The sequence below is a fragment of the Ranitomeya variabilis genome, chromosome 1, assembly GCF_051348905.1.
Source record: "Ranitomeya variabilis isolate aRanVar5 chromosome 1, aRanVar5.hap1, whole genome shotgun sequence".
In the NCBI taxonomy this organism is placed as follows: Eukaryota; Metazoa; Chordata; class Amphibia; order Anura; family Dendrobatidae; genus Ranitomeya; species Ranitomeya variabilis.
The window spans coordinates 389,263,871-389,408,049 of record NC_135232.1 but is presented as its reverse complement, the minus strand read 5'-3'; the positions used below and the strand labels follow the sequence as shown (position 1 = coordinate 389,408,049).

At 45.9% G+C, this 144,179-nt stretch overlaps 1 protein-coding gene across 1 annotated transcript; it reads right to left on the bottom strand.

Moving 5' to 3' along the window:
* Nucleotides 1-47,210: 47,210 nt before the first annotated feature.
* Nucleotides 47,211-117,259, bottom strand: PTAR1 (protein prenyltransferase alpha subunit repeat containing 1). Its single transcript, XM_077249068.1, has 7 exons — nucleotides 116,952-117,259; nucleotides 96,045-96,214; nucleotides 79,963-80,029; nucleotides 77,831-77,935; nucleotides 73,642-73,855; nucleotides 55,015-55,277; nucleotides 47,211-48,005 (listed from the first exon to the last, which is right to left on the bottom strand). Exons 1-7 carry the CDS (start codon nucleotides 117,176-117,178, stop codon nucleotides 47,648-47,650), a joined length of 1,404 nt encoding a protein of 467 aa, XP_077105183.1. The 5' UTR covers nucleotides 117,179-117,259; the 3' UTR covers nucleotides 47,211-47,647.
* Between the last annotated feature and the right edge of the window lie 26,920 nt (nucleotides 117,260-144,179).

The window sequence follows — 144,179 nt, the reverse complement described above, 5'->3', positions numbered from 1 at the left end:
CTCTTCCCTGAACTTCTGTACTAACACATCATCTGGTCCCGTGATCTCCATTCCTGCAGTTTTCTGGATTGCCGGTTTAATTGCTCCCCGATGCTCCCTGTCCACTTTCCCCTTCCTTTGGCGGAATTACAGGATTATGCTTCTAATCCTTGTGGGATCGTAGGTCCCAGATGTCACGGGAGTTCTCAAAGGCGTAACTGCTGACCACTCCAACTGCCCAGATCACACCAGTCACAAAGACAGACGTGTCCCACTTCTAATCTTCCAGCTGCCTTGCCCCACAGCTTCTCTGTTCACTTTCTTGTTTTAGAACAATTCTCCTCACAGACTTGTTCCTCTCACAACCTGACAGCTCTACTCAACTCTACTAACTGACTGATTGCCTCAGGGAGACACTCTTCCCGCCACCACACTGGCCCCGCCCTCTTTTCCAACTGTCACAACTCCAGCTGAAACCAGTTCTTATCTCAATCTAATATCTAACTCTATAGTGCCCTCCAGTATGTCTAACCTACAACTACAGTGCCATAACCCTTACCAATGCTGACCTACCACTGCCACTGACTGTCCCTATTTTTGTCCCTAACACAGAAACATCAGAACAGTGTCAGCCATTATTATATTATACAGTGTCAGCTACTATTTATTACACAGGGCACACAGTAAACCCAAAACATACCCGGTTTCATTAGGCAGGTACAAAGGCGTTATTTGAAGAGCCATGTTTGAATGCTGCCGCAGTGCGCATGATCGACCTCTTGTTTAGAGCACCGATTCTCAGGAACATGGGGTCCCAGCGGTCAGACCCCAGTGACTACATAAGTCTCGGGATAGAGGTTTACTTGGCATAATCCATTTAAATGGGTTTTCCAATATATACACTGTATTTTTCGGACTATAAGACGCACCTAGGTTTTAGAGGCGGAAATTTCAGATAAAAAAACTGAAGCCAAAAATTTGGTCAATTCTGTACTTAATATCCCCTATCCTGGTAAATATGGTCCCCTCATCCCCATTCTGATACACATGGCCCCTCATCCCTATCCTGGTATGCATGGCCTCCTCATCCCTATCCTGGCAGGAATGATCACAATCATCCCTATACTGCTATGCAGGGTCCCCATCTCATCCTAGTATGCATGGCCCCATACCTATCCTGGTATGCAGGGCCTCATCTGGTCCTAGTATGCATGGCTCCTCATCCCTATCCTGGTATGCAGGGCTCCATCCTTTGCCTGTTATGATTGGCCCTCATCCTCATCCAGCAGCTGCTTTTCGGCTTGAAAGCAGCGCATGACATCCCTGCCATGCGCTGCTTACAAGCATTAAGCAGCTGCTGGCAATGGAGCAGGAAGCTGTGAAGGAGTGCCAGGAAGGTAAGTGTAATGGGTTTTTTTTGTAATCTTTTCTGATTGTGCCATGCATACCAGGATAAGGAAAAGATGGGACCAATCATATCAGGATAAGGATGGGGCTATACATACCAGGATGGGGGTAGGGGCCAATCATACCAGAATAAGGATGGGACCAATCATACCAGGATCGGGATGGGGCCAATCATACCAGGATGCTAAAAAGAAATTAATATTCATTGCCCTCCATGCCCATGGGGGTGGAATGCAGTGAAATTTCATTTCTTTTTAGCAGCGGGCACAGGAGTTAGCCGCAGCCACCGGTTCCTGCCTCTGTGACCCACTGCTCCGCCGATGCCGCTCCCCCACCTCCCCACCACAGCCAGAGCCGGTACATCCGGACTATAAGACGCACCCCCCAATTTCCTCCACATTTTGGGAGGAAAAAAGTGTGTCCGAAAAATGCGGTATTTTTTATTTTCCCATAGTATTCCTGAAAATAATTAACCGATATTACCCTCCCAAAGACCAATGTCACCTCTCCAACAACAGGACAGGGGTGGTACTGTGCAGTGTTTATATATAGGACAGGAAAAGTGGTACTGAGCAGTGTATATACCCAGGACAGGAGAAGTGGTACTGTGCAGTGTATATACTATATGTTGAATCATGTGGTGCAACACTGAACCCTGACATGTCTGTCATGTGGTACTTTTGGCGCCCAGATTAAAAAATCTTACATATATAAAAGTGCTTCTCACAAATTTAGAATATCATCAAAATGTTAATTTATTTCAGTTCGTCAATACAAAAAGTGAAACTCATATATTATATAGAATCATTAGAAACAGAGTGAGGTATTTCAGCTATTTATTTCTGTTAATGTTGATGATTATGGCTTACAGCCAATGAAAAACCAAAAGTCACTATCTCAGTAAATCAGAATAATTAACAAAACCACCTGCATAGGCTTCCTAAGTGCTTAAAAAGGTCCCTTAGTCTGTTTCAGTAGGCTCCACAATCATGGAGAAGACTGCTGACTTGACAGATGTCCAGAAGGCAGTCAATGGCACACTCCACAAGGAGAGTAAGCCACAAAAGGACATTGCTAAAAAAACTGGCTGTTCACAGAGTGCTGTATCCAAGCATAATAATGGAAAGTTGATTGGAAGGAAAAAGTGTGGTGTACACAAGCAATCAGGATAACCACAGCCTTGAAAAGATTGTTAAGAAAAGGCCATTCAAAAATTTGGTATGAGATTCACAAGGAGTGGACTGCTGCTGGAGTCATTGCTTCAAGAGCCACCACACACAGACGTATCCAGGACATGGGCTGCAAGTGTCACATTCCTTGGGTCAAGCCACTCATGACCAATGGACAATGCCAGAAGTGTCTTACCTGGGCCAAGGAGAAAAAGAACTGTTGCTCAGTGGTACAAGATGTTGTTTTAGATGAAAGTAAATTTTGCATTTCATTTGGAAATCAAGGTCCCAGAGTCTAAATGAAGAGTGGAGAGGCACACTATCCAAGCTGCTTGAGGTCTAGTGTGAAGTTTCTACAATCAGTGATAGTTTGGGGAGCTATGTCATCTGTTGGTGTAGGTCCACTGTATTTCATGAAGACCAAAGTCAGAGCAGCCGTCCACCAGGAAACTTTAGAGCACTTTTATGCTTCCCTCTGCCGACAAGCTTTTTGGAGATGGAAATTTCACTCTAAAGCAGGACTTGGCACCTGTCCACACTGCCAAACGTACCAATACCTAATTTAAAATCAACATTATCACTGTTCTTGATTGGCCAGCAAACTCACCTGACCTTAACCCCATAGAGAATCTATGGGGTATTGCCAAGAGGAAGATGAGAAACACCAGACCCAACAATGCAGAAGACCTGAAGGCTGCTATCAAAGCAACCTGGGCTTCCATAACACCTAAGCAATGCCACAGGCTGATCGCCTCCATGTCATGCTGCATTGATGTAGTAATTGATGCCATAGGACCCTCGACCAAGCATTGAGTACATTTACCATACATACATTTCAGTAGTCCAACATTTAGAATTTTAAAATCATTTTTCAAGCCGGTATTATGAAGTATTCTGTTATGATCCGGTGACCCTGGAGCCACATGAGACTATCTCTGGAGTAGGTGGTACCTGTACTGACTGCAATCCTAATACTGACACCGCAACTAGAAGTAGCCGTGGGATGTACCTAACCAGGCCTAGACACCTCGACACAGCCGGAGGACTAAATACCCCTAAAGATGGAAATGGGAAATCCTATCTTGCCTCAGAGCAGAGCCCCAAAGGATAGGCAGCCCCCCACAAATATTGACTGTGAGTTTAAGAGGAAATATGTACACAGGCAGAAAAAACAGAGTTTAGCAAAAGAGGCCCTTCTTGCTTGATAGAAAGGATAGGACAGAGTTCTAAGCGGTCAGTATTAAAACACTAGAAAATTCCACAGCAGAAAATACTATATACTACATCTAACTAAAGACATAGGATGTATATCTGCATCTCCAGAGAAACCAGCATGACAGAAAAATCCAAACAAGTCAAGCTGGACAAAAACACAATAGATTGCATTGCACATAAAAGCACACTGCATGCGTGCTACAGAGAACCAAAACAAGGCACTTATCTTAGCTGAAAGGACAGCAGGGCAGTGGAGCCAGACAGAGATGCAAGCCCTCCAAGATACAATGGACAACTGGCAGGGATTGATGGACCAGGCCTAGACACCTCGACACAGCCGGAGGACTAAATACCCCTAAAGATGGAAATGGGAAATCCTATCTTGCCACAGAGCAGAGCCCCAAAGGATAGGCAGCCCCCCACAAATATTGACTGTGAGTTTAAGAGGAAATACGTGCACAGGCAGAAAAAACAGAGTTTAGCAAAAGAGGCCCTTCTAGCTAGATAGAAAGGATAGGACAGAGTTCTAAGCGGTCAGTATTAAAACACTAGAAAATTCCACAGCAGAAAATACTATATACTACATCTAACTAAAGACATAGGATGTATATCTGCATCTCCAGAGAAACCAGCATGACAGAAAAATCCAAACAAGTCAAGCTGGACAAAAACACAATAGATTGCTTTGCACATAAAAGCACACTGCATGCGTGCTACAGAGAACCAAAACAAGGCACTTATCTTAGCTGAAAGGACAGCGGGCAGTGGAGCCAGACAGAGATGCAATCCCTCCAAGATACAATGGACAACTGGCAGGGATTGATGGTCCTACAAACCTAAATACCTAATAGAGCTGCAATCAGCAGAAACACCTGCCCTGGCCTATAATCCAGAGACCACTGCACTACCACTAACAACCACCGGAGGGAGCCCAAGAGCAGAATTCACAACAGTACCCCCCCCTTGAAGAGGGGTTACCGAACCCTCACCAGAGCCCCCAGGCCGATCAGGACGAGCCAGATGAAAGGCCCGAACCAAATCAGCAGCATGGACATCAGAGGCAAAAACCCAAGAATTATCCTCCTGGCCGTAACCTTTCCATTTGACAAGGTACTGAAGCTTCCGTCTCGAAAATCGAGAATCTAAAATCTTCTCAACCACATACTCCAACTCCCCATCAACCAACACAGGAGCCGGAGGATCAACAGAGGGAAGAACGGGCACCACATATTTCCACAATAAAGATTTATGGAAAACATTATGGATAGCAAAAGATGCCGGAAGGGCCAAACAAAAAGACACCGGATTGATAATCTCAGAAATCCTATAAGGACCAATAAACCGAGGCTTAAACTTAGGGGAAGAAACCTTCATAGGAACATGACGGGAAGACAACCAGACCAAATCCCCAACCCGAAGCCGGGAACCAACACACCGACGACGATTAGCAAAACGTTGCGCCTCCTCCTGAGACAACACCAAATTGTCCACCACATGAGCCCAAATTTGCTGCAACCTGTCCACCACAGAATCCACACCAGGACAATCAGAAGGCTCAACCTGCCCTGAAGAAAAATGAGGATGAAAAACAAAATTACAAAAAAAAGGCGAAACTAAGGTAGCCGAACTAGCCCGATTATTAAGGGCAAACTCGGCCAATGGCAAGAAAGCCACCCAATCATCCTGATCAGCAGACACGAAGCATCTCAAATAAGTTTCCAAAGTCTGGTTGGTTCGCTTGGTTTGGCCATTTGTCTGAGGATGAAATGCGGAAGAAAAAGACAAATCAATGCCCAGCCTAGCACAAAAGGCTCGCCAAAACCTAGAAACAAACTGGGAACCTCTGTCGGACACAATATTCTCCGGAATACTATGCAAACGAACCACATGCTGAAAAAACAATGGAACCAAATCAGAAGAGGAAGGCAACTTAGGCAAAGGCACCAAATGAACCATCTTAGAAAACCGGTCACAAACCACCCAGATAACTGACATCCTCTGGGAAACCGGAAGGTCTGAAATAAAATCCATAGAAATATGCGTCCAAGGCCTCTCAGGGACCGGCAAAGGCAAAAGCAACCCACTAGCACGGGAACAACAAGGCTTAGCCCGCGCACAAGTCCCACAGGACTGCACAAAAGAACGCACATCCCGTGACAAAGAAGGCCACCAAAAAGACCTACCAACCAAATCTCTGGTACCAAAAATACCAGGATGACCAGCCAACACAGAACAATGAACCTCCGAAATCACCCTACTAGTCCATTTATAAGGAACGAACAGTTTCCCCACTGGACAGCGGTCACGTTTGTCAGCCTGAAATTCCTGAAGGACCCGTCGTAGATCAGGGGAGATGGCAGAAAGAACCACCCCTTCCTTTAGAATGCCGACCGGTTCAAGGACCTCCGGAGAATCAGGCAAAAAACTCCTAGAGAGGGCATCAGCTTTAATATTCTTAGAACCCGGAAGATACAAGATCACAAAATCAAAACGGGAGAAAAACAAAGACCATCGAGCCTGTCTAGGATTCAGCCGCTTGGCAGACTCGAGGTAAATCAGATTTTTATGATCGGTCAAAACCACAATGCGATGCTTGGCTCCCTCAAGCCAATGTCGCCATTCCTCGAACGCCCACTTCATAGCCAACAATTCCCGATTGCCAACATCATAATTACGTTCAGCAGGCGAAAACTTTCAGGAAAAGAAGGCACATGGTTTCATCAATGAACCATCAGAATTCCTCTGAGACAAAACGGCCCCTGCCCCAATCTCAGAAGCGTCAACCTCAACCTGAAATGGAAGAGAAACATCTAGCTGACGCAACACCGGAGCAGAAGTAAATCGGTGTTTAAGCTCCTGAAAGGCAGAGACAGCCGCAGAGGACCAATTCGTCACATCAGCACCCTTTTCGTCAAATCGGTCAGGGGTTTAACCACACTGGAGAAGTTAGCAATGAAACGGCGATAAAAATTAGCAAAGCCCAAAAATTTCTGAAGACTCTTCATGGACGTGGGCTGAATCCAATCATGAATGGCCTGAACCTTAACCGGATCCATCTCTATAGATGAGGGAGAAAAAATAAAGCCCAAAAAAGAAACCTTCTGCACTCCAAAAAGACACTTAGACCCCTTCACAAACAAAGCATTGTCACGAAGGATCTGAAAAACCATCCTGACCTGTTTCACATGAGACTCCCAATCATTGGAAAAAATCAAAATGTCATCCAAATATACAATCATGAATTTATCAAGATAATTCCGGAAGATATCATGCATGAAGGACTGAAAAACAGATGGAGCATTAGAGAGCCCGAAGGGCATCACAAGGTATTCAAAATGGCCCTCGGGCGTATTAAACGCAGTTTTCCATTCGTCACCCTGCTTAATACGAATAAGATTATATGCCCCTCGAAGGTCAATCTTAGTAAACCAACTAGCCCCCTTAATCCTAGCAAACAAATCAGAAAGCAAAGGCAAAGGGTATTGAAATTTGACCGTGATCTTATTCAAGAGGCTATAATCAATACAAGGTCTCAAGGAGCCATCCTTCTTGGCAACAAAAAAAAATCCCGCTCCCAATGGTGAAGAAGATGGCCGAATATGCCCTTTCTCCAAAGACTCCTTAATATAACTCCGCATAGCGGTATGTTCAGGCACCGACAGGTTGAAAAGGAAACTTACAACCTGGAATCAAGTCAATAGCACAATCACAGTCCCTATGCGGTGGAAGGGAACTGGACTTGGGCTCATTGAACACATCCTGAAAATCAGACAAGAACTCTGGAATTTCAGAAGGGGGGGAAGAGGAGATTGACATCAAAGGAACGTCACCATGAACTCCCTGACAACCCCAACTAGTCACAGACATAGATTTCCAATCCAACACCGGATTATGTACCTGCAACCATGGAAAACCCAGCACAATAGCATCATGCAAATTATGCAACACCAAAAAGCGACAATCCTCCCGATGGGCTGGCGCCATGCACATGGTCACCTGTGTCCAAAACTGGGGTTTATTTTTAGCCAAAGGTGTAGCATCAATGCCCCTTAAAGGAAAATAGGGTTCTCCAAAGACTGCAAGGGGAAACCACAACGTCTAGCGAATTCAAAGTCCATTAAATTCAAAGCGGCGCCAGAATCTACAAACGCCATGACAGAAAATGACGACAATGAGCAGATCAATGTCACAGATAACAGAAATTTAGGTTGTATGGTACCAATGGTAACTGAACTAGCGATTCTCTTAATACGCTTAGGGCAGACCGAAATGACATGAGAAGCATCGCCACAGTAAAAACACAACCCATTCTGACGTCTGAATCCCCGTCGTTCAGCTCCAGACAGAATCCTATCGCACTGCATAGGCTCAGGTATCTGCTCTGAAGACAAGCCACAGCGCGCACAACTCTGCGCTCACGCAGGTGCCGATCAATCTGAATGGCCAGAGACATAGAACTGCTCAGACCAATAGGCGTGGGAAACCCCACCATAACATCTTTAACAGATTCAGAAAGACCCTTTCTGAAAATTGCTGCCAAAGCATCCTCATTCCATTTAGTCAGCACAGACCATTTTCTAAATTTCTGACAATACAATTCTGCCACTTCTTGACCCTGAAACAGGGTCAACAAGGTCTTCTCAGCATGATCCACAGAATTTGGTTCATCATATAATAACCCTAGAGCCTGAAAGAAGGCTTCTACATTAAGCAAGGCAGGATTCCCAGATTCCAGGGAAAATGCCCAATCCTGAGGATCGCCACGCAGCAGGGAGATGACTATTTTAACCTGCTGAATGGAATCACCAGAAGAACGAGGTTTCAGAGGAAAAAACAGTTTACAGTTATTTTTAAAACTCAAAAATTTAGACCTGTCCCCAAAAAATAACTCAGGAGTAGGAATCTTAGGCTCTAAAACCGGAGTCTGAAAAATATAATCGGAAATACCCTGTACCCTAGCAGCTAGTTGGTCTACACGAGAAGCTAATCCCTGAACATCCATGCTAGCACACAGCTCCTCAGTCACCCAGAGGAAAAGAGGGAAGGAAAGACAAAACAGACTGCAGAAAAAAAATGGCTCAGGACTTTTCTTCCCTTCTTCTGAGATGCATTTAACTCATTGTTGGCCAGTTGTACTGTTATGATCCGGTGACCTTGGAGCCGCATGAGACTATCTCTGGAGTAGGTGGTACCTGTACTGACCGCAATCCTAATACTGACACCGCAACTAGAAGTAGCCGTGGGATGTACCTAACACGTCCTAGACACCTCGACACAGCCGGAGGACTAAATACCCCTAAAGATGGAAATGGGAAATCCTATCTTGCCTCAGAGCAGAGCCCCAAAGGATAGGCAGCCCCCCACAAATATTGACTGTGAGTTTAAGAGGAAATACGTGCACAGGCAGAAAAAACAGAGTTTAGCAAAAGAGGCCCTTCTAGCTAGATAGAAAGGATAGGACAGAGTTCTAAGCGGTCAGTATTAAAACACTAGAAAATTCCACAGCAGAAAATACTATATACTACATGTAACTAAAGGCATAGGATGTATATCTGCATCTCCAGAGAAACCAGCATGACAGAAAAATCCAAACAAGTCAAGCTGGACAAAAACACAATAGATTGCACTGCACATAAAAGCACACTGCATGCGTGCTACAGAGAACCAAAACAAGGCACTTATCTTAGCTGAAATGACAGCAGGGCAGTGGAGCCAGACAGAGATGCAATCCCTCCAAGATACAATGGACAACTGGCAGGGATTGATGGATCCTACAAACCTAAATACCTAATAGAGCTGCAATAAGCAGAAACACCTGCCCTGGCCTATAATCCAGAGACCACTGCACTACCACTAACAACCACCGGAGGGAGCCCAAGAGCAAAAATTCACAACAGTATTCTAATTTACTGAGATAATAACTCTTGGGTTTTCATTGGCTGTCAGCCATAATCATCAACATTAACAGAAATAAACACTTCAAATAGATCACTCTGTTTGTAATGACTCTATATAGTATATGACATTCACTTTTTGTTTTGAAGAACTGAACTAAATTAACTTTTTGATGATATTCTAATTTAGTGAGAGGCACTTGTAAGTACCATCCCATTATCTTGTAGATTGTGAGCCCTCGCGGGCAGGATCCTCTCTCTTCTTGAACCAGTCGTGACTTGTATTGTTTATGATTACTTTACTCGTTTTATGTATACCTCTTTTCACATGTAAAGCGCCATGGAATAAATGGCGCTATAGTAATAATAATAATAATAATCTGGTGTGTACAAGTGGTTGCTTCCTGAAGAATTATAACTTTGAAACGTGTACAATAAAAAACAAATTTCTTTCATCTACCCATGTCTGGATTGATGTCTTCATACTTTCAGCAGCGCGGAAATATATCCACAGGAATCCTTTTTGCTAGAAATCACATATTGCTCATAGACTGCATAAATGTTTCTGATTAGCTGAATTCAAGCAGTGTTTGTTACCTTCTCATACCCCAACAAAGGCTGCCAGTTCATGGAATTAATCTGTTGCAATCTATACTAACAGATGTATTTGAGCCGTGTTACGGCTTCTGCAGATACTTACCTTGCTTCCCGGGTCCCTCGCCGCCTCTCACCTGCTCTTCCGGGTCATCAGCCACGCTGGGGATCCCGTTCCCCGCACATGCACGCTAGGCCACTTAGGTCGCAGTTGTTCACACTCCCGGCTTCTTTATGATGTGGGTTTGTACTGACCCGGAAGCGCTGTCCTACCTGGGCAGCAGCCTCCGGGTATATCAGTTCACTTCCTGCTAGAGGAAGCGCCTGATTGTTATTGTACCTCCTCCAGGTCCTCTTAGGTTTCCGTACTTCAGGTCTCCGTACCTCTCTGGGTATTGTTCCCCCCAGTACCTTCACCGCTCTGTCCCAGTACGCTTCCAGTGTGTGTGTGCTCTGCTCAGCCCCAGTACGCTTCCCGTGTGTGCGTGTTCTGCTCAGCCCCTATATGCTTCCAGTATGTGCGTGCTCTGCTCAGTCCCTTTACTCCTCCAGTGTGTGCTCTGCTCCATGCTGGATCCAGTACCCTCTGTGGGAACCCTGCCATGTCTTGAGTCCCACGTCTCTCTGTGGCTGCTGTCCGTCTGGTCCTCGGTGAGTACCGATTCTTGACGTTGTCCTCAAGCCGCCCCTCTCTCACAAGCTATCACGGTGTATCTCCCTCCTAGGCCTGTCCCTAACGAACCCTGTATAGGGGTCGGTTCCTTGCTGCATTGGTCCCTTTGAGATCCTGGCTTGAGTCAATGATGTAGCCACAAGTTGAGGTTGCCTGCCTTGCTCCGTATCCCCAACTCCTTCCACATGTCTCTCCTTAAACCTGTGGTTCTTAACCGCCATCATTCTTCTGTTGGTTCTTCTCTGCCACCTGTTAGCACTGATAATGTTTTTGGAGTAAGAGATATACTAGCCAGGAGAAAGGTTAGAGGGAGAACCTTCTTCTTGATTGGAAGGGGTATGGGCCTGAGGAGAGGTCATGGGAACCACGGGAGTACATCAATGCTAGTGTTGAGCGATACCTTCCGATATCGGAAAGTATCGGTATCGGAAAGTATCGGCCGATACCGGCAAAATATCGGATCTCGCCGATACCGATACCCGATACCAATGCAAGTCAATGGGACGAAAATATCGGAATTAAAATAAACCCTTTCTTTCCTTGTAGGTTCATTCTACATGAAGGAAAACAACTAAGAATAATGTAGGATGTATTGGGGGAGGTGGCGGAGACATTAAAGGCATAGAGGTTTAGCCCAATCAAATAGAATAGCAGGAATTTTAATTTTTTTTTTAAGACATTCGGAGTTACAAAGATATTGACTATGTTAAGATTTTTTTTATTTTGTCAGATATTGATGTTTCACTACTTCCACGCCCTTCACCCTCTTTTTTACTTCTCCCACACTTTCTTCTTCATCATCATCATCTTTGACATCAAGTTCTTCTTCACCTTATTCATCTTCTTCTTCATCTTCTACCTATAATTTTTTTTTGTTACATTGTTCATATTCTTTTTATTTAACTATTATTCTTCTTCATATTCAACTTCTTCATCATATTCTTATTTGTGACAGGCATTCCCGTAGTTGTTATCTATAAAAGTTTGAAGATTACACCTTCCGTTCTGCCTGTCACAAAAGAGTTAGATTTGTCCGCGTTCAGTTTGGCCTGCAGCATCAGGCTTTATCCAGGGGCACCACGAGGAGGAACGGACTCACATCCATACACTGCTTAGTCTTCTTCTGCTTATAATTTAGATATCTTTTGCTCTGATATTTAGTGTTATGCTTAATGTTCTTCTGCTCTTTGTTCTGCAGCCTCTTGTTCTTCTGCTTCTCGGTCTCCCATGTCGTCGTCGTCTCCAGAGTCATCGTCATCTCAGTGGTTGTCGTCTCTGGTGTCGTCGTCATCTTAGGGGTGGTCTTCCGGGTCATCGTCTTTAGGGTCTTGAACTTGGAAATGTAGCAGAAGGTACAAGAAGGCTGAGAAAATGCCGAGAACCAGCTGATGGAACTGGAACTCGGATGGCTACCCGAAGGTCCAAGAGCCAATGGAACTACCGAGGACCAGCTGATGTTACTGGAACCCGGTTACTAAGCAGGAGGTACCCGTGCCTGAAAGCACTACCAAGGACCACCTGACATTGGTGGAACTCGGATACACAGAGGGAGGCACCTAAGCCAAAGGCTCTGCCCGGAACCAGCTGACGGTACTGGAACCAGGATGGGAAGCAGAAGGTACAAGAGCAAAAGATACTGCCGAGAACCAGCTGACGGTACTGGAACCCGGATGGGTAGCCGAAGGTCCAAGAGCCAATGGAACTACCGAGGACCAGCTGATGTTACTGGAACCTGGTTACTAAGCAGGAGGTACCCGTGCCTGAAAGCACTACCAATGACCACCTGACGTTGGTGGAACTCGGATACCCAGAGGGAGGCACCTAAGCCAAAGGCTCTGCCCGGAACCAGCTGACGGTACTGGAACCAGGATGGGGACCTATTCAAGCTTGTCTTCTTAGAGCCCCAACTAGTGGGGTTGGAGCAAAGGGTCAGCAGGGGGAGCAGAGTGTAGGCCGAAGCCTGCACTGGAGGCATTTGGAAGTCTGTTGTGTCTGCGTGGCATTTGCAGGACACGATGCCAGCTACACAGCAGGGGAACAGCTGGCGTTGCTGAACCCCACTGACACATTGGCTGGTGTTTTTCTCTGTGCAGCTAGCACTTCCGGGCGCCAACTGGCGGTGTTAGAGCCCAGGGTCAGCAGGAGGAGAGGGAGCAGAGTGTAGGCCGAAGCCTGCACTGGCGGCAGCTTTGTGTCTGCGTGGCGTTTGCAGGACACGTTGCCGGCTACACAGCAGGGGAACAGCTGGCGTTACTGAACCCCACTGACACATTGGCTGGTGTTTTTCTCTGTGCAGCTAGCACTTCCGGGCACCATCTGGCGGTGTTAGAGCCCAGGGTCAGCAGGAAGAGAGGGAGCAGTAATGCTGCCCAAGTCAAAGGTTGCTCTTGTAATTTTATTCCTTGCACACGCTGAATGAAACACGTACATTTAGGCCGTTATACAGTCAAACTGTCTTGGAGGCGGGAATTCCCTTCTTAATGAGACGCAGCACAGCTGGTAAAAATACCACCTTGGTGCTTGGCGCAGCCTCCTGAGCATCGCATTTTGCTGTACAGGAGTCTGCGCTGTTGCGTTATCCCTTGGCCATGCGCTGTCCGTCTTCTGACATCATTTGATGTCGGCTGGTGCGGTTCGCGATGCCCATGAATCCCAGCCCCGCAGTGTTGTGATCCTAATGGCAGAGGATCTCAGGGTCTACAGCAAAGTCTGCAAACATAAAAACTAGCTCTTAGGGAGGTGGTAACTGAGCTGACCACATACCTGATCCTAGCCCACAACTAATAGCAGCCGGGGAACGTACCTACGTTGGTTCTAGATGTCTCGCGCCAGCCGGAGATCTAACTAACCCTTTCAGAGAAAATACAGACCTCACTTGCCTCCAGAGAAAGGTACCCCAAAGTAGATACAGGCCCCCAACAAATAATAACGGTGAGATAAGAGGAAAAGACAAACGTAAGTATGAACTAGATTCAGCAAAGAGAGGCCCACTAAATAATAGCAGAAATATAGAAAGCGCACTTATGTGGTCAGCGAAAAACCCTACAAAAATATCCACGCTGAATATCCAAGAACCCCCGTACCGACTAACGGTATGGGGGGAGAATATCAGCCCCCTTAGAGCTTCCAGCAAAATCAGGAATCACATTATGAACAAGCTGGACAAAAAACAGAATAATACAAATAACAAAAAACAAGAAAGCAGGACTTAGCTTATGTTGCAAAAATCAGGACCAGTAGACAAGAGCAACCAGACAAGGACTGATTACATGGATGCCAGGCAATGGACTAAGACTCCAGGAAGTTTAAATAGAAACACCCAGAGTGTTAACGAACCAGGTGACTACCAACCTGGGGAAAGAGTATACAAGAGCCATACCGCGAGTGACCACAAGAGGGAGCCCAAAAGTATAGTTCATAACAGTACCCCCCCTTTAAGGAGGGGTCACCGAACCCTCACTACAACCACCAGGGCGATCAGGATGGGCAGCGTGAAAGGCACGAACCAAATCGGCCGCATGAACATCAGAGGCGACCACCCAGGAATTATCCTCCTGACCATAGCCCTTCCATTTGACCAGATACTGAAGCCTCCGTCTAGAGAGACGAGAATCTAAGATCTTCTCCACCACATACTCCAACTTGCCCTCAACCAAGACCGGAGCAGGAGGGTCAACAGCAGGAACCACAGGCACAATGTACCGCCGCAACAAAGACCTATGGAACACATTGTGAATGGCAAACGACACAGGAAGATCCAAACGAAAAGACACCGGATTAAGGACCTCCAAAATTCTATAAGGACCAATAAAGCGAGGCTTAAACTTAGGAGAGGAAACCTTCAGAGGGACAAACCGAGAAGACAACCAAACCAAATCCCCAACACGAAGTCGGGGACCCACACCGCGGCGGCAGTTGGCAAAACGCTGAGCCTTCTCCTGTGACAACTTCAAGTTGTCCACCACATGATTCCAAGTCCGCTGCAACCTATCAACCACGGAATCCACCCCAGGACAGTCAGAAGGCTCAACATGACCCGAGGAGAAACGAGGATGAAAACCAGAGTTGCAGAAAAATGGCGAAACCAAAGTAGCGGAACTAGCCCGATTATTGAGGGCAAACTCAGCCAATGGCAAGAAGGTCACCCAATCATCCTGATCCGCAGAAACAAAACATCTCAAATAAGCCTCCAGCGTCTGATTAGTTCGCTCCATTTGGCCATTAGTCTGAGGATGAAAGGCAGACGAGAATGACAGATCAATGCCCATCTTAGCACAAAAAGATCGCCAGAATCTGGACACAAACTGGGATCCTCTGTCAGACACGATATTCTCAGGAATGCCGTGTAAACGAACCACATTCTGAAAAAACAAAGGAACCAGATCGGAAGAGGAAGGCAACTTAGGCAAGGGCACCAAATGGACCATCTTGGAAAAACGATCACACACCACCCAGATGACAGACATTCCCTGAGACACCGGAAGATCTGAAATGAAATCCATGGAAATGTGTGTCCAAGGCCTCTTCGGGACGGGCAAGGGCAAAAGCAACCCGCTGGCACGAGAACAGCAAGGCTTAGCCCGAGCACAAGTCCCACAGGAGTGCACAAAAGAACGCACATCCCGTGACAAGGAAGGCCACCAAAAGGACCTAGCCACCAAATCTCTGGTACCAAAAATCCCAGGATGCCCTGCCAACACCGAGGAATGAACCTCGGAAATAACTCTGCTGGTCCATTTATCAGGAACAAACAGTCTATCAGGTGGACAAGAGTCAGGTCTACCAGCCTGAAATCTCTGCAACACACGTCGCAAATCAGGAGAAATGGCCGACAAAATCACTCCTTCTTTAAGAATACCAGCCGGCTCTGAGACTCCAGGAGAGTCAGGCACAAAGCTCCTAGAGAGAGCATCAGCCTTCACATTTTTCGAACCAGGCAGGTATGAGACCACAAAGTCAAAACGGGAGAAAAACAATGACCAACGAGCCTGTCTAGGATTCAGGCGTTTAGCAGACTCGAGATACATCAGATTTTTGTGATCAGTCAAGACCACCACACGATGCTTAGCTCCCTCGAGCCAATGACGCCACTCCTCAAATGCCCACTTCATGGCCAACAACTCCCGATTACCAACATCATAGTTCCGCTCAGCCGGCGAAAACCTCCTGGAAAAGAAAGCACATGGTTTCATCACAGAGCAACCAGAGCCTCTCTGCGACAAAACAGCTCCTGCACCGATCTCAGAAGCATCCACTTCAACCTGAAAGGGAAGTGAGACATCAGGCTGGCACAAAACAGGCGCCGAAGTAAACCGGTGCTTCAGCTCCCGGAAGGCCTCAATGGCCGCAGGAGCCCAATTAGCGACATCAGAACCTTTCTTGGTCATATCCGTCAGAGGTTTAACAACGCTAGAAAAGTTAGCAATAAAACGACGGTAGAAATTAGCAAAACCCAAAAACTTCTGAAGACTCTTAACAGACGTGGGTTGAGTCCAATCATGAATAGCTCGGACCTTGACTGGGTCCATCTCCACAGCAGAAGGGGAAAAAATAAAACCCAAAAAGGAAACCTTCTGCACTCCAAAGAGACACTTTGAGCCCTTCACAAACAAAGCATTATCACGCAAAACCTGAAACACCATCCTGACCTGCTTTACATGAGAATCCCAATCATCAGAAAAAACTAAAATGTCATCCATATAAACAATCACAAATTTATCTAGATACTTCCGGAAGATGTCATGCATAAAGGATTGAAACACTGAAGGAGCATTAGAGAGCCCAAAAGGCATCACCAAGTACTCAAAATGACCTTCGGGCGTATTAAATGCAGTTTTCCATTCATCTCCCTGCCTAATGCGCACAAGGTTGTACGCACCACGAAGATCTATCTTGGTGAACCAACAGGCACCCTTAATCCGAGCAAACAAGTCCGACAATAGTGGCAGAGGGTATTGGAATTTAACCGTGATTTTATTCAGAAGCCGATAGTCTATACAAGGTCTCAAAGATCCGTCTTTCTTGGCCACAAAAAAGAATCCCGCACCAAGAGGGGAAGAGGATGGACGAATATGTCCTTTCTCCAAAGACTCCTTTATATAAGAACGCATCGCGGCATGCTCAGGTACCGACAGATTAAATAATCGTCCCTTAGGAAACTTACTACCAGGAATCAAATCTATAGCGCAGTCACAGTCCCTATGAGGAGGAAGAGCACTGGACCTGGACTCACTGAACACATCCTGATAGTCAAGCAAATACTCAGGAACTTCTGAAGGAGTGGAGGAAGCAATAGACACTGACGGGGAATCGCAATGAATTCCCTGACAACCCCAACTTGACACAGACATAGCCCTCCAATCCAGAACAGGATTATGAGCCTGTAACCATGGCAGACCCAAATCGACCAAATCATGCATCTTATGCAGAACAAGAAAACGAATCACCTCCCGATGTTCAGGAGTCATGCACATGGTCACTTGTGTCCAATACTGCGGTTTATTCTCCGCCAATGGCGTAGCATCAATTCCTCTAAGAGGAATAGGATTTTCTAAAGGCTCCAGGACAAAACCACAGCGCCTGGCAAACGACAAATCCATAAGACTCAGGGCAGCGCCTGAGTCCACAAACGCCATAACAGGGTAGGAAGACAATGAGCAAATTAAAGTCACAGACAAAATAAATTTAGGCTGCAAGTTACCAACGGCGACAGGACTAACAAACTTTGTTAGGCGTTTAGAGCATGCTGATATAACATGTGTAGAATCACCACAGTAAAAACACAACCCATTCTGACGTCTATGATTTTGCCGTTCAGTTCTAGTCTGAATTCTATCACATTGCATTAAATCAGGCGTCTGTTCAGACAACACCGCCAAAGGATTAGCGGATTTGCGCTCCCGCAAACGCCGATCAATCTGAATGGCCAGCGTCATAGAATCATTCAGACTTGTAGGAATGGGAAAGCCCACCATCACATTCTTAATGGCTTCAGAAAGGCCATTTCTGAAATTTGCGGCCAGAGCACACTCATTCCACTGAGTAAGCATGGACCATTTCCGAAATTTTTGGCAATACACTTCGGCTTCATCCTGGCCCTGAGAAATAGCCAGCAAAGCCTTCTCTGCCTGAATTTCAAGATTGGGCTCCTCATAAAGCAATCCGAGCACCAGAAAAAACGCATCAATATTCGCCAATGCCGGATCTCCTGGCACCAATGAGAAAGCCCAATCCTGAGGGTCGCCCCGCAAGAAGGAGATAACAATTTTAACTTGCTGAGCTGAGTCTCCAGACGAACGAGATCTCAAAGATAGAAACAATTTACAATTATTCCTAAAATTCCTAAATTTAAATTTATCGATCTCCAGAGAACAGCTCAGGAATAGGAATCTTAGGTTCTGACATAGGACTGCTAGTAATAAAATCCTGAATGCCCTGCACACGAGCAGCAAGCTGATCCACACTAGTAATCAGAGTTTGCACATTCATGTCTGCAGCAGAGTTTCAAGCCATTCAGAGATAAAGGGGAAGGAAGAAAAAAAAAAAAACTCAGACTTCTTTTCTTTTAATCCCACTTCTGCAATGCATTAACTATTCACTGGCCTGGCATACTGTTGTGATCCTAATGGCAGAGGATCTCAGGGTCTACAGCAAAGTCTGCAAACATAAAAACTAGCTCTTAGGGAGGTGGTAACTGAGCTGACCACATACCTGATCCTAGCCCACAACTAATAGCAGCCGGGGAACGTACCTACGTTGGTTCTAGACGTCTCACGCCAGCCGGAGATCTAACTAACCCTTTCAGAGAAAATACAGACCTCACTTGCCTCCAGAGAAAGGTACCCCAAAGTAGTTACAGGCCCCCAACAAATAATAACGGTGAGGTAAGAGGAAAAGACAAACGTAAGTATGAACTAGATTCAGCAAAGAGAGGCCCACTAAATAATAGCAGAAATATAGAAAGCGCACTTATGTGGTCAGCGAAAAACCCTACAAAAATATCCACGCTGAATATCCAAGAACCCCCGTACCGACTAACGGTATGGGGGAGAATATCAGCCCCCTTAGAGCTTCCAGCAAAATCAGGAATCACATTATGAACAAGCTGGACAAAAAACAGAATAATACAAATAACAAAAAACAAGAAAGCAGGACTTAGCTTATGTTGCAAAAATCAGGACCAGTAGACAAGAGCAACCAGACAAGGACTGATTACATGGATGCCAGGCAATGGACTAAGACTCCAGGAAGTTTAAATAGAAACACCCTGAGTGTTAACGAACCAGGTGACTACCAACCTGGGGAAAGAGTATACAAGAGCCATACCGCGAGTGACCACAAGAGGGAGCCCAAAAGTATAGTTCATAACACCGCAGTGTCTTTACATTGTTTCACACTGTGGGGCTGGGATTCATGGCCTTGCGCAGTACATATGTTCGCCTCTCACTCGGGTCCTTACACCTGCTTCAGACTGTGCGGCGCCAGCTGATCCCTTATGGCATGCCACGGCCATGAGGCCGCACAGTGTGAAGAAGGCGGAAGGAGATAAGTGCCAGGCGAAGATAGGCACTGCTCATGCCTATCAATCACACCCTCACAGTCTAAAGAAATTAGACACCGAGGGGCGTTGTGTCGGGCAGGGCTGCCGCAGAGGCGCAGCCAGCCAAACAATAATGTCAGAAGAAGGGCTGCGCTACCAAGGGGGTCGCTGTGTGTCAATACAAAGGAAAGTCACACCTCAGGGACGGTTTAATGGTCTCAGGGGACACATTTTAGACGTGTTGCGTTCGGCGTGTGCAAGGAGAGTAACTTAATGAGCAACCTTGTACAAATGCAGCATTACTGTTGTACAAGGTGGCTGTTATACATACAAACACCTGGGGGGGGGACAGGTTCCCTTCGATTTCAGTTCTTGTGTCTGCGTGGCGTTTGAAGGACACAATGCCGGCTACACAGCAGGGGAACAGCTGGCGTTACTGAACCCCACTGACACATTGGCTGGTGTTTTTCTCTGTGCAGCTAGCACTTCCGGGCGCCAACTAGCGGTGTTAGAGCCCAGGGTCAGCAGGAGGAGCAGATAGGAGGTATTGCAGCACACACAGCAGGGGAGCAGCTGATGTTACTGAACCCCAATAACACGGCAGCAAGTGTTAACTGTGCATCCAGCACTTCCAGGCACCAACTGGCGGTGTTAGAGCCCAGGGACAGCAGGAGGAGAGGGAGCAGGGTGTAGGCCAAAGCCTGCACTGGAGGCAGTTTTAGGCCTGTTGTGTCTGTGTGGCGTTTACAGGACACGATGCCGGCTACACAGCAGGGGAACAGCTGGCGTTGCTGAACCCCACTGACACATTGGCGGGTGTTTTTGTCTGTGCAGCTAGCACTTCCGGGCGCCAACTGGTGGTGTTAGAGCCTGGGGTCAGCAGGAGGAGCAGAGTGTAGGCCGAAGCCTGCACTGGAGCAAGTTGAAAGGGAATCTTTAACCCCCACCCCAGGCGTTTGTTGCTGAAAGAGCCATCTTGTACAGCACTAATGATGCAAAAGGAAAAGGTGGCTCTTTTAATTATGCTCCTTTCAAAGGCTGAACTAGACACTTATGAAATGTATCCCCTCACACCGTTAAACCATCCCGGAGGTGGGACTTTCCTTTGTAATGTGACGCAGCCCAGCCGTCATTCCTACCCCCTTGGCGCCGTGCGCCGCCTCCTCAGCGTTGTTTGATTCTGTCCCGGAGCCTGTGTTGTTATGTTATCCCTTGGCCAGGCACACTTAGCGCTGCCCATCTTCTGACATCATTTGGAGTCAGGCTGTCTGCGCCTGTGCGGCCGCGCTGGCCGAGATCCCGCCTCGCAGTGTCGTCTAATGTAATCCCACCGCGGGCCTTGGATCCGTGGCCATGCACAGTGCATATCCTCGCCTCTCACTCCCCTCCCTCCGGCTTCTTCAGACTGTGCGGTGTCACGGCTGTGGCATGCTATTAGGGATCAGCTGACGGCGCACAGTCTGAAGAAGGTGGAGGGAGATGAGTGAGAGGCGGAGGTGAAGATATGCACTGCGCATGCCCATGGATCCCAGGCCCGCAGTGTGATTAAATCAGAATACACTGCGAGGCGGGATCTCGTCCAGCGCGGCTGCACAGGTGCAGCCAGCCTGACACCAAATGATGTCAGAAGACGGGCAGCGCTAAGTGTGCCTGGCCAAGGGATAACATAACAGCGCAGGCTCCGGGACAGAATCAAACAACGCTGAGGAGGCGGTGCACGGCGCCAAGGGGGTAGGAATGACGGCTGGGCTGCGTCACATTACAAAGGAAAGTCCCACCTCCGGGATGGTTAAACCGTGTGAGGAGACACATTTCATAAGTGTGTAGTTCAGCCTTTGAAAGGAGCATAATTAAAAGAGCCACCTTTTCCTTCTGCAGCATTACTGCTGCACAAGGTGGCTCTTTCAGTAACAAATGCCTGGGGGGGTGGGGGTGGGCAGGTTCCCTTAAATTTGAGTTGTGCCAGCGTGGCGGTCGCATGACATGTTGCCGGCTACACAGCAGGGGAGCAGCTGACATTACTGAACCCCACTAACACATTGGCGAGGTGTTTGGCTCTGTGCAAACAGCACTTCCGGGCAGCAACCAGCAGTGTTGGAGCCCAGGGACAGCAGGAGGAGGAGATAGGAGTTATTGCAGCACACACAGCAGGGGAGCAGCTGACATTACTGAACCCCAAAAACAGAGGAGCGACTGTTGACTGTGCGGACAGCACTTCCAGGCACCAACTAGCGGTGTTAGAGCCCAGGGACAGCAGGAGGAGCAGATAGGTGGTATTGCAGCACACACAGCAGGGGAGCAGCTGATGTTACTGAACCCCAATAACAGAGGAGCGGCTGTTGACTGTGCGGACAGCACTTCCAGGCACCAACTAGCGGTGTTAGAGCCCAGGGACAGCAGGAGGAGCAAATAGGTGGTATTGCAGCACACACAGCAGGGGAGCAGCTGACGTTACTGAACCCCAATAACAGAGGAGCGACTGTTGACTGTGCGGACACCACTTCCAGGCACCAACTAGCGGTGTTAGAGCCCAGGGACAGCAGGAGGAGCAGATAGGAGGTATTGCAGCACACACAGTAGGGGAGCAGCTGACGTTACTGAACCCCAATAACAGAGGAGCGACTGTTGACTGTGCGGACAGCACTTCCAGGCACCAACTAGCGGTGTTGGAGCCCAGGGACAGCAGGCGGAGCAGATAGGAGGTATTGCAGCACACACAGCAGGGGAGCAGCTGACGTTACTGAACCCCAATAACAGAGGAGCGACTGTTGACTGTGCGGACAGCACTTCCAGGCACCAACTAGCGGTGTTGGAGCCCAGGGACAGCAGGCGGAGCAGATAGGAGGTATTGCAGCACACACAGCAGGGGAGCAGCTGACGTTACTGAACCCCAATAACACGGCAGCAAGTGTTAACTGTGCATCCAGCACTTCCAGGCACCAACTGGTGGTGTTAGAGCCCAGGGACAGCAGGAGGAGAGGGAGCAGGGTGTAGGCCGAAGCCTGCACTGGAGGCAGTTTTAGGCCTGTTGTGTCTGCGTGGCGTTTGCAGGACACGATGCCGGCTACACAGCAGGGGAACAGCTGGCGTTGCTGAACCCCACTGACAAATTGGCGGGTGTTTTTCTCTGTGCAGCTTGCACTTCCGGGCGCCAACTGGTGGTGTTAGAGCCCGGGGTCAGCAGGAGGAGCAGAGTCTAGGCCGAAGCCTGCACTGGAGCAAGTTGAAAGGGAATCTTTAACCCCCACCCCAGGCGTTTGTTGCTGAAAGAGCCATCTTGTACAGCACTAATGATGCAAAAGGAAAAGGTGGCTCTTTTAATTATGCTCCTTTCAAAGGCTGAACTAGACACTTATGAAATGTATCCCCTCACACCGTTAAACCGTCCCGGAGGTGGGACTTTCCTTTGTAATGTGACGCAGCCCAGCCGTCATTCCCACCCCCTTGGCGCCGTGCGCCGCCTCCTCAGCGTTGTTTGATTCTGTCCCGGAGCCTGTGCTGTTATGTTATCCCTTGGCCAGGCACACTTAGCGCTGCCCATCTTCTGACATCATTTGGAGTCAGGCTGTCTGCGCCTGTGCGGCCGCGCTGGCCGAGATCCTGCCTCGCAGTGTCGTCTAATGTAATCCCACCGCGGGCCTTGGATCCGTGGCCATGCACAGTGCATATCCTCGCCTCTCACTCCCCTCCCTCCGGCTTCTTCAGACCGTGCGGTGTCACGGCCGTGGCATGCTATTAGGGATCAGCTGACGGCGCACAGTCTGAAGAAGGTGGAGGGAGATGAGTGAGAGGCGGAGGTGAAGATATGCACTGCGCATGCCCATGGATCCCAGGCCCGCAGTGTGATTAAATCAGAAGACACTGCGAGGCGGGATCTCGTCCAGCGCGGCTGCACAGGCGCAGCCAGCCTGACACCAAATGATGTCAGAAGACGGGCAGCGCTAAGTGTGCCTGGCCAAGGGATAACATAACAGCGCAGGCTCCGGGACAGAATCAAACAACGCTGAGGAGGCGGCGCACGGCGCCAAGGGGGTAGGAATGACGGCTGGGCTGCGTCACATTACAAAGGAAAGTCCCACCTCCGGGATGGTTAAACCATGTGAGGAGACACATTTCATAAGTGTGTAGTTCAGCCTTTGAAAGGAGCATAATTAAAAGAGCCACCTTTTCCTTCTGCAGCATTACTGCTGCACAAGGTGGCTCTTTCAGTAACAAACGCCTGGGGGGGTGGGGGTGGGCAGGTTCCCTTAAATTTGAGTTGTGCCAGCGTGGCGGTCGCATGACACGTTGCCGGATACACAGCAGGGGAGCAGCTGACGTTACTGAACCCCACTAACACATTGGCGAGGTGTTTGGCTCTGTGCAAACAGCACTTCCGGGCAGCAACCAGCAGTGTTGGAGCCCAGGGACAGCAGGAGGAGGAGATAGGAGTTATTGCAGCACACACAGCAGGGGAGCAGCTGACATTACTGAACCCCAAAAACAGAGGAGCGACTGTTGACTGTGCGGACAGCACTTCCAGGCACCAACTAGCGGTGTTAGAGCCCAGGGACAGCAGGAGGAGCAGATAGGTGGTATTGCAGCACACACAGCAGGGGAGCAACTGATGTTACTGAACCCCAATAACAGAGGAGCGACTGTTGACTGTGCAGACAGCACTTCCAGGCACCAACTAGCGGTGCTAGAGCCCAGGGACAGCAGGAGGAGCAGATAGGTGGTATTGCAGCACACACAGCAGGGGAGCAGCTGACGTTACTGAACCCAAATAACAGAGGAGCGACTGTTGACTGTGCGGACAGCACTTCCTGGCACCAACTAGCGGTGTTAGAGCCTAGGGACAGCAGGAGGAGCAGATAGGAGGTATTGCAGCACACACAGTAGGGGAGCAGCTGACGTTACTGAACCCCAATAACAGAGGAGCGACTGTTGACTGTGCGGACAGCACTTCCAGGCACCAACTAGCGGTGTTGGAGCCCAGGGACAGCAGGCGGAGCAGATAGGAGGTATTGCAGCACACACAGCAGGGGAGCAGCTGACGTTACTGAACCCCAATAACAGAGGAGTGACTGTTGACTGTGCGGACAGCACTTCCAGGCACCAACTAGCGGTGTTGGAGCCCAGGGACAGCAGGCGGAGCAGATAGGAGGTATTGCAGCACACACAGCAGGGGAGCAGCTGACGTTACTGAACCCCAATAACACAGCAGCAAGTGTTAACTGTGCATCCAGCACTTCCAGGCACCAACTGGTGGTGTTAGAGCCCAGGGACAGCAGGAGGAGAGGGAGCAGGGTGTAGGCCAAAGCCTGCACTGGAGGCAGTTTTAGGCCTGTTGTGTCTGCGTGGCGTTTGCAGGACACGATGCCGGCTACACAGCAGGGGAACAGCTGGCGTTGCTGAACCCCACTGACAAATTGGCGGGTGTTTTTCTCTGTGCAGCTAGCACTTCCGGGCGCCAACTGGTGGTGTTAGAGCCTGGGGTCAGCAGGAGGAGCAGAGTGTAGGCCGAAGCCTGCACTGGAGCAAGTTGAAAGGGAATCTTTAACCCCCACCCCAGGCGTTTGTTGCTGAAAGAGCCATCTTGTACAGCACTAATGATGCAAAAGGAAAAGGTGGCTCTTTTAATTATGCTCCTTTCAAAGGCTGAACTAGACACTTATGAAATGTATCCCCTCACACCGTTAAACCGTCCCGGAGGTGGGACTTTCCTTTGTAATGTGACGCAGCCCAGCCGTCATTCCTACCCCCTTGGCGCCGTGCGCCGCCTCCTCAGCGTTGTTTGATTCTGTCCCGGAGCCTGTGCTGTTATGTTATCCCTTGGCCAGGCGCACTTTGCGGTGCCCGTCTTCTGACATCATTTGGTGTCAGGCTGGCTGCGCCTGTGCGGCCGCGCTGGCCGAGATCCCGCCTTGCAGTGTCGTCTAATGTAATCCCACCGCGGGCCTTGGATCCGTGGCCATGCACAGTGCATATCCTCGCCTCTCACTCCCCTCCCTCCGGCTTCTTCAGACTGTGCGGTGTCACGGCTGTGGCATGCTATTAGGGATCAGCTGACGGCGCACAGTCTGAAGAAGGTGGAGGGAGATGAGTGAGAGGCGGAGGTGAAGATATGCACTGCGCATGCCCATGGATCCCAGGCCCACAGTGTGATTAAATCAGAAGACACTGCGAGGCGGGATGTCGTCCAGCGCGGCTGCACAGGCGCAGCCAGCCTGACACCAAATGATGTCAGAAGACGGGCACTGCAAAGTGTGCCTGGCCAAGGGATAACATAACAGCGCTGGCTCCGGGACAGAATTAACGCGGCGGAGGCGGCGCACGTCGCCAAGGGGGTAGCAATGACGGGTGTGCTGCGTCACATTACAAAGGAAAGTCCCACCTCTGGGATGGTTTTACGGTATCAGTGGACACACTTTAAAAGTGTTAAGTTCTGCTTGTGCAAGGAGCTAAACAAAAAGAGTTACCTTTTCCATGTGCAGCATAACTGCTGCACAAGGTGGCTATTTCAGTAACAAACCCCTGGGGGGGGGACAGGTTCCCTTACATTTCAGTTGTTGTGTCAGCGTGGCGGTCGCAGGACACATTGCCGGCTACACAGCTGGGGATCAGCTGACGTTACTGACACCCAATAACACTGGGTCGTATGTTTTGACTGTGCAGACGGCACTTCTGAGCCTCAACTGGCGGTGTTGGAGCCCAGAAATTACAGTTCAGGTGGTAGAAAGATGAACACAACAGGAGACCTGCATACTGTAGACAGTCACCCAATTATTTAATCAGGAAGAGGAGTGGCAAATTCCTGCGAGATCCAGGCCTGGTTCATTTTCAGGAAAGTAAGCCGATCAACGTTATCGGAGGATAGTCGCATGCGACGGTCAGTTAGTACACCACCTGCAGCACTAAAGACACGTTCCGATAATACACTAGCTGCAGGGCAAGCCAGCACCTCCAATGCATACTGGCTTAGCTCTGGCCATGTATCCAGCTTAGAGACCCAAAACTTGAAAGGGGAAGAGCCGTCTGGGAGTACAACAAGAGGGCAAGACATGTAGTCTGTCTCCATCTGACGGAACCGTTGCCTCCTGCTGACTGGAGCCGTCTGTGATGGTGTAGACATTTGTGGCGGGCACACAAAACTGTGCCACAGTTGGGCCATACTGGTCTTGCCTTGGGCAGAGGCACTGCTTCTGCTCCCTCTTTGTGCAGAGCCTCCTCCACTGCCTGGACGCACTGAGCTGCTTTGTAAAGCACTAGCAGCACTTCTCTCAGTTGGACTGGAGAAGATGATGGAATTCACCAGTGTGTCTTGGTACTCCCGCATTTTACGCTCCCGGTTCAACGGTGTGATGAGGCTTTGTACATTGTCCCGGTAGCGAGGATCGAGGAAGGTGAACACCCAATAATCAGACATGTTGAGAATGTGGGCGATGCGGCGGTCGTTTCTCAGGCACTGCAGCATGTAATCAACCATGTGCTGCAGACTGCCAACTGGCCAAGAAACGCTGTCCCCTGCTTGAGGCGTGATCTCTGCCCGCTCGTCATCACCCCACCCTCGCTGTACACACTGACTACTGGATAATTGTGTAACTCCCTCCTCTGGACGGATGTCTTCCTCCTCCATTGACTCCTCCTCATCCTCCTCACAAAGTGTCCCCTGCCCACGCGTTTGTGAGGAACCACGTGGCGCTGACTGTCCAGAAGATGATGGAAATGGTGAATTCTCATCCTCCACCTCTACCACAACATCATCCCTTAGCGCTTGCAGTGATTTTTCAAGCAGGCAGATAAGGGGGACAGTCATGCTGACTAATGCATCATCTGCACTCGCCATCTGTGTGGAATAATCGAAGGGACGCAAAACCTGGCAGACGTCCTTCATAGTGGCCCACTCTGTGGTTGTGAAGTCTGATCGGCGCGGAGTGCGACTTCTTTGCGCCTGATGCAGCTGGTACTCCATTACTGCTTGCTGCTGCTCACACAACCGCTCCAACATATGTAACGTGGAATTCCACCTGGTAGGTAGGTCACATATGATGCGATGTTCCGGAAGGCGGAATCGGCGCTGCAGAGCCGCAATGCGCGATTTTGCCGTGCTGGAACGCCGCAAGTGAGCACACTCTAGGCGGACCTTGTGCAGCAGTGCATCAAGATCCGGATAGTCCCTCAAAAAACTCTGCACGACCAAGTTGAGCACATGTGCCAGACATGGGATGTGAGTGAGGTTGCCGAGGCCCAGAGCTGCCACCAGATTTCGGCCATTATCACACACTACCATGCCTGGCTGGAGATTCGCTGCCACAAACCACACATCGCTCTCCTGCTTGATGGCATTCCAGAGCTCCTGCGCTGTGTGGCTTCAATTCCCCAAAGAAATTAATTTCAAGACGGCCTGTTGACGTTTGGCCACGGCTGTGCTCATGTCGGTCGTAACAGGTAAATGTGGAGGTGGACAGTGACGGCTCCTGCAGCGATGATTCTGAGGAACTTGTGTAAGAGGAGGAGTCAATGCATACAGACTGGACTCCTGCAATCCTTGGAGTGGGCAGGACACGTCCTGCGCCACTCGCACGATCTGTACCCGGCTCAACAACACTAACCCAATGGGCAGTGAGGGAAAGGTATCGCCCCTGTCCATGTTGACTGGTCCACGCATCGGTGGTGAGGTGGACCTTGCTACTGACGGCGTTCAGTAGAGCGTGTTTTATGTGTCCCTCCACATGCTTGTGCAGGGCAGGGACGGCTTGCCTGCTGAAATAAAAGCGGCTGGGCACATTGTACTGTGGGACTGCCAATGACATCAAGTCACTGAAGCTGTCAGTCTCCACCAGCCTGAATGACAGCATTTCCAGTGACAGAAGTTTGGCAATGCCTGCAGTCAGAGCCTGTGCTCGTGGGTGGTTTGCCGAGAAAGGCCGCCTTTTCTCCCATGCCTGTACTACCGATGGCTGTAGACTGGGCTGGGAGTGTGAGGATGACTGGGAACGTGGTGCTGCGGGTGGAATTACAGTGGGTCTCTGGACAACAGTGCCAGAGGTTCTTCCATGGCGATCCTGGGAGGAAGCCGAACCAGCTGTTTGTGAGCTGGAGGAAGAGGCAACACGAGCTGAAGAGGTTGTAGCTGCTGCTGTTGGTTGGCCTAGCTCTTCAGTGTGTTTTTGTAACTCCGCCGCGTGCCTGGTCCGCACATGTTTCCACATGTTGGAGGTATTGAGGTTGCTGACATTTCTCCCTCTTTTGACTTTGTGATGACACACCTTGCATTTGACATAGCAAATGTCATCTGCAACTGTGTCAAAAAAGGACCAGGCACTGCAAGTCTTGGGAGCGCCCTTTTTGGCTTTTGGAAGAGACATGCTCCTAATGGGTGCCAAAGTGGAGGCTACAGGATCCGCAGTCTTCCCCCTCCCTCTCCCTCTTTGGCCCATTCGGGGAATCTCTTCCTCAGAGCTGCTCCCACCACCTTCCTGTCCCTCACGCCACAATGGGTCAAGGACCTCATCATCTACACTACCCTCTGCCACCAACTGCTCCTCCTGGGTAGTCTCAGCAGCAGAGCACGCACCAGAAAGTGGCACCTGAGTGTCATCAGCGGATGCGTTCTGCGGTGTGGTGACCGGAGGCACTGGCCCACCCGCCTCTTCAGACTCAGAGAGAAAAAGCTGTTGGGCATCACTGCACACTGCCTCTTCTTCCATTTCTCCAATGCTGCTTGGCTGGCCCCCTGTTTCCAAGCCAAGAGATTCAGAGAACAGAAGTAGAGACGGCTCCTGTCCTGGGCTCTCTGTCTGCCTAGGCAATTTGGCAGGTGGTGAAGAGACAGATGGGTGCTCTCCAGTGCTCTGTGTCTGAGAGGATGTGGCACTAATTGAAGTCAATGCGTTAGCTGCCATCCATCCGACAACGGCTTCAATTTGGTCTTCACGCAGCAGTGGTGTACGGCGCTCTCCGACAAAGCTGCGCATGAAGGACTGTTCCCTGCTGAAACTGGGTGATGATGAGTCACCGGTGCCCACAGCAGGCACAGAATCCCCACGTCCTCTCCCTGCTCCACGCCCCCTGCCTTCTTCATCTTGGTTGACTGATAAAGATAAGCAGAAAAGTACTAACGGCTTAGTGTGCTTATTCATGAACAGCTCCTAACAGGTATAAGAAACACTAATTTTCTAAAGTGTGGACTAGACTTTAATATGAGAAAATCCCCAAGAAAAATGAAAAAATATCTTTAAAATTATTCTTTATTATTATTTGTTAAAACCATAGTGTGCACCCACCAACACCATCACCAATAGATGCAAGCGTACTATAGGAGAGGCCGGGTTAGTGCCAAACCCTACGCTTTCTCAGTGCTCCCTACCTGCCTGCGGAGGTTGGCACCCTATTTTTTCTGCGCCGTGGCGCCCCCGCTCCTCGTCGGCTGGCCCTGCTATCCCTATAGTGCCCTCATGGGATCAAGGGAGAAATCTCATATATACAATCAATTAAATATGGATAGCTTGAGAGGATATGAATATGTCAGTCAAATATCTAACTAAATCTAAGGGTCTCAACTGACTTGGTAGTCTGTGTCCCTTATTTCTCAAAATTCTTTATATTTTTATTAGGCCAAACAATGTAACAACAGGTAGAGATGCTACCAAGAGAATGAAAATGCGTATATGATCTTGGTCTAGCTATACATAGCAGGCGCTACTAAGATGAGGGGACCGGCCCGGTGGTGCAGCTGTCTACCATGCTGATATGCTGATATCATATGCAAGCTAAGTAACCCTTTGTTATCTGGATACACTCCTGATGAACCTCTTTTCATTAGAAGGGGAGAAACGCGTTGAGTAGTAAAGTGATGTATATATACATTTATTTAATTAATTATTTCTGTATAAGATAGGAAGTATTTTAGTGATCTGGTCAGCACGGGGGTTGAAACAAACAAATATGTGGGGATGATATATGGTAATTTTATGTCTATTGTTCAAATTTGGGCTGTAGCCTGATTTCTGTAGGGCTGTATGGGTTATGTTTGACACTACAGCAAATACATTCTCCCTATTGTCACAACAGTACCTGGTGACCGTAATACATGTATAGCTAGACCAAGATCATATACGCATTTTCATTCTCTTGGTAGCATCTCTACCTGTTGTTACATTGTTTGGCCTAATAAAAATATAAAGAATTTTGAGAAATAAGGGACACAGACTACCAAGTCAGTTGAGACCCTTAGATTTAGTTAGATATTTGACTGACATATTCATATCCTCTCAAGCTATCCATATTTAATTGATTGTATATATGAGATTTCTCCCTTGATCCCATGAGGGCACTATAGGGATAGCAGGGCCAGCCGACGAGGAGCGGGGGCGCCACGGCGCAGAAAAAATAGGGTGCCAACCTCCGCAGGCAGGTAGGGAGCACTGAGAAAGCGTAGGGTTTGGCACTAACCCGGCCTCTCCTATAGTACGCTTGCATCTATTGGTGATGGTGTTGGTGGGTGCACACTATGGTTTTAACAAATAATAATAAAGAATAATTTTAAAGATATTTTTTCATTTTTCTTGGGGATTTTCTCTGTGAGTCTAGTTCAATTTACCCCAAGTCTATTTTTTGACTGTGAGACTTTAATATGAGCTAATGTGGCCTACACAACTGTAAAGTGGTGTTTGGTGAACTTTATTATTTATTTATTTTTTGGGGTCTGAACTGACAACAGGGTGAGCTGCACTCACACGGAGACCGTGCAGACAGCCGTAAACGGCGCTGCAAGGCCACAAAAACCTCCTCTACGTTATCCTATGTAGTGTTTTTCCACAATTTAGCTGGATACGGGTGGAAAGCCCTAATAGGAATTATTTGAAAAAATGTGCAGCGGGCTGCACTATTTGCAAAAAAGGACAATGGAATGGATAGAACTGTATGAGTCAGTGAACCACCCTGAGCTGTATACAACCGGCTGTGGCTGCACACAGACTACAGGGCGAGCTGCACTCACACGGAGACCGTGCAGACAGCCGTAAACGGCGCTGCAAGGCCCCAAAAACCTCCTCTACGTTATCCTATGTAGTGTTTTTCCACAATTTAGCTGGATACGGGTGGAAAGCCACTAATAGGAATTATTTGAAAAAATGTGCAGCGGCCTGCACTATTTGCAAAAAAGGACAATGGAATGGATAGAACTGTATGAGTCAGTGAACCACCCTGAGCTGGATACAACCGGCTGTGGCTGCACACAGACTACAGGGCGAGCTGCACTCACACAGAGACCGTGCAGACAGCCGTAAACGGCGCTGCAAGGCCCCAAAAACCTCCTCTACGTTATCCTATGTAGTGTTTTTCCACAATTTAGCTGGATACGGGTGGAAAGCCACTAATAGGAATTATTTGAAAAAATGTGCAGCAGCCTGCACTATTTGCAAAAATGGCCAATGGAATGGATAGAACTGTATGAGTCAGTGAACCACCCTGAGCTGGATACAACCGGCTGTGGCTGCACACAGACTACAGGGCGAGCTGCACTCACACAGAGACCGTCCAGACAGCCGTAAACGGCGCTGCAGGGCCCCAAAAACCTCCTCTTCGTTATCCTATGTAGTGTTTTTCCACAATTTAGCTGGATACGGGTGGAAAGCCACTAATAGGAATTATTTGAAAAAATGTGCAGCAGCCTGCACTATTTGCAAAAAAGGACAATGGAATGGATAGAACTGTATGAGTCAGTGAACCACCCTGAGCTGGATACAACCAGCTATGGCTGCACACAGACTACAGAGTGGGCTGCACTCACACACACACACACACACAGAGACCTTGCAGATCGCTGTGAAAACAGCGCTGCAAGGCAAAAGCAAGGTGAACACACAGCAGTTGCTAAATTAGCCTGGGAAAAGCACAAAGAAGCAAATCGCTATCTCAACTGGCCCTTAGTCAGAACACAGCGTCCTATGCCTAACTGAATTCACAGCAGAGTGAGCCCAAAATGGTGCCAGCGACTTTTAAACTGCAGCATGACATCATTTCAGCAGCCAATCACAGCCTTGCCAGTAGTTTCATGCCCACTATGCTGAACAGGATGTGCCCACACTTGTAATCAGTCCTCATTGGCTGAATTCGTGCTGTTTGAATTGAGAACTTCCGATTCCGGTATCCGATATGCGGCAAGTATCGGATCTCGGTATCGGAATTCCGATACCGCAAATATCGGCCGATACCCGATACATGCGGTATCGGAATGCTCAACACTAATCAATGCACCTCGTATCCTGAGATTTCTTTCCAGTCTTAAGAAGAGGTATGTAAGGGAGAGGGTACTGTTACGGCTTCTGCAGATACTTAACTTGCTTCCCGGGGCTCTCGCCTGCTCTTCCCGGTCCTCCATTCGCACTGGGGATCCTGTCCCCGCAAGTGCGTGCTAGGCTGCTTAGGTCGTGGTCGCACGCACTCCCAGCTTCTTTATGATGCCGGGTTGTACTGACCCGGAAGCGCTGTCCTACCTGGGCAGCAGCCTCCGGGTATATCAGGTCGCTTCCTGCTAGGGGAAGCGCCTGATTGTTATTGTGCCTATCCGTGCCTCCTCCAGGTCCTCTTAGGTTTCCGTACTTCAGGTCTTCGTACCTCTCTGGGTACTGTTCCCTCCAGTACCTTCACCGCTCTGTCCCAGTACGCTTCCAGTGTGTGCGTGCTCTGCTCAGTCCCTGTACGCTTCCAGTGCATGCTCTGCTCTGTCCCTGTACGCTTCCAGTGTATGCGTGCTCTGCTCAGCCGATATGCTTCCCGTGTGTGCGTGTTTTGCTCAGCCCCTGTACGCTTCCAGTGCGTGAGTGTTCTGCTCAGTACCTGTACTCCTCCTGTGCGTGCTCTGCTCCGTCCAGGATCCAGTACCCTCTGTATGAACCCTGCCGTGTCCTGAGTCCCGGGTCTCTCTGTGGCTGCTGTCCGTCTGGTCCTCGGTGAGTACCCTGATTCTTCTTGTCCTCGAGCCGCCCCTCTGGCACAAGCTATCGCGGTGGATCTCCCTCCTAGGCCTGTCCCTAACGATCCCTGTATAAGGGTCAGTTCCACCTGGCCAGCTCGTCTGGGATCGGTCGTCACCGCGACCCAGTGGGTCCACTCCAGGAATCATAACAAGCCGTACAAGTTTTAGCTACTTTGTAATAGCTATGTAAGTGAATAATTATTCTAATGTCTAATCAAAGGATTATATTAGCTTTATTTCAGTCTTCCTAACAATGTCACATCAAAAGTGTTGTCCATTGATTTTTTTTTTTTTTTTTTAGAAAGGGCCAGTCTCTAATCTGAAGACTTAATGCACTAAGGACATTGTGTATTAGAACACAAGACTATTAATCAAATTGGAGCAGTTTATAATGGAAAAATGCATTATAAAATATGTAGCAAGAACACCTAATGGAACCTTTTGAATTAATAACAAAAAATTGCATCCGGATCTGCAAAAATAAGTACCGCTACTTTTTCTCTCAAATGTTATAGAATCTGCAACACCGACTCCTGAAGGAGCCTTTAACTCAGATTTAAGTAATATTCTGACATGTGCTAGCTTGGATGAACACCAGATCAGCAGGTATTGTGTCCCTGCTAAGTTCCCTAATAATTCCATGGTTCTTCATCAAGACAAACACAATAAAAATTGCTTTTCCTGTTTATCTTAATTGTTTTTTTTTTATCTTAATTTATAACAACACCATCTTACTTTAATTGTTTTCTGTCATTTGGATTCATTATCCTTCTCCCAGTAGGGGTGTCCTTTGACCCATGTTTGATCTCCAGTGATTCCGAACCTTCTGTGGGGTTTTCTTTAGGCTACTTTCACACATCTGTGTTTTGCCGTCAGGCAGGATCTGGCGAATTTTGGAAAAAACGGATCCATTGCAAATTGTGAAAAACTGATGCGACGGATCTGTTTTTTTTTGCTGGATCCGTTTTTTTTTTTTAAACCCGGGGATAGAGTTTGAACTTCCTGTTCGAGGGAGAGCGAGAGACCCCAGAATGGAAAAATACCATTTCTGGGCATGTGCAGTTGAGAAAAACGGAATCCATCCGTCATTGACGGAGTCCGGCGCCATAGGCTTCCACTATAGGAAAAGCTGGACAGCGCCGGATCAGGCGCAGTCCGGTTTTTCACCGGACACAAAAAACGTTCATTAGTCCGTTTTGTCCAGCCGCCGGATCCACAATTTTTGCGCTAATGCAAGTCTATGGGGAAAAAACGGATCCGGCATTTGCCGGATCCGTTTTTTTGAAAATTTGCCGGATTGTGCCTGATGGCAAAAAACGAATGAATGAAAGTAGCCTTACTTCACCCTCTTGTTCTCATGCCGCATCACTGTTTCAAGGTGTTCTTTGCCTGATGTCCTCCCACTCCTTCTTCCCTTTGATGTGTAGGTATGTCAGCATTGCACAATGCAGTCCTCTCTACGGTAGCAATCCTTGGGACCCCTTTGGCATTCTACTGATTAAATCCACACTTATCTCCTTTATCACATGTAGCCAACACTTAGGGTACTGTCACACTCTGCAACTTTCCAACGATCACGACCAGCGATACGACCTGGCCGTGATCATTGGAAAGTCGTTGTGTGGTCGCTGGGGAGCTGTCACACAGACCGCTCTCCAGCGACCAACGATGCCGAGGTCCCGGGTAACCAGGGTAAACATCGGGTTACTAAGCGCAGGGCCGCGCTTAGTAACCCGATGTTTACCCTGGTTACCAGCGTAAAAGTAAAAAAAAAAAAACCGTACATACTCACATTCCGGTGTCCTTCAGGTCCCTTGCAGTCTGCTTCCCGCTCTGACTGAGTGCCGCCGTAAAGTGAAAGCAGATCACAGCGGTGACGTCACCGCTATGCTCTGCTCCGGCCTGCAGTCAGTCAGTGTGGGAAGCAGACGGCAAGGGACCTGAAGGACACCGGAATGTGAGTATGTACGGTTTGTTTTTTTTTACGTTTACGCTGGTAACCACGGTAAACATCGGGTTACTAAGCGTGGCCCTGCGCTTAGTAACCCGATGTTTACCCTGGTTACAAGCGAACGCATCGCTGGATCGCTGTCACACACAACGATCCAGCGATGACAGCGGGAGATCCAGCGACGAAAGAAAGTTCCAAACGATCTGCTACGACGTGCGATTCTCAGCAGGGTCCCTGATCGTTGCTACGTGTCAGACACAGCGATATCGTATGGATATCGCTGGAACGTCACGGATCGTACCGTCGTAGCGATCAAAGTGCCACTGTGTGACAGTACCCTCATGGTCAAGCTCTGTGTATTAGCAGACCATAATACCATTATTCTCCTAGCTTGTCTTGCCTAAATTGCAAAGCTTCACTAGTTCGCGTCCATTCTTTCATTCTTTTTCAGACATATTCTTTCAGTAAGACTATTCCGATTTTTGTTATAAATAAATATATATATATAGTTTTTATACATTTATTTGCATACTCACAATATTTGAGCAATTTTTCGACATCTTGTTATGAATGCAATATAAATAGTAACTTTATTCAGACTGTTTCAGTCTACCATTTTATACACTATGCCCGCATTAGTTCATAATAATATTCCAGTTTTTATAACCCATTTTTACAATGTTCAAATATTATTCCTTTTTCTATGATTCTCAGAATATTAAATTAATAATCCTTTCACTTATTTTTTATATAATCGATTTGTTTATATTGTATTCTTATAGAATTAAGTTTTATAAGGCACTGTTTTTATAGTTGAAAAGTGCTAAACTGGATCCACAAATACTTCACTCACTCACTGGTTTTGATATGCTGCAGTGGCACACAGCATTAATCCTTGAGGTGTCAGTCACTGCAATGCATAGCTCATTCATCACTTCGAATTTTATATACCGTATTATTCGGACTATAAGACACACCTGATCATACGATGCACCCCAAATTTTCAGAAGGAAAATGAGCAAAAAAAATTAATGTGACAAATGAGGATACATCTTACAGTCCGAATTCAGCTTACCAGGGGGGAGATCGGCAGCGCTGGTGGAGCGTGGTCACAGGGGGTGTTCGGTCGTCCGGCGATATGACTCCCATCTCAGGCTGGTGCGGCAGGTGCAGTGGCCTCTGGGAAATCCCATACCAGGCTGGTGCAGCGGTGATGCTCTGTGGTGCATTGGTGATGCTCTGTGGTGCATACGGCTCTGCCGGCATTTTGTGAAAGTCAGGAGGCCCCAGCACATCCATTGCTGCGATGCGGTGGCCTCCGGGAATATGGCCGCCGGGGGCGGCCATTTTCTCGGAGGCCACCGCATCGCGGCAGATTGAGATATTGGCAGCGAGATCTCGCCCAGAGATTTTGGAAGACGAGATCTCGTTGCCGAGATCTAAATCTGAGCATGTGCCGCCCTCAGCAGCCATCGCATTGCAGCAATGGATATGCGGGTGCCTCTGGGTTTTCACAAAATGCTGGCGGAGCCCCCCGCCCCACAGGGCATCACCACCGAACCTGCTGTACCAGCCTGGGAAGGGAATGTGTTCATCGCCCTGCAGCGTCGGACCGGGTCCACCACAGAATCACCCGACTCCTACTGTCGCCACAGTATTTGTAAGTATATTCCGACTATAAGACGCACCCCGCTTTTCCCCCAAATTTTTTGGGGAAAAAAAAGTGCATCTTAGTCCGAAAAATACGGTACGTTTTTTATTTGATCGATGATTTTCTATTTATTATTTATAATGCATATTTATTTTTTCTATTTATTTATAATGCATATTTATCTCATTATTCTTCCCTTGGATTCTGTAAGTATAATTGAAGTGTATATTAGTATTCTGGTGTCAATTTAATTTTGCTTTTCAAACTGGAAAATTGACTAGCATCCACGCTCATCCTTGTGACACATTTGAACTTTGCATGCCATGTGCCCGGTTTGACTTTTTTTCAAGAAACACAGCAGAAAAGACAGCTGTAACATACAATTTAACCAGGTTTGTCCTTATGAAGAGGTCCTGTGTGACCTCAAAACGCGTTGACTTTTAAACCTGTTTAAATTTCACCGAATATTCAATTTCAGCAGTGCATTAGTGATACCTCCCTTATTTTCCTCAATATATTTTCGTAATATAGGGCAGATACACAATCACTGGGGATTATGTGCGTGTCCTTGGAGGTATATGTAGGTGTGACATCATTACACTATGTTCCAAATTATTATGCAAATTACATTTTTCTCTGTTTTTCCTAAATGGTTGGTGCAAATGACAGTCAGTCTAATAAAAGTAATCACCCGTTAGAGTATACATCGAATTTTATTGAGTAAACCTCCCAATGATAACAGTATAATCTCCAAAATGAACAAAAACTCAAAAAATGCACTGTTCCAAATTATTAGGCACAGTAGAATTTCTAAACATTTGATGTTTTAAAGAACTGAAAATGCTCATTTGTTGAATTTGCAGCATAAGAGGTCACATTCACTGAACAAAAAGCTATTTAACTCCAAAACATCCTAACAGGCCAAGTTACATGTTACCATAGGAACCCTTCTTTGATATCACCTTCACAATTCCTGCATCCATTGAGTTTCTGCTTGTATTTCTTTGCATGAAGTCAGAATAGCCTCCCAGAGATGCTTTTTTGATGTGAACTGCCTCCCACCCTCATAGATCTTTTGCTTGATGATACTCCAAAGGTTCTCTATAGGGTTGAGGTCAGGGGAAGATGGTGGCCACACCATGAATTTATCTCCTTTTATGCCCATAGCAGCCAATGACTCAGAGGTTTTCTTTGCAGCATGAGATGGTGCTTTGTCATGCATGAAGATGATTTTGCTCCTGAAGGCACATTTCTGCTTTTTATACCATGGAGGAAAGTTGTCAGTCAGAAACTCTATATACTTTGCAGAGGTCATTTTCACACCTTCAGGAACCTTAAAGAGCCCTACCAGCTATTTCTCCATGACTCCTCCACCTCCTTGCAGCCTTGTTGGGACATGGTGGCCATACACCAACCATCCACTACTCCATCCATTTGGACCATCCAGGGTTGCTCAACACTTATCAGTAAACAAGAATGTTTGGAAATTAGTCTTCATGTATGTGTGGGCCCAATGCAACCATTTCTGCTTGTGAACACTGTTTAAGGGTGGCCGAATAGTAGGTTTATGCACCACAGCAAGCCTTTGAAGTAGCCTACACCTTGAGGTTCGAGGGATTCCAGAGGCCCCAGCAGCTTCAAATATCTGTTTGCTGCTTTGTAGTGGTATTTTGGCAGCTGCTCTCTTAATCCAATGAACTTGCCTGGCAGAAATCTTCCTCATTATGCCTTTATCAGCACAAACACATCTGTGCTCAGATACAGCCACAAATCTCTTAACAGTACGATGATCACGCTTAAGTTTTCGGGAAATTTCTAATGTTTTCATCCCTTCACCAAGGCATTGCACTATTTGATGCTTTTCAGCAGCAGAGAGATCCTTTTTCCTTCCCATGTTACTTGAAAACTGTGACCTGCTTAATAATGTGGAACATCATTTTTAAGTAGTTTTCCTTTAATTAGAATCACCTGGAAAACTAATTATCTCATGTGTTTAAGATTGATTTCAGTGATCCATTGAGCCCTGAGACACAATACCATCCACGAGTTTATTTGAAAAACAAAACAATTAAATCTTTATCACACTTAAATACAATTTGCATAATAATTTGGAACACAGTGTATACATATTGTCACGAGTGGGTCAAGTCCTCCTGGGAGATCTGGGGTTAGAAAATCAATACGTATTGTGAATCGCAGATCTTCCATTTAGCCTGTGTGTTTGTGTTTCACATTAAATGGATTTAGTTTCCTTTGGTGCTGAAGAGATAAAGACCCTTTCTATGCTGGTTAGAAACTTGCAGCTCCATCTCACCGCTGTTCCTCACCTGATCATTTCCTTAATAAAATCTGGCCAGACCTTCTCTTCCTCGTCACTGGGAGAGGAGATCTGGAACGTTCGGCAGCATCCATGGATCGGACACAGACATGGTCCTGAGACATGAGAACCATGCCCTCCTGGGCCAAAAGGGGGCGATCACTATTACTCTAGCTTTGGCCTTCCTGATTTGCTTCATCACTAGAGGTAACAGAGATAAGGGGGAAAGGCATAAGCCAGACTGAAGTCCAACTTTGTCAGGAAGGCATCTACTGCCAGCAGGCCTTCTCTGGGGTCCCGAGAACAGAATTGTCTAACTCTCCTGTTTTTCCTGGTAGCGAAGAGGTTTACATCCGGCCGACCCCACCTCTGCACAATCTGGTTGAAGATGGTATTCTTTAGTGACCATTCCCCCTGCCTTAGCAGGTTGCGGCTTAAAAAGTCAGCTCTGGCATGGTCTTTTCCTGTTATATGTAGTGTTGTCATAGATAGAAAATGCTATTCTGCTAACTGGAACAGACGCTCTGATGCTTCCATTAGAAGTCTGGAATGAGTCCCGCTTTGGTGGTTTATATAGGCCACTGCCACCTGATTCTCGGAAAGGACTCGCACGCTATCTTCTTTCATACTAGAGGACCCCTCTATCTAATGGTGCTCCCATTGACCCTGGACCATGATTTCACCCATATGAGCCCCCCGAGCAGAAGGGCTTGCGTCCGTGGTGACTACACAGGTTATGTTATTCTCCTAAGGAGCCCCCTTGGACAGGTTACTCCGGTCTAGCCACCATTTAAGGGATTTTATAGAAGCCCGGGATAAAGTCAGTTGCCCCTGCAAAAAATCCCCAAGGCTTCTGTCATTCAATAAGACATCTCTTTGTAGAGTCCTTGTATGAAACCGTGCCAACTGGACCTCAGGGATGCAAGATGATAGGGAACCCAACAGGGACATAACCCTACCATGTCCCTCAGAAAGGTTATTAGAAGCCTTCAGAACTAGTGATGAGCGAGTGTACTCGTTGTTTGGGTGACCTCCGAGTATTTATGACTGCTTGGAGATTTCATTTTCATCCTGGCAGATGAAAACCCGAGCAACGAGTACACTCGCTCATCACTATTCAGAACCTGTTGACAAAGACGACACTCCTGTCTTTCTGAGTCCAAAATAAGGCCCCAAAAATGCTGCACTCTCAGGGGCTGCAACAGCGATTTCTCAATATTCAGTAGCCCCCCCAAGCATTCAAGAATGGACATTGCCTTCTCTAACTGAACTAGACAATGGTTCGATGATCTACCTATAAGGAAGTCGTCTAGGTAGGGAATGAGGAGGATGTCGGATTCACATAGGTGGGCCATAACTTTAGCTATAACTTTAGTAAACGCACGAGGAGAAACTGCAATGCCAAAGGGAAGGGCCCTAAACTGGAAGTGATGGACTGAACTGCCCCATGGAAACTGCCACTCTAAGAAAACGCTGATGAGCTACATGAATGGGTACATTGATAGTAAGCATCCACTAGATCTAATACTACCATAAAAGTTTTCAAACATCAATTTTATTGCTGAACCAATTGATTCCATCTTAAAGGGACATATTAGAAAATTGATGGCTTTAAGATTAATTATTATTATACATTTTTATAGCGTCATTTATTCCATGGCACTTTACTTGTGAAAAAGGGGGCAAATATAGACAAAATACATTAAACATGAGCAAAAAACAAGGTACATAGGTACATAAGGAGGGAGGACCCTGCCTGCAAGGGCTCGCAGTCTGCAGGGGATGGGTGAGGATACACTAGGAGAGGGTAGAGCTGGTTGTGTGGCGGTACAGTAGGTTGAGGATCACTGCAGGCTGTAGGTTTGTCAGAAGAGGTGAGTCTTCAGGTTCTTTTTGAAGGTTTCTCCAGTGAAGGGCTTTGCATAGGGGAGAGGCTGGGGAATAGCGGTGAGACAGATTAATGATGGTTCTGAAGGAACGGTCTGGCTTCCGAACCAAAAATAAGGGGGGGGAATTAGAATCCCCCACATTTCTCTGCCTCCGGAACCTCCATCAGGACCTCTTTACGACATAGCTCACGGACCTCCGACTCCAGGGCAATCTGCTCTGAGGAAGAAGACCAGAAGGGAATAATTCTGAATTTATCCCATGGGATACAAGAAAATTCTAACTGGAGTCCCCCTGATATCACACTCAGAATCCAATTACTGTTAGAGATTTGTGACCAGGATTGGTTAAAGGATGCCTACCTACTCCCCACAGGCACCACTAGTCATTGGGATTGCCTCTTTTGCTCCCGTGAAGAGCCTCCAAACATAAACCCCATACCTTTTCTCTTCCTTTCATCCCACTTAACTTGTTCCCTGGAAGGTCTCCTACAACTGAACCTTCTTCTACTGAAAGGACGTCGGTAGGAAGGGGTCAGTGGGCTTGGGAACTTCTTATCCCCTGCTTTCTCTAAAAGCTCGTCTAGGACTGGACCAAAAAGTTACTCTCCCTCACATGGGATAGAGCAGAGTCTGGACCTGGCCTGGATAGCCCCCGGCCAGCATTTTAACCACAATGCCCTCCGAGTCACGTTGGACAGTCCTGCTGCCCTAGCCGCCATCCTTACAGAGTCTGCTGAAGCGTTGGCTAGGAAAGCAGCAGCCTTCTGAATTATTGGTAAGACTCCAGTTGATCCAGCTAGACCATCATGGACCTGGCTGTACAAATGGATGCCACCGCCGGGAGCCAGCTGACATTTCCCAAGCCCCTTTTAAGGAAAGTGTCCATTTTTTTTTGTCTAGAGGGTCCTTCAAGGAACCCAGGTCCTCAAAAGGTAGGGAAGATTTTTTTGAAGCCTTAGCCACTGCCGCATTGAGGCCTTATCCCATCCATTCACCATGCGATCCTCAAAGGGATACCTTCGTTTAAATGCAAGAGGCAAGGAGCTCCTTTTTCCGGCCATTCTCGATTGACCAGGCTCTGAATTTCACTTAGTGGAAGGACCTGCGCTTCCTTGGATCCAATCCACCAAACATTAAGTCCTGCACAGAATGCTCCAGCCTGGAATCTGCCACCCCCATAGTAGACCTGACCGCTTTTATCAGTTTGTCAATGTGGTTTAAGGGAAAGCAGAAATGGTCAGAGTCCTCCTCTGAAGAAGAAGGCCCTGAGGAATCTTCATCCCTTCTAAGGCCAGCAGAGGAATCTGAATCAGTAAAACTTGCTCTACTTCCACTCCCCTTCCTCTTGAAACTCTCTCCCTGAGATAGGGACTTTAACCCCTTTACCAAGGGTGGTTTGCATGTTAAAGGTACACTGTCAACCCCTCCAGCCGTTATAAACTAAAAGAGCCAACTTGTGCAGCAGTAATGCTGCAGTCAAACAAGGTTACTCTTTTAGTTTTTGTTGCTGATATTCCCACAATAAAGGTATTTATAATTTTGCTCAAATACCTATCTTTGTACCTGGAGGCAGGTCTGAAGCCTCCTCTTTGAAGCGCCCAACTGCCGTCAGTCATCTCTTCTGGGGCGATTGTCACCGCCCGAAATCTGGCGCCTGCGCTCTGCTCTTCTGCCTGGAGCAGGCGCATAGAGCATTGGCCGTCCTAGCTCTGATGCCGGGTTTCGGTCAGCGCCTCTGCGGGTAGTGCGGCCACCCTATTACTGAATCCCCGCCCCGCACTGTGTTATGCATTACGCACAGTGAGGACTATAACTTATTTTTTCGCTGATGACGCTGTATAGTGGCTCGTTTTTTGCGGCACAAGATGACGTTTTCAGCGGTACCATGGTTATATATCCGTCTTTTTTATCGCGTGTTATTCCACTTTTTGTTTGGCGGTATGATAATAAAGCGTCGTTTTTTGCCTCTTTTTTTACGGTGTTCACTGAAGGAGTTAACTAGTGGGACAGTTTTATAGGTCGGGTCGTTACGGACACGGCGATACTAAATATGTGTACTTGTATTGGTTATTTTTTTTATTTATATAAAGAAATGTATTTATTGGAACAATTTTTTTTTCTTTATTTAGGAATATATATATATTTTTTTAATACATGTAAACATTTTTTTTACTTTTTTACATTGCCCCAGGGAGGGACATCACAGTATAGTGACAGATCGCTGATCTGACACTTTGCAATGCAGTGTGTCAGATCAGCGATCTGAAAGGCACTGCAGGGAGGCTTGCCGGCGCCTGCTCTGAGCAGGCGCTTGCAAGCCACCTCCATGCAGGACCCGGAAGGCCCCCGCGGCCATTTTGGATCTGGGGCCTGCAGGGAGGAGGAGGTAGGAGACCCTCGGAGCAACGTGATCACATCGCGTTGCTCCGAGGGTCTCAGGGAAGCACGCAGGGAGCCCCCTCCCTGCGCGATGCTTCCCTATGCTGCCGGAACACTGTGATCATGTTTGATCGCAGTGTTCCGGGGGTTAATGTGCCAGGAGCGGTCCGTGACCGCTCCTGGCACATAGTGCCGGATGTAAGCTTTTTTTGTAAGGTTTTTTTTTTTACACATGTAAATATTTTTGTTTTTTACTTTGTCCCAGGGTGGGACATCATGTTACAATGTCAGATCGCTGATCTGACACTTTGCAATGCACCTTGTCAGATCAGCGATCTGACAGGCACTGCAGGAGGCTTGCTGGCGCCTGCTCTGAGCAGACGCTTGCAAGCCACTGCAGGACCCAGAAGGAGCTCCGTAGCCATTTTGGATCCGGGGCCTGCAGGGAGGACGGAGGAGACCCTCGGAGCAACGCAATCACATCGCGTTACTCTGAGGGTCTCAGGGAAGCATGCAGGGAGCCCCTTCCCTGCTCGATGCTTCCCTATGCTGCCGGAACGCTGCTATCATGTTTCATCGCAGTGTTCTGGGGGTTAATGTGCCAGATGTAAGGTGCGATAGTCAGCTGACACCCGGCCGCGCTCCCCCCGTGAGCGTGGCTGATCCCATTAGACGTACTATCCCGTCGGTGGTCATACGGGCCCATACCACCTCAACGGGATAGTACGTCTAATGTCAGAAAGGGGTTAAGGAATCCTTCACCTCCATCCTAATAATCTCCCTCACGCTTGTGGTGAAGTCAGGGGTTTCTTTCCTACCTGTAGGAGGTGGAAATATGAGGCACTGCAATCTAATCTAGAGGCCAACTGCCCCCCTTAAAACCCTCACTGTCTGCTGTACACAAGGCTGACAATCTTTTTGGATAAGAGTCTGGTGGGGGGACAGAAAATAAGGGAAGACTGCATCACCGCGTGTACAGTCACGAAGATCTCTTACCCGTGTTGCAGATAGTAGGTACCGGATCACAAGGGGGACATCTCTCAGCCGATGCTGCTGATTCCTCCATCATGGAGGAGCTCCTGCGGCTGGACTGACCACTTGCCCGGCTATTACCTGCTTCCCAGGTCTTTTGTCGGACCGTACGGGGCCTCTCCATAGTCTACCGCCGCTGCTGATCCACCTGCTGATGAAAAGGGGCTTCCTTCACATCCATTATGATAATGGCTCAGAAGCCCAGAAGCAGGTGTCCAGGACCTTTTTAAAGGTGTCCCCCCAGGATATCTGGGAAAGCAGGTTTCTGGCCAGGGGCGTTTCCTCCCCTTTGACCTGACCCCCCCCAGCACTACGCCCCCCCCGGCCATCATCCTGGGAGCCACCACGCGCATGTGACGGCAGCGTTATCCCAGAGCAAAAAGCTGTCCGGCACCAGGCTTCCGGGACGGCCCCCTAGGACCAGACACGGCACCACCGCGACCCCCAATGAGGCTGCAGCACCGTGTCAGAGGACCACCCAGGGACGTCATCAGCCAAGCCTCTGAACCGACCCCGCCACACCGCGTTGCTTCACCCACCACGCTCCCAAACCCAGAAGATGCCGTAGCGCGCAGGCCAGGAGCCGTCAGGACCCAGTCGGTAATCCCCCGGACACCGCTCCACCTGCCAGCTCACTGCTGTGGAATCCTCCCCGGATTCACCGTGGCGCTTCCAAAGACCCCGCCGAGGCAGGGGATCCCCAGTAACTAAATCGACCGGCCAGGCCTGGGATCCTGATTAATCCTCTCTCCAGGTATCTGTAGAAACACTGTCCTCTACAGAAAACCAACTGATGCGTGGGAGAGGTGCCGCACTTTTGTATCTGTAGGTTTCCTGTTCCTAAAGGGCGGATCCCCTCATTGGAGCTGTCAAGGGCGACCGAATAAACAGTTGATACCTTCTGCTCAGGCAATGTTCCCTCAACTCTAAGAACTGATTTTTCCAGCAGGTCAATGCGCCATGCCACACAGCTAGGTCAATCAAGATGTGGATGAAGGACCACCACAACAAATCCCTGTCATGGCCAGCCCAATCTCCAGACCTGAACCCCAATGAAAACCTCTGGAATGTAATCAAGAGGAAGATGGATTGTCAAAAGCCATCAAAGAAGAACTGCTTACATTTTTGCACCAGGAGTGGCATAAGGTCACCCGAAAGCAGTTTGAAACACTGGTGAAAAGCAAGCCAAAACACATGAAAGCTGTGATTAAAACCATGGTTATTCCAAAAAATATTGATTTATGAAGTCTTCTTGAGTGAAAACATTAGTATTGTTGTTTCTAAATGATTACGAACTTGTTTTGTTTTTTGCATTATTTTAGGTCTGGAAGCAATGAATTTTTTTGTTATTTTGACCATTTCTCATTTTCAGAAAATACAAAATGTATTGCTTGGAACTTCGGAGACATGTTGTCAGTACTTTATAGAATAAAATAATAATTTACATTTTAATCAAAAATATACGTATAAAGAGAAAAATCAGACAAACTGAAAATTTTGCAGCGGTCTCTTAATTTTTGCCAGAGCTGTATACCAGAGGGGAGTGGCCAACACAGAAAAGCTGTGGCAACTCAGGATTGAGACCTCCAGATCGAATGAACTGATTAACCATTGCAATGACAGAACAAGGAAAAAACCTGCACTGCTTAATAGGAGGGTGAAGCAATTCTAGTAAGTGAAGGGTTTTGTGTGACTGGATGCTGCGATCTTCTGGCCCCTCTCTGTCACAGTATTCCAGTGACAAATATTACTAATATACAGCCATAGTTTCTTGTACGGCATGGCTATAATTCTGAGGGAACAAGGCAGTATTTATTAAAGGTCATGAATGAAGACTCATACTTGCAGGTCATTCATGTAAAGATCTATAGACTTAATATATCAAGAAACTCAGTTTTATTATTCAGCGCACAGATACAGGAGAGCCTCTTAAGTAACAGATACAACCTGGAAATGATCCACACCAATCCCTGTTCAATATTTAAATGTGTACTAACATTTCAGTATATTACTGGCTTTTAATGCTTCTGAGCAGTGAGACACTGACACCCTATGGATTTCCAGCTGTTGGAATACTGAAGCTCTCAAAATGGCTTGCACACCATGATGGGAGCTGCATTTTCATGACAGCTGGAAAGCTACATGTTGTCTGTCTACCATTATTATCTAAATGTAAATGTACATAATAATCCTAGGACAACATCTGCTAAGGTTGTATGTTGGTATTTGTGGGACATGTCTGGGTCTTAGAAGAGTTCAATTAACTCAGTATACGAGTGTTAGCAGTGATGGGAGGGCACAAAAAAGTCTTGAAAAGCCACAAGACTCCCCAGATTTTTAACTACTCCGATCCTGTAGGATGAATGTAGTGATCAATCTTTCAGAAATACATTGCTAGAAGGAAATCACAACATGCACTGTTCCATTCACACAATTCATGTCCAGAAGTTCAGCTTCCCATGATAGCCTTGCCACTTTATGCAGGCTGACATTTTAGGTGGTGTACTGAAGACCCTGCAATACAAATATTCATCTCCAGAAAATTTTTGTTTGAAATGCCTTGTTCATCCATGGTCTTTATTTTAGCAAAATAAAGGCTTATAACACAGTGAAGTAAACGAGGACTGAATGTCTCATCCAAACCTCCATTGTTTAACAGACCAATTGGAAAAGTAACATTTTCCTGAAATCTTCAAGTAACCATTTCCCTATTCCTAACCTCCACAGTGGGGGCTTGACTTCATACACTAAAAGAAGATATTAACTTGTAACAGGTTGAAATGACTTTGTCACAAAGTGTTTAAAAAGAAATCTCATCTTCCCATCATCGTGAGTTAAATAAAAAACAGGAAAAAAAATCCTAGCAGATGTAATCGGGAAAAATAAATAAAAATCAATCTTGTCGTAGTCTTATTAAGTCAGAGGAGCATAGCTCACAGACCGCTAAAGAAAATATTGCACCGTAAGTAATCCATACATAATGCAGAGAGCACAGTTAGTGGCCTAGCAATGACAGCAGCCATTTTCTATATGAAGCAGCAAACCTGGACTGCTCAGCATTTCGGCAGCTGGATAAAACACAACCAATGAAGCCGAGCTCGGATTCGTATATAAGAGAGTCTTGCACAGGAGCACGTTTTAGACGTTTAGTTTCCTGGGTGTAGCTCTGCTTGTTTGCGTCACATACTCCATCGACATCCATAGTGTTTGAGTGATATCCCAGAAAATCAGTGCAGAGATCCCGGGATTCGGTTCCTGTGCTTACAGCAGCTGTGTCCACACTTGTGACTTGTGGAGGTTCCACATGAGATTGTTCATTGTGCAGCTGGTGAATCAAGCAGAGTACATGTCGCCTACAAAACAATACATGTACATTTTATTATTTTATTTAAAATACAGTAGGTCCAAAATATTGTGTAGTCAGTAATGTTCCAGGAGGTATATAATGTATTCTCATGTAACCAGCACCATCCCCTCAGGCCAAAAATACTAGTTGAGAATATTACTATTCTTCTCTGCGGAGCTGTGACCAGCTTCTGTGGCTTCTTCTCACCCTCCCTGGCCAACATCATTAGGTGATCACTAGTTGATTAGACTATTCCTCGCTGTGGTGCTGTGTCTTGCTTCTGTGTGTTCTGCTCACTCTCCCTGTACACAACACATCTACTCTGGCCAAAATCACTAGCTGCGAATATTACTACTCTACTCTGTGGAGCTATGTCCTACTTCTTCTCGAGCTCCCCGTACACACATCACATGCCCTCTGGCCAAAATCACTAGATGCAAATATTACTACTACTCTTCTCTGTAGAGTCATGTTCAGCTTCTTCTCACCCTCCCTGTTCACATCACATCCCCTCTGGCCAAAATCACTAGCTGCGATTATAACTATTCTTCTCTGTGGGGTTGTGTCCTGCTTCAGCTCTCCCTCCCTTAAACCTTGACGACCATGCCCCATATGATATGACCACTAAGGCCGGAGTCACAATACCGTACAATACGGCGGAGTACTATGCAAGAAAACATTGCATAGCACTTGGCCCAGTGCTAATCTATGGGGCAGCTCACATCAGCATTTATTTTCTCAGTCGTATTCGGCGTGCGTGTAAAATTGCAGCATGCGGAGATTGTCACAGAGACTCGGCTGAGACTTGACAATGCAAGCCTATGGGTGCAAGAAGACAATCCGCACAGCACTCGCACCATGCGAGTGCTGTCCGATTTTTACCCACAGGTGTCCTTTGAGAAGCTGGCAATTCATCTGCTGCATACAGTAAAATCAGAGTGATGGGTTAGGATAGAATATCCATTTCTGGCACTTAGTCTCGTTCTGCAACGGTGACAAGTGCCAGAATTGGCACATCTTATGGATGCGTCTTTTCTGGGGCAGCTGAGAGCAAATGTTTTTAGCCTGGGGGCAGTATCCATGGCCCTTTGCTAGGCTATTAATATTAGGCCGCAGCTCTCTGCATAGCCTTTGCTGGTTATTAATTATAGGGGACCCTACGTCATTCTTTTAGGGTCCCCCATTTTAATAGCCAGTAAAGGCTAAGTATACAGTTGTGAGCTGATAATAATAGCCTGGGAAGCTCCATGGGTATTACCCCCTTCTCAGGCTATAAACATCTGCCCCCAGCTGTCGGCTTTCCCTCTGCTGGGTAAGAAAATTACGTGGGAGTCCACACCATTTTTTCATAAAAATAATCTATTATTAATACATGTACAGTAAGCTGCACGTACTAATTCTATATGTAACCGACATCTGTATATTTACCTATTCTATGTGTATTTACTGTATGTAATCCATCTACTCTATGCAGTCGGCTCCTGTTGTGATCTTACACTACACGGCTGCTGAATTGCCGGCTTATAGTCACAAGCCAAGCCAAAGCCATATTTCACAAAATATTGATTTCTGAACTCTTCCTGAGTTAAAACATTAGTATTGTGGTTTCTAAATGAATATGAACTTGTTTTCTTTGCATTATTTGAGGTCTGAAAACACTGGGTATTTTCTTTTTAAGTTTTGACTTTCTTCGTCAGAAAAAAATAAAAAATGTATTGCTTGGAAATTCGGAGACATGTTGTCAGACGTTTATAGACTAAAAGAACATTTTACATTTTACTCCAAAATATACCTATAAAGAGAAAAATCAGACAAACTGAACATTTTGCAGTGGTCTCTTAATTTTTTCCAGAGCTGTATATATAAAAATGTGTCACTGACATCTATATATCTACCTATCCTATGTGTCTATATCTATTTTAACCTGTCACTCTAATTTTACTATACGTGGCTCATGAATTGCATATCTATCTATATAATCGGCTAAGGGGTACTTCCGTCTGTTTGTCTGTCATGGAAATCCTGTGTCGCTGATTGGTCGCGGCTGGCAACGGGCACAGTCTGGCCGTGAATTCGCCCTTCCTTACTCCCCTCCAGTCAGTGCCCCCTCCCTACTCCCCTCCAGTCACAGTCAGTGCCCCCATAGCGTTTTAGCAGTCCATTAAACGGACTGCGTTACACCGCAGCAAAACGCGGTGTAACGCAGTCCGTTAACGCTGCTATTAACCCTGTGTGACCAACTTTTTACTATTGATGCTGCCTATGCAGCATCAATAGTAAAAAGATCTAATGTTAAAAATAATAAAAAAAATAAAAAAATCATTACATTCTCACCTTCCGGCGCCTTTCCTGCTCCTCGCGACGCTCCGGTCCCAAGAATGCATAGCGGCAACGACCCGCGGTCTCGCGTGACCGCTACATCATCACGTGTTATTGCCACAATGCATTCTTGGGACCGGAGCATCGCGAGGAGCATGGCTAAACGCCTGGGCTGGATCCGGGGGCCGACGGAAGGTGAGTATATAACTATTTTTTATTTTAATTCTTTTTTTTAACAGGGATATGGTGCCCACATTGCTATATACTACGTGGGCTGTGTTAGATACTACGTGGGCTGTGTTATATACTGCATGGGCTGTGCTATATACTACGTCTCTGTGCTATATACTACGTGGCTGTGCAATATACTACGTAGCTGTGCAATATACTACGTGGGCTGTGTTATATACTACGTGGACTGTGCTATATACTACGTGGCTGGGCAATATACTATGTGGCCTGTGTTATATACTGCGTGGGCTGTGTTATATACTATACATATTCTAGAATACCCGATACGTTAGAATCGGGCCACCATCTAATATACACACAGCGTATTTTTCGAATTATAAGATGCTCCTGACTAAGACGCACCCCAAATTTTGAGGAGAAAAAAAACCCCTTTTTTTAATAAAATGGTGGTGCTTCTTATAATCCATGCATCTTATTGCTTACTGGGGATGGTGGCTGCGGTGAAACGGGGTCCCAGGGTCGCTGCTGGAGGAGGCAAGAGTGGAGCGTTGCTGCAGGCCACAGCCTGGGATGAGGGGGTGCTCGGCTGACACCTTGTGAAAGGCCAGGGCCCCCGCAGTGACATGGTTTCCTATGTGGTGGACTGGACTCCAGGAAAATGGCTGCCGGCCTGGGGCAGCGCATGCGCAGATGGAGATCTTGGCACCAAGATCTCCGGAGACTCATCTCCTGAGATCTTGGTGCCGAGGTCTCCATCTGTGCATGCCCTGCCCCCAGCTGGCAGCCATTTTCCCGGAGTCCAGTCCACCGCATAGGAAACCAGGTCACTGAGGGAGGCCCTGGCCTTTCACAAGGTGTCAGCAGAGCCCCCGCAGCACCACTGGACACCCCCCTCATCCCAGCCTTCGGCTGGTAAGGTATATCCGCATTATAAGACGCACCCCCACTTTCTCCTCAAATTTGGGGGAAAAGGTGCGTCTTATAATCCAAAAAATACAGTATATATTGAAGAATATTTCATTTGAAAACGATGTGTAAATAGCTTATTTGCTATATGTAAAAGCTTGTGTTGAAATCACATTGCAATCGGATAGCAATTGCACTGCATTCGGATGTAAACCGGATGCTAGGTGTGAAAAATCGGATTGTACTCGCATGACACTTGCATTATACTTGTGTGACTCTCGGCAGGGAGACTTGGACCGATTTTTCATACGTTTAGTGTGACTCCAGCCTAACAGTTGGTGACTGAGCCTTGCCTCCTGCATTCAGAGTTGTGTTAGACTGACTGGTAACATTCCCTTCCAAAGCTTAGCCAGGAAATCTCTGCACGCTATGCTTTCAATGGACTGCAGCAGAAAGCAAGAAGCTGGACGTCTCTTGACCACATGTGACAACTCAAGATCAGAGCAGAATTTCAACAGCAAATAAATTATGAAGTTGTCATTTCTCATACAATGTTTTAATAATCATCTGTCTACCCCCCCAAAAAAACTCTTTAACATCTGCTCTACATGCAATTACTATACAATATTTCCATGAGAATTGCTTGTAAACACTTCGTTTTCACCACCCTGATGGAAAATGCAGTATAGCTGCCCTATGTAAGAATGTCCTTTTTTTTTTAAATATTTTAACATATACAATAAAACTTCATCTGGGCATAGCCAAAACCAGTTTCCCTTCTTCTTCTTAGTGCTTCTTCAAATCCAATCCCCAATAAAGTTAGAAGATGTTTAAAAAAAAAGGTTTGAGGAATAATAAAATAGGTTTGTCCTGTGTCTACTAAAACCATGACCTTAAATCAGCGCCTGTGCTGCAGTCCATCAATTGCTATTTAACCCCCCTGTACACCCCCAAAAAAGATGAAGTTCTTCAGCGTTGTATGTTATCCCTGTTGGTCCGGTCTGATGGGCTTTGGTTTCAGTGGTTTCCATCCCTCTTCCCGGCTGCTGATAGCCGTCCTCCTGCTGTAATTGACGCCTTCTGCGTCATCTACAGAGCAGGATGAAATCTCGCGCCTGTGCTGAGATAACGAAGTCTCACACCTGCGCACACCCTATTGTGGGCAGAGCCAAAAACGTAAGTGCGCATACATGCTGAGAGAAATTCAAAAGGCTTTTTGGGGGGTGTACAGGGGGAGTCAGGGGTTTTTATAACCATTGATGGACTGCAGCACATGCGCTGATTAAGGCCGTAGTTTTAGTTGGCACAGGACAAATCTGGTGCCAGGTTCCATTAAAAAAAAAACAAACAAACAAAAAAAACACTCCAAATGGAATAATACCGCTTATAAAAAAAAATAAATTAATAATTCTATTTAAAAGTATTTAATTTTGGAGTGCCTCTGGCGTATGTGCCATTAATGGAGACCAGAATACTTTTCTATAGATGGAAATAAAAATAAATACAGTACACAAGAGAATACATCTTATACTTGGAGCCATGTTGTTTTTACATGCGGCTCATAAGCCAGAGGCCTCTTCCAGGAACGAACGTCCACTGTTCTGTTCTAGCGGAAACAACGGCTTGTGCTGGTCGCATTGTCAGAGCAGCGAGCTGCTGGGGAGCCATCTGCTTACACAGATAACGAGAACTTTTCTATGTTAATGCCAGCCTAACACTGAGGACATTGGCAGGACAATAAATTGCAAGGTTAGAAACGCTTTCATTCCTGGAGTACACAGTACAGTTTCCTGGGAGAAACAAAGATTTACAGGTTGGTTTGTTGAAAAGGCAGACATGACGCAGCACACATGTGAGTTTCCATTCTCAGCACAACACGGTTTTGGATATGTAGTTACACAAGCATTTATAAGGAGGTACAGATCAGCGAGAACTTGTTGTCCAGTCCTGAATCTGACGAAAAGACGCTAAACTACTGTAGATTTCACATATGAAGCTTCCCATTGTATTTCTTAATTAAAAAGCATCTACATAGGATGGACTATGCCTTCGTGGTGGCTCATGTGGCTAACTGGCACCCAGAAAAGAATGGCTTGCCACAGATGTTGCATGGCTTGTCACTTTGTTGTTGCAAGACTCTGCAGGATCTATAGGGCTTTCCTGTGAATGGGCCCAGCAGCCAAAACTTTAATCTAAAAGTTACTTTTGTTTCTTCGTACAGCAATGATTGGTTTTAGGCTCAGTTCATACTTGCCACCCAATTCTGTTGATCCTTGGCTGGAATAGTGGAAAACAAATCATCATCTATCCACAGGATGGGTGATAATTTATTGCATCTACTGGCAGAACGGGGAAATTTTATCCCCATAAGAATGGAACGGCAATGCGCAAGCTCAACCACTGCTCTATTAATTTCCTATTGAGCTGCCAAAAGCAGAGCTTAGCTTTTTCCGGCAGCCCCAGAGAATGAATTAAATGGTGGTGGGTATCCAAACAGCCATTCCGTTTTGCAACAGGAATCCAAATTTCCCATTCTACTGATCAGTAAGGTGTCACTTATCCATTGAATAAGTGATAAAAAGAGTTTTGTGGTGAATTAAAGTATATTAGAAAACACTGTATGCATATATTGAATACTTGCGCAAAAAAAAATTAGAATATTAACATAATTCACAAAAGGTTAAATAAAGCAGTTGTCCACTACTAGGACAACCCTTTCTTGATCAAAATGTTTGGCCCCGTAAAATAAAACCTATACTCACCTTCCGTGCCGACGCCGTTTCTGCGGTGTCAGCAGCCGCTCTTGGCTCTCGTGCGGTTTTGTGACACGTCATGCTGGCGCCCAATCAGTCCTGGGGTAATTGTGCCCACCTTCGGACAAATTGAACATGAAGAGGAAGTCCGGGCTGCAGCTGATCGCGGACTTCCTCTTCCTGTTCAGTTCAACAGGAGACTGGGACAGTGACGCCAGTGCTGTTTAGGCGTTGGCTTTAAGTGTCATAACAGCAGGATGGGAGGTACAGGACCTCGAGTGCTGTCGCGGCGGGAACAGCGCCAGCACAGGAGGGGAGTAGAACCTTTATTACTTTATGGGGCCAAGCGAGGGGCATGAGAAGAAGTTGTCCAAGTAGTGGACAACATCTTTAAAAGGGGTTGTCTCAGCTTTTTTTTTTTCTTAAAGAATGCACCATTCACTAGTTCCCAGCTTTCTGTTTCGCAGAGGGCGATGTGATCCTGAAAATTGCCAGTTTGGACCAATGGCATTTTTCGGTCACTGGCCCAAACTGTAGCAGTAGTTTTGCCTCTGCAGCGTTGGAGAAGGTGGTGGAATGAAGCTGGAAGGATCCAGCAAATTGGCCAGCTCCAGCACAGAGCCTGTGGCACTCTCCTCCCCTAGGTAATTGGCCACTTCCACATCTGCAGGTGGCCAATAACCTAGGCAATGAGCTGCACACAAGAAAAATACAATTTTTTTTCATTAGAAAATTGAAAGACAAGCAACTTAAGAACTTGAAACAACTCTTAACCTACTCCTCATTACTCTAAGTTTTCCATCAACGTAATTAAATGAAACCCCTCAAAGTCAGGACCTAACCCACCTGTGACACCACAGAGCTTCATGTCCTGGATAAGACTCTATAAGATCTCTACTAAGTTCCAGTTCTTCTTCTATCCAAAGGGGAAGATCCGTCCGTGGAGCCTCCTCTTCTCTGGGAAGACTTACACTGCTTAGGTTTTCGCAGTCCATTTGTGCTCTGAAGAGTAAAGACTTCAGCAAAAACTGCCGATAATGGAAACCACTGTGGTCTGATACGTGCGTGGAGACCCAGTGTTTTGTGGAAGACAACTCATCTACGAGAAGCTGAAAACAAGAAGAGAAATTAAATTATTGTTTATTTCCCGCAGACCCTTAATTGTGACAGTTAAATAGAGGATTCCATAGCTTAATGGGAATGAAAATAGTTGCCTAAATCAGGCGCACGCTGAGAACAATTAGAAAGCTGAAATCACACACAATGACATCTAGTTTATCTTCAAATTGCCAACAAAGGATTACAATGGTACCAAACCACAGATACAAAAGGACCCTCAATTAGGGCAGGTCTCATTACTAATTACAAAATTGCATATTTTACGCTTCCATCATATTGTTTCAAGGCGGTTTCATTTATCACCACTGATAAACACAGGAAAATTGAAAACTAGGGTGCACCTATGATGTAAAAATGCTGAGAGGGAGGGGACAAGGAAATGTCAGGGTGCTACACCTTGTATGGAAAACAAAGTACATGTAGAAGGGACAAAAAGACCAATACAAAAAATGATGTGGATGGGACTGAGAGTTAGGCTATGTGCACACGCTGCAGATTTTGCTGCGGATCCGCAGCGTTTCGGCAGCTGCGGATCCACAGCAGTTTCCCATGAGTTTACAGTACAATGTAAACCTATGGGAAACAAAATCCGCAGTGCACATGCTGCAGAAAAAACCACGCGGAAACGCAGCGGTTTATTTTCCGCAGCATGTCAATTCTTTCTGCGGAATCCGCTGTGGGTTTACCCCTGGTCCAATAGGAATCTGCAGGTGAAAACCTGCAGAGGAAACCGCAGAAGAAACCGCGATAAATCCGCAGTAAAAACCGCAGAGGTATCAAATCCGCTGCGGAAAATTCCGCATTGGAATCCGCAGCGTGTGCACATGGCCTAAAGTGTCAGTCTTTGCTGATGACACCAAACTATGTAGGATATTAAAATCTGACCTTGATATTACAATATTGCAAAACGATTTGAATAAGATGACCAAATGGGCAAACATTTGACAAATTAGATTTAATGTAGATAAATGTAGAGTAATGCACCTAGGACGGAGTAATCCTATTGCTTCATATACATTAAATGGTAATATACTCGGGTCTACAGAACAGGAGAAAGACTTGGGTATTCTGGTTACAAGTAAGCTGAGTAGCAGTACTCAATGTCAAGCAGCAGCCGCAAAAGCAAACAAGATTTTAGGATGTATAAAAACAGAGATAAAATCCCACGATCCCAATGTATTATATTACCCCTTTATAAATCACTGGTGAGGCCAAATTTAGAATATAGGTTCTAGTTTTGGGCTCCACATTTTAAAAAGGATATTCAGAAGTTAGAATCAGTTCAACGACGGGCAACTAGATTACAAGGGATGGAAGGCCTCTCACATTAGGAGAGGTTGGAAAAGTGGGCTTGTTAAGCTTAGAAAAGAGACACCTCATAGGGGATCTCATTTTCATGCATAAATATATGTGTGGCCAGTACAAAACACTGGCACAAGACTTATTCCATTTAAAATATACAAAAAAAGGTTGCACGCTATCGCACTAAAGCATGTCAATGTGAAATGTATGAAATATGAATGGCAATATGGCTTCTGAATACTAGTAAAAAAAATGAGACGCTTTGCACAAAATTTTGGCCAAATCATATCCGTCCATCAACCAAGGTCAAGATGGTCTCAAAAAAAAAAAAAAAAAAAAAAGGGTGGTGATTTTAATTATAGCAGGTTCCTACCTACCCATAATTGCAGGCGTTACTGAGAGAGGTGACCACATTCACCCAGGAATTCAGACAACAGCCTAGAAAAAGGTATTCATACACGTAGGGGACCCATCAGTTTTTTTTAAACCACCTTCACATTGGTTGATGGGCAGACATGATTTGGCCAAATTTTGTGCAAAGCGTCTAATTTTTTCCTAGTATTCGGAAGCCATATTGCTATTCATATTTCATATATTTCACATGCTTTAGCACGATAGAGTGCAACTTTTTTTGTATATTGTATATGAAGGTAGCTCCTCTTGGTATGCACCTTTTCACACTATCTTGATGTGCCAGTCATTTGTTATCATTATTCCATTCAAAGACCTATCTGAGGACTAGGGGGCACTCATTACAGGTGGAAGAAAGACGATTCCGGCAGCTAAACAGGAAAGGAATCTGTAGTTAGAGCAGTCAGACTGTGGAATGCTCTACCACAAGAGTCAGTAATGGCAGACACTATAACAGCTTTTAAAAAAGGGCTGGACGATTTCCTTGATACACAGAACATTGCGGGTTATAGTTAAATTAGTGGCAAATTGTACATTTGGTGGAGAAATGCACACAATAATCGATAAGCATGTATTATAAGTGGCCGAGAGCATATTCAGAAATCAGATATTGCTCTCCCAATATCAAAACAAATCTATAGGAGCATCACTCCCGATAGGACATATCAAATACTAGCGAAAAAAGGGAGCATAGACACTAAATCAAAATCTAGAGATTTTATTAATGAAATACAGAAAAAACCATACAAAAAAATTATAATAAATACATGACAGAATACATAACAATTTCCAACATGTAAACGAGAGGAAAACCAACCAGTACACTAAGGGATAGGACACACATCTAACATGTGACCTGGTAAGTATTAGCAGTCCAGAGTGGTAACCCGTACTCCTATCATGGGAAAAAAATCTATACAGGACCGACGCCTTATGTCACATAGTACATCATTATGTCCCAGCATGTATACACCGCCGAGGCGATAGGGACTTACCCATAGTAGATCAGGATACGTGTGTGGCCTACCCGCTGCCCCTGACACGCGTTTCGCTCGATCGCTTCTTCAAAGGGGAAGAAAGGTTGAACTTGATGGACCTAGGTCTTTTTTCAACCTACATAACTATGTACAGTGGTGTTCAAAAGTCCTGCATAGGATAAATTGATTTTTCAAGTTTTAAATGTTTTCTGTCGAATATCTTTGATGCTAATATGACATATTATATATGGTTTTGTTCGGAATACAATTTTGCATTCTCTCGCTGTAATATTTTTAGCTTTTGAAGCAGTTTTGCCTGAAATTATTGCAACAATATGGGAATTGAAAGCACAACTAAATATTGTACAGCTTCAAATCCAAAATTAGCCAATCACAGATGAGGTTCTTGTGACCAATCATAACCTGGATATGGCAGCCAATCACATTGCATTACATCTGCTGCTTTGTTTGTTTGTTTTATCTGTTGGTCTATCTAGTGAATCACACTGTAGAGTTTTATGATGGGAGCCTTCAGATTTTTGTGAGCGGAGGATCGTGTGTGGTGCTACATGAAGAGGGTTATACTGGCCCCCAGATCGCAAGGAAGGTCGGCTGTAATCAGAGTACAGTCGTAAGAATTTAGCAGAAACATAAGCAGCTTGGAATTACCCAGGACAGGCCCAGATCTGGTCGGCCCAGAAAGTCAACTAAAAGGGAAGATAGAGTACTGATAAGAACATCCCTTGCCAATCGAAAGCTCACCTCTCCTCAGCTTCTGCGAGAATGGCAAGAAAAGTGCAATATTGAGGTAGCAACATCAACTGTTAGGAAAAGATGTTTCGAAGCAGGATTGAGAGGGTGCAAGGCCCGAAAGAAGCCATTGATGACAGCCATACAAAGACAAAGGTGAAAACTGTGGGCATTGAAATATTTAAAATGGAGGAAGGAGGAGTGGGAAAAAGTGTTGTTTAGTGATGAAAGCACTTTTTGCATTTTAGGAAATGATGGCAAGTCTTATGTGAGAAGGTTCCCACATGAAGAGTACAAGCCAGAGTGTTTGAGCTTCTCTGTGAAACATCCGATGAAAGTAACGGTCTGGGGCTGTATGGTAGCCAATGGTGTTGGAAGAACAAGGTGGCTACTATTGACTGGTCAGCTCAGTCCCCGGACCTCAATCCAATTGAAAATTTGTGGCACAAGGTATCATTAGAGATATCTAGAAAACAGCCAAGGACCAAGAGTGAGTTGATTGAGGCTCTGATACAGGCCTGGAACCACATCATCACTCGTGAACATCTGCAGAAGCTTGTTCACTCAATGCCACAGAGATGCAAGCTGGTGCTAAAGAGCAAAGGCTGGCCAATAAAGTATTAGAAGCTAAAGATGCACTCAAAAGGCCCTTTTCAGGACTCTGAATTAAATAAAAAATAATAAATCTTAAAAAGTAAAGTTTAAGTCTGTGTGAACTTGCATTGGAAGTTAATGAACTTAGAAACCTGTTCACCATTCTACACACTGTACTGGTGTAGGTATGGTTATGCTGTAAAACAAATTATCAAAAATGCGCATACCATAACAATTTATACACTTGGGACATTCAAAAATGAGTATGGCATACAATGAGGAATTACAAAAACATATATGTTCCACCAGTTTCACTGTAGAGATGCAGAAGTATGAAACATAGTTTTCTTCACGCCTATGCAGGACTTTGTAACTATGACATTTTTGTATTTAGGTTTCACTATAGGACTTGAGAAATGTCAGAAACACACTTTTAAACTGACAATAAGAATGCAGCCAAAAACACACTTCGGGTGCTTTTGATGCAGTTAAGGTTTTCTTTTTTTACTCAGTGTCTTACAATACTCAGTCTAGAGTAGGCAACTGTCCTGCAGCAATCACATGCCTGCTGTAGTCAATCACTGGTTTCAGCTTAACATTTGCAAGAACAGCATGTGAGTGCTGTAGAGACATGGGGGTTGGGGGGGGGGGGGGGTCGGAGGGCGCACAGGTCCGCTAGCCAAAACCGCATGGACCAAGGATCGTCCTGCCGAACGCCCGCTCTCCCTTTAAAGTGGGCATAACGCTACTCAGACAACACAGGGTGAGGGTAAAACAGTGTGTTAATGCTTTATTGAACCACAAAACAGGCAAATAACACATCGAACAGTCCCAGCAAAATACCACAAGATGGTGCACATTAAAGAGTCTCACCATTCCGCTGACTCGCCAGGATAATGGGAGCTGTTACTTCACAGCTCCCAGGGTCGGCTACCCCACCTGTGGCACGCACAGAGAGATAAGGTAATGACAAGCATAGGGAGATGACCGTCCATTCAGGAACAAGGCCAGTTGACATGAGGGTCACAACCTGGCTTCTCTGAACATCTCCATGGAGCCAGGTGACCGGCGGATCCCAATCCTGGCTTTCTCCAAACATATCCAGGGTTCAGCGATTGTCAATGAAGCAGATCTGTATTCTTCTGGGGCTGAGAACTCCTAGGCTGTTTCCTATAGAATGATAGATCCGCGTCCCTTGTGATGGAACCATGATGTATTGGTTGCTGTCCTGTCTCTGGTCCTTTTGATGTATGGCTGTCTTGGCAGAATCTCTGGCTGTCTCTGAGTCTCTGCCAGTCAAAGAGGCATATCACCTCTTTTTATATTTAACAAGTGTCCATCAATCCAGCATCACAGATAAGGGGAAGAAAGGTGACAACCAAGTCGCATTGTTCGATTATATAATCTATTTGCATAGATTTTCCTCCTCTGTTTTAAAAATCAACAAACTACCAGGCCTCGAGAATGATTAACTAGCATATCAGTAAACATGACTAGTCATCAAGGAAAAGCGCACAATACAAGTCATTATTACAGGCTTACACAAACCAAAGTTTGTTTTCTTGATCAGCAAGAAAGAAATGCTTAAATTCAAAAGCCAACAAACAGATAACAGCCTAGTCTTTTTGGTTTGCTCAAAATATACGTCTGGTTAATTAAGCTACAATGCTGTGTCTCCACATCTGCCAAGAGCAGCGATTGGTGCATGTGAACAATGAAAATGGTGGAGGCGGGGAATGAAACATCTATATAATTGTTATTTCTTTAGTTTATAATAATCTGTAATCTTTGGCCAAGTGTTGTAAAATTCTAGAAATCACTTTAACTATTTTATTTTGTTATGTTGGGATCCAGAGTGCATCTTTGTATTTTCTTAGAATTATGTTAGCTGGCACCTATTCACACTAGTAGGGATGTGCTGGTCAGTTTTTCTGTTTGCATCATTGAAATAAAATTTGTGGCATCTCTTAATGAAGCAGGCGTGTCTCAATCCAACAAGCCAATAACGCCAGTCTGGATGACTCGGGGCCATTATCTCTGAAATGCTGGACCATTCCTGTCTGCAATCATGTAGCCAGGCTGCCCTTCATGCATCATTTGATGGGTTCTTTAACAGCTTTTTTTGTACAGCACTGTAAATAGTACAACATTTAAAAGCAGGGTCAGAATTACAGTTTTGTTTATACTCCTTCCCATAAAGAGTTCATAAAATTTCTTATTAAATTATATATGTACACTCAAATGATTCCACTAGCAAAAACAACTCATCCCAAAAAAGGAAAAAACATATCTGATGTGAGTACAGTAGGTCACTGAAGAAAAAAAAAAAAGTTATGGCTAAAGTCCTTAAGATAAAAAAGGACTGCCGACTGGCGGTCATTTAACAACCGCGATAAACCCAGCATTAGGAAATCACATACTGACAAGGTTTGACTGGGTTGAAAAACCCCATATAGTGACAGTAAAGTGAGCAGATCTGGATCAGTGTTCTTTACAAAGTTGTTATTTTGTAATCTTTCTAATTGTACGTAATAAGTTATTTACTGGAACAAAGACAATCCCTTTAATCATTACAGAAGATAAATGGCTCCATGTTATTTTGCGGCAAATATGAAATATTGATTTGACAAGAAAAATGCGAAGGCAAGAAAGCAGACAGACAACTTTGTAGCCATCCCTCACACTGTGCAATGGGGATTTGATAGCGGAGAAAACATACAATGCTTTGAATTCTAGAAATCTTTTCCCAGAGGAGGAAACTAAAACCGCTTCCATTACTTTCATCTTTAAGTGTCAAACTTTTTCTCTCTTTCAATAAAATATTGGTAATCTTAAGAATTACTTTATAGCAAACCTTTTGGAGGTCTCGAGAGACTTTGCAACGCCCATAAAAAGACGTTTTTATAACAAAAGAATACCCTTACGGTAAAATAAAAAGTAACCTTTCTATAAAACTATATAGACTTGGGAGAAGAGCGGAGGAAAAAAAAAAAGATATTGAAACAGTGAAGCGCATACAATGTGAGAATTCAATTTACACCTTTGCCACTAATCCCAGGGCATAAAAAGTAGCCTCTGTTTGTCTTAATAGCAAAGAGAAAAACGTTTGGATTACGATGGATGAACATGACCATTTATGACATTTTAGGACTCCTACTGGTAAAAAAGGGGGAACATGCTTCTTCCCGATTATATTTTACCTGCTGAGAAGAAATGCAAAGGATAAAATTAACAGTTCTAAAACTAGGTATTCCACCATATTCACGTTTAATAAGTGTTTTAATATATTTTCCATGTTACGGCAATATATTTTCTCCAGATGACCATAGATGAAATGAGAAAATTAATTTAAGTTGCCAATAATAAATAAAAAAGCCACCGTTACTGAAAAACAACACAGCCTTATGCATAATTCCAGATTTGTATGATTTTTCCTCTTCCCGATCAGCACAGCAAAAAAGGAAGTAGGGTAGAAAAGTAGGGCAGCCAACCCATAGCCAGTAAGTCATCTGCTACTTTACCCAGCACCAAGGGAATGAGCCAACAAAAGCCAGCTCAAAGGAGCTCCCTGGCGTGGGACTTCTTTACCCAATGTGTAGTGAACACAAGCGGCAGGTCGTCTGCACACTATGCCATCAGAGCCTCAAGCAAAGGCGTAAATATTCTAAACCTGGGCACCACCTGCATGATCAGGCATCTCAAATCCAAGCACAAGGCGTACACATCTTAAAAAGCATGACAAATCTGAGCTTCCTCTTGCTCCCTCTTTTGCTACGCTCTTGGCCTCTTCCTCTGTCACATTTAACAGGGCCATATAACTGCCCGCAAAGAGAGGAAGTGACAGCCACCACCAGGGTCACTGACCATGCTTACACCATTCCATGGAAGTTTACAACTTTCCATCCCCCAAACCCACCCTAGAGAAAAAGAGGGAATTCCACCTTAAACATCCACGAGTCATGTGCCCTCATGAAAATGCTGCCATTCCAGCTGGTGGAGACCGCCAGTTTAAAAAAAAAAATGATGTCGGTGGCTGTCCCGCAGTACGTTGTTCCCAGCTGCCACTACTTTGCAAGGCGGGCCATCCCTGCCCTGCATACATACATTTCTGACCAGATAAGATGCACACTGTGCAACGCCATTACTGGCAAGGTCCATGTTACAATAGATATGTGGACCAGTAAGCACATGCAGAGGGGTCATTCCATATCAAGTGAACCAATGATTTTTACCACTATATTTTTAATTCTTTTGAGATTTTGTTATTTGGTAATAGTGTGCCAGAGAATGCAAAATGTGAAGAAAAAAAATTTCTAGATTTTTTTTTATTTTTTATTGATTTTCAAAGTTCGGAAAAAGTGCAAATTTCGGTGTTGCCTGCCTTTACATTTCTCCCCATAACTCAGGCTAGAAAAGAGATAGGGAAACAAAATAAACACCACTCTACTCTAAACTGTACAGGCTTTCACCAGATATGTCACAAGAGTATCTTTAATAACGCAAGCGCAAAACTTTAAAACGCATTTCCAAAAAAAACGTTTAAATTAAAAATTTCAAAAACTGCACATGTGCCGGTTATGCACCTAGCCACTTCTGCACCAAAATACAAGCTGGGATCGTGATGGGATCATATTTTAAAAAATAAAACTATTACAGTGTCAGTTCAAAAATCTTGATTTCAGGTCTGTTCAGCCTGTGGTGTAAAAGTGTGGGGTCTAGATTTACGAAATAATCCATGATTTTTAGATATTCCTGTATTATTTTATTATGTTACAGCTTAGAAGCAGGAGAGGATGACAGGCCGGCAGCTCGAGCCTCCAGAGGCCATATTCATACCAAATCTGAACACCCAGGCAACTCCTCAAATGGAGGGAGAAAAATATTCTTAACATCCAGTCCATGTATTGTACAAACCAGGACTACGGGGAGGAGAGTTTGTTATATCGGTTACAGGAAGCAGAACCCATCACAGGGACTCAGCAATACCGGACTGTCATCCCATCTAGTGGAAATAAAGACAGTGACGTCCATGAGGTGGTAGAAGGCGGCACAAGATCGGCAATGGATGACACAACTGGTTACGTGACCTGTGAATATGATTAGCGCTGGCGGCTACTGGACTCTCCAAAGATTTCTGCACCTTCTGGTCCAGTGCCGTCCTTTGTGTATCCAAGAAAATCAGACATTGTAAAAGTGAACAAAAAACAGATATTAACTCAGGTGGAGCAGAGCACCATGACAGCCGCACATACTCTGCCACAAAAGGAGACGGCCATTGCTAGCGAGCGCTTATGGACCAGATGACATTTCATCCTCTAGAAGGGACACATTGATGATAACAGGCCAGTGTAAAAACCTACTATTAATTGTTTGATTAGTTCATATTTTATAGTACGAGGATTTAGCTACCGTACTATTCTTAAACACTTCAGAAATGACATGTTTAGTGATATAGTAGAAAAAAAATTGTTCCATGTATAAATAGGTGGTAACAATATTGGTTCTTTTAATCTTGTTTTTAACATATAATTAGGATCAGACTGAATTTAGAAAATCACACTTGAGGATATGATCACCTTTTTTCTTTTGGCTTGTTCAATGAATTCAGGTTGAAAATGCTGAGCAAGTTGTGTTAGGATGATTAAGATGTATTTATTCCTGCACTTTCGTATTGGTTTTTGCGTTTCTTTATTGTTACATATAAATGTTGAATGCAATAAGTTGTAACTTGAAAAGAAAAAGGGAAGAAACTCACACAAACATAAAATCAGATGATTCAAGGCTTAAAAAAAAAATACAAATTTGATAGGTCCCAAGTTGAATCCCTGTACAAATATAAACAAGAACACAAGTAACACACATGCATGTTTTCACAATTTTAAAACATTTTTTTCAGAATTGCGCATCAAAATGTTTAACTTGATTTCACCAAAACAAAATATAAAGAAACATAGTCTTGTGACACATCAAATGAAAGCCGGTACCGTTCTGAGAAAAATGATGCCTCTCCCACCTCTATATCTTAATTCTAGCCCGAGATATGATAAAAAATGTAAAGCCATACCAGACCAAAATCTGTAAAAAATTAACTGATGAAGAAAAAAATTCTAAACTTTTAATTTGTAATTACCGTAACTAAAGTTGTACTTCATAAAAACAAAAAATTAAAAAAATCTAAAGACGTCAGGTAAAAAAAATATTCATATTTGGATCACTTGATATGGAATGACCCAGAGACATTATATCTCCCTAACTGCCCACTAGGTCAATGTAGTGGCGGCTGGGACAGAGACGGAAGGAATTCCAACAAATGTCCTACCACCACCAAGGATTGCTGGACGCTTCTCAGTACATGTTGCCTCCTCCTTCTACTCCGCTTACTTCACCACCTCATCATCCGGTCATAGTGAACCCTGCACCATCAATTTCAGCACAGCCAAGAAGAAATGCCAACAGGCTGTTGTGCAAGTCAAATCATTTGTTTGGGGGACAGATTCCACACTGCGAAGAAACAGTGGATGGGTATCAAACAGCCGACAGATGAGTGATTGGTACCTTTGAACCTCAAGCCAGGCCTGGTGGTTTCTATAACAGGCGAATTCTTATAGCAGCTCTGGGCCTAGCCGGTTTGACTCACATCCCTTGCCTGGCGCATGTGCTGTACTTGGTGGTGCAGAGCTTCCCGAAGAACTACTCAAATATGTCTAATTTGCTGCTGAAAGTACGTGTGCGCTTTCGGTGTTCTCCTGCTGCTGCTGCTCGCCTGTCTGCGCTGCAGCGTCACTTTTTCCTTCCAGCTCACCGCCTCATATAACACATAGCAACAAGGTGGATCTCCAACTTTCATGTGCTGGAGAGTCTGTGCGAGCAGCAGAAGGCAATAGTGGAGCTTCAGTCGTAGCACGCACGTACGAGTCGCTCAGCGAAACACCACTTCACCATAAATGAGTACCTCCATGCGGAACGTGTATGCTGTGTTGGACTGCTTAAATATTGCACCCACATGGCCAGCGCTGATGGCGCCATCATCAGTGTTAGGGCTGCTTCTCACTTGCGAGAAATACGTCCGAGTCTCGCAGGTTAAAACCCTGCTCTGGTGCCGGCACTCCAGAACGGAGCGTGCAGCTCCATGTATTGTGCGGCTGTATGTCTGCTTGAAAAAAAACACTTCAGGCGATTATGAATGAGGTGGAAGTACAGGAGGAAGAGAAGCAGGAGGAACAGGCAACATTCACACTTTTATCAGGCCTGATCTCGGCCTCCTGGTTCTAGATAATACTTTGGTTTTTGGGTTTAATTTGTTATTTTCATTAGTTCCCCTTAAAAATTAAAAAAAATAAATAAATAAAAAAAGCCTGTGTTGGCTACCTCCTACTTCAAATCTTACACATCCATCACCACGTCCATCCCTCACTTGGACCTCTGCCTCCTGGTTCAAAATTATTATTTTTTTTTATTATTTTAAGTCAGTGCCCTACCTCCATTTGTAGGGGGATGCAAGAACCTTTGTCTACCCCCTCACAACAGAACCCCTTTAAGCACGGCTATAGAGTCTGAGTAATGTAGTCGGTGCCGGAGTCTGTGTCCATTTTGATGGAGTCAGTATAAAATGGACTGACAGACTCCTAAAATATATAATAAATTGGGTACAGTAGTTCAGTGCAGGATGTGCTGTAAATGTTTTCATAATAATTTGGGAAAGTTATGAAATGTCCTATAAATGTCTGTTCTGTTCCTGATGTAAAGACTTAGGGTTTTAGTTGAGATAAATCCGTGCTGCACTTTATGTACATGCTCAGTAGCGAGGCAGAGCTGTGGAGCTGGAGTCAGAAGTCAGGGAAATTGAAGAGTCGGACATTTGGCTTACTGACTCCACAGACCTATCTTTAACCCCTTTACCCCCAAGGGTGGTTTGCATGTTAATGACCAGGCCAATTTTTACAATTCTGACCACTGTCCCTGTATGAGGTTATAACTCTGGAACGCTTCAACGGATCACGGTAATTCTGACATTGTTTTCTCGTGACATATTGTACTTCATGATAGTGGTAAAATTTATTTGATATTACCTGCGTTTATTTGTAAAAAAAACAAAAAAAAAACGGAAATTTGGCAAAAATTTTGAAAATTTTGCAATTTTCCAAATTTTAATTTTTGTGCCCTTAAATCACAGAGATATATAACACAAAATACTTAATAAGTAACATTTTGGAGCCAAACATTTTTTTTTGTTAGGGAGTTATAAGGGTTAAAAGTTGACCAGCAATTTCTCATTTTTACAATACCATTTTTTTTTTGTTTTTTAGGCACCACATCAGATTTGAAGTCATTTTGAGGGGTCTATATGATAGAAAATAAACAAGTGTGAAACCATTCTAAAAACTGCACTCCTCACGGTGCTCAAAACCACATTCAAGAAGTTTATTAACCCTTCAGGTGTTTAACAGGAATTTTTGGAATGCTTAAAACAAAAATTAACATTTAACTTTTTTTCACAAAAAATTTACTTCAGCTCCAATTTGTTTTATTTTACCAAGGGAGGGTAACAGGAAAAATTGGACCCCAAAAGTTGTTGTACAATTTGTCCTGAGTACACCGATACCCCATATGTGGGGGTAAACCACTGTTTGGCCGCATGGCAGGGCTCGGAAGGGAAGGAGCGCCATTTGACTTTTTCAATGCAAAATTGACTGGAATTGAGATGGGACGCCATGTTGCGTTTGGAAAGCCCCTGATGAGCCTAAACATTGAAACCTCCCACAAGGGACACCATTTTGGAAACTAGACCCCATAAGGAACTTATCTAGATGTGTGGTGAGCACTTTGACCCACCAAGTGCTTCACAGAAGTTTATAATACAGAGCCGTAAAAATAAAAAATAATATTTTTTCACAAAAATGATTTTTCGCCCCCAATTTTTATTTTCCCAAGGGTAAAAGAAGAAATTGGACCCCAAAAGTTGTTCTGCAATTTGTCCTGAGTACGCTGATACCACATATGTGGGGGTAATCCACTGTTTGGGCGCATGGCAGAGCTCGGAAGGGAAGGAGCGCCGTTTGACTTTTCAATGCAAAATTGACTGGAATTGAGATGGGACACCATGTTGCGTTTGGAGATGTGCCTAAACAGTGGAAACCCCCAATTCTAACTGAAACCCTAACCCAAAAACACCCCTAACCCTAATCCCAAACACACCCCTAACCCCAATCCCAACTACACCCCTAACCCCAACTACACCCCTAACCCCAACACACCCCTAACCCTAATCCCAACCCTAACCACACCCCTAGCCCTAATCCCAACCATAACCCTAACCACACCCCTAACCCTGACACACCCCTAACCTTAATCCCAACCGTAAATGTAATCCAAACCCTAACCCCAACCATAACACTAGCCCTAACTGTAGCCCCAACCCTATTGGGAAAGCATTAAGCTACTCACCGGTAGTAGTTTTTTTCGGAGGCCCATGACGGCACCACGAGAGAGGGGATCCGCCCATTAGGAACAGGAACCCTACAGATACAAAAGGGCGGCACCTCTCCCACGTATCAGTTGTTTTACAGAGCCTGAGAGGACTACCGCGGTTAGTGACAAGCATAATATACAATATGACATTTTAAATAAATTATTAATCCAGATATCTCCCGGTGTAAAAGAAAACTCTTTAAAGGACGTGCAACCCCCCACGTGCAAAGGGAGGGAACTAAGGGTGCCGTCATGGGCCTCCGAAAAAAACTGCTACCGGTGAGTAGCTTAATGCTTTATTCGGACTCCCATGACGGCACCACGAGAGATTTTACAGTGACGTAAACCATCTTAGGGAGGGACTACAGCCTGAAGTACCCTTAGCCCGAAGGTGAGATCAGAAGAGAACCCCAAGTCCAACCGATAATGTTTAAAAAAGGTGGAAGGGGATGACCATGTGGCCGCCTTACATATCTGATCTAGTGACGCTCCAGACGACGCCATGGCCCCTTGAGGGTGAGCGGCGTTTTATTCTCCGGTGGGTGCCGCCATCTTGGAGTTACTGCGCATGCGCAGAACCCCTGTCCGGAAGTAACCGCCGGCTGCGCCTCCTGATGTCACCCCGTCCCGCAGCACTTCCCTGTCAGCACTGCGAGCAACGTGGGACGCCGACGGAGCCAGCTACACCCCCGGGTGGCGCCACCATAATACCACCGCCCCAACAGAGCCCCGTACGGCATCGCATGAGAGAGGGGAATCAGAATACTTACCTCGTGCTGGCCCTGGAGACAGGACACCCCCTGGTGACCGCTCCCTGCTGGATGTGCCACCGCCGTGCAGCCCTTCCAGGACCACCGTGAGCACTTCAGGAACTCCGCACCGGCCGAGGTAGGAGACTCCCCCGCTACCTGAACCGGCTGGCCTGGGATTCCTAAGGTCTTCCTGTAGGATCCAGTCCCTGTAAGAACAGGAAACCAACTGATACGTGGGAGAGGTTCCGCCCTTTTGTATCTGTAGGTTTCCTGTTCCTAATGGGCGGATCCCCTCTCTCGTGGTGCCGTCATAGGAGTCCGAATAAAATGGAAATAAATACTTTTTTTAATTTTTCCCTAACTAAGGGGGTGATGACAGGGGGTTTAATTTACTATTTATAGTGGGTTTTCTAGTGGATTTTTATGATTGGCAGCCGTCAAACACTAAAAGACACTTTTTATTGCAAAAAATATTTTTAGCGTTACCACATTTTGGTCCACAGAGTCATGTGAGGTCTTGTTTTTTACGGGAAGAGAGAACGTTTTTATTGGTAACATTTTCGGGCACGTGACATTTTTTGATCGCTTTTGATTCAGATTTTTGTGAGGCAGAATGATCAAAAACTAGCTATTCACGAATTTCTTTTGGGGGGGGGGGGGGGGCGTTTATACCATTCCGCGTTTGGTAAAATGGATAAAGCAGTTTTATTCTTCGGGTCAGTACGATTACAGCGATACCTCATTTATATCATTTATTTATGTTTTGCGCTTTTATACGATAAAAACTATTTTATAGAGAAAATAATTATTTTTGCATCGCTTTATTCTGAGGACTATAACTTTTATTTTTTTCTCTGATGATGCTGTATGGCGGCTCGTTTTTTGCGGGACAAGATGACGTTTTCAGTGGTACCATGGTTATTTATATCCGTCTTATAATCGCGTGTTATTCCACATTTTGTTCGGCGGTATGATAATAAAGCGTTGTTTTTTGCCTCTTTTTTTACGGTGTTCACTGAAGGGGTTAACTAGTGGGACAGTTTTATAGGTCGGGTAGTCACGGACGCGACGATACTAAATATGTGTACTTTTGTTTTTTGTTTTTATTTAGATAAAGTAATGTATTTATTTATGGGAACAATAAATTTTTCCTTTTAGGAATTTTTATTTTATTTATTTTTTACACATCTGAATATTTTTTTTTTTACACTATAACATTGCCCCGGGGGGGGGGGGCATCATGCTATAGTGTAAGATCGCTGATCTGACACTTTGCTGTGCACTGTGCCAGATCAGCGATCTGACGTGCACTCCTGGAGGCTTCCCGGCGCTTGCTCTGAGCAGGCGTTGGTAAGACACCTCCCTGCAGGACCCGGATGCAGCCCCGTGGCCATTTTGGATCCGAGGCCTGCAGGGAGATACAAATGTATGGAGCGAGGCTGTGCCCACTGGCCGGGGGTATGCATAACGTATAGATGCCCTTCAGTCCCAGCTCAGAAACTGGTGCATCCCCGCAGCACACACAGAGTGCGATGGGGGACTTCATAAGTCTGCAGTACGCAGAGTGATTGCAGACTTATCGGTTTTGACCAGACAACCCCTTTACGCCTTCAATCTGGAGGACAAAAAATATAAACATGTCATAGTAAAAGTCATTATGAATGTGATATATTTTTTGTTTATTTGTTCCCTGTCTTTTAATTTCTTTAATTTGTGGTACAGTTTCTGAAAGAAAGAAAACTTTTTTCGACTCCCAACACCCAACCCTTTTAAAAAGATAATTTTAACTTTTCGCTAGAAAATATTGCACCCTGTATGAACCATTTGTTCCCATTAATCTGTAAACTGCTTGGACTTTGGGGGGAGGTAATGAAATAGAGACCAGGAATCATCTTTATTGCAGGTCATGCAAGTAAGAAGCCACATTCTTCACAAAAAAATAAACAATTATGGTATATTTAAATCGCTATTGCTACTACCAAACAATACATTATAAAATTAACACATTAATCAACAAATGATTTAAAAAAAATTTTTGTTGTTGTGCAAAGGTAGTAAAACACAAAATATATAAATCTGGAATTTAATCTACTATATACGGTAATTGTCTAAGGGTCACTTCCGCCTTTCTATCTTTCTGTCACGGAAATCCCAAGTCGCTGCTTGGTCGCGGCAAAACAGCCACGACCAATCAGCGACGGGCACAGTCCGGCGGCAAAATGGCCGCTCCTTCCTCCCCGCAGTCAGTGCCCGCTCCATAATCCCCTCCAGTCAGCGCTCACACAGGGTTAATGGCAGCGTTATCGGACAGCGTCATGCCGCGGTGTATCGCATTCCGTTAACGCTGCTATTAACCCTGTGTGACCAACTTTTTACTATTGATGCTGCCTATGCAGCATCAATAGTAAAAAGATCTAATGTTAAAAATAATTAAAAAAATAGTTATATACTCACCCTCCGTCGGCCCCAGAACAGGCCTTTCCCGCTCCTCGCGACGCCCCGATGACCGCTCTATGCATTGCGGTCTCGCGAGATGATGACGTAGTGGTCTCGCAAAACCGCTACGTCATCATCTCGTGAGACCGCACTGCAATCTTGGGACCGGAGTGCGCGAGGAGCATTGGTAAACGCCGCGGCTGGATCCGGGGGCCAACGGAAGGAGAGTATATTACTATTTTTTATTTTAATTCTTTTTTTTAACAGGGATATGATGCCCACATTGCTATACACTACGTGGGCTGCGCTATACACTACGTGGGCTGCGCTATACACTACGTGGGCTGCGCTATACACTACGTGGGCTGGGAAGATGGATGGAGCCAAATACAGGACCATTCTTGAAGAAAACCTGTTGGAGTCTGCAAAAGACCCGAGACTGGGACAGAGATTTGTATTCCAACAAGACAATGATCCCAAACATAAAGCTAAATCTACAATGGAATGGTTCACAAATAAACGTATCCATGTGTTAGAATGGCCAAGTCAAAGTCCAGACCTCAATGCAATCGAGTGGAGTGATTTGAAGGTTTTATTTGTTTTGTTTTTTTTACGTGTGCCGAACTAAGTTTTCCTATTTGCATTATTTTAGGGTACATCTGACATTTTAATTGCATTTTTTTTTTTAAGAAAGGCACGATGACCAAAAATTGGCAATAAGAGCCTTCAGTTGGCAACTCAAAAGTACTCAAGGGTGGCACATCTTAAAGGCCACTAACAAAAATTGACAACAACATTTCGGTGGTTAGAGGTAAATGAGCAGGGATACGTTTTCCATTGGGACAGTCCTATTTATTATAAATAAAAATTGGGAGTACTCAGTGGTAAAAGGGAACCGGAGAGAAAAACGCTATTAACTTGCAGACATGGGGTTTTTTTGCAGGTTAAAAAGCGTTATAAACCTGCATGGCGCCACACTTAGCCAAACGCTGCAGGGAAAAAATGAATGGTGACGGCGCTAGTTTGCCAGCTGTAGCCGCACCCCCGGCCCTGACTGACACTGGCACTGCATTGGCTGTCAGTCAATGTCGGGAAGGGAGGGGGGTGTGTGTGATTACAAGTGCTATAAAACTCAGTGACTAAACCAGCACCAGTGCCGCCCCAGCGACTGAAGAATAAGGGAAGAATAAAGTTAATTTTCTTCCTGCTTCCGGCTAAGTGCTGGCATTAAACCCATATCTGCAGGCTAATAGCGTTTTTTTTCTGGCGACAAGTTCCCTTTAGTAGCCATTAAAATGTATCGACAACTGAAGACTACATTTTTATTCATATTTTTTTCCCCCCCATCTACAATCTGGGACCCTACAAAGACATTTATTCTTACAAGTGCATGCAGTGATCATTGATGATAGAGCAGGTAACAGATCTAAATGGCTGAAATGGTATCGGCTGCTTCCAGAGACATCTATGATTGATGCATAAAACCAGAAGAAGTCTTTGGGAGAAGGTGAGAGTTTAGAGCTATAAAAACTTGCCATTTCTTACAGATTTCACCAGTGCAAACATCTTGATTTTTCTTTTTTAATGAATATTGAAAAAAATATACAATGACTAACGAATTTACTAAGTATGTTCAAAACTTTTACTTGTCCAGTTCCAAATACCTTGGCATTTAGTTTCCCCAGGTGCTGTAGAACCCAAATGCGATGGGACCAGGAATTGTAGTTGCTTGGGTACCTTCCTGCGGCTTCACAACAGACATTCATCTCTTCTCGCACAATAGCCTGGAGCTGCTCTGTCAGCATCTGACAACTTGCTTCCTTTTTCACAACGGATGGAGGAATGTGCTCCTGCAGAAGATGCTGCAACACCCATCTCCTGTCAAGGCAAACGTTAAAGAGTTGTTACTAGCTTTAAAATGCATACTAGCCTGAAAAAAGGGCAAAAGGACACTCTTCAAGCCCATGTCGGGTGAACGGAGGGCTTGCCATCTGAGCGTACAGACACTGCAAAAGGCATTGTGTAACCTCAGTGCCCTGCTCTAAAGCATCAACAATAATTCTGGTGTTTGACAACTTCTATGATTTAAACCATGTGTCTGTCCAGTTTTATTGCCCATTGTGTAACTTCTTGGGGCAGAACCTAATTTTATTTCTCGACATGACAATTCTAGTGAGAACTGAAGATATACCGTATTTTTCGGACTATAATATGCACCTTTGTTCCCCCAAATTTTTGGGGAAAGTGGGGGGTGCATCTTATAATCCGAATCTGTATGCTGTGCTGTAGAGAGGGGGTGGGGGAACTCTGGACTTGTGTCAGGGGGCTGGAGTGGGCTGGCTGCTGAGACAGCGGGAGGTCAAGCGCTCCCGCTCATTAACCTCATGTAATATTCACCGTACCCGCTGTCCATCACATCGGTACTGAAGCCGCGAGGTTAACAGGAGAGTGGTGCATATTGCATGTGTGCCTGCCTTCCCCCCCCCCCCCCCCCGGTCACTCTATGTGCCTCCTGCTGGCATGCACAGTGAGGTCATCACTGTGTTCCCAGGTCACATTATCCGATGCCAGGGAAACAGGAAGCACAGCCGAGGATCTGGGAGCATGGAGCCATCATCGGAAGGTGAGTTAAGTGTTTGTTATTTTATCATGTGCATGCCAGCAGGGGGCATATGTAAAGACAGGGGGGCCATGTGCGTGCCAGCAGGCGGGCATAAAGTGACCGTGGGGCCATCTGCGTGCCAGCAGGGGGCATATATAGAGACGGGGGGCCATGTGCGTGCCAGCAGGGGGGGGAAAAGTGACTGTGGGGCCATGTGCGTGCCAGCAGGGGGGCCATATGCGTGTCAGCAGGGGGGCATATAGTGACTGGGGGGGGCCATATCCAGGATAAGATGGGGGGCAGTGTGCCTGTAGCATAGGGGGGCAGTGTGCCAGCAGCACAAGGGGGCAATGTGCCAGTGTGCAAGCAGCGTGCCAGCACAAGGGGCAGTGAGCCAGCACAAGGGGGCCATGTGCCAGGTTGGGGGTTATATAGATACCAGGACGAGGGACATATATATGATTTTTAAGTCGGACACTGGCATTATAAGACATACCCCCATTTAATATAAATTATTTTTTTCTCTTTTTCGTCACCAAATTTGGGGGTGCGTCTTATAATCAGGTGCGTCTTACAGAGCGAAAAATATGGTAGTCATCTTCTGGACTATAACATTTCCAAATAAGTCTGATCACATGTCCCTGCAAAAGAATCCATGTTGAGCAAAGAAGGGCCATACAGAGGAAGGCTATACCAACCAAAGGATGTGGCTTCACAAGGCGGAAATCAGCGCAGACCATATACACTGCTCTTAAAAATAAAGGGAACACTAAAATTCCACTTAGATGTCACTGAACGAAATATTCCAGTTGTAAATCTTTATTCATTACATAGTGCTGAGAACAATAAAACCGAAAAATGATCAAGGTAAATCACAACTAATATCCCTCGGAGGTCTGGTGTTGGAATGATGCTCAAAACCAAAGTGGAAAATGAAGTTACAGGCTGATCCAATTTCAATGGAAATGCCTCAAGACAAGGAAGTGATGCTCAGTAGTGTGTGTGGCCTCCATGTGCCTGTATGATCTCCCTACAATGCCTGGGCTTGCTCCTGATGAGACGGCGGATGGTCTCCAGAGGGATCTCCTCCCAGACCTGGACTAAAGCATCAGTCAACTCCTGGACAGTCTGTGGGGCAAAGTGATGTTGGTGGATGGTGCGAGACATGATGTCTCAGATGTGTTCAATCGGATTCAGGTCTGGGGAACGGGCAGGCCAGTCAAAAGCCTCAATGCCTTCATCTTGCAGGAACTGCTGACACACTCCAGACACACGAGGTCTGGCACTGTCCTGCATTAGGAGGAACCCAGGGCCAACCGCACCAGCATATGGTCTCACAAGGGTCTGAGGATCTCATCTCGGTATGTCAGGCTACCTCTGGCAAGCACATGGAGGGCTGTGTGGCCCACTGCCAAACCGGTCATGCTGAAGGATGTTGCAGGCAGCAGATCACTCTCCACGGTGTCTTCTGACTCTGTCACATGTGCTCACTGTGAACCTGCTTTTATCTGTGAAGAGCACAGGGCGAATTTGCCAATCCTGGTGTTCTGTGGCAAATGCCAAGCATCCTGCACAGTGTTGGACTGGGAGCACAACCCCTATTTGTGGATGTCGGGCACTCAGACCATCCTCATGGAGTCGGTTTCTAACCGTCATGTTGCAGGGCACTGGCAGTGCTCCTCCTGTTCCTCCTTGCACAAAGGCTGAGGTAGCGGTCCTGCTGCTGGTTTGTTGCCCTCCTAAGGCCCCCTCCACGTCTACTGGTGTACTGGCCTGTCTCCTGGTAGAGCCTCCAGCCTCTGGACACTACGCTGACAGACAGCAAACCTTCTTGCCACAGCTCGCATTGATGTGCCATCCTGGATGAGCTGCAATACCTGAGCCACTTGTGTGGGTTGTAGAGTCCATCTCATGCTACCACGAGTGTGAAAGCACAACCAACATTCAAAAGTGACCAAAACATCAGCCAGAAAGCATTGGTACTGAGATGTGGTCTGTGGTCCCCACCCGCAGAACCACTCCTTTATTGAGTGTGTCTTGATAATGGCCAATAATTTCAATTTTGAAATCCCATCCACTATGTTGTAATATGAACGCAACATCCAACCCACACCGTGGGAACATACCCATAGGGTTAGAAAACGTGTATAATTCTTAGCAGCAGAAAAGTAATCCCAAACACTTCTTTTGCTACATTGAATTCCATTACAAAGACAGGATGATCATAAACTAGTAACTGGGCGTATAAGGCCGGTGTCACACTTGTGAGTGCAATGCGATAATCTCGCACGAGTCTCTCGCATCAATACCGGCACTGCCACCGGCACTCGGGACCGGAGTGTTCGGCTGCTTGTATTTCTATGAAGCTGAACGCTCCTGTCCCGAGTGCCGGCGGCAGTGCCAGGTATTGAGGCGAGAGACTCGTGCGAGTTTCTCACATGGCACTCGCAATTGTGACCCCGGCCTTAGAAGGAGTTGAACCCTTTGAGAAATCTTTATTTCATAGGCTGCAGTAGTTATAGAAAAACAAAACAGAGTATGGCTATGTTCACAAGATCCGGTTTTGCTGCATTTTTTTTTTACTGCAGGCATAACTTGCTGGAAGCTGCAGTTTTTGCTGTTTTTTTTTTTTTGGTGCATTTTTCTTGTCTCTTGTGCATACTAATAAACGCTTAGCTCCACCAAAAAAACGCAGAAAAAAAAAACCTGATACCTGCGTTTTTGCACTGAGTCATTGCTTTCTATAGGTGAAAGAACGCTGCAAAAATGCAGAAAAGTGACATGCTGCAGTTTTCTAAATCAGTCAGGAAAAGAAAAAAAAAACACTGTGCGCATGAAATTTCTGAAATTTCAGATTTGCTGGTACTGAAAAATGCAGCTTAAAATTTGCATTAAAAAAAAGCAAAAATGCAACATGTGAACATAGCCTATTGCTTACCTCTGTGGATCCAGCGCAGGCTCTACACCGCTGCCCCGGTCACTGGTTGCAGTGCTGGTGTCACATTAACAGTGCTGCAGCCAATAAAGAGACTGGGCAGCAGAGGAAAACCGGCGCTGGATCCAGGAAGTATATGTGATACTCTGTTTCTCTTTTCTAGATTCTGCAGCCTATGAAAAAGTATTCTTGTCTTTGTGTACGATCTAATGTTAGGTGGGAGACAAGACACGCCACAACTGGGAGGGGTGGACTCTGATGGAACAGTATTGGGGAAACCAATAAGAAATTGCATGAAAACCACTAAATACTAGACCTGTGGATCCATGTTTCAGGACTTTTTGGGAACTTCGTCAAGGCCAGTTTTCCAAGCTGCAAATCTTTTTCTGGGTTAAGAGCCCCAGACTGGATCAACTCTTTCCTGTTGGATAAATAGAAGGCACGTTACTGATCTAACTAAATGTTAGTACAAATAGGCACATCTGGTACACGCGCTTCCTTTTAAAGTTACGCAGAGAAAGGCCGGGGTCACACTTGCGAGTGTGATGCGAGAGCCTAGAAATACATGCAGCCACACACACTGGTCCTGAGTGCCGGCGGCAGCCCCGGGTATTGATGCACGATTTTCTTGCATTACACTCACAAGTGTGACCCTGGCCTAACAATAAGTCACAGACCATTTCATCCAACAGAGAGAAACAAAACACCACATTATTATATCATTGATGAACAAAAACTCCTACCCCTGCCAGATCTCTGACATTTGTCATAGGCCTATAATAATATATACAGGCACAGGGAATCACAAGGGTCAAGAACATTACATAAAAATACCGAGTTTCATCATTAATTTTAAAACTAGTAATAACCAAAACGATCGTAAAGACGTGCTCATATACTCCTTTCCAGAATATTCCATTTCTAAATCAGATACTAAGATTTAGATCTACACAGACAACTTGTGTTCTATTAAAGGGGACCTGTCACCCCCAAAATGGAAGTTGAGCTAAGCCCACCGGCATCAGGGGCTCATCTACAGCATTCTGGAATGCTGTAGATAAGCCCCTGATGTATCCTGAAAGAGGAGAAAAAGAGGTTAGATTATACTCACCCAGGGGCTGTCCCGCTGCTGTCCGGTCCGATGGGTGTCGCGGTCCGGTCCGGGGCCTCCCATCTTCATAGGAAGACGTCCTCTTTTTGTCTTCACACTGCGGCTCCGGCGCAGGCGTACTTAGTCTGCCCTGTAGACCTTTCCCGGTGCCTGCGCACTGCAGTACTTTGCTCTGCCCTCAACAGGGCAGACAAAGTACGCTTGCGCCAGAGCTGCGGCGTGAAGACAAGAAGAGGACGTGATCGTAAGAAGATGGGAGGCCCTGGATTGGACCGGACCGCACCGGGACCGCCCCTGGGTGAGTATAATCTAACCTCTTTCTCATCTTTCAGGATACATCGGGGGCTTATCTACAGCATTCCAGAATAAGCCCCTGATGCCAGTGGTTTTAGCTCAACTTCCATTTTGGGGGTGACAGGTTCCCTTTAAACAAAGAAACCATTGGGATTTTACACCCAACACACAAGCAACTTTCTCTTACTGTATCCCCCTCCTATTCGGGCACCCAAAGCAAAGCCAAAATACACGAGTCCTGTGCCTTGGCAGGGACTGGCCACATTCCCCGATCTCGGACTGCAGAGAAGGAAATGTTGTAAGAGAGCTGGCTGTTACATGTAGCTGGGAGCAGGTTACACCTCTAATCGGTGATGTAACGTCCCTGCAAGGAGGGGGCTCACTAACGAGCAAAACCAGCATCACAAATATCTTTAAAAAATCTTCATAATAATTATCTGCCAAAATACATTATTTTAGTGATCTTCTACAATGCATGTTATTTTTTCCCTACATTTGAATGCACCAGCTACTTGTGCATCTGGCTGGCTTCTATATTATCCTACTTAAACTGAGAGACCATAATTATAAAGTCCAAGAACGTAAAATGTCATTATTCTCCATAACCATGTGCCTGTAGCTGTGCAAATATTAATAACTGGTGACGAACCAGCATTGTAAACCCTATGAAGTTTTAACTTATAAGAAAGTCTGATGCCTGTATGAGTGACACACAGATCTCCAAAAATCCCAGTTGAAAAAGCGAGTCACCGAAGCCCGATGCTTAAATATACGGTAATTAAAAAATGTATCATGATGACGCCAATTATTGATATACACCATCACACCTACTTGTTTTCTATCTATCACCACCCTTTTCTGGCTCTAAGAAGCCAGAGCTGTCAATCAAGGAAGAAGGGGACGGAGATTGAGGGAAAACAAGTGGGAAGGAGTATATAAAATGATTGGCCCCGCCAATGTTGCACCGAGCTCCTGTATTTGGCTTCAACAGTCATTCTGCGCTGACAGAGTCTCTTAAGAAAAGGCAAAAGAAGGATACATACCTTACATTCCATGCAGTAGTGAAATCTGGGTTCAGCAACAACAGGGTGCAGGTTACATCAATCAACTCTAAAGAAAAGAAAGGAGAATATATTACATCATGGAAAACCTTCACAAATATGTTGTAAAAAGTTGAGACACAATATGATTGGCACCCCTGAATACTTAGCACGCGATGTAAAAGTCTCCAAGAATAAAAAGTGATTAGTGAAACAGTTTGAATGTATGTATCAGATGTGTATATCTATGTTTGATGCAGAGAAGAATAAGACACACACACAAAAAAAAAAATAGATCAGTAAAAAAGGATACCGAATGCAAAAACAATGCCAGGACATAATGGAACCAAATGAAAAAAAATCAAAAACTATCCTGTGATAAATTAGAACCTAGGCTCACCTGGACCCATCTGGTCTGTGCTCTCATGACTTTAAAGGGAATCTGCTACCTCATCTGAGAGCAGCATGGCGGTAGGGAAAGAAGCTGAATCCAAGGATGTATCACCTAGTTTACAGGGTGCAGCCGTTCTCGCACAATCAGGGCGTTTAGATTAAGAAATAAAGCAGAGCGGAGGAAGCTGCCCCCACCCACAGCAGCCTGTGCGCAATGTCTATAGACAGTGAGCGGCTTATCACAGGAGGGGGCGTTGCCAGAGTAGTCTGAAGGTTTTATCACTAAGATTAACATTGCCACAGTTGGTAAACAGCACAAACTTTGACAAGGGACACATCCCAGAATTCTGTGTTTCAGCCTCTATCTCCGGCTGTCTTCAGATTACATAGCCAAACCTGCTGACAGATTCCCTTTAATTAGCCTATGCATGGTAGTTTTGATGCTCAAAAAAAGTCAGCATGGGCACACAGTCTTTTTGATGATTTTCCAAGTAGAAAAACAACTTTGAGTAATTTTGAGATATGGAGAGCTTCCTCTCAGTTTCTGTTCAGAATGGAAAAAAACACAAAACAAAAATATCTAAGCAGACCTGAAATTCCATTACCACCAAGCACAAGAAGTCTGAAGGGTATAAGACTATCGCCAAAGACCTTGGCACCAGATTTCAACAGTACAAAACGATACCAGAATGCATAATCCCTTCTCAATGTCTGCCATACGAAGAATGACATTTCTACTATACAAGTCGTGCTCAAACTACCATACAATGATTTAGCATTTAAAATTCCCTAAGAGATATAAAAATAAATACAAATTTAAAAAATAAAATTGTAATAAATCTTAAATGTAGAAGGTTAAGTCACCCCCTCTTTTTCCTGTTAAAAAAAACATACCGTAAGTAAAAAATTTAACATTGTTGTGTCCATAAAGGTGTGATCTAACAAAATATAAAATTATTTAAAATGTATGCTAAATGCAGAAAAGAATAATAATAATAATCATAAAAAAACAACAATGTCAATGGGGGCCGATTTAAGTTTTATTGAAATGGTTATTCAGCATCAATTAAGGGTTCCAACCCGAGCCAGTGCTATTTACCTTGTAAGCAACCTTTGATGTAAATGTACATTAGACAAAAGATCATATTGCTCGTCTGTGGGGTGACTGGCCAATTATTGCGAATGCATGTTCCTAGGAAGACTCGTTTCCTACCAGGCCAGTGTAAATGCACCCTTAGGGGCTGAATCGTTAAGGTGATTTAATCCAGAACTCTGGTGTATTATACTTTAATAAATCCATTTTTTGTGTGTGCGCAATTCATTAGTTGAGCAAAAGTTTTCACGCCAGTCCTGGACAGCTATGCCAATATGGTCGGAGCATGGATGGCACAGAACGTGGCCAAGAATGCTCATATAATTCATGAAAAGTTAAGCTACTCTAGTGGCACAACGTACTCCAGAAATGTACTCCAGCATGTGACTGGATGATATTTCTGTCAGAGGCACACTGCATTTGTAAGCATCTAATTCATTAAATGGCATGATCACACTGGTGCCAAAATTTTGCAACTTTTGACATTTTCATGCCAATTCCAAAATGGGCCAAGCTGAGGTGGGAAGCTCGTCTAATTCATGACAATCTGTGGCAAACTCACTTCAGTCCCTTACAAGATTTCTGATGTGGCCCTTGCTCAAGATTCATGAAGAGGGTATCTGCCGCTACCACACCCCCGCATCAAGACCAGCGAGAAAATCGGGCCAAAGAAAAAAAACCAAACATTGAGTGCAATTTTGGACCGTATAAACACCGAAACCAATACAGTATTAATGCATACATTTGTTCTTCAGAAAAATATTGAGCATCATAATACCATAAAATTGGTTTATCTGTATTGCATTGATATGCTTAGTATGCAGCTAAAAGGTTTTTAAGTGAGGTAAGCACTTATTTCCATAATGGAATGGATGATTTTGCAAAGCAGATTTTCCTTTAAATTACTATTACTAAGGAGGTTAGGGGCATGGTAGAATTGACGCTCCACAGGGATTCTTAAATATAGAACATCTGAAGAGCCACGCACTGCCGCAGTTTAGCTGGGTTTATCTTTGATCTTCTAAAGAATTTTTTGTCTTAATATATTGCTTTTAATGTTATTTTAAAGGAAGTAGACACGAACCTTAAGAATCTACAATCAGATTTTTACAAGATAAACGGGAAAGTTATTGTAAACTTTCAATACTGAAAAAGTAATTCAGAAGTTGACGTCAATTAAGTTATTTGAGATGATGGGGCTTTTAATTAGAATTTTTTTTTCTAAAGATAATAGGAGTTAGGTATCACATTACATGTTTGTGCTGCACTGATTCATGATATGGTTCCTATTCACTTCAAGGTTCCACTTTGCCTAAATCGCAAATTAATTCAATGATAAATTCTTACTTCTTCTGCCTGTATGTTGCTGGCCAATCATAAGCAGGTATCAACACACTGGAGAAAAAAAAAAAAAAAAAAAGAGCAATCCTTCAAAATAGCCTAGAGCAGGTTTCTCAGTGTGCGAGATGTAATCACACTTATGTCTGCTGTGCCCAGGTACTGCCTCCTTTGAATGTTGTTGCCTGTTTATGATTGGTCGGCATCATTCAGTGACAAAAAAAGTAAAAGAGCCACCTTCAGCAGCACTAAGGCTGCATTCTGTGAAGGTGGCTATTATGTTTCTGATCCCTAGTAACACTGAAATATTGACTTTTATAAATTGCACCCCATATCTGTATTGAGTCCCAGAGGTATGGTGTCTCCCCCTGTTTCAGTCGCCTCCTTTTATACTCACCTAATGCCTAATTCCACTGAATCCCTCCCGTCCTGAATCCACCGAATCCATCGTGTCTAATAAAAGACTTTATTATGGATGTCTTTATTTACCATGTAACCATAGGATTAGTAATGGATAGGTGTCTTATAGATGCTTCTCCATTACTAAGCCGCGGGCCTGATGTCACCTGACAATACAAAGGTGACATTAACTCCACAAATATGAACCCCACTTGTCACCGCTACTGGGCAGCTGCGGGATGCTATTTCTAGGCTTTGGGGAGTCCATATCCATGGCCCTTACCAGCCTGAGAATACCGCTGTCTGCTTTTGCATGGCTGGTTGTCAAAAAATGGGGGGGACCCCATAACGTTTTTTTTAAATTTAAATAATTAAAAAAATAAGACGTGGGGACCCTTCTATTTTTGATAACCAGCCTTGCTGAAGCTGAGGGTTCCAACCCCCAGCTGTGAGTTTTGCCTGGCTGATTATAGATAATACAGGGGAACCCACGCCAGGATTATTTATTTATTTGTAGTGCAGGCGGCAGGTGATGAATACTTCTATCTGCCACTCCTGCTGTCACTGTTATTAGCGGCAGCAGGAGTAATAGTCTCATCAGCTGCCGCCTGCTGTCATTGTTATCACTTGAATACAACGCTGATCATTCTCCCCTGCTCGCACTGATCAACAGCAGAGCAGGGGAGAATGATGATAGCAGTCTTCAGCACCCGGAGCCGGGGAACAGAGCTTACTGTACAGCTTCTTCTCAGACGACGGGACAAGTCACACAGATGACATCCCTGTGTGTCATCCGTGTGCATGACATTTTGCGGCCCATGGTGCCAGTAAAAAAGACATGTCTTTGTGTGGGTCACACGGACACATGGTCCTTGGAAACACATGGGTATGTGCACAGCAACGTAGATTTCAATGTGTCTATGTGTCTCCAGTACATGTGAAAACTCACCACACATACCGGAGACAGAGACGGGTGAAAGAGCCCTCAGATAGTCTGTGGGTTCAGCCAACTGGTTTCCAATGAGCACTGGTCACTTCACTGCAAGAAAATAATTTTTAATACTACAGTATTAGTAACGTAATGCATTACATAACATAATATTTTCACATTTTCAATGTACACAAACAGCCTTTCTCCAATTTCTCTTCTAGCAAGTATAAATTAAAGCAAATAAACGTGACATTTAGTTAGTATAATTCCATTACAAACAAAGAGTGCACGCTGAGCCAGTATACAGGAAAATGCAGAAAAATACACATTGAACAGGTTAAAAAGCGAGTCACCCAGTGGATGGCGACACGCCGCACCAGGAGGGATAACAAAGATCAATAGTATTATATAAAGGAGGGAGGAAATTCAGAATGAGTAATATATGTTACAAGGCTCACAAATATGTAACGGTAAAATAGCTGAAAATATACAACGAGATTTATAGTACACAAAGAGGCAGGACTGGACAAAGCTCACATTGTATAAGAGCATAATATTAATTAAGCAAAAAACCATCCTCCTGTTAGCATGGCGCCAGCTCTAACAAGCATTTCCACACATACTTTAGGGACTGGCGTCACACTGGCAAAGAATCTCTCTTAAGAAGCCTTCTAACCAATAAAAACAGACTGGATACCTGCACGACAGCCGGTTCTAAGCGGAACATGTAATGGTTCCGGCCCAGGTGTGGATCTGTCCCCTAGACACGCCAAGAGGCGGGACAGCGGTAATATCACGATGGGGGCTGGCATGCGGCGCTATTGTTACCTAATGGCATCCTGTGATAATCTAATGACTTTTGCCTCAGGGGACTCATGTGCTTGACGGCTACGCTTATATGCATTGTTTTTGTCCTAGTGATGCTGTTGCTCTTCAAGTCTCATTTGCCCTTTGCTGTCTTCGACAATTGTGCCTTTGCTGCTTTCCTTTCATTGTCATTGGCGTATTTTTTATGAAGAGCCATGTTAGCATTGATATTTGCTTTTTAAAGGGGTTTTCCCACGAACAAAAGTTCATTTTAAAAATTGTCTGTGTCTGACCGTGTACCGAATATACCACAGCTCCTGGGCAGGGGAGGAAGCAAAAGACAATACTGACATTACAGCAGGAGATTGCAGAGGATACATTTTGTGAGGTAAAATATTTAAAAAAAAAAAACTGTCAGTGAAATATTTTACCTCACAAAATGAATCCACTGTGATCCCCTGCTGTAATGTCAGTATTGTCTTTTGCTTCCTCCCCTGCCCAGGAGATGTGGTATGCGCCGTACACGGTCAGACACAGTCAATTTTTAAAATTAACTTTCGTTCGTGGGAAAACCTCTTTAATGTGACCGGCTTCCTCTGCCTGTAGACACGTCGCGCATCTGCCGCCGGGATCAGTCCAATGACTCGCATAATTCGCGCAGGTGCAGTAAATCAGACCGCTGCCATCTTTGTGCAGATAGTCGCGGTCACATTAAAACTGCGCATGCACTCCTCCTGTACAAAGATCGCGGCAGTCAGTGAATCATTCGGCTGATCCCGGCGGCGGCACATGTTCACAACGGTGTTCCGCTGATGGTACCGCGCAAGAAGCTGTGTGAGTGTGAATGTGAGCGTGCGTGTGAATGTGAGCGTGCGTGTGAATGTGAGCGTGCGTGTGAATGTGAGCGTGCGTGTGAATGTGAGCATGTGAATGTGAACGTGAGTGTGTGTGCGAGTGTGAATGTGTGTGTGTGTGTGTGTGTGTGTGTGTGTGTGTGTGTGTGAGAATGTGTGTTTGAGTATGTGTGAACGTGAGCGTGTGAGTGTGAATGTGAGTGTGTGAATGTGAGTGTGCGAGGTGAGTGTGTGAATGTGAGGAGAGTGTGAATGTGAGGAGAGTGTGAATGTGAGGAGAGTGTGAATGTGAGGAGAGTGTGAATGTGAGGAGAGTGTGAATGTGAGGAGAGTGTGGATGTGAGGAGAGTGTGGATGTGAGGAGAGTGTGGATGTGAGGAGAGTGTGGATGTGAGGCGAGTGTGGATGTGAGGAGAGTGTGGATGTGAGGAGAGTGTGGATGTGAGGAGAGTGTGGATGTGAGGAGAGTGTGAATGTGAGGAGAGTGCGAATGTGAGGAGAGTGCGAATGTGAGGAGAGTGTGGATGTGAGGAGAGTGTGAATGTGAGGAGAGTGTGAATGTGAGGAGAGTGTGAATGTGAGGAGAGTGTGAATGTGAGGAGAGTGTGAATGTGAGGAGAGTGTGAATGTGAGGAGAGTGTGAATGTGAGTGTGTATATAGAAAAAAATGGGGGCACCACGGTCAGTGGGATACACACCAAGACCTATTGGAAAACTTATACTGAAATTTGAAGAGGAAAAGGTAGGTCTTACAAACGGGGATCACCACACAGATGAAAAAATGGAACACAGCTTTATTTCAAAAATACACAAAAGGCAAAGCACAAACAATTAAAACCATTTAAAAGAAGGGGAAATACAGAGTAACCCCATATAAACAACAGCCCCCAATAAGGCAGAAAAGCCCGCACAAACCTACAGGGTACACAGTGAACATGCCCACCAAAAGATGTCCTGTGTAAGCAGCATGGCCATCAATGTGTACAGTGACTGGCACAAGTGCCTGTGCAACCAGCAAATCAATAAACAAATGACAAGCAGCTTACATTAAAGGGAACCTATCACCCCGTTTTTTTCGGTATGAGATAAAAATACTGTTAAATATGGCCTGAGCTGTGCATTACAATAGTGTAGTTTGTGGACCCCGATTCCCCACCTATGCTGCCGAAATACGTTACCAAAGTAGTCATTTTCGCCTGTCAATCAGGCTGGTCAGGTCGGATGGGCGTGGCTTCTTCCCCCAGATATTGCGTAGTTTTCCGTTGGTGGCGTAGTGGTGTGCGCATGTCCAAGGTCCCCAATCCTGCACGGGGGGGTGAAAATAGCAGCGATGTCCGTTATTCCATTGGTGGTCGGTGGGCGCGGCCATCTTCCTTTGGCCGCGCGTGCGCAGAAGCGGTGCTCTGCTGGCCGCGGCTTCAGGAAAATGGCCGCTGGATGCCGCGCGTGCGCAGATGGAGATCGCGGCGGCCATTTTCCTGAAGCCGCGGCCAGCAGAGCGCCGCTTCTGCGCACGCGCGGCCAAAGGAAGATGGCCGCGCCCACCGACCACCAATGGAATAACGGACATCGCTGCTATTTTCACCCCCCCGTGCAGGATTGGGGACCTTGGACATGCGCACACCACTACGCCACCAACGGAAAACTACGCAATATCTGGGGGAAGAAGCCACGCCCATCCGACCTGACCAGCCTGATTGACAGGCGAAAATGACTACTTTGGTAACGTATTTCGGCAGCATAGGTGGGGAATCGGGGTCCACAAACTACACTATTGTAATGCACAGCTCAGGCCCTATTTAACAGTATTTTTATCTCATACCGAAAAAAACGGGGTGATAGGTTCCCTTTAAATAATACAGGCAGCAAAGAATAAATAACACAGTGTTAGATGATAAAGAGACACTGTAAAAGGAACACAATACAGATAGTCTGTTGGGACTGCGCAGTGAATCATTTTCCTACGGCTGCCCCGGTGGCCTGGATCTCAGCGGCGGCCTGGATCTCAGCGGGGAGGGGTCCTTGCGGCGGAGGAGTCCCAGCTGCGGGGGGTCCGGCGATGACCCGCTGGTGGTACTGCGCAAGGTCCTGGTACCACCAGCAGGTGCCATATTGGAATACCCATCACTTGGGTATTCCAATATGGCGGTCGGAGTACTTCCTGTGCGGCGCAGTGGATTGTGGGATTCGAGGACGTCCAGACGGAAGGGGATGACAGAATTTAACGTAATTATATAAATAGATATCAATTAGATGTACTATTGCTCTATTATTATGCCTCCTGCTGCGCGTAGCTCCATCCACTTGCTGACTCACTTTTTAACCTGTACTAGCATGCATGTGAATGTGAACGTGAGCGTGAGTGTGTGTGCGAGTGTGAATGTGTGTGTGTGCGTGTGAATGTGTGTGTATGTGTGAATGTGAGCGTGTGAGTGTGTGAGGTGAGTGTGTGAATGTGAGGTGAGTGTGAGGAGAGTGTGAATGTGAGGAGAGTGTGAATGTGAGGAGAGTGTGAATGTGAGGAGAGTGTGAATGTGAGGAGAGTGTGAATGTGAGGAGAGTGTGAATGTGAGGAGAGTGTGAATGTGAGGAGAGTGTGAATGTGAGGAGAGTGTGAATGTGAGGAGAGTGTGAATGTGAGGTGAGTGTGAATGTGAGGTGAGTGTGAAGGTGAGGTGAGTGTGAAGGTGAGGTGAGTGTGAAGGTGAGGTGAGTGTGAAGGTGAGGTGAGTGTGAATGTGAGGTGAGTGTGAATGTGAGGTGAGTGTGAATGTGAGGTGAGTGTGAATGTGAGGTGAGTGTGAATGTGAGGTGAGTGTGAATGTGAGGAGAGTGTGAATGTGAGGAGAGTGTGAATGTGAGTGTGTGGTGCATACGGCATATGGTGTGGTGCGACGGTGTTCCACTGGTGGTACCGTGCAATAGGTTGGTACCAGCAGCAGTTTCCACATTGAGACAACATCATCATGGGGATCGCCCCTGGAAGCATTTCTGACTACAAGGTCACAGCTGCGCAGTGAATCATTTTCCTACGGCTGCCCGGCAGGGAGGGTGCTCCGGTGGCCTGGATCTCAGCGGCGGCCTGGATCTCAGTGGTGGGGAGGGGTCCTTGCGGCGGAGGAGTCCCAGCTGCGGGGGGTCCGGCGATGACCCGCTGGTGGTACTGCGCAAGGGCCTGGTACCACCAGCAGGTGCCATATTGGAATACCCATCACTTGGGTATTCCAATATGGCGGTCGAAGTACTTCCTGTGCGGCGCAGTGGATTGTGGGAATCGAGGACGTCTAGACGGAAGTGGATGACAGAATTTAACGTAATTATATAAATAGATATCAATTAGATGTACTATTGCTCTATTATTATGCCTCCTGCTGCGCGTAGCTCCATCCACTTACTGACTCACTTTTTAACCTGTACTAGGAGTACATTTCTATAAGAGAATACAGATGATCATTTTTGTATTTTCTGTACTGGCTCTGCGTACACCCATTGATTAAATAAGATTTGTATTTATCCTTTGTGCTTAGTTACATTTATCTCACATGCAAAAATATTTTTAACGTATTATACATTTTTAGTAATAAGGGAATTTGTTACCAAATTTTTGCTATTTAATCTGAGAGCCTGATTCCAAGGAAGTGTCACTTTCTAGATGTTTTGTAGTTTCATTACAATCAGTGTTTTATCAGCAGGAGATTATCAATGCCTAACTACATCTCATGTGTAATCCAGTCCAGCTAATCCATGTAACCTCGCCCCCACCACTGATTAGCAGCTTACTGACAATGCACAGTGTACGCAGGAAGCTGTCAATCAGGGGTGTGAGCAGGGTTATACACAGCTGAGCAATATGACCACTGCTACATCTATAACAGATAAAATACCAAGCAGTTCAGTAAATGATCTACCGTTGTAATCAGGCTCTCTGCCCCTAAATCATGCTGCCCTCACATTACCTGCTGACAGATTCCCTTTAACTATTTCTATTTTATCTGTAAGCCATTACTGTATGATGTAGTATGGAGATACATGGATCAGTGGCAATGGTCCAGATAGAAAGGGTCGAAGTGAATTCGATATAAAAGTATCAACTAATGAGGTGTAAGGAGACCTCCATTAATAGTTTCGTCCTTATGTTGGGAGAGGAAAAAAAAAAAGTATGATTGCAGAAGATTTAACCCCTTAATGACAGCCAATACGTCTTTTAACTGACCTGAGATAAGAGAATAGCATCCCCATACTGGTAACAATCCAGCAGCTGTCGGCTGTGCACTATAGCTGACAACTTGCTGTATCAGCCACGATCAGTGTTTGCACCATCCATATCTGTTTAACCCCTTAGATGCTGCTGTCAATAGAGACTACATCATTATAAATGGTTATCAGAGTGTGGGGGCTTCCTCTTTATCCAAATTGGTGCTCTAGGATCATGATTTTGTGGTCCTGATGTTTGCCATGGCAATTCACGATCAAATACCAGCCTAATAGTCTGACGGCTGTAGTAATCTGTTCAGAAGTTAGAGACATTTAGGTGATAAAAATACACATTTTCATTTCTGTCATGCCACTTTGCATTAATTCCTGTAAAGCACCTGAAGAGTTAATAAACTACCTGACTGCAGTTTTCAATACGTCAGGGGGTGCTGATTTAAAAACTGTATCACGTTTGGGGGTTTCCCAATATATAAGACCCCTAAAGTCACATCAAACATTAATAAGTCTCTAAAAAAATAAATTTTGTAAATTTCCTTGAAAAAATGAAAAATTACTGCTACATTTTTAACCCCTTCCCGACCTTTGACGCATACGCTGCGTCATGAAAGTCGGTGCCTTCCCGACCTGTGACGCAGCGTATGCGTCATGGAGGGATCGCGCTCCTGCAGATCGGGTGAAAGGGTTAACTCCAATTTCACCCGATCTCCAGGAACAGGGGGAGTGGTGCTTCAGCCCAGGGGGGGTGGCTTCACCCCCCCATGGCTACGATCGCTCTGATTGGCTGTTGAAAGTGAAACTGCCAATCAGAGCGATTTGTAATATTTCACCCAAAAAAACGGTGAAATATTACAATCCAGCCATGGCCGATGCTGCAATATCATCGGCCATGGCTGGAAAACCTAATCTGCCCCCACCCCACCCCACCGATCGCCCCCCCAGTGCTCCGGTGCGCGGTCCGCCCCCCTAATTCGTTCTGTCCGCTGCCCCCGTGCTCCGGTGCCCCCTCCCTGTGCTCCGGTCCCCCCCCCTGTGCTCCGGTCCCCCCCCCCCCGTGATCCGATCACCCCCCCTTCATACTTACCGGGCCTCCCGATGTCCGTCCGGCTTCTCCATGGGCGCCGCCATCTTCCAACATGGCGGGCGCATGCGCACTGCGCCCGCAGAGTCTGCCGGCTGGCAGATTCATTTCAGAAGTATTTTGATCACTGCGATATAGCCTATCGCAGTGATCAAAATGAAAAAAAAGTAAATGACCCCCCTTTATCACCCCCATAGGGACAATAATAAAAATAAATAAAATATATATTTTTTTTTTTCTGCTAGGGTTAGGGTTAGAACTAGGGTTAGAATTAGGGTTAGAATTAGGGGTAGGGTTAGGGTTAGGGTTAGGGCATGTGCACACAGTGCGGATTTGGCTGCGAATCCGCAGCGGATCGGCCGCGGATCCGCAGCGGATCGGCCGCGGATCCGCAGCGGATCGGCCGCGGATTCGCAGCGGATCCGCAGCGGATTGGCCGCGGATCCGCAGCGGATTGGCCGCTGCGAATTCGTAGCAGTTTTCCATCAGGTTTACAGTACCATGTACACCTATGGAAAACCAAATCTGCTGTGCCCATGGTGCGGAAAATACCGTGCGGAAACGCTGTGTATTTTCCGCAGCATGTCAATTTTGTGCGGATTCCGCAGCGTTTTACACCTGTTCCTCAATAGGAATCCGCAGGTGAAATCCGCACAAAAAAACACTGGAAATCCGCTGTAAATCCGTAGGTAAAACGCAGTGCCTTTTACCTGCGGATTTTTCAAAAATGGTGCGGAAAAATCTCACACGAATCCGCAAAGTGGGCACATAGCCTTAGGGTTAGGGTTGGAATTAGAGTTAGGGTACCGTCTCACAGTGGCACTTTGATCGCTACGACGGTACGATCTGTGACGTTCCAGGGATATCCATACGATATCGCTGTGTCTGACACGCAGCAGCGATCAGGGACCCTGCTGAGAATCGTACGTCGTAGCAGATCGTTTGGAACTTTCTTTCGTCGCTGGATCTCCCGCTGTCATCGCTGGATCGTTGTGTGTGACAGCTATCCAGCGATGCGTTCACTTGTAACCAGGGTAAACATCGGGTTACTAAGCGCAGGGCCGCGCTTAGTAACTCGATGTTTACCGTGGTTACCAGCGTAAAAGTAAAAAAAAAAAAAAAAAAACGTACATACTCACATTTCGGTGTCCTTCAGGTCCCTTGCCGTCTGCTTCCCGCTCTGACTGTCTGCCGGCCGGCAAGTGAGAGCAGAGCGCAGCTGTGACGTCACCGCTGTGCTGTGCTCTCACTGTACGGCGGCACTCAGTCAGAGCGGGAAGCAGACGGCAAGGGACCTGAAGGACACCAAAATGTGAGTATGTACGTTTTTTTTTTTTTACTTTTACGCTGGTAACCACGGTAAACATCGGGTTACTAAGCGCGGCCCTGCGCTTAGGCTACGTTCACATTTGCGGCTAGCGCCGCAGCGTCGGGCGCCGCAGCGGCGCCGCATGCATCATGCGCCCCTATATTTAACATGGGGGCGCATGGACATGCGGTGCACTTGCGTTTGGCGCCGCATGCGTCCCTGCGGCGCCCGCGTCGGGGCGCAGAGGACGCAGCAAGTTGCATTTTTGCTGCGTCCAAAACCAATGGAAAAAAGGACGCATGCGGCGCAAAACGCAGCGTTGTGCATGCGTTTTGCCGCGTTTTTGTTTGCGTTGTGCGCTGCGGCGCCGACGCTGCGGCGCACAACGCAAATGTGAACGTAGCCTTAGTAACCCGATGTTTACCCTGGTTACCCGGGACCTTGGCATCGTTGGTCGCTGGAGAGCGGTCTGTGTGACAGCTCCCCAGCGACCACACAATGACTTTCCAACGATCACGGCCAGGTCGTATCGCTGGTCGTGATCGTTGGTAAATCGTTATGTGAGACGGTACCCTTAGGGTTGGAATTAGGGCTAGGGTTGGAAATAGGGTTAAGATTAGGCTTGTGGTTAGGGTTAAGGATAGGGTTAGGGTTGTGTTGGGGTTACAGTTGTGGGTAGGGTTGGGATTAGGGTTAGGATTAGGGTTGGATTTAGGGTTACGGGTGTGTTGGGGTTAGGGTTGTGGTTAGGGGTGTGTTGGGGTTAGGGTTGTGATTAGGGTTATGGCTACAGTTGGGATTAGGGTTAGGGGTGTGTTGGGGTTAGTGTTGAAGTTAGAATTGAGGGGTTTCCACTGTTTAGGCACATCAGGGGTCTCCAAACGCAACATGGCGCCACCAATGATTCCAGCCAATCTTGCGTTCAAAAAGTCAAATGGTGCGCCCTCCCTTCCAAGCCCCGACGTGCGCCCAAACAGTGGTTTACCCCCACATATGGGGTATCAGCGTACTCAGGAGAAACTGGACAACAACTTTTGGGGTCAAATTTTTCCTGTTACCCTTGGGAAAATTAAAAAATTCTGGGCTAAAAAAATATTTTTGAGGAAAGAAAACACATTTTTTATTTTCACGTCTCTGCGTTATAAACTTCTGTGAAGCACTTGGGGGTTCAAAGTGCTCACCACACATCTAGATAAGTTCCCTTGGGGGTCTAGTTTCCAAAGTGGGGTCAATTGTGGGGAGTTCCTACTGTTTAGGCACATCAGGGGCTCTGCAAACGCAACGTGACGCCCGCAGAGAATTCCATTAAAGTCTGCATTTCAAAACGTCACTACTTCCCTTCCGCTCCCCGACGTGTGCCAAAACAGTGGTTTACCCCCACATATGGGGTATCAGCGTACTCAGGAGAAACTGCACAACGACTTTTGGGGTCCAATTTCTCCTGTTACCCTTGGGAAAATAAAAAATTGTGGGTTAAAAAATAATTTTTGAGGAAAGAAAAATAATTTTATATTTTCATGGCTCTGCGTTATAAACTTCTGTGAAGCACTTGAGGGTTCAAAGTGCTCACCACACATCTAGATTAGTTCCTTGGGAGGTCTAGTTTCCAAAATGGGGTCACTTGTGTGGGAGCTCCAATGTTTAGGCACACAGGGGCTCTCCAAACGCGACATGGTGTCCGCTAATGATTGGAGCTAATTTTCCATTCAAAAAGCCAAATGGCGTGCCTTCCCTTCCGAGCCCTGCCATGCGCCCAAACAGTGGTTTACCCCCACATATGGGGTATCATCGTACTCAGGACAAACTGGACAACAACATTTGGGGTCCAATTTCTCCTATTATCCTTGGGAAAATAAAAAACTCCGGGCTAAAAATCATTTTTGAGGAAAGAAAAATATTTTTTTATTTTCATGGCTCTGCGTTATAAACTTCTGTGAAGCACCTGGGGGTTTTAAGTGCTCACTATACATCTAGATGAGTTCCTGGGGGGGTCTAGTTTCCAAAATGGGGTCACTTGTAGGGGAGCTCTAATGTTTAGGCACACAGGGGCTCTCCGAACGCAACATGGTGTCCACTAACGATTGGAGCTAATTTTCCATTGAAAAAGTCAAATGGCGCGCCTTCCCTTCCAAGCCTTGCCGTGCACCCAAACAGTGGTTTACCCCCACATATGAGGTATCGGCGTACTCAAGAGAAATTGCCCAACAAATTTTAGGATCCATTTTATCCTGTTGCCCATGTGAAAATGAAAAAATTGAGGCTAAAAAAATTTTTTTGTGAAAAAAAAGTACTTTTTCATTTTTTACGGATCAATTTGTGAAACACCTGAGAGTTTAAAGTGCTCACTATGCATCTAGATAAGTTCCTTGGGGGGTCTAGTTTCCAAAATGGGGTCACTTGTGGGGGAGCTCCAATGTTTAGGCACACGGGGGCTCTCCAAACGCGACATGGTGTCCGCTAAAGATTGGAGCCAATTTTTCATTGAAAAAGTCAAATGGCGCTCCTTCGCTTCCGAGCCCTGCCGTGCCCACAAACAGTGGTTTACCCCCACATATGAGGTATCAACGTACTCAGGACAAATTGGACAACAACTTTTGTGGTCCAGTTTCTCCTTTTACCCTTGGGAAAATAAAAAAATTGTTGCTAAAAGATCATTTTTGTGACTAAAAAGTTAAATGTTCACTTTTTCCTTCCATGTTGCTTCTGCTGTTGTGAAACACCTGAAGGGTTAATAAACTTCTTGAATGTGGTTTTGAGCACCTTGAGGGGTTCAGTTTTTAGAATGGTGTCACTTTTGGGTATTTTCAGCCATATAGAACCCTCAAACTGACTTCAAATGTGAGGTGGTCCCTAAAAAAAATGGTTTTGTAAATTTTGTTGTAAAAATGAGAAATCACTGGTCAAATTTTAACCCTTATAACTTCCTAGCAAAAAAAAAATTTGTTTCCAAAATTGTGCTGATGTAAAGTAGACATGTGGGGAATGTTATTTATTAACTATTTTGTGTCACATAACTCTCTGGTTTAACAGAATAAAAATTCAAAATGTGAAAATTGCGAAATTTTCAAAATTTTCGCCAAATTTCCGTTTTTTTCACAAATAAACTCAGAAATTATCGACCTAAATTTACCACTAACATGAAGCCCAATATGTCACGAAAAAACAATCTCAGAACCGCAAGGATCCGTTGAAGCGTTCCTGAGTTATTACCTCATAAAGGGACACTGGTCAGAATTGCAAATAATGGCAAGGTCATTAAGGCCAAAATAGGCTGGGTCATGAAGGGGTTAATCCTCCTAAAATGCTAGCAAAATAAAATAACATTTTACAAATGGTGCTGATGTAAAGCAGACATGTGGGAAATGTTATTTATTAATGGCTTGCTATGGTATGACTATCTGGATTAAAGGGATAATCATTCAAATTTTGAAAATTGCTAACTTTTTAACATTTTTCTCAAATTTTTGATAAATAAACAAAACATATTGACCAAAATTTACCATTACCATAAAGTATAATGTGTCACGAAAAAACAATCTCAAAATCACTGGGATTTGTTGAAGCGTTGCAGAGTTATTACCACATAAAGTGACACTGGTCAGATTTCAAAAATTTGCCTCCGTCACTAAGGGGTTAAAAAAAACAGACAAAACAAAAAAATGACTCACCATCTCTATTAAGCCACAGCTTCTTCTGCCGGTAAAGCAAGAGCTTGTTGTGTACATAAGGGAGCAGAAACTTGATACACCAGCTCTCCACTCCCAATTTATTTTCCACCAGTACAATGGGGCTGCGATTAAATTTTGCTTCTGGACACGGAATTAAGCCAATTTCATCTCTGTGGAAGAAACATTACACATCAGTCACAACTCTAAGGTCTTTAGACTGGCCAAAATATGAATGGGATATGTAGAAAACAAGAAAACTCGCAATAGAATAACGGCACCTGAACACAGTCATCAGTCCAGAGCCTCTCACCTAGACAAATCAGATCTCATACTTTGCAGTGATGAAGGGCAAAACCCCGAAACGGCTTCCAATAGGTGACACTAAAGTTTTAGTCCTCTTCCTTGATGTAGTAGTAGAAAACATTTTATGCTCGACAACCTCATGCTTGTGCTGGAGTAGCACTTTTTATTTTTACATCACAGTTTCATTTTACTTCAATTTTGTGAAAAACATTTGAGCAAAAGAAAACCCAAAATGTCAATAAGCCCGAACATTAAGGCCATGTTCACACTTTGCGGTTTTTACCGCGGATCCGCGGCGATTTTGATGCTGCGGGTCCGCAGCAGTTTCCATAGCGTTTACATTAACATGTAAACCCTATGGAAACCGCAAACCGCTGTGCACATGCTGCGGGAAAAACCGCGCAGAAACGCAGCGGTTTAAAACCCGCAGCATGTCACTTCTTTGTGCAGAATCGCTGCGATTCTGCACCCATAGGAATGCATTGAACCGCTTACTTCCCGCATGGGGCTGTGCCCACGTTGCGGGAAGTAAGCGGATAATGTGCGGGTGGTACCCGGGGTGGAGGAGAGGAGACTCTCCTCCAGGCCCTGGGAAGCATAAATAGTGTAAAAAAAAAAGAATTAAAATAAAAAATGATGTTATACTCACCTCTCAGCGCTGCACGCGGCCGCCCGGTCTTCGGTTTGCTGTGCGAGCAGGACCTGTGGTGACGTCGCGGTCACATGACCGTGATGACGCCTCGGTCACATGACCGTGACGTCACGAAGGTCCTTCTCGGCACAGCATCTTTGGAACCGGACCGCCGGGTGCAAAGCCCAGGAGATCCGGACATCAGAGGGTGAGTATAACCAATTTTTATTATTTTTATCATTACTATTGATGCTGCATATTGCTGCATATGCAGCATCAATATTACAGGAGTAATCCCGCAGCGAAAACCGCGGAACAAACCGCGATAAATCTGCAGGGATAACCGCAGCGGTTTTGCCCTGCAGATTTATCAATTCCGCTGCAGGATAAACCTGCAGAGCACGCCGCAAAGTGTGAACATGGCCTAACTGTGCACTTCTACAGTGCCCAAGGTCATCCCTCACTTCTGGCCTTATAGACCAAAACTACAAAACCTAAGTGTGGCGAAAAAGCTATTATTAAAAAAAAAAAAAAAGCTAGATACTCCACAAGATTGTAGTTGTTTGCAATGGATTATTTTGCTGCTGATCATGCATGACAGATTTGATTAATGAAATTAAACAAATACCAGGAAGATTTTAGTAAAGGAGTATCAGGCCAAAATAGCAGGGCTGTGGAGTCAATCGTGGAGTCGGAGTCAGAGCCCATTTTGGTGGAGTTGGTATAAAATGGACCGACTCAGACTCTTAAAATATATAATAAATTGGGTACAGTAGTTCACTGCAGTTTGTGGGGAATATTTTTTTCATAAGAATTTGGGAAAGTTAAGAAATGTCCTATAAATGTCTGTCCTATTCCTGATCTAAGGTCTAGACTTTTAGCTCAGATGAATCTGTGCTGCAGTTTATGTTCATGATAAGTAGTGAAGCTCCTCCTCTACAGGTAAGGGGAAAAAAAATAAACACACAGGAAAAGAAAGCCTACATTCATCTCAGAACTTCTGGAGTACACACTATATAGTATACACTATACATAGAATATAAGGGGAAAACATTTTTTCTAACATCTCAAATTCAGAAATACAATAACAGGATCGATGAGGACGTGTGTGTGTGTGTGTGTGTGTGTGTGTGTGTGTGTGTGTGTGTGTGTGTGTGTGTGTGTGTGTGTGTGTGTGTGTGTTATGTGTTCTGGAATATGATTCAGCACAAACATGCTCCCTCCCTCCTCCCCTCTTCATAGACTGTGAAGAAATGATGTGAGGCATTTAGTGAGCTGTACCCTGCTGAGACAAGCCTTGACATTGAAAGTTCAGAGTCAGGGTATGTGCACACATTCAGGATTTCTTGCAGATATTTCCCGACAAAAAACGGACATTTCTGCCAGAAATCCGCATGCGTTTTTTTTCACATTTTTTATGCATTTTCTGCGCGTTTTTTCCGGAGCTTTCCCAATGCATTATCAGCTTTTTACAGCTCTTAATGGAGAAATGGCTCACAAACTTGGTGTCTCTCTGGAAAAAGAAAGTTTTAGTGATTGAAGAGGCCTTTAACCAAAAGGAAGATCTTAAAAAGACTCAAGAGATGCTTTGTTTTTCTTAAAATGGAAGCCTGCACACATCACAGAGTGAACCATTTTGCTATCAATGTTCGAGATGTTTGTGACAACAAAAAAATTGTTACTAAGACACTGACAGTAAAAGATACTAAAGCTCATCATAGCAGCCAGTTTCTCCAGACCTTAGTGGAAAAAGTTCTGCAAGATTATGAACTCAAAAAAAAAGAACAGGCTCTTGCTATTGTAACTGATAATGCGTCAAATATAAGTACAATTAAACTGATGAATGAGAATAATAAAAGGTGAACAGCAGCTAGAAGAACATTTAACATGCAGTAAGTTGGAGATGGAAGGCCACAGTCCTGTTCCCATAACGGAGGAACAAACAGATATTACTACAAAAGAACAGCAAAATGATTCTTTACAGTTAAATGATCTTGTTGAAGCTGCTTCACACAACTTTCCTATTCATCACATGCTCTGTGTTGTGCACACGCTGCAGCTGGCAATAAGATAGTATGCAAGAGGGACATGCTGGAACTCTGATTAGCAAAGTGAGGAAATTGGCTATTGCTGTCAGAACCCCTAAAATTGATTCCATCTTGAAGAGACATGCTGGAAAAGGGGCAATTGTGGAACAAGGCACTCGGTGGGGCAGCACCTATTTAATGATTGAGCGATTGCTTGAGCTGAAACCCTTCCCTTATACCCTGAAATTGTTAGAGATGTCGCCCATGTGGTTACCGCTTTGCCACCGACCCAAGTTAGTGTAGAGAGGTTGTTCTCTAGCCTTAAAATAATTAGGTCATATTTGAGGTCAGCTATGAAGGAGGATCTGATGGAGGCGATACTATTTCTCAGAACAAATTCATAGACTGCACAAATGTTATTCAGTACATTTTTGTTGAAAACTTTTTTTTTTCCTCACTTACTGCAGAGTCTAATATATAATTGCCTAGAATACTACTTCCTGCAATTTGTGCCAACTTCCGTGGCTTTGTCCGGAGCTAATGTCCGGAGCTAATGTCCGGAGATAAGTGACGTCACCAGTGTCCTACACCCAGGCAGAGCACAGGGGCCCCAGGCAGCATATGGGGCCCCAGGCAGAGCACAGTGGCCCCAGGCAGAGCACAGGGGCCCCAGGCAGCATATGGGGCCCCAGGCAGAGCACAGTGGTCCCAGGCAGAGCACAGGGGACCCAGGCAGCCTATGGGGCCCCAGGCAGAGCACAGTGGCCCCAGGCAGAACATGGGGCCCCAGGCAGAGCACAGTGGCCCCAGGCAGAGCACAGGGGCCCCAGGCAGAACATGGGGCCCCAGGCAGAGCACAGTGGCCCCAGGCAGAGCACAGGGGCCCCAGGCAGAACATGGGGCCCCAGGCAGAGCACAGGGGCCCCAGGCAGAGCACAGGGGCCCCAGGCAGCATATGGGGCCCCAGGCAGAGCACAGGGGCCCCAGGCAGCATATGGGGCCCCAGGCAGAGCACAGTGGCCTCAGGCAGAGCACAGGGGCCCCAGGCAGAACATGGGGCCCCAGGCAGAGCACAGGGGCCCCAGGCAGAGCACAGGGGCCCCAGGCAGAGCACAGGGGCCCCAGGCAGAGCACAGGGGCCCCAGGCAGCATATGGGGCCCCAGGCAGCATATGGGGCCCCAGGCAGAGCACAGCGATATTTTGGACCACTGTGCGGTGTTTCAGACCCCCTGTGTGATGTCTGGGGCCCTGTTCTTAAGTATATTAAAGATTAAAGTAACGTATATTAAAGTATATTATAGATCAAATTTGACAAGTTTATGAGCACCATTGAGTGATATACTCAAGAATGACAATTTTTCAACATTTTATGGTTTCAAACTGTAAACACTCAGAGTTTTTTTTACTTCAACCAGAAAACCTTAACGGTTCATAAAAAACTTGACTGTTCAGGATATGATAAAAGTCATAGTATTCTGAATCTTTAACTTATAAAGATACCTTTACATGGGGTGATTGGTTCCAGAGAGGCTTTCGGCCGATAATCGTACACATGGCTGGTGACAGGACAATACAATATAAACGTTCAAAGGTAAACACTGATAACATTAAAATCTAATATATAATTGCCTAGAATACTACTTCCGGCAATTTGTGCCAACTTCCGTGGCTTTGTCCGGAGATAATGTCCGGAGATAAGTGATGTCACCAGCGTCCTACACCCGCTCAGGGTGGACAAAGATATATGCCTTCGTGGTGCGCGGCACTTTTCTGATTGGTTGCCGCCTGCCGCGAGCGACCAATCAGAAATGTGCCGTACTGTCAAGAATTGTCAAGAGCTGGTGAGTGCAGCCATTTTTTGTTCTTTCTTACTATTATTTATTAATTGTATTAGTCTTACATTTGAATAAACAAAGTATATATGGATTCTAGACTCCCGATTCTTTAGAATCGGGCTGCCATCTAGTGTATAATAAATTGTAAAAATTCAAGAAAAAAATTGTTCTAAAGTTGTATTCCAATAAATATATTTTATGTTCTATCTAAATGGCTTGATTATTGTATCATAATAAAGATTAAAAGCCTGATGTTACCATTTTACTACAGTAAATTTATCACAAACATAAGCCATGTATGTGGGAGTCGGAGTTGGAGTCTGTGTCATGGAAATTGAGGAGTCGGAGTTGGAGGTTTGGCTTACCGACTCCACAGCCCCTGCAAAATAGACCCTAAATGTATCAGCAAATATATAGTCACTCTTTGTAAGGTCGGGTTCACACAAGGGCGGAGAGCCCGGCATTTTCACCATATGAACTATCCCGTGGAGCAGGGCGAGCTAGGGTGCCCTCTAGTGTTAAGGACAGGGAAGGAGCCCCTGGTCCTGGGTCACCTGACAGCTGTGTCGTGACAGCGGTCCTAAGGGTGAATAGGTAGGGAGGGAGGGAGGGAAGAGAGAATCAACAAAAAAATATCCATATGAACCACAGTAGCAATTGAAACTCCTCACAAAACCTGTCTCCCCAAAACATCCAAATATGGTCAAAAGGTTTTTTTTGCCAATTTTTACCCATTCTGCTAGACATTACCAGAAAATATACACATATATCCCCAACGCGCATTTTGCTTCTTAAATCATTGCTTTCTCAAAAGGAATATAACTAAATAGGTGCCCTGCAGGACCTTATAAACCCGAAACCCTGATCACATGGCCACCCAATGGGATTGGTCTGTCGGCACATTGTGAAGATGGACGCGTGCACCCCTAATCTACTCCCAGCCATCAAGGTGCCTCCCAGGAGCGAGGACGTGTTGTCATGCGTCCCAGACATGGGCAAAGAAACATATAGATGCCAGGACATAGACGGAAGTACAGAGCAGTGCACACCGATCCCAGAGGGAGCAGGACACCAAAGATGAAAACACAATCATTCTCCATCCATGGTAGACGAAGTACTAAGGAGAAAGCCAAACATTACATACAGCAAGTACTACGCTTGTATTCAACACTACAACCAATGTCATACATATAGTAACTGTAAATCTAGATTATTGGTTGAATCAATCTCCCCTGGATGTATAACATACATAACCCAAGGATTGTATCAGGCTCCCCCCCACCCCAAGTTGTTATGAATAGGTGTGACTCAGTCCAAAAGGGGCAATAACTGGTGTATCAGGTCTGATGCAGAACTGCAGGTAAACTAAAGTATCAATATCAAAAACACATATGAAAATGTAAGAAAAAAAGTAAAAGATTTAAAAGACGAGAAGATGGTGGCAATTTCTTGCTACAAGAAAGATGAAAAGCTCAGTATTTCATCTAAACCAGAGGGGGTCGGGGTACCAAGAGAGACAACCCATCTTACCTCACACTGCGCCAAGTCTCTTTACAGCTGCTCCTCTAAAACCAGTATGTATGAAATCAATTCCTCGCACTTTAACGCCTTAACAACCAGGGGTATTTTCGTTTTTGCATTTCCATTTTTTGCTCCCCTTCCCAGAGCCATAACTTATATATTTTTTGGTCAGTATGGTCATGTGAGGCTTGTTTTTTGTGGGACGAGTTGTACTTTTGAATGACACCATTGGTTTTACCATGTCTTGTACTTGAAAATGGGAAAAAATTCCAAGTGCGATAAAATGCAAAAAAAAGTACAATCTCACACTTGTTTTTTCTTTGTGCTTTTACTGAATTCAGTAAATGCCAAAACTGACCTGCCATTATGATTCTCCAGGTCATGACGAGTTCCTAGACACCAAACATGTCTAGGTTCTTTTTTTATCTAAGTGGTGAAAAAAAATTCCAAAGTTTGTTAAAAAAAAAAAAAAAAAGTGCAATTTTCTGATACCTGTAGTTTCTTCATTTTTCATGATCGCGGGTTGGGTGAGGGCTTTTTTTTTTTGCACACCGCGCTAGTTATGGCAGGCTAGAAGCTGCCATAACCCGATGAGCTCTGCTGCATACAGGCGATCAGATTGCCTGTATGTAGCAGAATTACTCAATTGCTATGAGCGCCGACCACCGGGCAGCGCTCATAGCAATCCGGCAGTGACAACTACAGAGGTCTCCTGGAGACCTCTGGTTGTCATGCCGACTCATCGGCGACTTGCGGTCATGTGACACAGGCACCGATGGGAGGAGGTAATGACCCGCTTCCTGATCGTGCATGTTAAATGCCACTGTCAGTTTGGGGACTATGCCAGTCATTGGACGTTAAGGGGTTAAAAGGTTTTGGGATTAAAGTTATGGTGGGTTCTAAAATGACGAGGAATTGTTTTTGACTCCGTAATGTTGGCCACTGAGCAATAAAAAAAAAACCTACATTGTCAATAAGCCCTAACATTAGCGGTTTACTTCCACAGTGCCCAAGGTCATCGCTCACTTCTGGCCTTATAGAATAAAAATACAAAACCTTAGTGTGGTGAAAAAGCTATTTAGAAAGCTAGATACTTCATAAGATTATAATTGTTTGTAACGGATTATTTTGCTGCCGACAATGCGTGATGGATTTGATGTGGATTTCAGGCGCTGTGCCTACTTAGTATAGGGCAGATTCCAGCTGTAATACATAGAAGGAACTTACCCATAATAGCACCAATTAGCGCTAGCCGTGATCGAGGCAACAATTTTTTTTTTCACACGGTAAAAAAAAAAAAAAAACCTCTCATAAGCACTGCCCATTGATTAACATTGATCCTACTGCTGTCCTTGCGCTTGGACTGAAAATTCACTTGCATGAACTTGCCCATATAGGCTTATTTTCATAGGAGACCTCGTTTTATACGATACACCGCAACACTGAAAAATGATTGCAGGTTAACGTTCCCTGTCAAGACCCAAAAAATGTAAAAAAAAAAAAAAAAAAAAAAAAAAATTCAAATCACGCCTTTTCCTAGTTCTAATAAAAAGTGAAGAAAACAAATTGTCATTGCCAGGTCCATAAAATTATTTAAAGCATACAATGAACACCGAAAATATAACAAAAAACATTGTTTTTCCAGTCACTGCAGTTTCCCCCCCTCCCCCCCCCCACAAAAAATAAATACGGTAAATAACCAATATCTCCTCAAAAATTGTATCAATGAAAACTACAGCTCGGCACAGAGAAAATAAGCATTATACTGCTCCATCAATTGAAAAAAAACAAGAAAATAGCAACAATTTTTTTTTTCAATTTCATAATTTTATTTTACTATTAGATCATGAATCAAATAAACGGAAACAGGACACATTTGGTAACGTCTTAATCGTACTGACCTGGTGAACTGTGCTGCCAGGTGTTTTACTGTACAATGAGCTCCATAAAGACAATGACAAAATTGCAATTTTTTCACAGTATCACGCCACTTGCATTTGTTTCCGTTTTTCAGTACATGATACAACAAAACAAATCTCATTCAAAGCTACAACTTGTCCCACCAAACACAACACGCGTCATCACGAAGGTTTGTGTTGAGAGAGTAATCTTATATGGCTCTTGAAAGAAGGGAAGGAAAAAAAAAAGTGAAATCTCAAAAATGAAAAAATGGCCAGATCTGAAAGGGTTTTAAAGAACAAAAATTGTCACCATTGGACCATACAAGTCCGAGTGTAAAGCCATTGTGTGAACAGAGACCAAGTTAGAAGTTAAATCATAAGTGGGGTGAAGACTACCGTATTTTTCGGACTATAAGACTCACTTTTTTCCTCCAAAAATGGGGAGGAAAATGGGGGGTGCGTCTTATGGTCCAGTGTGTCTTATAGTCCGAAAAATACAGTAATTAGTACTTATTGCTAGGCAATGGTCACACGACTTTATTCTCCACATCTGAGAAAAACAGTCCCATTACACTGTGTGCAGAATTATTAGGCAAGTTGTATTTTAGAGGATTATTTTTATTATTGATCAACAACTATGTTCTCAATCAACCAAAAAGACTCAAATATCAAAGCTTAATATTTTCAGAAGTTGGTATTTTTTTTTTTAGATTTGGCTATCTTAGGAGGATATCTGTTTGTGCAGGTAACTATTACTGTGCAGAATTATTAGGCAACTTAATAAAAACCAAATATAATCCCATCTCACTTGTTTATTTTCACCCGGTAAACCAATATCACTGCACAAAATGTAGAAATAAACATTTCTGACATGCAAAAACAAAACCCCCAAAAATTAGTGACCAATATAGCCACCTTTCTTTATGATGACACTCAACAGCCTTCCATCCATAGATTCTGTCAGTTGCTTGATCTGTTTACGATCAACATTGTGTGCAGCAACCACCACAGCCTCCCAGACACTGTTCCGAGAGGTGTACTGTTTTCCCTCCCTGTAGATCTCACATTTTATGAGGGACCACAGGTTCTCTATGGGGTTCAGATCAGGTGAACAAGGGGGCCATGTCATTATTTTTTCTTCTTTGAGACCTTTACTGGCCAGCCACGCTGTGGAGTAGTTGGAGGCATGTGATGAGCATTGTCCTGCATGAAAATTATGTTTTTCTTGAACGATACCGAATTCTTCCTGTACCACTGCTTGAAGAAGTTGTCTTCCAGAAACTGGAAGTAGGTCTGGGAGTTGAGCTTCACTCCATCCTCAACCTGAAAAGGTCCCACAAGTTCATCTTTGATGATACCAGCCCATACCAGTACCCTGCCTCCACCTTGCTGGTATCTGAGTCGGAGTGGAGCTCTCTGCCCTTTACTGATCAGCCTCTGGCCCATCCATCTGGCCCATCAAGAGTCACTCATTTCATCAGTCCATAAAACCTTTGAAAAGTCAGTCGTAAGATATTTCTTAGCCCAGTCTTGACGTTTTATCTTATGTTTCTTGTTCAAAAGTGGTCGTTTTTCAGCCTTCCTTACCTTGGCCATGTCCCCGAGTATCGCACACCTTGTGTTTTTTGTTACTCCAGTAACGTTGCAGCTCTGAAATATGGCAAAACTGGTGGCAAATGGCATCTTGGCAGCTTCACGCTTGATTTTCCTCAATTCATGGGCATGGGTGTTGTGAAATTGGATTTTGGGCTCCCCCGGTGGCCACTGGTGGAATTGAACTGGTGTGCATCATCCTCTCTGTTCACCTGTTTCCATCAGGATGTGGGAGTCGCTATTTAGCCTTGCTCCTCTGTCACTTCCATGCCGGTCAACATTGTAATCAGAAGCCTTTCTGTGCATGTTCCTGCTGCTAGACAACTCCCAGCTAAGTTGGACTTAGTCCTTGTTTGTTTTTGCATTTTGTTCCAGTTCACAGCTGTAGTTTCGTTTCTGTGTCTGGAAAGCTCTTGTGATCTGAAATTGCCACTCTGATGTTATGAGTTAATACTAGAGTCTTAAAGTAATTTCAGGATGGTATTTTGATAGGGTTTTCAGCTGACCATGAAAGTGCCCTTTCTGTCTTCCTGCTATCTAGTAAGCGGACCTCAATTTTGCTAAACCTATTTTCATACTACGTTTGTCATTTCATCTAAAATCACCGCCAATATTTGTGGGGGCCTCTGTCTGCCTTTCGGGGAAATTTCTCTAGAGGTGAGCCAGGACTATATTTTCCTCTGCCAGGATTAGTTAGTCCTCCGGCCGGCGCTGGGCGTCTAGGGATAAAACGCAGGCTACGCTACCCGGCTACTGTTAGTTGTGCGGCAGGTTTAGTTCATGGTCAGTTTAGTTTCCATCCTTCCAAGAGCTAGTTCGTATGTTTGCTGGGCTATGTTCTCTTGCCATTGAGAACCATAACAGTTTGACCGGCCTTAAAGGGTTAAATTAATTGACAGAGAAAGGAGAGAAAAGAGAAGTCTGCTGAAGATTTTTTTTTTTTTTCTCAGTTCTGAGTGTGCTTGTAATTGAATCTCTTGCAAGTCTGCCTATATTGCAGCCTTTCTCTCTCTCTCTCCTTCTAATCCTGGAATGGCTCTGTGTTCACCTGTTTAAAATGGATATTCAGAGTTTAGCTGCAGGTTTGAATAATCTCACCACGAAAGTTCAAAACTTACAAGATTTTGTTGTTCATGTTCCTATATCTGACCCTAGAATTCCTTTGCCTGAATTTTTCTCGGGGAATAGATCTTGCTTTCAAAATTTCAAAAATAATTGCAAGTTGTTTTTGTCCCTGAAATCTCGCTCTGCTGGAGATCCTGCTCAGCAGGTCAGGATTGTGATTTCTTTGCTCCGGGGCGACCCTCAGGATTGGGCTTTTGCATTGGCTCCAGGGGATCCTGCGTTGCTCAATGTGGATGCGTTTTTTCTGGCCTTGGGGTTGCTTTATGAGGAACCTCAGTTAGAACTTCAGGCGGAAAAGGCCTTGATGTCCCTATCTCAGGGGCAAGACGAAGCTGAAATATACTGCCAGAAATTCCGTAAATGGGCTGTGCTTACTCAGTGGAATGAGTGCGCCCTGGCGGCGAATTTCAGAGAGGGTCTCTCTGATGCCATTAAGGATGTTATGGTGGGGTTCCCTGTGCCTGCGGGTCTGAATGAGTCCATGACAATGGCTATCCAGATCGATAGGCGTCTGCGGGAGCGCAAACCTGTGCACCATTTGGCGGTGTCTACTGAGAAGACGCCAGAGAATATGCAATGTGATAGAATTCTGTCCAGAAGTGAACGGCAGAATTTTAGACGAAAAAATGGGTTGTGCTTCTATTGCGGTGATTCAACTCATGTTATATCAGCATGCTCTAAGCGTACTAAGAAGCTTGATAAGTCTGTTTCAATTGGCACTTTTCAGTCTAAGTTTATTCTATCTGTGACCCTGATTTGTTCTTTATCATCTATTACCGCGGATGCCTATGTCGACTCTGGCGCCGCTTTGAGTCTTATGGATTGGTCCTTTGCCAAACGCTGTGGGTATGATTTGGAGCCTCTTGAAACTCCTATACCCCTGAAGGGGATTGACTCCACCCCATTGGCTAGCAATAAACCACAATACTGGACACAAGTAACTATGCGGATTAATCCGGATCACCAGGAGATTATTCGCTTTCTTGTGCTGTATAACCTACATGATGTGTTGGTGCTTGGATTGCCATGGCTGCAATCTCATAACCCAGTCCTTGACTGGAAAGCTATGTCTGTGTTAAGCTGGGGATGTAAGGGGACGCATGGGGACGTACCTGTGGTTTCCATTTCATCATCTATTCCCTCTGAGATTCCTGAATTCTTGACTGAATATCGTGACGTTTTTGAAGAACCTAAGCTTGGTTCATTACCTCCGCACCGGGAGTGCGATTGTGCCATAGATTTGATTCCGGGTAGTAAATACCCTAAGGGTCGTTTATTTAATCTGTCTGTGCCTGAACATGCTGCTATGCGAGAATATATAAAGGAGTCCTTGGAAAAGGGACATATTCGTCCTTCGTCATCTCCCTTAGGAGCCGGTTTTTTCTTTGTGGCTAAGAAAGATGGCTCTTTGAGGCCGTGCATTGATTATCGGCTTTTGAATAAAATCACGGTTAAATATCAATATCCGTTGCCACTGCTGACTGATTTGTTTGCTCGCATAAAGGGGGCCAAGTGGTTCTCTAAGATAGATCTCCGTGGGGCGTATAATTTGGTGCGAATTAAGCAGGGGGATGAGTGGAAAACCGCATTTAATACGCCCGAGGGCCACTTTGAGTATTTGGTGATGCCTTTTGGTCTTTCAAATGCCCCTTCAGTCTTTCAGTCCTTTATGCATGACATTTTCCGTGATTATTTGGATAAATTTATGATTGTGTATCTGGATGATATTTTGATTTTTTTCGGATGACTGGGACTCTCATGTCCAGCAGGTCAGGAGGGTTTTTCAGGTTTTGCGGTCTAATTCCTTGTGTGTGAAGGGTTCTAAGTGCGTTTTTGGGGTTCAAAAGATTTCCTTTTTGGGATATATTTTTTCCCCCTCTTCCATCGAGATGGATCCTGTCAAGGTTCAGGCTATTTGTGATTGGACGCAACCCTCTTCTCTTAAGAGTCTTCAGAAATTTTTGGGCTTTGCTAACTTTTATCGTCGATTTATTGCTGGTTTTTCTGATGTTGTTAAACCATTGACTGATTTGACTAAGAAGGGTGCTGATGTTGCTGATTGGTCCCCTGCTGCTGTGGAGGCCTTTCGGGAGCTTAAGCGCCGCTTTTCTTCCGCCCCTGTGTTGCGTCAGCCTGATGTTGCTCTTCCTTTTCAGGTTGAGGTCGACGCTTCTGAAATCGGAGCTGGGGCGGTTTTGTCGCAGAGAAGTTCCGATTGCTCCGTGATGAGACCTTGTGCTTTTTTCTCGCGTAAATTTTCGCCCGCCGAGCGGAATTATGATGTTGGGAATCGGGAGCTTTTGGCCATGAAGTGGGCTTTTGAGGAGTGGCGTCATTGGCTTGAGGGGGCTAGACATCAGGTGGTGGTATTGACTGACCACAAAAATCTAATTTATCTTGAGTCCGCCAGACGCCTGAATCCTAGACAGGCGCGCTGGTCGTTGTTTTTCTCTCGGTTTAATTTTGTGGTGTCCTACCTGCCGGGTTCTAAGAATGTTAAGGCGGATGCCCTTTCTAGGAGTTTTGAGCCTGACTCCCCTGGTAATTCTGAACCTACAGGTATCCTTAAGGATGGAGTGATATTGTCTGCCGTTTCTCCAGACCTGCGGCGGGCCTTGCAGGAGTTTCAGGCGGATAGACCTGATCGTTGCCCACCTGGTAGACTGTTTGTTCCTGATGATTGGACCAGTAAAGTCATTTCTGAGGTTCATTCTTCTGCGTTGGCAGGTCATCCTGGAATCTTTGGTACCAGGGATTTGGTGGCAAGGTCCTTCTGGTGGCCTTCCCTGTCTCGAGATGTGCGAGGCTTCGTGCAGTCTTGTGACGTTTGTGCTCGGGCCAAGCCTTGTTGTTCTCGGGCTAGTGGATTGTTGTTGCCCTTGCCTATCCCGAAGAGGCCCTGGACGCACATCTCGATGGATTTTATTTCGGATCTTCCTGTTTCTCAGAAGATGTCTGTCATCTGGGTGGTGTGTGATCGTTTCTCTAAGATGGTCCATTTGGTTCCCCTGCCTAAGTTGCCTTCTTCTTCCGAGTTGGTTCCTCTGTTTTTTCAAAATGTGGTCCGTTTGCATGGTATTCCGGAGAATATCGTTTCTCACAGAGGTACCCAATTCGTGTCTACATTTTGGCGAGCATTCTGTGCTAGGATGGGCATAGATTTGTCTTTCTCGTCTGCTTTCCATCCTCAGACTAATGGCCAGACCGAGCGGACGAATCAGACCTTGGAGACATATTTGAGGTGTTTTGTGTCTGCAGATCAGGATGATTGGGTTGCTTTTTTGCCTTTAGCGGAGTTTGCCCTCAATAATCGGGCCAGTTCTGCCACCTTGGTGTCTCCCTTTTTCTGTAATTCGGGGTTTCATCCTCGATTTTCTTCTGGTCAGGTGGAATCTTCGGATTGTCCTGGAGTGGATGCTGTGGTGGAGAGGTTGCATCAGATTTGGGGGCAGGTAGTGGACAATTTGAAGTTGTCCCAGGAGAAGACTCAGCTTTTTGCCAACCGCCGGCGTCGGGTTGGTCCTCGGCTTTGTGTTGGGGACTTGGTGTGGTTGTCTTCTCGTTTTGTCCCTATGAGGGTTTCTTCTCCCAAGTTTAAGCCTCGGTTCATCGGCCCGTACAAGATATTGGAGATTCTTAACCCTGTGTCCTTCCGTTTGGACCTCCCTGCATCTTTTTCTATTCATAATGTTTTTCATCGGTCATTATTGCGCAGGTATGAGGTACCGGTTGTGCCTTCCGTTGAGCCTCCTGCTCCGGTGTTGGTTGAGGGCGAGTTGGAGTACGTTGTGGAAAAAATCTTGGACTCCCGTGTTTCCAGACGGAAACTCCAGTATCTGGTCAAATGGAAGGGATACGGTCAGGAGGATAATTCTTGGGTGACTGCCTCTGATGTTCATGCCTCCGATTTGGTCCGTGCCTTTCATAGGGCTCATCCTGATCGCCCTGGTGGTTCTGGTGAGGGTTCGGTGCCCCCTCCTTGAGGGGGGGGTACTGTTGTGAAATTGGATTTTGGGCTCCCCCGGTGGCCACTGGTGGAATTGAACTGGTGTGCATCATCCTCTCTGTTCACCTGTTTCCATCAGGATGTGGGAGTCGCTATTTAGCCTTGCTCCTCTGTCACTTCCATGCCGGTCAACATTGTAATCAGAAGCCTTTCTGTGCATGTTCCTGCTGCTAGACAACTCCCAGCTAAGTTGGACTTAGTCCTTGTTTGTTTTTGCATTTTGTTCCAGTTCACAGCTGTAGTTTCGTTTCTGTGTCTGGAAAGCTCTTGTGATCTGAAATTGCCACTCTGATGTTATGAGTTAATACTAGAGTCTTAAAGTAATTTCAGGATGGTGTATTGATAGGGTTTTCAGCTGACCATGAAAGTGCCCTTTCTGTCTTCCTGCTATCTAGTAAGCGGACCTCAATTTTGCTAAACCTATTTTCATACTACAGCCAAAAAAAAACAAAAAATCAGGCGGCACTGTCCTATTGTATTCTGGCTCCTCAGTGGAGATCAAGAACATATGTCCTACTATGCCATACTTTAGAAGATTTCAGGTGCTCCTTCAAGGAAAACAGTCACTTAATCCAAAATATCTTGTAAGAACGAATAATGAGGGCACTCACCCGTCTTCATTAAAATTATTCCTTTATTTGCAAAAATACATCCAGAGCACCGATATGGCCGGGGGAGAGAGAGGGGGCCTCAGCCCGTGTGAGCAGAGGAGAACGACGACGGCCGTTTCGCGCGGTCCTGCGCTTCTACGGGTCCAAGAAGGACCCGTAGAAGCGCAGGACCGCGCGAAACGGCCGTCGTCGTTCTCCTCTGCTCACACGGGCTGAGGCCCCCTCTCTCTCCCCCGGCCATATCGGTGCTCTGGATGTATTTTTGCAAATAAAGGAATAATTTTAATGAAGACGGGTGAGTGCCCTCATTATTCGTTCTTACAAGCTATTTTCATACTACGTTTGTCATTTCATCTAAAATCACCGCCAATATTTGTGGGGGCCTCTGTCTGCCTTTCGGGGAAATTTCTCTAGAGGTGAGCCAGGACTATATTTTCCTCTGCCAGGATTAGTTAGTCCTCCGGCCGGCGCTGGGCGTCTAGGGATAAAACGCAGGCTACGCTACCCGGCTACTGTTAGTTGTGCGGCAGGTTTAGTTCATGGTCAGTTTAGTTTCCATCCTTCCAAGAGCTAGTTCGTATGTTTGCTGGGCTATGTTCTCTTGCCATTGAGAACCATAACACATGGGCAGTTATTTGGCACCTTTTTTGCCCAACACGCTTCTTGCGACCCTGTTGGCTATTTTCCATTAAACGCTTGATTGTTCGGTGATCCCGCTTCAAAAGTTTGGCAACTGCAAGACATCTCACAATTTTGGACTTTTCAGAGCCCGTCAAATCTCTCTTCTGACCCATTTTGCCAAAGGAAAGGAAGTTGCCTAATAATTAAGCACACCTTGTATAGGGTTTTGATGTCATTAGACAACACCCCTCCTCATTACAGAGATGCACATCACCCGTTTTACTTAATTGGTAGTTGGCACTCAAGCCTGAACAACTTGGAGTAGGACAACATGAATAAAAGGTATCATGTGATCAAAATATAACTTGCCTAATAATTCTGCACACAGTGTATACTAATCACACTCATCAGAATGGGATCCATTTTTCTTGCATGTGGAAAATAAAAAAGTCTATTTCTCCATCTCAGACGTCATCCGAATCCGGTCCGACTTTTACACGGACAAAATAGACTTGCATGGTCGAGTGAGATCTGATAGAAGAAGGTAAGTCAAGCAGGTTGTAAATTTTATTCCTCGGACCAATGAAAACTACGAATATGTAGACGGCTCAAAAGAATAACATTGGTCAGAGTGTGGGCCGATGTTTTGACGGATTGCACTTGGAGCGAAACTACGGTTGTCTACACAAGCCCTTAACACTTAATTGTAACATATAGTGCACACACTTTGGTGATAACTTACTGATCGCTGGGAGTCACTAGGACCCATTTCCATCCCAAGAATAGAGCTCTGGAATACGAGAACCTCCACTCCATTCATTTTCTATGGGACTGCCGGTGAAAGCAGAGAGCAACGCTCGGCTAACACACGTACAGCCGATAACAGGACGTGTGCCCTAGGTGGCTTCTGTCTCTGACCGCAAGAAAAAATAAATGGCTCAGTGCAACAATCAATCCTACACAAGCCTTGGGAGGCACATGACCCATCTGAATAGCATAGGCAGGATAAACAGAGATGACAGCTCAGGACTGGAGAGTGACTTGGGCTCTGTGATCCCCGGCAGATAATCTTGTGATGGGAATCAATGTACTGATCAGACCCTGTGCCCACCATCAGTGTTTAGTCCAACCATAACCATCTGCATTATTTTGTAACTGCAGCAAAACCTGTCTCTGTTTTTCTATGGGAATGTGCACACAAGGTCCCTTTTTAGTGGATTCCACCTTGAATCCGCCAAAAAGAATTAACATATTATTATTATTATTATTCATTTTTATAGCGCCATTTATTCCATTGCGCTTTACATGTGAACGGGGCAAATATAGACAAGTACAATAAACATGAGTAAAACAAGGCACACACACAAGTACAGGAGGAGAGAGGACCCTGCCCGCGAGGGCTCACAGTCTACAAGGGATGGGTGAGGATACACTAGGAGAGGGTAGAGCTGGTCATGCGGCGGTTCAGTAGACTGGGGATCACTGCAGGTTGTAGGCTTGTCAGAAGAGGTGGGTCTTCAGGTTCCTTTTGAAGGTTTCCGTGGTAGGTGCGAACCTGATGTGTTGTGGTAGAGTTTCAGAGTATGGGGGAAGCATGGGAGAAGTCTTGGATGCGGTTGTGGGAGGAAGAGATGAGAGAGGAGTAGAGAAGGAGATCATGAGATGATCGAAGGTTGCGTGTAAGTAGGTAACGGGAGACCAACATATGCACAGCAATGAGTAGTAGCAATGTATAAGTGAAGAACAGATGAAACACAGATTGAACGCTGTAGAAGATGACATGGTCTCTAAAAGGCCTAAAGTTAAAGATGACACATTTCCTTTGTATTTTAGGCAAAAAAGAAAAAAAAAATGTATTTTTTTCATTTTTTACATTTTGAAAATTGGAAAATGGGCAGATACAAAAAAAAGTTTGGGTACCCTGCATGGTTAGAACCTAGTAACACCCCCTTTTTGCAAGTATCACAGCTTGTAAGCGCTTTTTGTAGCCAGCCTAGAATCTTTCACTTCTTGTTTGAGGGATTTTAATCCATTCTTCCTTGTAAAATGTTTCCAGTTCTGTGAGATTCCTGGGTCGTCTTGAATGAACTGCTATTTTGAGGTCTAGCCACAGATTTTCTATGATACAAGATCAAAGGACTGTGAGGGCCATTGTAAAACCTTCAGCTTGAGCCTTTTGAAATGTAATTTTGGCGTTTCTAATTTTTTTTCTCGCTACGCCGTTTAGCGATCAGGTTAATCCATTTTTTTTTATTGCTAGATCGGGCGATTCTGAACGCGGTGATACCAAATATGAGTATATTTGATTTTATTTTTATTGTTTTATTTTGAATGGGGCAAAGGGGGGTGATTTAAACTTTTATATCTTTTTTCTTATTTTTTTTTACTTTTGCCATGCTTCAATAGCCTCCATGGGAGGCTAGAAGCTGGCATAGCCTGATCGGCTCTGCTACATAGCAGCGATCATCAGATCGCTACTATGTAGCTTAATTACAGGCTTGCTATGAGCGCCGACCACAGGGTGGCGTTCACAGCAAGCCGGCATCAGTAACCATAGAGGTCTCAAGGACCTCTATGGCTACCATCCTGACGCATCGCTGACACCCGATCATGTGACGGGGGTCGGGCGATGCACGCATTTCCGGCGTTTGACAGCGGCATTTAACCAGTTAATAGCGGCGTGTGGATCGAGATTCCATTCGCCGCTATTGCGCGCACATGTCAGCTGTTCAAAACAGCTGACATGTTGCGGCTTTGATGTGGGCTCAGCGCCAGAGCCCACATCAAAGCAGGGGATCTGACCTCAGACGTACTATCCCGTCCGAGGTCAGAAAGGGGTTAATGGTTGGCGAGCTGTTCTTCTCCTGACATTCTGTGCCCTTTATTCTTCACACATAGCTTTCATCATTGTGGCCAGAGAGTTCTATTTTAACCTCATCGGTCCACAGGACAGGTTTGCAAAATGCATCACACTTGTTTAGATATTCTTTTGCATACTTCTGAGATTTAATTTTAGGGTGAAGACGAAGGAGAGGTTTTCTTCTGAGGACTCTTCCATGAAGGCCATATTTGTGCAGGTGTCTCTGAACAGTAGAACAATGTACCACAACTCCAGAGTCTGCTAAATCTTTCTGAAGGTCTTTTGCATTCAAGCAAGCATTCAAGCAAGGGTACTGACTCGCCTCTCTAGCAATACTATGAACAGCTCTCACTGAAATTTGCTTGGTCTTCCAGACTTTATCTTAACCTCCACTGTTTCTGTTAACTGCTACTTCTTAATTACATTTCGAATTGAGGAAAGGACAACATGAAAACGCTTTGCTATCTTTTTATAGCTTTCTCCTGCTTTGTGGGCCTCCACCATTTTCATTTTCAGAGTGTTTGGGACTCAGGACCAAGAGGGCGGAGCGGCGGGAGACTCAGGACCAAGAGGGCGGAGCGGCGGGAGACTCAGGACCAAGAGGGCGGAGCGGCGGGAGACTCAGGACCAAGAGGGCGGAGCGGCGGGGACGGGAGACTCAGGACCAAGAGGGCGGAGCGGCGGGGACGGGAGACTCAGGACCAAGAGGGCGGAGCGGCGGGGACGGGAGACTCAGGACCAAGAGGGCGGAGCGGCGGGGACGGGAGACTCAGGACCAAGAGGGCGGAGCGGCGGGGACGGGAGACTCAGGACCAAGAGGGCGGAGCGGCGGGGACGGGAGACTCAGGACCAAGAGGGCGGAGCGGCGGGGACGGGAGACTCAGGACCAAGAGGGCGGAGCGGCGGGGACGGGAGACTCAGGACCAAGAGGGCGGAGCGGCGGGGACGGGAGACTCAGGACCAAGAGGGCGGAGCGGCGGGGACGGGAGACTCAGGACCAAGAGGGCGGAGCGGCGGGGACGGGAGACTCAGGACCAAGAGGGCGGAGCGGCGGGGACGGGAGACTCAGGACCAAGAGGGCGGAGCGGCGGGGACGGGAGACTCAGGACCAAGAGGGCGGAGCGGCGGGGACGGGAGACTCAGGACCAAGAGGGCGGAGCGGCGGGGACGGGAGACTCAGGACCAAGAGGGCGGAGCGGCGGGGACGGGAGACTCAGGACCAAGAGGGTGGAGCGGCGGGAACGGGGGACTCAGGACCAAGAGGGCGGAGCGGGGGGGGGGGGAACGGGAGACTGAGGCCCAAGAGTGCGGAGCGGGGGGGGATGGGACTCAGGCCCAAGGGTGGAGTAAGGGGGACTGGTCTGAGGGGCAAGTTCCGCTTTTCTTTTACTCTATACAGCACTCTGGGGCCAGCGATCCCGACACTGTCCCGTTTAGTTGCCAGCAGTGACACCACGACTACAGAACATCACTGCTGCAGCCGATCTCTGGGAGGAAGGCTGCTGCAGTGCACAGACATGCTGGATTAGTGGTCAGGAGGTGTAACCCCCTATGGATCGGCTGACAGCACCACGTTCTGCTCCATTGCATGTGCAGTAATCAGGACATCACTGATCTTTGTGCCGGTGACACTGGGAATGCCGCCATGCTGCGCTAGTTTCTATGTGGGTTCTCCTTTAAGTATAAATAATGACGGGGGAGGGGGCACGTTACATCTGCCGTTACCATGGACACGACACTGCACACAGCTCAGGTATGGACAGCTACTACAGGACAGGACTCAAACTTCCCAAACTCCGGCGGCGCCGCCACATACGGAATACACAAGCCACGTCACGACCCCTCAGTGACGTCACCGCCCCCACCACTCACATGTTGGGGTTCCTGCGGAAAGCGCCAGTGATGTCCTTCACCACCCGCTGGACGAGCACCTCCACCTCCTCCTTCCACTCCGCCATGTCCGCGGCTACAGGCGGAGACTCATGCGCTTCCGGGTCAGCGTGCCACTCCTCCGGTGCCGGGTGCACACAGCGCCGTCCTCGGTGACCGTGCGTGCTGCCGAGGGTAGCGCTGTGGGACGTGTGCTGCTGCTGCTGCATAGGGCTACACTCGGGGTCAGGCCCTGACGGCTGCAGACGTTATGTATGAGGACACAGGGCAGTCACCTCAGGGGCCGCCAGAGGGCGCTCACACAATAAGGGAGACCAAGTTCTGTAGATCCCGTCCTGCCGCACTGACCATAAAGCCTCAGTGTACGGTGCTGGTCTTGGGTCTTACAAAACTCTCTTTTTTATTATTTTAGTTTTAAAAATTTAGTAATAAGCTACATTGAAATCCCAGTAACAAAGCCCAATGCAGTGAGGAGTCCTGAGGGTAAAGTACATAGGTGGCGCAAACATGGGCATGGAAGCTGGCACCGAAGGGTGAGATCAAACGGGGCTTGAGCTCACTCCGGCGGCACAGAAGCTTCCCCTCACCAGTCAGCCTACTTCCTGCTGCCCACATGGGCTCTGGGCATCACGGTTGGCACACAGCCACCTTTTACTAATTAAGTAACTGGTGATTATAAAGGGATGAATGACTGTAGGCCACCGATCTCACACTGCTGGCACAGAGGAGGACTCCCTGCAGCAAGTTCTGGCCATAACAGCTGGCAGCAACCAGTGTTTACGGATATTCTAATCCGTTAACACTGGTTGCTGCCAGCTGTGTTGCTGCCAGCTGTGTTGCTGTGGTGCCAGCTGCCAAGTGGTGTTTGTAAAGGGTTAATCATCTTTGGGCCACAAAAGAAACACCAGACAGAGATGTCCTGTGGCAGAGTCAGTTCACTATAGACTGGTTTGAACTGGTTCTGGGCATAAAAACGGACAGTGTCAGCTAGCCAATTTTCAAGTGAGCAACTGATGTTTTTTAAGTGTAGGCTGGAGTCACACTAAGGGTCAAACGTGAAAAATCGGTCCGAGTCACCCTGCCGAGAATCACATGAGTGTAATGTGCCATGCGAGTGTCATGCGTTTTTTAATGCGAGTACAATCCGATTTACATCCGAATTCAGTGTGATTGCTATCCGATTACAATGCGATTTCAACATGAGCTTTTACATACAGCAATTATCTGTCATTTACTCATTGTTGTCAAAGGATATATTCGTCAAAACACACAAACATATAGAATAAAAGCCGGCAATTCATCTGCTGCGTACAGTATAATCACAGAGTAACAGGTTAGGATATATACATATAGAATACATACTGCCTTGTCATCCTGCAACAATTTTAATGGTATTTGACACTGCTTGCTGAATCTTTGCTATAAGTCATCTGTTGCATTGTACTCAACACTCACTGCTGTATATCCATGGTTGTGTCATTGTAGATATTATCTGGTGAAAGGTGTTATAGCATAGAGATTGAGCCAGGCCTAGTGTCTTTGATCATCTATCCACCCAGCGTTGGACTGGAGTAGTTTGGGCCCACCAGGGAAAATCATTCTTGGGGCCCACCATGTCTAAGAAGTACTAGCTGCACAGTCTTCCCTTAGCTTCCATCTTGTGAAGCTAATAATCAGGGATTTGTTTCCAACTATATACAGTTATATGAAAAAGTTTGGGCACCCCTATTAATCTTAAGCTTAATGTTTTATAACAATTGTTTTTTTTGCAACAGCTATTTCAGTTTCATATATCTAATAACTGTTGGACACAGTAATGTTTCTGCCTTGAAATGAGGTTTATTGTACTAACAGAAAATGTGCAATCTGCATTCAAACAAAATTTGACAGGTGCATAAGTATGGGCACCCTTATCATTTTCTTGTTTTAAATACTCCTACCTACTTTTTACTGACTTACTAAAGCACTTTTTTTTTGTTTTGTAACCTCATTGAGCTTTGAACTTCATAGCCAGGTGTATGCAATCATGAGAAAAGCTACTTAAAGTGGCCACTTGCAAGTTGTTCTCCTGTTTGAATCTCCTCTGAAGAGTGGCATCATGGGCTCCTCAAAACAACTGTCAAATGATCTGAAAACAAAGATTATTCAACATAGTTGTTCAGGGGAAGGATACAAAAAGCTGTCTCAGAGATTTAGCCTGTCACTTTCCACTGTGAGGAACACAGTAAGGAAATGGAAGAACACAGGTACAGTTCTTGTTAAGGCCAGAAGTGGCAGGCCAAGAAAAACATCAGAAAGGCAGAGAAGAAGAATGGTGAGATCAGTCAAGGACAATCCTCAGACCACCTCCAGAGATCTGCAGCATCAACTTGCTGCAGATGGTGTCACTGTGCATCGGTCAACTATACAACGCACTTTGCATAAGGAGAAGCTGCATGGGAGAGTGATGCTAAAGAAGCCGTTTCTGCAAGCACGCCACAAACAGAGTCAGCTGAGGTATGCAAAAGCACATTTGGAGAAGCCAATTTCTTTTTGGAAGAAGGTCCTGTGGACTGATGAAACCAAGATTGAGTTGTTTGGTCATACAAAAAAGCGTTATGCATGGCGGCAAAAAAACACAGCATTCCAAGAAAAACACTTGCTACCCACAGTAAAATTTGGTGGAGGTTCCATCATGCTTTGGGGCTGTGTGGCCAATGCTGGCACCGGGAATCATGTTAAAGTTGAGGGACGCATGGATTCCTCTCAGTATCAGCAGATTCTTGACAATAATGTTCATGAATCAGTGACAAAGTTGAAGTTACGCAGGAGATGGATCTTTCAGCAAGACAATGATCCAAAACACCGCTCCAAATCTACTCAGGCATTCATGCAGAGGAACAATTACACTGTTCTGGAATGGCCATCCCAGTCTCCAGACCTGAATATCATTGAACATCTGTGGGATCATTTGAAGAGGGCTGTCCATGCTCGGCAACCATCAAACTTAACTGAACTGGAATTGTTTTGTAAAGAGGAATGGTCAAAAATACCTTCATCCAAGATCCAGGAACTCATTAAAAGCTACAGGAAGCAACTTATTTTTGCAAAAGGAGGATCTACTAAATATTAATGTCACTTTTCTGGTGAGGTGCCCATACTTATGCACCTGTCAAATTTTGTTTGAATGCAGATTGCACATTTTCTGTTAGTACAATTAACCTCATTTCAAGGCAGAAACATTACTGTGTCCAACAGTTATTAGATATATGAAACTGAAATAGCTGTTGCAAAAAAAACAATTTTTATAAAACATTAAGCTTAAGATTAATAGGGGTGCCCAAACTTTTTCATATAACTGTATCTGTCCAAATCATCACCTGACAAGCCAGCAAAACGCTCATATGTTGGGTGCAATGATTTTTATGCTTGATTTAAAAACATCCTTATCGGCAGCTTATAAGTTTGTGTAAACAAGTCAAGTGCTGCCGAGAACAATTAGATTTTATAAGCACAGAAAGATTGTGTTAATTAGACATGTGCCACATACACACATCAAACACATGACACATACATACCAGTCACATGCTAGACACAGGACGCATACACACCAGTACTAAGAAATTATAAAGCTGCACTTTGGATTGTTTAGAATGGTAAATCTAAAAAATTTGAGCTGCATTACTGCCATAGAACTTTTGAAAAATTGGAAATACAATATTGCTATAGGAAAATACACACACCAGTCACACGCTAAACACAGGATACACATACACCAGTCAAACGCTAGACACAGGATTAAAGATGTGCAGACCTCTGTGTATTTGGGTCCGGCCAAACAGTTAAAAAAAAATTTTTGAGTCCGGGTACCAGAAAAGTACCCGGACTCCATTCACTTGAATGGGGGGCCCCGAACATCAAGTGTTTGCCATGCTGTCATGTGCATGACGGCACAGCAAACACCGCTTCTGATCGGCAGTAAAATCATTGCCTCCGGTCAGATTCCCACGCTGTCAAATGGCAGCGTGAGCCCGCAGCAGTGATCGTAGGTATAAAGTTTACCTTCGGCTGCTGGCGTCGGCTAATGGGACTACTGCTCCCATCAGCCTACGCCTGCTGCTTCTAATAACAGCAAGAGCAGGAGCAGCTGATGGGAGAATTCATCAGCCTGCGCTCTAAATAAACAATTAGAAAAAAAAAACATGGGTTCCTCTGTATTTTTGATAACCGGCCAGGCAAAACTGACAGCTAGGGGCTGCAACCCTCAGCTGTCATTGTTAGCAAGGTTGGATATCAAGAATAGAGGTTTCCCGACACTTTTTAAAAATTATTTAAATAATTGTAAAAAAGCGACATAAGCTCCCCCAGCCTAAAAACAGCAGACCACAGCCACCCAGAAAAGGTGCATCTACTAGTTCTGCCTATTCTGTCCCTTTGCCCATTTCTTCCCGCTTGCCCTGTAGCGGTGGCAAGTGGGGTTAATATTTGTGGGGTTGATGTAACCTTTGTATTGTCTGGTGACATCAAGCCCACGGATTAGTAATGGAGAAGCGTGTATAAGACACCTATCCATTACTAATCCTATAGTTACATGGCAAATAAACACACACCCAGAATAAAGTCCTTTAATTGAAAGAATGACACAGACTCCTTTAATGAATCTAAATTAAACCATACTCACGTCATCGCCCATTCCATAGAAGCCACCGTCTCCTGTAATAAAACTAAAATAAAAAACAACAATATCTCTCACCTGTCCGTCATTCTGTCCCACGCCGTAATCTATGTCTGGGGGATAAACAGTTTTCAACCTGGACGGTGCCCAGATGCGACCGTCCCAGCTGAAAACCACTGATGAATGAGCTGCTGTGAGCGCAGCATCAGTGAGCAGTGTTGACATCATCGAGGTTACCGCAGGTCACTGAGGCTGCGTTCTCAGCCGGGCTGAACTGCGGTGACACAGGTCACACGGTGCAGCGCTGAGCTTGAGAAATTTCCAGGTGAACTCACTGCTGCACAGAGAGGCTTTTTCTCACTCCCCCTTCTCCACACAGCCCCTTATCATCATTTTCCCTATGAAGACCCACTCAAGTTACATCAACCCTTTCCAAAACACATCCTCAGAGTACTCACACTGGGTCCTCATTCCCATTTGTCGAAGGGTCCATTGGGCAGCCCCTCATTCTTCTCACACAGCTCCATGGTGCAGCCTGTCATTTCCCTCCTCTCCAGCAGCCTGAGCACAGCGCTGCTTCCTGCTATCGGGTCTTCACTAGACTGAAGAAGGCCCGCCCCTTCCCGTGATATAATTCCCTCCAAAAATCAACTCCGTTCTAGACACCCCCGTGCTGTGTGCGCAGTCTCACAGTCTGTGATGGAGCCGGCTGTGTTGTAAATGCATTATTCCATACACTGTGACGGCCGCCAACTGCACTGCTCAGTAACTAGTTATGTGAGGTGAGCGCTTTCTCATCACCTGCTGCTGTGGCTTCTATTGATCTCATCGAGCACTCCACAGCTGAGAGAGCGGTGAGTGCAATGAGAACAACAGAAGCAACAGCAGCAGGTGAAGAGAAGTCACTCACTTCACATCACTTGTGTTGCTGAACAGTGCAGTCGGCCCGCCGGCAGTGGAATAGAATAACGCACTCAGTGCACGTGATCAGAATACAGAGCAGAGCAGGCAAATGAATGAGGCGGATGTTGTGTTGCTGGCCAGGGGGCGGGCCCAATGGAGGATTCTCTGGTTTCGTCGTGGGCCAGTCCGACCCTGTATTCACGCCCTGGTGTGTTGAGCATCTGCTAATTTATCACAAACCAGCTCCCACAATACCTCTCACCTGACCCTCTAGTGAGCCCTATAAATTTGGAAGCATTCTAAGGGGTGCACACGTATGGGGTGCATGCACGCATCCCTTCAGCAAAGTATCCCAGTAGCTAAGTATCCAGAAGAAGCAGTTAATCAAGGACAGTTAGTCAGAGTAAGAGACAGGTAACCCACACTTTGTACTCCATTTTAGCCATGAGCTTTATTTCTGTCCTCCTGTGCGCCCTTGCCATCCACGTTCACTGCCCCATCCCCTCTCCATTACCACTCATCCACATCAGCCCCTCTCTACTTCCCTCTCCCATGTATAGCTCCCATGCACTTCTCACCTTCCTGAAAACCCTCAGCCCATCTTGCCTAAACACATCGCACAAAAAAACTTGTCACAATTCCAAGAACTACGTGCTCTTTCTACTGCTACTGATTTCAGGGGATATCTCCCCAACCCTGGACCACGTAACCCCCAACCTGAACCCCTCCCGCACCTTACATCGAAACCTTACAAACCTGATTAACATTAGTTGTACTCCTTCATCTCCATCTTTTAATTGTGCACTCTGGAATCCACTGTCTAAATGCAATAAGCTTCCTTTCCTGCACAACTACTTTCTCCAGTCACCTTCCACGACAGCAGTATCGGAGGATGTCTCCCCGCCCTAATAGGGGACAGGAAATAAAGAGGTTAAATACCCCTCCCCTTCCTGCAACCACCAGTGTTTTTCCTGTCCCCTATGGGGCATGAAGAGGTTCTCTGATAGTGCTGCCGTGGCCGGCGATCGGGAGCACTGTTACCTTTCTAGCCGGGCAGTCGAGGTCGGGGGCTCCGCTCTCCTCCTCCATCCAGACTGCTCCCATCTCCGTGACCTTCCACGCGACTTGGGACCCCTGCCCGCCCTACCCGCGCCTCTTTTGGGAGGCAAAGCAGGGCGGTGCGGTGCTCTGGGGTCCTTCTCAAGCTCCCCGGCTTCCTCCTCCCTCCACGCTGGAGCTGGCGCGCGCGCACCGGAAGTGACGTTCAGCCGAACTTCCGGTTTTTTTGCCGGCTCCTTGCGCCGCAGCTCCCGCGCGCGCCGTTCAGCGTCCTGAGCCGGGACATGCAGTGGCGGCATGGACGGGGTGTCCCTGACCCCCCCCCATCAAACGGACACCACGAAGGGGGAGGAGCACCACCAATCTCGCTGGGAGCCTCGGTAACCTATTTATTCCTGGCTAAGGAAGCCTCCAGGTAAGACCTCCTGTCTATACCCTCTATAGTCAGATCTCTGATATGGATGGCGACAAATCCCTTCACTCTGCTTCTGCAGAGCCCAGCGCTCACCCCCCTGCCGTAAGTAGTGGGATGATGTCCCTTGCTGTCCATTTTCTAAAATCAAGCGACTTAGTCCGTCTTCTCTCTCTCTCCTTTAGGGAGACAAGGCTTCTGCCTCTAAGAAGGTTCCCAGTCGCAAGTGTGCTGCATGTGCATCCAAGCTTCCCTCCACATATAAAAAGAAGCTCTGCCAGCCATGCACAGACGAGGTTCTGCGTGCTGAACAGCCCTCTCTTATGGACAGCATCAGGACTCTCATCAGGCAGGAAGTTCAATCTTCCATGGTGGCCTTCTCCCAGCCCCCGACACCACAGCCTCCTCCTGCTAAAAAAAGGAAAATAGCCCCTGTAGTCTCTGACTCAGGAGAAGTGCATACTTCTGACTTAGGGGACCGTTGGGAGAATGAGAGTTCTGCCTCTACCTCTGCTCCCAAATCAGACAACAAAAAGTATCTCTTTTCCTCCGAGGATTTGGAGGAATTAGTGTCTATGGTGAGGGGCACCATGGGGGTGGAGGAGGAGGTGCAGGGCCATTCTGTACAGGATGACATGTTCGGGGGGTTAAAGCCCAAATCGGTAAAGGGATTCCCCATACACGAAAATATAGAAAGTCTCATCCTCCATGAGTGGGGCCTTCCAGAGAAAGGGTTAAATGTGCCATCAGAACTCAAGAACCGTTTTCCCTTGGAGGGAGACTGTTCTCTTTTCGAAATGCCCAAGGTCGATGTCCAGGTTTCAAGGGTAACCAAAAAAACGGCCCTGCCTTTTGAAGATTCCTCCCAGCTAAAAGATCCCATGGATCGCAAAACTGAGAGTTTATTAAGAAAATCCTGGGAGACTTCAACTAACCTACTGTGGTCCAACGTGGCATCAACATGTGTAGCCAGATCCCTGTTCCTCTGGCTGCGTACATTGGAAAATCACCTGGTGCAGGGTACACCCAGAGAAGAGATTCTTAATTCTCTTCCTCTGCTCCAAAGGGCAACCGGATTCCTCGCAGACGCCTCCGCAGAATCAGTACGGGTTGCCGCTAAATCAGTGGTTCTCACTAATTTCGCTAGAAGAGCTTTGTGGCTCAAATCCTGGGAAGGTGATATTACCTCAAAGTCTAAGCTTTGCGGTATACCTTTCCAGGGTCATTATGTATTTGGGCCAGTCCTGGACGAAATCTTGGACAAAGCTTCGGATAAGAAGAAGGTCCTTCCGGAACAAAAGAACCCTAAGAAGCGTTTTTTTCGTCCCCCCCCGTGACCAAACCCCCCAGCAGAATTACAGGGGTAAGGGCAAATCAGGATGATGGAGTTACCCCAAGGGAGGAAAAGCCAGAAACATCCTGGTCCCCCAACCGACTCAGGCCTCTGAAAAACAATGACTGCCCTCCGGTCGGGGGTTGACTCTCGGGATTCCTCTCCCAGTGGCAGGTGATTACCACAAACCAGTGGGTCCTACGTACCATACGGGAGGGACTAAGCTTGGAGTTCGAGAGTCCTCCTCCCCATCGTCTGTCTATCACTTCCCTTCAATCCCCAGGACTTCGGGAAATTTTGATGCCGGATATCCTAGACCTGCTTTGAGCGAAGGTGATCTCCCAGGTACCACATCGGGAAATAGGAGAAGGTCACTATTCCCACCTCTTCGTGGTGAAAAAACCCTCAGGGAAACATCGCATCATTATCAACCTGAAACCTCTAAATCAGGTAATAAAATACCGGAGATTCAAAATGGAATCGATCAGATCAGCAATCCCGCTGATCGGTCAGGACAGGGTGATGGCGACGCTGGACCTGAGGGACACATACTATCATGTGCCAATACACCCAGACCACAGAAGATTCCTCAGGTTCACGATCTCCCAAAACAAACGGGTCAGCCATTACCAATTCAACGTCCTCCCGTTCGGAGTCTCGTCGGCTCCACGAGTCTTCTCCAAGATCATGACAGAAGCGGTAATCTTTATTCGTCAACAGGGGATCTGTGTCATACCATACCTGGACGATTTTCTTATCATCGCTCCATCCGCTTCACGTCTCAATCAGGATGTGACAAGAGTCCTCGACATTCTAGAATCTCTCGGGTGGATCCCGAACCTGGAGAAATCAGACCTCCAGCCTTCGCCACAGAAGAAATTCCTAGGAATCCTTCTGGATTCGGAGAAGAGAATGTCCTTTCTACCCGAGGACCGTCAGACCGATCTTGTCCGCAGGATCTCCAGGTTCAGAGATCAAAGAGCCCCGACTCTAAGAGACTCTATGTCAGTCCTGGGCTCATTGACATCCTGCATTCAAGCAGTCTCCTGGGCGCAAGCCCATACGAGAATACTTCAATCACACATCCTGGCATACTCAAGAGGACATCAGATGGCCTTAACCAGGAAGATTCCCCTTCCCTCGCATGTGAGATCCTCTCTGTTATGGTGGCTGAACCCCCAGAATCTACACCGAGGAGTCAGCTGGGATCAGCTTCCCCTCAGAGTTCTCACAACAGACGCAAGTCAGAGAGGTTGGGGCGCCGTGATAGAAGGCTTCCACTTCCAGGGGTTGTGGGCCCCAGATGTGAGACGCAGTTCCTCAAATCTGAGGGAATTGAAAGCGGTGGAAGAGGCACTAAAAGCCGCATCTGTCATCATCCAGGGCTACCATGTCCGGGTGATGTCCGACAATATGACCACCGTGGCATATCTCCGACACCAAGGGGGCACAGGACACTCGAACCTGAAGCTGACTGCTGGAAGGATTTTTTCCTGGGCAGAAAACCACCTGATGTCAATCTCGGCAGTTCATATAAGGGGATTGGACAATTCCCAGGCGGATTATCTCAGCCGGAGAGACTTCCATCCAGGGGAATGGTCTCTAAACCAGGGGGTGTTCCTAGCTCTGGTCCAGAGGTGGGGAACTCCCGATGTGGACCTATTTGCCAGCATTCAGAACACAAAATCAAACACCTTCTCCCTGACCCCCTCAAACGGGACACTAGGACTGGACGCGTTCTCCCACCCCTGGGAGTTTACCCTGGCATATGCTTTTCCACTGATACCATTGCTACCCAGGACGTTGCAGAAGATCCGGACGGATCAAGTCACAACGATTTTGGTGGCCCCATTTTGGCCAGGAAAGAGCTGGTTCAGCGCACTAACTGGCATGTGTCTAGAAGGCCTGATTCCGCTACCACAGAGACACGACCTTCTTCAACAGGGTCCCCTGACCCATCCAGACCTACACAAACTAAAGTTGACAGCCTGGTTACTGAAGCCGAGATCCTGAGAGCCAGAGGACTCTCGCTGGAAGTAATCGAAACCCTACAGAAAAGTAGGAAGCCAATAACGAACGCCATTTATGGCAAGATATGGAAGAAATTTTCATCATGGTGTGCCCCGAACAGTCCGGATCCTTTCAACCCAAATATTGCGCAGATTCTTCAATTCCTACAGAAGGGATTAGAGCTGGGTCTTTCACCAAGTACCCTAAAGGTTCAGGTGTCAGCTCTTGGTGCTTTCTTTGACCGGGATCTAGCAAGTCATCGATGGGTGAAACGATTCATATCATCGGCAACCAGGATCCGTCCGAGACTCCAGATCCATACCTGTTATAACCCCAATGGCAGAGGGTCTCAGAGGTTATTACCAAGTCTGCACACACAAAAAACCAGCTCATAGGGCAGTGGTAACTAGGCTGACCGTATAACTGATCCTAGCACAACAAATAGCAGTAGCCGGGGAACGTACCTACGTTGGTTCTAGACGTCTCGCGCCAGCCGGAGAACTAACTAACCCTAGAAGGGAAACAATAGACCTTTCTTGCCTCCAGAGAAAAGACCCCAAATGTTGGATACAAGCCCCCAACAAATAATAACGGTGAGGTAAGAAGAAAAGACAAACGTAAGAATGAACTAGGTTTTAGCAAAGAGAGGCCCACTGACTAATAGCAGAATATAGGAAGATGACTTATACGGTCAGCAAAAACCCTATCAAAATTTCCACGCTGAATATTCAAGAACTCCCGAACTGTCTAACGGCACGGGGGGAGAATATCAGCCCCCTAGAGCTTCCAGCAATATCAGGAATCACATTTAGTACAAGCTGGACAAAAATAAGAGCAATGCAAATAACCAAAAAATAAGGAAGCAGGACTTAGCTTATTTTGCAAAGAACCAGGACCAGCAGACAGGAGCAAACAGAAAGGAACTGATTACAACGATGCCAGGCACCAGACTGAGAATCCAGGGAGTTTAAATAGCAACACCCCTGGACTAACGAACCAGGTGGGTACCAAGCTGAGGAAAGAAAATCAAAGTGTCATGTCGCTAGTGACCACAAGAGGGAGCCAAAAAGTTCAATTCACAACAGTACCCCCCCTTAAGGAGGGGTCACCGAACCCTCACCAAGACCACCAGGGCGATCAGGATGAGCAGCGTGAAAGGCACGAACCAAATCGGCCACATGAACATCAGAGGCGACCACCCAGTAATTATCCTCCTGACCATAGCCCTTCCACTTGACCAGATACTGAAGCCTCCATCTGGAGAGACGAGAATCCAAGATCTTCTCCACCACGTACTCCAACTCGCCCTCAACCAACACCGGAGCAGGAGGCTCAACAGAAGGAACCACCGGCACAACGTACCGCCGCAACAAAGACCTATGGAACACGTTGTGAATGGCAAACGACACCGGAAGATCCAAGCGAAAGGACACTGGATTAAGGATTTCCAAAATCTTATAAGGACCGATGAAGCGAGGCTTAAATTTAGGAGAGGAGACCTTCATAGGAACAAACCGAGAAGACAGCCACACCAAATCCCCAACGCGAAGTCGGGGACCCACACCGCGGCGGCGGTTGGCAAAACGCTGAGCCTTCTCCTGTGACAACTTTAAGTTGTCCACCACATGATTCCAAATCCGCTGCAACCTATCCACCACAGAATCTACCCCAGGACAGTCAGAGGGCTCAACATGTCCCGAGGAAAAACGAGGATGAAAACCAGAGTTGCAGAAAAATGGCGAAACCAAAGTAGCGGAACTAGCCCGATTATTAAGGGCAAACTCAGCCAATGGCAAGAAGGTCACCCAATCATCCTGATCTGCAGAAACAAAACACCTCAAATAAGCCTCTAGAGTCTGATTTGTTCGCTCAGTTTGGCCATTAGTCTGAGGATGAAAGGCAGATGAAAACGACAAATCAATGCCCATCTTAGCACAAAAGGATCGCCAGAACCTGGAAACAAACTGGGATCCTCTGTCAGACACGATATTCTCAGGAATGCCGTGCAAACGAACCACATTCTGAAAGAATAAAGGAACCAGATCGGAAGAGGAAGGCAGCTTAGGCAAGGACACCAAATGGACCATCTTGGAAAAACGATCACATACCACCCAGATGACAGACATGCCCTGAGACACCGGAAGATCTGAAATGAAATCCATGGAAATGTGTGTCCAAGGCCTCTTCGGGACAGGCAAGGACAAGAGAAACCCGCTGGCACGAGAACAGCAAGGCTTAGCTCGAGCACAAGTCCCACAGGACTGCACAAACGACCGCACATCCCATGACAAGGAAGGCCACCAAAAGGACCTAGCCACCAAATCTCTGGTGCCAAAAATCCTGGGATGCCCTGCCAACACCGAGGAATGAACCTCGGAAATGACTCTGCTGGTCCATTTATCAGGAACAAACAGTCTGTCAGGTGGACAAGAGTCAGGTCTACCAGCCTGAAATCTCTGCAACACACGTCGCAAATCCGGAGAAATGGCCGACAAGATAACTCCCTCTTTAAGAATACCAGCTGGCTCTGAGACTCCAGGAGAGTCAGGCACAAAGCTCCTAGAAAGAGCATCAGCCTTCACATTCTTTGAACCCGGTAGGTACGAGACCACAAAGTCAAAACGGGAGAAAAACAATGACCAACGGGCCTGTCTAGGATTCAGGCGTTTAGCAGACTCGAGATACATCAGATTTTTGTGATCAGTCAAGACCACCACACGATGCTTAGCACCCTCGAGCCAATGACGCCACTCCTCAAATGCCCACTTCATGGCCAACAACTCCCGATTGCCAACATCATAGTTCCGCTCAGCAGGCGAAAACTTCCTAGAAAAAAAAGCACATGGTCTCATTATAGAGCAACCAGGGTCTCTCTGCGACAAAACGGCCCCTGCACCGATCTCAGAAGCATCCACTTCAACCTGAAAGGGAAGTGAGACATCAGGCTGACACAAAACAGGCGCCGAAGTAAACCAGCGCTTCAGCTCTTGGAAAGCTTCCACGGCTGCAGGAGCCCAGTTAGCAACATCAGAACCTTTCTTGGTCATATCCGTCAAAGGTTTAACAACGCTAGAAAAGTTAGCGATAAAACGACGGTGTTATGGAAATATTAGGGTTGGATAAATATATCCCTGTGTGTGCTGTGGCCGCTCCCAATTAGACTGAGTATTTTGAGCGCTCATCAAGAATGGACTGTACACAACTGTGACAGAACAACATTCCATCAATACTGATACTTTATTGTACATACATAGTTTTATATTTTCACATAGAAAGGAGTGGTTAGGGGTTGTCAGGGGTGGTTAGTTAATTACCATATTGTCTAGCTCCTCTGTCATTGGTTATCTAAACATATATGGAATATTGTGATTAATGCTCATATGACTGCTGATCAAGCAACTGAACTCGAGTTCTCTGTCTAGGACAAAGTGGAGACACCTGACACTGTTGGTCTGCCGTTTCAGCAAGATTCAGCTAGATTCTAGGCATTATCTCAGACATCTGACCCGATTTCCTGTTTTTAAGATGGAAAAACACCATATGATCTGTCTGGGTTATATCAGGCTTATATCAGTTCAGTTTGTGTCAGCCATTTTAAACCATTGATTATAATGTATATATTAGCTGTGAGCATATAAGTATATATTTGATTATAGAGGAGTATACATGCAAGTGAGATCTACATGATATATATATTTCTATCACAAGCCCCCCTTAGATATCACTTGCCCTAATCCTAGCCTCCTGTCCCAAAGCGCTGCAACTCTTTTGTGCTGTTGGCGAACTGACACAAGCCTAACGCCTGTGCCCCACTCCATACAGACTTTTCGCAAATGGGCGGTCAGGAGATCTGTCCCTAACGGGGGTTCGTTGCAATCAGTCTCTTAGTCAATAGCATGTGTAGTGAGCGATGTGCAGTCTTTATCAGGTAGGTCATCTCTTCGGTCAGGCAGGGCATCCACGACATCATTCTGGCTTGGGTGTCATCTTCTGGTAGGGGAGCTTTCTTGCCATGCGATGAGTGGATCCAAGCGAGTCTTCCATCCAGTTTCACAGAGTTTGGTGTCATCAGCAGCACTTGAGCAGGATCATCAAATCTGGGATCGAGTGGTGTTCTCCTTACAAGCTTTTTCACCAACACCCAGTCTCCTGGCTTCTAGGAGTGCATACCGGACACTGAATCTGGATCTGGCAATGAAGAAAAAACCTCGAGAATGGATGTTAGCAAGTTTCTTGGTGAGTTCAATTACATGAGCAGACAAAGTATCATATTGCATAATCAGCTGCTAAGGGAAAGGATACCCCTAACCTGGGACTAGACACAAACAAAATTTCATATGGTGACAGCTTTTCTGGGCCTCTGGGAGTGTGCCTGAACACTGAGTAGTGTGATTGGGAGTGTGTAGGCCTAAGTCTGACCCTACTGCTGACTAGATCTCTCATGTGAGGTCTGCTGTGAATGCAGGTCCCTGGTCACTCTCTATCACTTCTGGGACCCCATAGCTGCATATCTCGTATCTGAGAGTAGCTTCTTTGCAGTAGTCTTTGCTGACCGGTTCTTCACTGGGAAAGCTTCTGGCTGTCATCCTGAGAACATGTCCATGGCCACAAGGGCATATTCGAATCCTCCACTTGGCGGCATCTTGATGTGGTCTATCTGGATCCTCTGGAAGGGGGTACAGTGGTCTGGCAAGTTGATGTGTGGGAACTTTCTTCATTCCTCCAGGGTTGCATTTGCCACAGGTCAGACAGCTGTTTATGAACTGGACTGTTAAGGTGGAGATTTCTGGAGTGAACCAGTAAGCACCAATCGGATCATTCATCTGTGTCTTTAATCTGTGTGTGGGCCCATGTGCCCACTGGACCACCATAGGGTACATGCTTCGGGGTAAACAGGGTTTGTAGTCCATTTAGTATACCCTTCCTTCTTCATGTGTTGCTCACTTCTGCATCCAGCATTCCTTCTTGTCCTTTGGGGCTTGCTCTTGCAACTTTTTTGAGCAGATCCCAGGATGTCATCTTGTCAGGTTTCCTGTCTTCAGCCGTCCTGTAGTAGCCGTCCGGCTCTACGACCTCTTCCACTTGTCCATATTGTCTTTCCTTGACTGTTTCTTTGGCTGCCATATCCGCCATGTTGTTGCCTCGTGCCCCTACTGTGTTCAGTTTTCCATGCGCTTTGACTTTTAGCATTGTCACCACTTTTGGAAGTTGAAGTGTGTTCAGCAGGTCCTTAATGGCTCCATTGATGCTTCACGGTTGTTCCGCTGGCTGTTATGAAGTCCCTTGCAGCCCAGATGGGTCCGAAGTCGTGTGCTATGCCATGCAAGTACCTTGAATCGGTATACATTTTCTCAGTCTTGTCTTCTGCCATCTGGTAGGCCTTCATCAGCGCTATCAGTTCTGCTTCCTGGGCTGACAGACTGGGCGGCAGACTTCTGGACCACAGGATCTCTTGATTGCTGGTCGCTGCACCTCCCGTGTGGAATCTTCCTTCATCATCTGCAAATCTGGAGCCATCCACATAGAGGATCAACTCTGGGTTGGTCAGTGGCTCTTCTGCCACCTTGGGTAGTCCTGCTGTTTCCTGTTGCATGATGCTGAAGCAATCATGGTCATCCGTCCGGAGCAAATTCAGATCCCTGCAGAAGGTATCATGCAGATTTTGATCAGACTTTTTATCTGAGGATCCGTATCTGTATCCCCCCTTGGGAGTGGGAGTAGAGTGGGCGAATTGAGGACTGTGCATTTGGAGATGGTGACATTGTTGGGCAGGAGTAGAGAGCACTGGAGGCGAAGATGCCTGGCGGTGGAGAGATGTTTTAGCTGGGTTTGGTTGAGGATTGCTGAGATGTCATGCAGAGCCAGGATTTCCAATGGTTTTTTCCACTGATGTCAGTAGTCCTGTCCAGGAGGGCGTGTGCTGCAACTGCTGCTCTCATGCGGGAGGAAGAGGCTCCCCTTGCAACTGGATCCAGGCAAGCTGAAAAGTAGTCCGAAAGTCTCTGTTTTCCCCCCTGAAGCTGTGTCAGGACTCCAGTAGCAAGGCCTTCTCTTCTCATCAAGTAGAGACGGAATGGCTTCTTGTAGTCAGATAGGCCTAGTGCTGGCGCTGAGACTACAGAGCCTTTTAACTTCTTGAACGAACTGAAGGCCACATCTGTCTGGAGGAACGGGGTCACGCTGTTTTATTCACACAGAGGCTGCATTAGGACGGAAGCATCAGGGATCCAGGCTCTGCAATATGAAACTAGACCAAGGAAGGCCTGTAGCACCTTTGGAGTTGTCGGAGGGACCATCTTCTCCACTGTGGTCTTCCGGTCATCTGTCAGGTGTTTCGCCTGGTGAGCAATACAGTGTCTCTGGAACGTAACTTGCTTCAGACACCACTGGACTTTGTTCTTTGAGATCTTGCAGTGCTGCTCCGCCAGGCAGAGTAGGAGATACAAGGAATGGGCTTTACACGTGTCAAAGTCAACTGCACAAAGGAGTAGATTGTCCATGTATTGTAGCAGGGTTACTTCTGCTTGTTCTGTGACTCAGTTGGTGAGAACTGTGGACATTGCTTTGGTGAACTGTGAAGGGCTGTTCTGGGCCCACTGTGGCATCACTGTCCATGTGTGGTGTCCCCCCTGGTGCATTAAGGCAAACAGGAACTGGTCTTCCGGATGAGGGGGAACACTGAAGAAAACCTTAGCCAGGTCGGTCACTGTGAACACTTTTGCTGTGGCAGGCACATTCGAGAGCAGAGTGTGCGGATTCGGCATAATTGCAGTTTCAAACACTGTGGCGTCATTCTCAGCTCTCAGGTTATATACCATTCTGAACTTGGCTGGCTCTCCTTTTACAGTCTTTTTCTTGACGGGGAAAAGCGGGGTATTGCAAGGCGATGTGCGAGGAACAATGATTCCTATTTCCAGGTAGACCTTCAGTTGGTCAGAGGCAGCTTGACTCTAGGCCTGGCCTGGGCCTTACGAGGGTACGGGGTACATGGCTTGAGTGACACCCGTACTGGGGCAACTTGAGGTTTTCTCATGTGCTGGGGTCCCTTAGACCATAGACTTTCTGGTACTACGTCCAGTACCTCCTTGAGTAGGCCTCATTGGTTGCTTAATGTTCTTGTAGGGCCGCCAGCATGACTCTTCTTGGGTCAGGGATGAAGAAAGTGTCACTGTCCCATCTTCGTGGAACACTGTGGTTGCCTTCAGCTTCTGCAGTAGGTTCGCTCCCAGCAGGTTGAGTGGAAGTTCCTTGACACCACAAACTGGGACAGGATAGAGTGTCCTGGCTGAGTGCACACGCTCAGTGGCTTTGTAAGCTGAGAAAGTCTGACTTGACCATCAATGCCCATGCGAGACACAGAGAATTCTGATAGGCAGGTGGGATCAGCGAGTTCCACAGGTGTCATCACACTTCTGGCTGCACCACTTTGGATCTGACAACGCCATCCATTTTAAGGGTAATTTGAGGTACTGGTCTTGCAGATGAAGTTTTACATGTCAGGAGCGTAGTGTCTTGCAGACCTGGCTTGCTTGCCTCTGTCCTATGGACGGGGTACTTCACTGCTTTCTGCACTTCCTCCTTGACCTGTTTCTCTGGACCAACTCTTGGATTGCATGGGTCCAGTCTCTTCGGGGGCGTGAGTGCTTTGCACTGGTTCTGGAAATGGCCAAACTTGCCACAGATGTAACACTTGACACTTTTTCTGTCTTTGTAGGGTGGTTGCGCTTTCAGGTCAGTGGTCACCATGAGAGGGGCTGTCTTCTGCACCCCTGGTTGGGACTCAATCCCTTTGGCTACTGTGGACAACGGCATGATGGGTACTGTAGCGGCAGCGGGGTCCGGCCTGCTGATTGAAGCTGCGGTGGTAAGACGGGGCCTGCAGGTGCATTCGTGGCGAGGCCCGGGGTGCCATGAGACCGGCGGCTGCATCCAACCCAAGGTCTTGGGGCGTTACAGGGGCTGTGGCTGCATCTGCCATCACTTCTTCCTCCTGCTCCGACATAGCTTCTCCCCTTTGCTAACCTTATTGAGGTCGGTGTCTCCTCTCTGGAGTCTGCAGCGGTTCTTCTGGTGGTGTGTTGGTCGGCACTTTGCAGCGTCTTCACCTCTGGCTCCCCTTCCAGCGTTCTCAGCAGCACGGCACCCGTTTCCTTCTTCGCGCTCTTTGTGGTGCTATAATGGTGGCAGTTTTGGTGACAATCGGCAATAGACAGTCTCCTAGGCGCACATAAAACATTTTTTCTGGGTCAGTCCACTGCTATTGACCTGTTCCTAGGCCTAGCCACTATCAGTGGTTTCCTGATTGGCTGTCTCAGTCCATGCCCAAAGGCCTGTGTATCTGGTCATGAATGGTGAAGCCCAAGTCTTGGAATACTTGCATTACTCTGCAATGAAACTTCTTTACAGACTCTGTCTTATCTTGGCTCATGTCATGGCTCACTCTCTGAGCTGTTCAATTAGCTGTGGCCCTGACTCCCAAGCGTGTACATCTGATTCTGCTGGAAGTTTGAATTGTTCCTTCATGATTGGCCAGAGTGCATCACCTGCTTCTATTTTCATTCATTGCCCAGAGATCATTCCAGCTGGCTGCATATGTTTGCTGCTTCTGCTACTCTCTTCGGTAAAATGGCATGGGATGCATCCCTGGGTCTGGACTATTGTCACCTGACTTGAAGTGCAGTGCACATAGTGTAATGGTGGTGCTTCTATCTGCCCTTGCATTCTTGGTGCCTGTGGGTTTCTTTTCTAGTACTAGACAGCATGTATGATGTTCCCTCTTCATCTTCATCAGAAGAATAGTTGTGACAGCTTGTACTGGGGTCATACACTGACTGATTTTGAACTTAGAAGTTGCTTTTTTTTTTTTTTTTTTTTTTTTTTTTTATGTGAGGATGTCTCCCCCCTTGCTGAAGCTATGATGGATTAGGATTATAGTTTCATGTTGGTGTGAATGTAGGCAGCTCTGACCAGTGCTGAAGCTGTACATTATCAATACATAGTGATATCAAAGTTCATGTAAAACCTTAAGGGTTACAATATTGTTGACTGTGAAATGAGGTAACGGAGGATCTGTCAGTGAGCTCGTTCTGATATCACTCCTCCCCCCTCTGCACCCAGGGCTGAGCTGACTGCTGCCTGACGTGTCTGGGGCTGCCCACTGTAGGGGGGGCTTTCACCTTCTCTCCCCGATATCACAACTGGCAATGGCTGGACTGTGCCAGGGACACCTTGTGCTGTAAGCACCATACTGTTTGAATTGGGCGTTGGCCCAGCCGGCAACACGGAGGAAAAAAGAGGAAGAAGAAGGAGGAGGGGGTGATGAGTGAGACAAAGGAGTAGTAGGAAGGGAGAGAGAGAGAGAGAGAGAGAGAGAGAGAGAGAGAGAGAGGGAGAGAGAGGGGAGAAGAGAGGAGAGAGAGAGAGAAGAAAGGTGTGGTGGGGGAGTGGATAAGGAGGGAGGAGAAGATGGAGGGTGGAGGGAGGAGAAAATGGGAGGTGTGGAAGAAAGAGAGAGGGAGGAGAAGAGAGGAGTGGAGAAAGAGGGGAAGAGAGAGAAGAGAAAAAATGTGGAGGAAGAGGAAAGGAGAGAGAGAGAGAGAGAGAGAGAGAGAGTGCGGAGAGAAAAGACTGACAGAGGAAAAAGAGGATAGATTAGAACAACAAGAATAATAGAGAGGAGCAATTATGCCTTCTCCCTGTAGGGAGAGACGGGGCGCACCACATACTGTGCAAAAATAACTACCTATACCATGGATTCTGCTAAAAGCAGACTGCGCAGATTCTCCCGTCTCATACCCACAAAAATCACTTCCTGATTTGCTCACATAACTTTCTGTTCCACCTAAACGATGTAAGCTCTGCTGCCACTTCATACCATGTATTAGTATTCAGCAATCTAACATCAGCTAACTTCCTCTATTTTCCTTTCTACGTCACGCCACTCCGCAGCTTGAAGTCTGCCATTCTAATGAATTTCACGTACTTTGTACCTTCCAAAATCTTCACATACTTAACACCTTCGTATTCTGCCACTATCTAGGGGCTGTTTTCTCATCAGGAAGTAAAAAGACTTTCCTGTTGCTCGGCCACTTTGTTCCCCATGGCAAAAGCAAAAAATGAAAATGAAAAACACAAAAATGAGAAAAGAAAACAGTACTAAAAAAAACTTCTAAAAATGAGTATATAAAACACTAAGAAAAACTCAAAACGATAAGAAAAACCGTCAAAAACTTAGTTCACAACCAAAAACTCAAAACTTTGATACAAGAGGAAAAAAAATTTTTTTTCAAAAATAAAATAAAAAAATAAAAAGGTAAAGAGATTGAAGATTGAGGAAAACTTAATTAAAAACTTTAAAATGCCGCAAAAAGAAAGACCCTTTAAGAGAGTAAAAAAAAAAAAAAATTAATAATTAAAACGGCTTTTCTCTTTTTTTTTTTTTTTTTCCTTTAGAATCTCTGCGCTCAAATGCAGTCAGAGACACACTTCCTCTTTTTAATCCGTCGCTGTATGCCATTGCCATAATATCAAATGTCACTAAAATCACGTATGTCACATCAAAAAATGATGGATACAATTTAACTTCTTCACAAAAAGCTACACATAGCCAGCATTGCAAAAGAAAAAGAAAAAAAACAGATATGACAGTGTGATTTACAATGCATATCTCTCCTCTCAGCTGAAAAAGAGGAAGTTCAAGAGAGGAAAAAAAACCCAAAACTTTCTCTTACTATTTCATGCTCTTAAAGCGGCAATAGTACATGACACAAACAGACAGATAGACAATCCGAGAGATGCCCTTTTAAATTCTGTGACACATGCAGGTTGCGCTGGGAACAGACTACTGCCAATCGCACTGGACGCACCTGCGCCCGGGTTCTACCACCCCGGTCCGGACGTCCTGACTGGATCGCCGGCACTACGGGAATCTGCAGTAGCCCTCTTAAGTTATCACTACCCGTGCCTGGATCATGGGACCACCTGCCCCGGAACTCTGCGTGTTCCTCCTATGCACGGGAATCCTGCAATAACTTATCGAGCGATTTGAACTCCTGCGGTCTGTTTCTCAGCAACCACAAACAAAAGTCACTTTTTCCTTCCTCTCTCGGATTTTACACAAACACATACACGGTCCACAGCAGACACCTCCCAGGGTGGATTCGTGGCTACGGATTTTTTACACTACCTGGGAATTTGTGACCACATCTTACCGGCAAGAAGCATAGACAAGGACTGGGCACAGGGGACTTTCAGGTAAGATGATAACATTTTCTTACCTTACTTATGGAGCTGCGCAGTCTCCTGCCCCTGTGCCAAAGCCACGGCCATAACTTCGGTTCCGGTCAGTAGTGGGTCCACGTGTGCGTTTCATCCGAGACGTTGGGCGCCATTCTGTTATGGAAATATTAGGGTTGGATAAATATATCCCTGTGTGTGCTGTGGCCGCTCCCAATTAGACTGAGTATTTTGAGCGCTCATCAAGAATGGACTGTACACAACTGTGACAGAACAACATTCCATCAATACTGATACTTTATTGTACATACATAGTTTTATATTTTCACATAGAAAGGAGTGGTTAGGGGTTGTCAGGGGTGGTTAGTTAATTACCATATTGTCTAGCTCCTCTGTCATTGGTTATCTAAACATATATGGAATATTGTGATTAATGCTCATATGACTGCTGATCAAGCAACTGAACTCGAGTTCTCTGTCTAGGACAAAGTGGAGACACCTGACACTGTTGGTCTGCCGTTTCAGCAAGATTCAGCTAGATTCTAGGCATTATCTCAGACATCTGACCCGATTTCCTGTTTTTAAGATGGAAAAACACCATATGATCTGTCTGGGTTATATCAGGCTTATATCAGTTCAGTTTGTGTCAGCCATTTTAAACCATTGATTATAATGTATATATTAGCTGTGAGCATATAAGTATATATTTGATTATAGAGGAGTATACATGCAAGTGAGATCTACATGATATATATATTTCTATCACAACGGTAGAAGTTAGCAAAACCCAAGAACTTCTGAAGACTCTTAACTGACGTGGGTTGAGTCCAATCATGAATAGCTCGGACCTTGACTGGGTCCATCTCCACCGCAGAAGGGGAGAAAATAAAACCCAAAAAGGGAACCTTCTGCACTCCAAAGAGACACTTTGAGCCCTTGACAAACAAAGCATTCTCACGCAAAACCTGAAACACCATCCTGACCTGCTTTACATGGGAGTCCCAATCATCAGAAAAAAACAGAATATCATCCAGATAAACGATCATAAATTTATCCAGGTACTTCCGGAAAATATCATGCATAAAGGACTGAAACACTGAAGGGGCATTAGAGAGCCCAAAAGGCATCACCAAGTACTCAAAATGACCTTCGGGCGTATTAAATGCAGTTTTCCATTCATCTCCCTGCTTAATGCGCACAAGGTTGTACGCACCACGAAGATCTATCTTGGTGAACCACTTGGCACCCTTAATCCGGGCAAACAAGTCCGACAACAGAGGCAAAGGATACTGAAATTTAACAATGATTTTATTCAGAAGCCGATAGTCTATACAAGGTCTCAAAGATCCGTCCTTCTTGGCCACAAAAAAGAATCCCGCACCAAGAGGGGAAGAGGATGGACGAATATGCCCCTTCTCCAGAGACTCCTTGATATACGAACGCATTGCGGTATGCTCAGGTACAGACAGATTAAATAATCTTCCCTTAGGAAATTTACTACCCGGAATCAAATCTATAGCGCAGTCACAGTCCCTATGAGGAGGAAGAGCACTGGACCTGGACTCGCTGAATACATCCTGATAATCAGACAAATACTCAGGAACTTCCGAAGGAGTAGAGGAAGCAATAGACACCGGCGGGGAATCGCCATGAATTCCCTGACAGCCCCAACTTGACACAGACATTGCCTTCCAATCCAAAACTGGATTATGGGTCTGTAACCATGGTAGACCCAAAATGACCAAATCATGCATCTTATGCAGAACCAGAAAACGAATCACCTCCCGATGTTCAGGAGTCATGCACATGGTTACCTGTGTCCAAAACTGCGGCTTATTTTCCGCCAATGGCGTAGCATCAATACCTCTAAGAGGGATAGGATTTACCAACGGCTCAAGAACAAAACCACAACGTTTGGCAAATGAAAAATCCATAAGACTCAGGGCAGCACCTGAATCCACAAACGCCATAACAGGGTAGGAAGACAATGAGCAAATTAAGGTCACAGACAAAATAAATTTAGGTTGCAAATTACCAATGGCGACAGGACTAACCACCTTTGTTAAGCGTTTAGAGCATGCTGATATAACATGTGTAGGATCACCACAGTAAAAACACAACCCATTCTGACGTCTATGATTTTTCCGTTCATTTCTAGTCTGAATTCTACCACATTGCATTAAATCAGGTGTTTGTTCAGACAACACCACCAGAGGATTAGCGGCTTTGCGCTCCCACAAACGCCGGTCAATTTGAATAGCCAGCGCCATGGAATCATTCAGACTTGTAGGAATGGAGAAACCCACCATCACATTCTTAATGGCTTCAGAAAGGCCTTTTCTGAAATTTGCGGCCAGAGCACACTCATTCCACTGAGTAAGCACGGACCATTTCCGAAATTTTTGGCAATACACTTCAGCTTCATCCTGGCCCTGAGAGATAGCCAGCAAAGCTTTTTCTGCCTGAATTTCAAGATTGGGCTCCTCGTAAAGCAACCCGAGCGCCAGAAAAAACGCATCAATATTTGCCAATGCCAGATCTCCTGGCGCTAACGAGAAGGCCCAATCCTGAGGGTCGCCCCGCAAGAAAGAGATAACAATTTTTACTTGCTGAGCTGAGTCTCCAGACGAACGAGGTCTCAGAGATAGAAACAATTTACAATTATTCCTGAAATTCCTAAACTTAAATCGGTCTCCAGAGAACAGTTCAGGAATAGGTATTTTAGGTTCTGACATAGGACTACAAGTAACAAAATTTTGAATGCCCTGCACACGAGCAGCAAGCTGATCCACACTAGTAATCAAAGTCTGGACATTCATGTCTGCAGCAAGCTCAAGCCACTCAGAGATAAAGGGGAGGAAGAAAGAAAAAAAAAAAAAAAACTCAGAATTTCCTTTCTTATAATCCCACTTCTGCAATGCATTAAGTATTACTTTTGGCCTGGCATACTGTTATGACCCCAATGGCAGAGGGTCTCAGAGGTTATTACCAAGTCTGCACACACAAAAAACCAGCTCATAGGGCAGTGGTAACTAGGCTGACCGTATAACTGATCCTAGCACAACAAATAGCAGTAGCCGGGGAACGTACCTATGTTGGTTCTAGACGTCTCGCGCCAGCCGGAGAACTAACTAACCCTAGAAGGGAAACAATAGACCTTTCTTGCCTCCAGAGAAAAGACCTCAAAAGTTGGATACAAGCCCCCAACAAATAATAACAGTGAGGTAAGAAGAAAAGACAAACGTAAGAATGAACTAGGTTTTAGCAAAGAGAGGCCCACTGACTAATAGCAGAATATAGGAAGATGACTTATACGGTCAGCAAAAACCCTATCAAAATTTCCACGCTGAATATTCAAGAACCCCCGAACCGTCTAACGGCACGGGGGGGAGAATATCAGCCCCCTAGAGCTTCCAGCAATATCAGGAATCACATTTAGTACAAGCTGGACAAAAATAAGAGCAATGCAAATAACCAAAAAATAAGGAAGCAGGACTTAGCTTATTTTGCAAAGAACCAGGACCAGCAGACAGGAGCAAACAGAAAGGAACTGATTACAACGATGCCAGGCACCAGACTGAGAATCCAGGGAGTTTAAATAGCAACACCCCTGGACTAACGAACCAGGTGGGTACCAAGCTGAGGAAAGAAAATCAAAGTGTCATGTCGCTAGTGACCACAAGAGGGAGCCAAAAAGTTCAATTCACAACACGTACCCCACCTTGGGAATTAAACCTGGTGCTAAAAGGTCTGACCGGGGACCTCTTTGAACCCCTTTCAGCATCTAGCTTAAAGATCTTAACCCTCAAAACAGTCTTTCTGGTAGCTATCACCACTGCCAGGCGTATAGGGGAGTTACAAGCCTTATCAATTCAGGAACCATTCCTGACTATAACTACGGATAGTATAATCCTCAAATTAGACCCGTCCTTTACACCTAAGGTAGCTTCAAGCTTTCACAGAAATCAGGACATCATATTACCTTCTTTCTGTCCCAATCCCTCTAATCCTAAAGAGGAGGTCTTTCACACCCTGGACGTCCGCAGGGTGGTCCTGTTCTACCTCCAGCAAATGGAGGATTGGAGGTTGGATCAAAACCTGTTCATCCAGTGGTCAGGGTGTAATAAGGGCAAGAAGGCAGCCAAAAGCACAATCGCTAATTGGATAAAGCAGGCCATTAGCCTAGCATACTCTTCTCAAAAGCTATCACCTCCAGCTTCTCTGAAGGCCCACTCTACCCACTCAGTCTCAACTTCCTGGGCGGAAAGGGGAAGCGCTTCAGCAGAGCAGATTTGCAGAGCCGCCACCTGGTCGTCAATACACACGTTCACCAGGCACTACAGGCTCAACTTCAACAGGGATCTAACGTTCGGCAGACGTGTTCTGCAGGCGGTTGTCCCTCCCTAAAGAAATTAGCGGTTGGTATCACTCCGATACTGCTGTCGTGGAAGGTGACTGGAGAAAATAGAATTAGTTCTTACCGGTAATTCGGTTTCTAGGAACCTTCCACGACAGCACTAATTTCCCTCCCTATCTGTTTTATAAATTTATGATTCCTGCACCTAAATGGTAACTATACATGCTACTGTGTCCAGAAAAAACACTGGTGGTTGCAGGAAGGGGAGGGGTATTTAACCTCTTTGTTTCCTGTCCCCTATTAGGGCGGGGAGACATCCTCCGATACTGCTGTCGTGGAAGGTTCCTAGAAACCGAATTACCGGTAAGAACTAATTCTATTTTCTAAACAACTCTCTTAATCTGTTGGCCCTCACTGAAACCTGGAATCAGGATTCTGACACTATCACCGTCCCTGCCATTTCCTATGGTGGCTTACAATTCTCCCATTCCCCGAGACCCGCAAACAGACTTGGTGGTGGAGTAGGCATACTCCTGTCGCTACAATGCACTTTCCAGGTCATCCCACCAGTTCTATCACTCTCATTCCCTTCTTTTGTGGTACACACCTGTTACGCCGCCTCATACTTACCTTTCCCGACGCCCCTCCTCGCTCTCCTCCGTCCGAATTCACTGGTGCTCGTCCCTTCAGCGGTCTGCGCATGCACAGACGTGCTCCTCTCACAGCTGGGGCTTCTGGGAGGTCGTGACCCAGTGGCTCCGCCCCCAATATTGCGGCGCCCGTCGGGTACTTCCCTGCGTCTACCTAGGTAAGACGCCTTAGTGTCTATTGTTGTCGCTAGTTTTGCCTTGCGCTTCTTTAGGTTCCTTTCGCTCCCTGTCTCTGTTTTCTCCGCTGTGACTCTGCTTTGGTTTTATACTCATTGTCTCTGCCATTCCTTTCAGCCCATATCTCTGCCGTCCCTGCCAGTCCAATGTCTCTGTCGTCCCTGCCAGTCCAGTGTCTCTGCCGTCCCTTCCAGTCCAGTGTCTGCCGTCCCTACCAGTCCAGTGTCTCTGCCGTCCCTGGCAGTCCTGTGTCTCTGCCGTCCCTATCATTCCTGTGTCTCTGCCGTCCCAGCCAGTCCGGTGTCTCTGCCGCTCCTGCCACCTCAGTGTTCTCTGCCGTCCCTGCCAGTCCAGTGTCTCTGCTGTCCCTGCCAGTCCTGTGTTTCTGACTGTCCCTGCCAGTCCTGTGTCTCTGCCGTC

What these genes read in the sequence shown, in the direction of transcription:
- PTAR1 (XM_077249068.1), bottom strand. Translation starts at nt 117,178, where the DNA reads ATGCAGCAGCAGCAGCACACGTCCCACAGCGCTACCCTCGGCAGCACG. An exon ending in TGGGGAAACTAAATGCCAAG is followed by an intron (nt 55,278 to 73,641) that starts GTATTTGGAACT and finishes TCTTGTTTTCAG; the next exon opens with CTTCTCGTAGATGAGTTGTC. An exon ending in GAAGCTCTGTGGTGTCACAG is followed by an intron (nt 48,006 to 55,014) that starts GTGGGTTAGGTC and finishes ATTGTTTTGTAG; the next exon opens with GCGACATGTACTCTGCTTGA.